Source organism: Leguminivora glycinivorella, chromosome 9 (genome assembly GCF_023078275.1).
Source record: "Leguminivora glycinivorella isolate SPB_JAAS2020 chromosome 9, LegGlyc_1.1, whole genome shotgun sequence".
Taxonomy (NCBI): Eukaryota; Metazoa; Arthropoda; class Insecta; order Lepidoptera; family Tortricidae; genus Leguminivora; species Leguminivora glycinivorella.
The window spans coordinates 16320577-16456544 of record NC_062979.1 but is presented as its reverse complement, the minus strand read 5'-3'; the positions used below and the strand labels follow the sequence as shown (position 1 = coordinate 16456544).

The following is a 135968-nucleotide window of genomic DNA, read 5'->3' as shown; positions in this document are numbered from 1 at the left end:
CTAGGGTTTAAGTTTAGTTTTAAGTTATTTTTAACACGCTTTTATTAGGTCGTCGTGTATGTAACTAACTATGTAATGGAATCTGCGGAGGCTAATTTAACCATCTTCCAAGGATCGTAGCGTAATGAAAATTGGCAGCTATATGTAGTTCCGATGACAATACAATAATATGGTACTGTTGAGCTGATCTGATGATGGAGTCGGAAGATATGAACTGGAACTACATGATGGAACATCGTATCATAGCCGTTTTTGGGTTTCTTAGAAAAGTCTTGTAATGAACTTTGACTACAATTAGGTTTCAAGGTCTGATGATGAAGCCGAAAGATATGAACTGGAACAACATGATGGAACATCGTATCATAGCTGTTTTTGGGTTTCTTAGAAAAGTCTTGTAATGAACTTTGACTACGATTAGGTTTCAAGGTCTGATGATGGAGCCGGAAGATATGAACTGGAACTACATGATGGAACATCGTATCATAGCTGTTTTTGGGCTTCTTAGAAAAGTTTTGTAATCAACTTTGACTACGATTAGGTTTCAAGGTCTGATGATGGAGCCGGAAGATATGAACTGGAACTACATGATGGAACATCGTATCATAGCTGTTTTTGGGCTTCTTAGAAAAGTCTTGTAATGAACTTTGACTACAATTAGGTTTCAAGGTCTGATGATGAAGCCGAAAGATATGAACTGGAGCTACATGATGGAACATCGTATCATAGCTGTTTTTGGGTTTCTTAAAAAAGTCTTGTAATGAACTTTGACTACGATTAGGTTTCAAGGTCTGATGATGGAGCCGGAAGATATGAACTGGAACTACATGATGGAACATCGTATCATAGCTGTTTTTGGGCCTCTTAGGAAAGTCTTGTAATGAACTTTGACTACAATTAGGTTTCAAGGTCTGATGATGGAGCCGGAAGATATGAGCTGGAACTACATGATGGAACATCGTGTCATAGCTGTTTTTGGGCTTCTTAGAAAAGTCTTGTAATCAACTTTGACTACGATTAGGTTTCAAGGTCTGATGATGGAGCCGGAAGATATGAACTGGAATTACATGATGGAACATCGTATCATAGCTGTTTTTGGGCTTCTTAGAAAAGTCTTGTAATGAACTTTGACTACGATTAGGTTTTAAGGTCTGATGATGGAGCCGGAAGATATGAACTGGAACTACATGATGGAACATCGTATCATAGCTGTTTTTGGGCTTCTTAGAAAAGTCTTGTAATGAACTATGACTACGATTAGGTTTCAAGGCCTGATGATGGTGCCGGAAGATAAGAACAGAAAAAAAGGGGGGGGGGGCTCGAGGGGGGAAGCATGAAAGAAAGATCAACGTAGTATTTAAAAAAAGTTGGGTTAGTGTTTTCTTGTGACCTTTCAGAGCAAACAAAGGGGGGCTCGGGGGGCGAAGCCCCCCGCAAGAAAGAAAGATAAACATTGTATTTAAAATAAGTTGGGTTAAGGTTTTCTTGTGATCCTTAAGAGGAAAGAAAAGGCGGGCTCGGGGGGCGAAGCCCCCCGCATGAAAGAAAGATCAACGTAGTATTTAGAATTAGTAGGGATAGCGTTTTCTTGTGACCTTTCAGAGCAAACAAAGGGGGGCTCGAGGGGCGAAGCCCCCCGCATGAAAGAAAGATCAACGTAGTATTTAAGATAAGTTGGGTTAGCGTTTTCTTGTGACCTTTAAGAGCAAACAAAGGGGGGCTCGGGGGCGAAGCCCCCCTCATAAAAGAAAGATTAACGTAGTATTTAAAATAAGTTGGGATAGCGTTTTCTTGTGACCTTTCAGAGCAAACAAAGGGGGGCTCGGGGGGCGAAGCCCACCGCATGAAAGAAAGATCAACGTAGTATTTATGATAAGTTGGGTTAGCGTTTTCTTGTGACCTTTAAGAGCAAACAAAGGGGGGCTCGGGGGGCGAGGCCCCCACATAAAAGAAAGATCAACGTTGTATTTAAAATAAGTTGGGTTAAGTTTTCTTGTGATCCTTAAGAGTAAAGAAAAGGGGGCCTCGGGGGGCGAAGCCCCTCGCATGAAAGAAAGATCAACGAAGTATTTAGAATAAGTTGGGTTAGCGTTTTCTTGTGACCTTTAAGAGCAAATAAAGGGGGCTCGGGGGCGAAGCCCCGCATGAAAGAAAGATCAACGTAGTATTTAAGATCAGTTGGTTTAGCGTTTTCTTGTGACCTTTAAGAGCAAACAAAGGGGGGCTCGGGGGCGAAGCCCCCCGCATAAAAGAAAGATCAACGTTGTATTTAAGATAAGTTGGGTTAGCGTTTTCTTGTGACCTTTAAGAGCAAACAAAGGGGGGCTCGGGGGGCGAAGCCCCCGCATAAAAGAAAGATTAACGTAGTATTTAAAATAAGTTGGGTTAGCGTTTTCTTGTGACATTTCGGAGCAAACAAAGGGGGCTCGGGGGCGAAGCCCCCGCATAAAAGAAAGATCAACGTTGTATTTAAGATAGGTTGGGTTAGCGTTTTCTTGTGACCTTTAAGAGCAAACAAAGGGGGGCTCGGGGGGCGAAGCCCCCCGCATAAAAGAAAGATTAACGTAGTATTTAAAATAAGTTGGGTTAGCGTTTTCTTGTGACCTTTAAGAGCAAACAAAGGGGGGCTCGGGGGGCGAAGCCCCCCGCATGAAATAAAGATCAACGTAGTATTTAGAATTAGTAGGGATAGCGTTTTCTTGTGACCTTTCAGAGCAAACAAAGGGGGGCTCGGGGGGCGAAGCCCCCCGCATAAAAGAAAGATTAACGTAGTATTTAAAATAAGTTGGGTTAGCGTTTTCTTGTGACCTTTAAGAGCAAACAAAGGGGGCTCGGGGGCGAAGCCCCCGCATAAAATAAAGATTAACGTAGTATTTAAAATAAGTTGGGTTAGCGTTTTCTTGTGACCTTTAAGAGCAAACAAAGGGGGGCTTGGAGGGCGAAGCCCCCCGCATAAAAGAAAGATTAACGTAGTATTTAAAATAAGTTGGGTAAGCGTTTTATTCTCAAAGAAAAGGAGAAGGGCAAAGAAAAGAGCAAAGAAAAGGGGGGCTCGGGGGGCGAAGCCCCCCGCATGAAAGAAAGATCAACGTAGTATTTAGAATTAGTAGGGATAGCGTTTTCTTGTGACCTTTCAGAGTAAACAAAGGGGGGCTCGGGGGGCGAAGCCCCCCGCATAAAAGAATGATCAACGTTGTATTTAAAAATAAGTTGGGTTAGCGTTTTCTTGTGACTTTTAAGAGCAAACAAAGGGGGCTCGGGGGGCGAAGCACCCCGCATGAAAGAAAGATCAACGTAGTATTTAGAATAAATTGGTGTAGCGTTTTCTTGTGACCTTTAAGAGCAAACAAAGTGGGGCTCGGGGGGCGAAGCCCCCCGCATGAAAGAAAGATCAATGTAGTATTTAAGATAAGTTGGGTTAGCGTTTTCTTGTGACCTTTAAGAGCAAACAAAGGGGGGCTCGGGGGGCGAAGCCCCCGCATGAAAGAGAGATCAACGTAGTATTTAAGATCAGTTGGGTTAGCGTTTTCTTGTGAGCTTTAAGAGCAAACAAAGGGGGGCTCGGGGGGCGAAGCCCCCCGCATGAAAGAAAGATCAATGTAGTATTTTAGATCAGTTGGGTTAGCGTTTTCTTGTGACCTTGAGCAAACAAAGGGGGGCTCGGGGGGCGAAGCCCCCCGCATAAAAGTAAGATTAACGAAGTATTTAAAATAAGTTGGGTAAGCATTTTCTTGTGACATTTCAGAGCAAACAAAGGGGGGCTCGGGGGGCGAAGCCCCCGCATAAAAGAAAGATCAACGTTGTATTTAAAATAAGTTGGGTTAGCGTTTTCTTGTGACCTTTAAGAGCAAACAAAGGGGGCTCGGGGGCGAAGCCCCCGCATGAAAGAATGATCAACGTTGTATTTAAAATAAGTTTGGTTAGCGTTTTCTTGTGACCTTTAAGAGCAAACAAAGGGGGGCTCGGGGGGCGAAGCCCCCCGCATGAAAGAAAGATCAACGTAGTATTTAGATTAAATTGGTTTAGCGTTTTCTTGTGACCTTTAAGAGCAAACAAAGGGGGGCTCGGGGGGCGAAGCCCCCCACATGAAAGACAGATCAACGTAGTATTTATGATAAGTTGGCTTAGCGTCTTCTTGTGACCTTTAAGACCAAACAAAGGGGGGCTCGGGGGGCGAAGCCCCCCGCATAAAAGAAAGATTAACGTAGTATTTAAAATAAGTTGGGATAGCGTTTTCTTGTGACCTTTCAGAGCAAACAAAGGGGGGCTCGGGGGGCGAAGCCCCCGCATAAAAGAAAGATCAACGTTGTATTTAAAATAAGTTGGGTTATGGTTTTCTTGTGATGCATAGGTCGCAGACGTGCCGCTCACGAGCGGAACCTGCCACCCTAAAGACAGCCAGCGGGCGAGGGATGCATGAGAGCGCCCCCGCCCAATACGCTGGCTCTCGAGTTGGAGAGTGCCACCCTTGTGTCCAGGAAGCGCTCCCACAGTGAGGACCGGTCGGCTCATGGCCCGACCTGCGAGGGATTCTGATCCAGGTTGGCCGCTGCGGGGCCGCGGATGGACACCGTGGGGTTTAGTGGGTAGAGGGGACTCTTTCCAGCCTCGAGCCCCACATAACCGACCGGGTCGCCCACCACTTCAGACCCGGCGGTATGCGTAAACGCATTCCCCACGAAAAAAAAAAACAAAAAAAAAAGTTTTCTTGTGATCCTTAAGAGTAAAGAAAAGGGGGCCTCGGGGGGCGAAGCCCCCCGCATGAAAGAAAGATCAACGTAGTATTTAAGATAAGTTGGGTTAGCGTTTTCTTGTGACCTTTAAGAGCAAACAAAAAAACAAAAAAAAAAGTTTTCTTGTGATCCTTAAGAGTAAAGAAAAGGGGCCTCGGGGGCGAAGCCCCCGCATGAAAGAAAGATCAACGTAGTATTTAAGATAAGTTGAGTTAGCGTTTTCTTGTGACCTTTAAGAGCAAACAAAGGGGGGCTCGGGGGGCGAAGCCCCCCGCATGAAAGAAAGATCAACGTAGTATTTAAGATCAGTTGGGTTAGCGTTTTCTTGTGAGCTTTAAGAGCAAACAAAGGGGGCTCGGGGGCGAAGCCCCCCGCATGAAAGAAAGATCAATGTAGTAATTTAGATCAGTTGGGTTAGCGTTTTCTTGTGACCTTTAAGAGCAAACAAAGGGGGGCTCGGGGGGCGAAGCCCCCCGCATAAAAGTAAGATTAACGAAGTATTTAAAATAAGTTGGGTAAGCATTTTCTTGTGACATTTCAGAGCAAACAAAGGGGGCTCGGGGGCGAAGCCCCCCGCATAAAAGAAAGATCAACGTTGTATTTAAAATAAGTTGGGTTAGCGTTTTCTTGTGACCTTTAAGAGCAAACAAAGGGGGCTCGGGGGCGAAGCCCCCGCATGAAAGAATGATCAAAGTTGTATTTAAAATAAGTTTGGTTAGCGTTTTCTTGTGACCTTTAAGAGCAAACAAAGGGGGGCTCGGGGGGCGAAGCCCCCCGCATGAAAGACAGATCAACGTAGTATTTATGATAAGTTGGGTTAGCGTTTTCTTGTGACCTTTAAGACCAAGCAAAGGGGGGCTCGGGGGGCGAAGCCCCCCGCATAAAAGAAAGATTAACGTAGTATTTAAAATAAGTTGGGATAGCGTTTTCTTGTGACCTTTCAGGGCAAACAAAGGGGGGCTCGGGGGGCTAAGCCCCCCGCATAAAAGAAAGATCAACGTTGTATTTAAAATAAGTTGGGTTATGGTTTTCTTGTGATGCATAGGTCGCAGACGTGCCGCTCACGAGCGGAACCTGCCACCCTAAAGACAGCCAGCGGGCGAGGGATGCATGAGAGCGCCCCCGCCCAATACGCTGGCTCTCGAGTTGGAGAGTGCCACCCTTGTGTCCAGGAAGCGCTCCCACAGTGAGGACCGGTCGGCTCATGGCCCGACCTGCGAGGGATTCTGATCCAGGATGGCCGCTGCGGGGCCGCGGATGGACACCGTGGGGTTTAGTGGGTAGGGGGGACTCTTTCCAGCCTCGAGCCCCACATAACCGACCGGGTCGCCCACCACCTCAGACCCGGCGGTATGCGTAAACGCATTCCCCACGAAAAAAAAAAACAAAAAAAAAAGTTTTCTTGTGATCCTTAAGAGTAAAGAAAAGGGGGCCTCGGGGGGCGAAGCCCCCCGCATGAAAGAAAGATCAACGTAGTATTTAGAATAAGTTGGGTTAGGGTTTTCTTGTGACCTTTAAGAGCAAACAAAGGGGGCTCGGGGGCGAAGCCCCCCCGCATAAAAGAAAGATTAACGTAGTATTTAAAATAAGTTGGGTTAGCGTTTTCTTGTTACCTTTCAGAGCAAACAAAGGGGGACTCGGGGGGCGAAGCCCCTCGCATAAAAGAAAAATCAACGTTGTATTTAAAATAAGTTGGGTAATGGTTTTTCTGTGACCCTTAAGAGCAAATAAAGGGGGTCTATCTTTTACGGATAACTTACTAGGTATAAACATTTTTATGATAATACCGCAATAAGAAGGTAGCCGCTGGTTATTATTAAGTAGCAATTAGCAATAAGTACACGTTAAGCCACAAATGGCATGTAAAATCCGCCTACTTGAAATAAATTTATGTATAAATGTTAAAAGTATTTCATTATTAATGACCAAAAAGTATAAAATAAATTAATAGTTTAAAAAACACTATAAAACACGCTTTTATAAATGCACGTAAAAGCCAAAAATAAATTATGGATCGTTCAAGTTGTCTCTATTTGTGAGCTGAAGTTTAAAAACTATGTGCTTTTAATTATAATATTTGATTGTAAAAGCGTGGGGCGCTGGAACAGGAAAGACTTTCTTGTAAACAAATACTAATCCGAACTTCCTGGCGAATGAATTTGCATAAGAACATAACGTTTACATATGCCGCCTAAGGGTTACCAAAAAGAACCAAAGATATCTCGTCCACGAACAAGAACTCTGCATCCTGTCACTGTAGACACTTTCCCCTTTTGTACTTTGATTACCGGAAAAAAGCGGCGTTCTAAGTGTCGGTGACTGTCGACTCTCCTCACTACTAGCGCATATTTTGTCTGAGTTCGACAAACTGGTACCTACTTTGAACACTGACTTTTAATTGATTTGACTGTTTAATGTAGAACCTACTAGTCATGCTGCAACTCCAGTTAGCGCGTCAATCTGTGTAACCTCCTTCCCGTAGCATAGCATAATTTGAAAGTTATACAAAAAGTCTTTCCTGTTCCAGCGCCCCACGCTTTTACAATCAAATATTATAATTAAAAGCACATAGTTTTTAAACTTCAGCTCACAAATAGAGACAACTTGAACGATCCATAATTTATTTTTGGCTTTTACGTGCATTTATAAAAGCGTGTTTTATAGTGTTTTTTAAACTATTAATTTATTTCCTTTATTTGTTGATTTTATTGTGTTTAATTATTTTGTAATTTTACCCGGAATACACGTTGGTTTCTTCTGCTGAAAATTCCCTTTTTTATGAGAAATGTGATGAATTTTATGGCATTTTCCGATAGAGACTAAAATTATCTTTCAAATAAGGCTACAAATTCATACTTTTACTTATATAATATTAAGGGTAATAGCCCCGGCGGAGTAATGCAAGCGGGACAACAGTGTAGCAATCCATAGACCTGACTTCACTGGTTCCGCAGTGCCACACATACTTTACGAGGCACCCTGAGCGCCTTGCTCTCTAATATGTGGGTCAATACTTCTTCAACGCAAACGATTGTGTGTAATTTTTTTTACACTGAGTTTATTTGCAGGCGCTGCATGTACTTACTTAACAAGTGTACCCCAACAACTATTACATAATAACGCATTATTAATAATAAATAAGCTCTTTATCTTACTCGTATTTTGACTTCTGTTGAATAATTATGTTTTGAGAAAAGTGGCTAAAAGTGATGATTATAATTACCTACTAAAACATTATAGGTAACTTTATGTTAGTAAATTAATGTGTATAACTACCGAAGTCCAATCGTTTTTATTTTACGATTACTTTTTAATACTGTGTCAAAAAACCGCACCTCTCAGTCGTTTGAGTTCAAGCGGTATTACCCTTAATATTATATAAGTAATAGAATGACTATATATTATGGCCTTATTTGAAAGTTAATTTTAGTCTCTATCGGAAAATGCCATGAAATTCATCACATTTCTCATAAAAAAGGGAATTTTCAGCAAAAGAAACCAACGTGTATTCTTGATAAAATTACAAAAAAATTAAACACAATAAAATCAACAAATAAAAGAAAAATAACTTAAAACTAAACTTAAACCCTAGTTTTTCCTCCCCTGGCCCTCTGTGTAGCTTTCAGGCCAGGGAACAACCCATATGTCACCTTTATTTCCCCTTTTAAAATCGTCTAGGGTATCAAACCAAAGGGAACCACTCAAATCGCATCCCCGCTTTTTTTCTTTGTAACCTACGTTTTTCTTTGTAGTCTACGGTTAGACTGGCGATTATTGATTTTAAGAAAATGGTAGATATTGTTTCTTAAAGGACTTTAACTGTACTTTCAAATGATACCAATATTGACAGGTTACGATGAATAAGATTAGAGGTATATCTGCTTGAAACGAATTTTGCGCGAGGTGTAATTTGTTTGAAGCCGAATGTATGGGGACGCGTGTCAAGCGGTACGCCCCGCCTACGGGTATGTACTTGTAGTTTGCTTATTTATAATCCGATCGAAGAAATTTAAAAAGTAACGGATAGCTTAATAATGTGGCTAAATGATTTATAAAACATATGTTTTAGCTTTGTTGCCGTTTTCATTGCCTTTTTGAGTCACAAAAGTCAAAAAAGAGAGTCAAAAAAAAAGTGTTTTTTGCATCATTGTCAATAAACAAATAACTAACAAAACTATACTTTTCACATGTAAGAAATCTTAATCAGCATGTTATACGCTTTCAATCGACACCTCATTTTTCAAAATTGAATAAGGGGTTTTAGACAAATTGGCAAAAAATTGAAACCCGGGACCGCGGTTTTTCTGACGTCATAGTTAACCCCCCCACAGTCTGAGAATGCGACAAGTCATTATTTCTTACTCAGTAAAGTCTACCGATCACAACGATACCACTTGTCATCAGTATACTCTCCAGTCACATCAACTTCAAAACTAGACGACTTTTTTCAATTCCGCCGCCTTACTATAGGAAAACATCGTGAGGAAATCATGCAAACCTAGATTTAGGTACCTACGTCATATCCCCAATGTATGTGTGAAATCCCCAATTGGCATTGGGCTATAGTGTCGGCCGGGGCTATAATATATATCCTCTGCCCTATTAAAAAAAAACCGGCCAAATGCGAGTTGGACTCGCCCACCGAGGGTTCCGTACAAACTTATTTCAAAGTACCTAGTGAAAATAATCTCATGTTTCTCATATAACTCTAATGACTTAATTAGAAGACTGGAAGCGAGAAGTACTACCTAATAAGCATTGTGTATAAGCGCCATCTCTCGGTGAATTCGCTAACTAATTTGTTCGACCTGTAAAGTATGTTGGTTCTTCAGGGATAATTCTTTATAATGTTAACCGATTTTACTTTATTTGAAAGAAGATGATTTATGTAACATCATTCACGCTATTTGACGCGTGATTGTCGCTAAATGTCACTATAACTATGTCTATACAAATAACTCTCGTTCACTGATGTATGGAGTTACAACTCTTCCCTTACTTATTCCTCTATTTTAGTATCAATGACTATTATGTTAATATTAACAAACCTTTACCTATCTCATAAATAAAATGTGTATTTACACATGTATTTTTATATTGTAAGTTTAGTAAATCGACAAAGTGAAACAGAAACTATAGAAACCCAACCTGATAAAGTGAGTATATTATGAAAATGATCTCGATGAATGAAACATTCATTACATTTCACATCCCAAGCCCAACGCATCAATAACTTTTTGATTGCCTTTCATCGATAAGCGAATGTCGATATCGTCTTGGCTACGACTCTTGAAACTATCTAAATACCGAACATGCTTCCCTACCTGCTCTTTCATATTCGAGCGATAGAGAGAATGATAATGATGATAACGATTTTCCAATATTCGATGTTGTCGGTAGACCATCAGACCTGACAAGTCTGACAACGAGACGGTTATATGATTTGATTGATTACGTTATGAACTTAATAGGTAAGTAGGTACCTACCTGTGAGTTATGACTCAAACATATGACATGTAGGTATTTAAAAATGTGGTTCAGCATTCAAGATTCTATGATATAAAAAGTTCGAAGTAACAAAATTTTGACACATTGTACTAAAAGGCGATACGACGCAATCTGACTATGTTAGTGCGTTTTCATATTTATCCGATCCGATATCGAATGTCAGAAGGATTTGAAAGGCAAAAATCAAAGATGGCGGCTTAAATGTGTGGGATATCGGTCCTACATCCGATATCCGATCGGATTAAGTGAAAACGCACTTACAGTAAGATGCAAAGAAAGGGTTACTGCAGGATGTACTGTACTGTGTGTGATTCTGATTATGTAATGCATAACTATTTTCCATCGTATTTTCTCGGGAACGTTCCGAGTATTTATCGTAACTACCTAGTATTTCGATCAACGTTACTACTTTTTGTACTGAGACCGGCTGTCAAAATAGCATGATAGGTACGTTCATGAGTTTCCGTGAAAATACGAGGGAAAAACAGCACTATCAATAAATCAATAAATCAATCAATATCATTTATCGCAAACCGTGGTATTACAATAAAGATGTTACAATACGAAGGAGGTCGCATGGCACCCCGGTAGGGTATGGCAATATTGGCAATTATATCTAAATTATTCCTAAATTTGTTATAGCTACACACATTATTATATTATTACACTACACGCCAAAGACAAAGGGCCGGTTTCCTCGGTGAAATCTATGCATTACTTCTTTTTGCTGTTAGCGACTAGGGCAAATCGTATATCATTTTCGTGTAATATAGGGACGAGTTAATCATTTCTGAAAAAATCGTTGCACCTTTTCATACAAAAATAACGATTTTTTTAGCAAAATAATGAATTTTTATGTATTTCATTAAGTATGGAAGTTATGGCATTTACAGTTACATCGCGGCAATTATCAACAAATAAAACATAGGACAGATTAGCCAATAACCCAGTTCTGATGATGGAATCCTGGAGAAGTCGAGGGAACTCCTCAAATATTAAAGGCATAAGATATAGTGATTTTTGTGTTTCTATAACAACAGCATGCATTTACGTTCAGAACAGTGACAAATCGTTATTTTTGTATGATAAGGTGCAACGATTTTTTCAGAAATGATTAACTCGTCCTTATATTACACGAAAATGATATACGATTTGCCCTAGTCACTAAGAGCAAAAAGAAGTAATGCATAGTTTTCACCGAGGAAACCGGCCCTTTCCCCTTGTCTTTGTGGGGGATAATGACATGCGATTTCATGACTATTGAGCTAAATCGGATCAGTTTGACCCAAGGAACAATTTTGTGAAGCAACATCGCCACAGGTAAAAGAGCAAAGTCGCCGTTTCCGCCCCGCACTACTACCCGGGTTCGATTTATAAATTAAGAATAAACAGAGCTTTTAGGACCCTCTCGGTTTGAAGGTTTGAACATTCAGCGGAACGCGTAATTTGATTTGGTTTTTAACCGACTTCAAAAAAGGAGGAGGTTCTCAATTCGACTGAATGTTTTTTTTTTTTTTGTATGTCATGTTCCTCGATATCTCCGAGAATTGTGAACCGATTTTCAAAAATTTTTTTTTGGTCGAACGGGATAACCCCGAGATGGTCCCATTGGCACCAAGTCAGGGTCTGATGATGGGATCCTGGAGAAATCGAGGGAACTCTTCAAATGTTATAGGCACATGTAATGTTTTCAGTGTATTTTTCAAAGGTAAACCAGTATTTACGCCTGATGGTAATAATTTTATGTGGCTGAGCTGATGATGGAAGGTCAACTCCTCAATGGTTAGGAGTTAAAGGATAATTCTTTCACTAGTGTACATGTATTCGGACTGATACATATAATATCAATAGGAACCACTAAAAATCAACAAATAAATAAACTTTTTTAACAAAAAATAAAACCGCCTTCAAAAATTAGCGCGTTACAAAACACGGAGAAACTAAAAAGCAAAAAATAATAAACCTTTGAATTCAGATTTCTTATCGTATTGCAATAATCTAAACATCCAAATTATAAACAAATCAATTATTTTTGGAGTCGGTGCCAGCCTGCGTATCGGGGGCTTTTTCCAAAATAAATCCCGAATATCGAATTTCACCAGATCTGGACGTGTCTGGGCTCATTCTTCTCAGAATCAGGAGCTGATTCGATCCTGACGATAAAAAAATGTGTCCTCAGTTTTTTTTTCCTTTACGTCACGATTTTAGTATGAACTTACTACGAGCGTGACGTATTGGAAACTCGAATTTTGTATGGAAAATTTAGGACACATTTTTTTATCGTCGGGATCGAATCAGCTCGTGATTCTGAGAAGAATAAGCCCAAACACGTCCAGATCTGCCGAAATTCGATTTTCGGTATTTATTTTGGAAAACACCCGTGGTTGGGTGGGGCAAACAGTCAATAGCAAGGCGACGAACAGGTCTGGTACCGACTGCAAAAATAATTGATTTGTTTATAATTTGGATGTTTAGATTATTGCAATACGATAAGAAATCTGAATTCATAGGTTTATTATTTTTTGCTTTTTAGTTTCTCCGTGTTTTGTAACGCGCTTATTTTTGAAGGCGGTTTTATTTTTTGTTAAAAAAGTTTTAATAATGGAAGAAACGGTAATTATTTTCCCAGAACCAATAAATGCTCCATGAAAACACTCCTTTTGAGTCCACTCCTCTGTGTTTTGAAAAGTAATTCCTTTTAAATTTACATTCTTATAAGGTTTGTTTTAACAACATTAGCTATGCTGATGACATGGTATTGCTGAGCCCCTCGGTTGGTGGCCTGCGTATGCTGATTGAGAAGTGTGAATTGTAACTTCGAGTTACATCAGTAAAAGATGGTAAATGCGAGTTATTTGTATAGGCATAGTTATAGTGACATCTAGCGACAATCACGCGTCAATCACGCGTCAAATAGCTGAATTATCAGTACCACTACTCGATATTAGGTGTCAATAGTGTCTCATCTGCCAAAAATGTAATATTAGAACAGTTTACAACTTATATTAAGACGATACGATACAGGTCAATTCTCCATACAAACGCATTCGACTATTTCCTCCCTGGTTTTTGAAGATAGAGCAATGATTTTTTCAACACAGATTATTATTATTTTTATCTGTGTCGGACTGTTTTGATTTTTTTGCTATTTTTATTTTAAAAGACGCTAGAGCCTATCAAAAATGTCTAAAAAGGTGTGATACTCAATATCGGTAACAATTAGCCAAAAAAATCTAAACGCTCCGACACAGATTGTTTCATTGTTATTCAGATTCTCAAATTTCGTTCCGTTTAAATAAGTTTTGAAGGAGGAAATAGTCGAGAACGGAACCTCGATTTTAAAGATTTTTAACCGCCTCCTCAAATCTCTCAAAGGAAGGTGGTTCTCAATTCGTCTGTATTTTTTTTTAAATGTTCGTTCCTCTATATCTCCGTCGTTACTGGACCGATTTTGAATTTTTTATTTTTATTGAATGTATAGTTCTGATGATGGGATCCTGGAGAAATCGAGGGAACTCCTCAAATCTGAAAGGCATACATATGGTGATTTTTGTGTTTTTAAAGGAACAGCATGCATTTACGTACGGAACAGTGACATTTGGTGCAGTAGAACTGCTGATGATGGTCAGAACGGAACTCCTCAAATCTGAACGGCACGCTTATAGTGACTTTGGTATTTTTATAAGAACAGCATGCCCTTACATCCAGAACAGTGACATTTGGTGCAGTGGAACTCCTGATGATGGTCAGAACGGAACTCCTCAAATCTGAACGGCACGCTTATAGTGACTTTGGTATTTTTATAAGAACAGCATGCACTTACGTCCAGAATAGTGACATTTGGTGCAGTGGAACTGCTGACGATGGTCAGAACCGAACTCCTCAAATCTGAACGGCACACTTAATAGTGACTTTGGTATTTTTTATAAGAACAGCATGCATTTAAGTTCAGAACAGTAACATTTATTTAGTTATGTTTGTTAAGCATAGAGTTTTCAAGTCAAATTTTGTCAAGCTTCGATTTCTTATAATCGGATTCATGAGGAATTGAGGAAACTCCTCAAACCTTAACGGTATACGTATATTGATTTTTGTTGCCATCAAATAATTAAAGCATTAAAAGCAGTTTAAAAAAATACCTACAAATTTCTACATAATACAACATTCGCAAGAAGCTTTCACCAGAACCCCAAAGGCGGCGGTTTTTTTTCTTAAAAATTATTTCGCAATATCTTTTAACTGAGGGATATTTTTTTCGATAAATCTAGTTAATAACACTAGTATATTAAACTGAAATTCGCAAATTGGAAGGGGGACTCCTTTCAATTTTAGCATTTTCGCTCTCGTAGCGTCTTAAGCAGAAGGAATTGGAAAAAGAATACTGATTAATACTAACGTAATATTAGCTAAAAATTGGTGAGCATTAGACTCTTCGTTCGTCGCGACATCTATTGACAAGTAGCAGTACTGATAATTTACGCTAGTTGACGCGTGACTGAAGCATGATTGTCGCTAGATGTCACTTCACTAGGCCTATACAAATAACCGCATTTACTGATATGGAGTTACAACTCTTCCCTTATCCTCTATGGTTTCTGCAAATGTTTTGTATCCATTATCAAATAGTTTTTCAGAATGAAAATGAAATGAAAATGAAAATGAAAATGAAAATGAAAATGAAAATGAAAATGAAAATGAAAATGAAAATGAAAATGAAAATGAAAATGAAAATGAAAATGAAAATGAAAATGAAAATGAAAATGAAAATGAAATGAAATGAAAATGAAATGTGTCCTTCCTTTTTGAAATATTAAATAATTTCAATTGCTTCAATACACTCAAGCGGCAAAAGTTGGGTCCAACATTTTACGTTAATGGCTGGACGAAACGGGATACATTATGTGATTGCCTTACAAAGGACAAGGGGCGGACGTTCTACAGTAAATAGGTATATATACATAAAAAATAATGACAGCAAACCCTTTCTGTTTATTTGCAACAATTATGTCTTTTGAGGATCATTGAAAATATTATATTATAATATATGTAATATGTGTTTGACGACCGGTCTGGCGCAGTCGGTAGTGAACCTGCCTGCTACGCCGCGGTCCCGGGTTCGAATCCCGGTAAGGGCATTTATTTGTGTGATGAGCACAGATATTTGTTCCTGAGTCATGGATGTTTTCTATGTATATAAGTATTTATATATTATATATATCGTTGTCTGAGTACCCACAACACAAGCCGTCTTGAGCTTACCGTGGGCCTCAGTCAATCTGTGTAAGAATGTCCTATAATATTTTTTTTTTTTTTTTTTTATGTATGTATAGAATAGTGTATACACGGTGTAACATGAGGGAACCGAAAGATTATAACCCTAAAATGCATGAATTTTTCTATTGACGAGATATTAATATATGTGATAGACAACGGTTTTCTGACTCTGAGAAAAATAATAAAAAGAATATTTAATACCGATTTTAATACTAAATCAGTGTTAGAAGTTAAATAGGCCAAAACTTATTTATATAAATATATAAATATTGGTAAGTTTTATTTGTAAAGTTTTACTACTATTAAAAAGGTACACTATTAATGAAACCCCCATGATCATTTTCGATTCATGAAAATGTTTAAACATAAACAAGTTTAAATAATAATTAAGCTATAAATGTGATTTTGGATAGCTACATATTGAGCCACAGGCCATCAAATATATGATGCATATATACATCACCATGCATTTAAGGGTTAACTACGCATTGGAGGAAAGATAAAATTAGCATTCAAATATTTATTTACATCAATCACGCGTCAAATAGCGTGAATTATCAGTACCACTACTCGATACTAGGTGGCAGCAGTGTCTCATCTGCCAAATCTAAATATATAAAAGAAGAAGCTGACTGACTGACTGACTGACTGACTGACTGACTGACTGACTGACATATCAACGCACAGCCGAAACCGCTGGTCCTAGAGATTTCAAATTTGGCACGTAGGTTCCTTATATAGTGTAGAGGAGCACTAAGAAAGGATTTTCCAAAATTCACCTCCTAAGGGGGTCAAATGGGGGTTCAAAGTTTGTATGGGGAAACAAGATTAGTTTCACTATTTTATTCGAAACTTCACAGGAAGATTCCTTAAGACATATGACTGAATACGTGTTTCAGGTTTTTTGAAAATTTAACCCCGAAAAGGGTGAAAAGGGGGTGATAAAGTCAAAAAATCAATATGGGTATCGTTTTTATGGTTTATCGGGTCGCTGATCACGATAAATACAACGTTTTTAAAATCTAACGAGGCGGAAGTGAAATACCTTCTCCCCTGTTGTGGTGCAATGGGGTTTAAATATCAAAAAAATATATAAAAGAAGATATTGACTGACTGACTGACATATCAACGCACAGCCGAAACCGCTGGTCCTAGAGATGTCAAATTTGGCACGTAGGTTCCTTATATAGTATAGAGGAGCATTAAGAAAGGATTTTTCAAAATTCGCCTCCTAAGGGGGTCAAATGGGGGTTCAAAGTTTGTATGGGGAAACAATGTTAGATTCACTGTTTTATTCGAAACTTCACAGGAGGGATCTTAAAAATATATGACTAAAGACGTGTTTCAGGTTTTTTGAAAATTTAACCCCTAAAAGGGTGAAAAGGGGGTGATAAAGTCAAAAAACTATTATGGGTATCGTTTTTACGGTTTATTGGGTCGCTGATCACGATAAATACAACGTTTTTAAAATCTAACGAGGCGGAAGTGAAATACCTTCTCCCCTGTTGTAGTGCAATGGGGTTTAAATATCAAAAACTATATAAAAGAAGAAACTGACTAACTGACATAATATATCAACACACAGCCGAAACCGCTGGTCCTAGAGATTTCAAATTTGGCACAGGTTCCTTATAGGCCGTAGAGGTGCTCCTCTACGCCAAGGATTTTTCAAAATTCACCTCTTAAAAGGGTGAAATGGGGGTTCAAAGTTTGTATGGGGAAACAAGATTAGTTTGACTTTTTTAGCCATAAGTATATGTTTAGTTTTTATCTTTACTTCTGGTTCAAGAGATTTAAAATTGACACGGAAGTTCCTTAGAGGAGCACTAAGAAAGAATTTTTCAAAGTTCACCTCCTAGCATGATAATTTGACAGGGGCAAGGACAGGGACAGGGACAGGGACAGGATAGGGTTAGAGATAGGGATAGGGATAGGGATGGGGATAGGGATAGGGATAGGGATAGGGATAGGGATAGGGATAGGGACAGGGACAGGGACAGGGACAGGGACAGGGACAGGGACAGGGACAGGGACAGGGACAGGGACAGGGACAGGGACAGGGACAGGGACAGGGACAGGGACAGGGACAGGGACAGGGACAGGGACAGGGACAGGGACAGGGACAGGGACAGGGACAGGGACAGGGACAGGGACAGGGACAGGGACAGGGACAGGGACAGGGACAGGGACAGGGACAGGGACAGGGACAGGGACAGGGACAGGGACAGGGACAGGGACAGGGACAGGGACAGGGACAGGGACAGGGACAGGGACAGGGACAGGGACAGGGACAGGCAGAGGCAGAGGCAGAGGCAGAGGCAGAGGGATAGGGATAGGGATAGGGATAGGGAGAGGGAGAGGGAGAGGGAGAGGCAGAGGGATAGGGATAGGGATAGGTATAGATAAGGATAGGGATAGAAATAGGGATAGGAATAGGGGATGGGGACGGGGATAGGGATAGGGGAGGGGCGAGTACAGGGATGGGACGGGACGGGGACGGGGACAACGATAGAGATAGGGACGGGGATAAGAATAGGGATTGGGGTCGGAATAATCGGTCGGCAATCGATATCTAGGCAGTGTAAAATGCAGGTGGCTCAGTGGGAAGGGATTAGTAAGTAGGAATCGGTGAGTATCCTGCATCCGTAATAACTTTTACATTCAATGTGCTGTAAGAAGATCGTTGTTTGCTTGCCTTTTATATGTTTACGTTTGCAATAAGTATAAGCAAAATGGAAAAAATTGTAAGCGATAATGCAAGGAAGTACTTTTTACCTTACCGACCATAGCGTCGAGATACTGGCTATGTGGATTGTATGAAGTTTCCCCAGTATAAATATTTATATAGGTAAAATACACACATATTCGTACCTACTACCTACGCTGTGATCGCTGTGTAACAATTCTACAATCCTTGCAAGAATTTCTTTTAAAACAATAGTAATATGTGTAAGGTACAGTCAGCCAAAAAAGTGGTTTACCACTTTTCGATCAATAGAGTCGAAAAGTGGTAAATCACTTTCTTGGCTGACCGTACAGCAAATAGATCAGTTACAATGGCCCCCCAGTCGAGAATGGCCCCGCTTTACCTTAATCGAAATAATCGCGGACAGATGTACTTACAAAGAAACCTACGGATCCAAATGAAAATCTTATTTTTTGTAAACGTTTCAATAAGAATACTTTTATTACGCGGGCGAAGCCGCGGGTAAAAGCTAGTATTTAATATTAGAACAGTTTACAACTTATATTACAAGCAGAAGGAATTGAAAACAGAATACTGATTAATACTATTGTAATATTCACTAAAAATTGGTGAGCCGTTCGTCGCGACATCTATAGACAAGTAGCAGCACTGATACTTTATACTAGTTGACGCGTGAATGACGCGTGATTGTCGCTAGATGTCACTTAACTATGCCTATACAAATAACTCGCATTAACTGATGTATGGAGTTACAACATTTCCCTTACTTTTTTCTCTATGGCAGAAATACAACAAAATCTTTTTCCCCTCACTAGCTCGGAAACACGTGTTTTGTCCTTTAATACCAGCGGGTAAAAACGCATTTTATCCACTAGTGGGTAGAGTAATTTGACCTTGAATTAACTGCTTTAAAATTGATAAAAGTAGGTGAATCTAGTAATAAAGATGACTTACCACCTCTGTGGAACTACTGGAAGCAGTAATAAACGCATTTTTTTGCGTTACGTTATACCTCTAGTTTCTTCGCTATAGTGAGGGGAAAAGTTTTGGTCACACTCGGGTGCAAATGTATTTTACTTTTCGTGTGTAAAAAAACTCGCAAGTTCAGGATTCTATTCTCGAACCACTCGCTTCGCTCGTGGTTCAACTATAGGGTCCTTTTACTTGCTCGTTTTTCAATTCCACACTCGACGTTAAAATACAACTTTGCCCCCTTGTATAACAAATAACTATTGCGTCGGCACCCCAGCAGCCCGCCGTTTACTCTGCAAACGGTACGAATATGTACCCGCCCAAATGAGCATAGGTACTTCTGGCACTTTAGCGCCGCTTGTGTCTCAGCAGGGTTAGCACATGATTGCCTCGAGAGTATGTCGCCGCGAGATAGACTACCCGTCCTTATGTCATTAATACAGTTAGAAGAAGACGTGTCATCTATCTCGCGGCGACATACTCCCGCGGCAGTCATGTGCTAGGCCTACTGCTGCCGCTCCATCCGCGCGTACCGTGCGACTGGGAGGCAGCGTAAGTACTTACGCACGTGGTGTCCCAGATCAAAATAATTATTTTTTCATCAAAATCCCGTTATTCCCGGAAATTATTCCGACAAAGCGTTAATAGTTATTTGTTATACAAGGGGGCAAAGTTGTATTTTAACGCCGAGTGTAGAATTGAAAAACAAGCAAGTGAAAGGATCCTATAGTTGAACCACGAGCGAAGCGAGTGGTTCGAGAATAGAATCCTGAACTTGCGAGTTTTTTTACACACGAAAAGTAAAATACATTTGCACCCGAGTGTGACCAAAACTTTTCCCCTCACCACAGATCAAATAATACTAGTACAGATACCTAATCCCATACTAAAAATGGGCGCCGTCCTAAGTATTCTAGACCTGTAGGCTAAATTTAATCCACACTCAAAGAGCTAGATGGCGCCAGTAGCCACGCGTGGCCAACAAAACTCTTATCAGTATCCTACGTCGAAATAGTCATCAAACTGCAACATCTTGCGACATCTGTTTTAGCTTTCACGCACTAAACCTATAACGTCACATGGACGTTTAAAGTCGAACATTACTAGATGGCGTTGCCGTGCGGCTTGTATGTGTGCTCGCCGCGTACGTATAATATACTCGCTCTGTCCGCAACACATGCAAGCGGAATTGAATGAACGAGATCCGCGGCGCCCCACCCCGCGCCCCACGCCCCGCGCCCCGCGACCACGGCGCCGGCGACCTTGAGTTGAGAGGCCCCAGCCCCCGACCAAAGGATGCATTGATTTGTTAAAATTTAAAGCACTCGAAAGCAGGCGCGTAGTTAATTAGAAATATGGAAATGAATATTATTATGTAAGAAATACATAAGTATAATAGCTAAGAATGTACATGTAGTAAACATAATGAACAAAATGTAAAGTACGTATTTGATAAAACATTTTCGAGAGTAATATTTTTACTCATAAAATTGTGCAAACACTGTAAACTTAATTTAAACTCCGAAACTATTTATTTTCTGAAACATGGTATGAAATTTTGTCATGTCATTTAAGTTAAAATAGTTTTTCCCGGTACCACAACATAGTGTAATTTAAAAATACAGATATAAAATTAATACTTCGCAAATAAATTACGACTATAAACACATAAAATTATTAAAACACCAAGACCAGACAATTTAAGCCTGGCATCCACTAGGCGCGCCGAGTCGAGCCTTGGTAACCCTTAGGCCGTTTTTAAATTACATTATCCGATCCGATATCGGATGTCGGAAGGATTTCAATGGAAAAAATCCAAGATGGCGCCTGTAATGTATGGGATATCGGTCCGACATCCGATATCGGATCGGATAATGTGAAAACGCACTTAAATGCATGCTTTTTTTAATATAAGCATAGGTACTTATATGTATGATAGGCGAAAGTTTCCTGAGTCTGGGAAAATATTTAAAAAAATATTTGACATCGATATTACCTCTAATACTAAATTAGTTGTAGGTACTATAATATATTATGTGGTTAGAAGCTAAATAGGCTAAATCATTTTTATAAAAATATAATGATTATTGGTTAATTATATTAGTATATGAAAAGTTTGACTCGGGTTTTACTGACTATTAGAAAGGTACACTATTCGTGGAACCCCTACAGTAAAATGTTTAAACTTAAAATAATTACTGGCTCTGAAAAAATCAGCCTAAATCGCATACATACTAAAATCACCATTTCATCCTTAAGACGATACAGGAGGAGTTAATTCTCCATACAAACGCTCTTGACTATTTACTACCTAGGTAGTTGCTGACGATATAGCAATGATTTTCCCAACACAGACTATTATAATCATCAAAAGCACAAGACAGGCACAAAGACAAAGACAATTAAGAACACCGCGGGGCCTTCGGGCCCCGCGCACCTTTAAAAAACTAGTTTAGAGACTATAATGTCATATACACCGTGTTTTTATTGAATTCCGTTAACTTCCGCATATAGTTAGGTCCATTATAGGAAACAGAATGGCAAAGTTAGATTTGTTAAATTCGTATTAAAAAAAACCATATACCTGCGATATAATTATGTTAACTTCGATTGCTGTTGAGAAACGGGCTTTACAATGAACTCACACTAAGTAAGTGTCAAAACTATGTCATGTCAATGGCATATCAAACACACAGAGCCCGTTTCTTAACAGCAATTGATGTAACATCTATCGCAGGTGCATGGGATTTTTCAAAAAAATTAACGAACTTTAAAAACTAACCATGCTATTCTGTTTCCTATAATGGACCTAACTATATGCCGAAGTTAACGGGATTCAATAAAAACACGGTGTATAATGCTTTTCTGGATATCGCCTAGTTTTAGAGTTATTCATCATCGCTATCAGCCTATCCTCGTCCACTGCTTGACATAGGCCTCTTCCAATGCACGCCACTGCTCCCGATCTTTAGCTTTAGCTAATTTTTTAGAGTAATTGTTGTTACCAATAGCAATAGGAAAAAAATCGTATTGTTTCTTACTACAAAAGGTCCTTTCTCATTGATAGATGTCGAAAAGTGAAAAGTAAAACCTTTGTTGAAAAATTTAGGTTTTTAGAAAAAAAAAAACGTTTAAACTCTTTTTAAGTGCCAGTCTGAAAAAACATATTCAAAAATATAAAATACATAGTTATTTGTTATACAAGAGTACAAAGTTGTATTTTAACGGCGAGTGTGGTAACGGTAGCTCGATACTGTCGCGCGCAGGTTGTTCACGTTGTTGCGTCATAGTCAGTAGCAGTATATTACGTGATATTATTTCTTTGAAAATTTCTAAAATAATGCATTAAATTTGTGTTGTCATCGATGTTTGTATTTAATTTATAATGTACTTAATTTATGACGCTTCAAATACCTTTAAATCTATTTGATAAAAAAATAATAATCGTCAATCGTGACACTTGGCGCCATCTATGATTTCTATTTGGAAATAATTTTGCACTGTTCCGGATGAGACCCCATGCCCTCACTATAGCGAGGAAACTAGAGGTATAACGTAACGCAAAAAAATGCGTTTATTACTGCTTCCAGTAGTTCCACAGAGGTGGTAAGTCATCTTTATTACTAGATTCACCTACTTTTATCAATTTTAAAGCAGTTAATTCAAGGTCAAATTACTCTACCCACTAGTGGATAAAATGCGTTTTTACCCGCTGGTATTAAAGGACAAAACACGTGTTTCCGAGCTAGTGAGGGGAAAAATAATACTCTCAACAGTCTCAACCTACAGCTATGAATTGCTTCCTAAATTTCCTAATCTGCGTGTTCTAAATTTAATTAATATTCAATTAGGTAGCTAGGCACCCTGGTTTAGATATTAAAACGGGCACGTTTACCGTTATTTACTACCCGCCTGGGTATTCGAAATGCTTACCGAGTAATAGTCCTACTTTTCTCCCCTTCCCTTCCCCAACTTTGCTCCCTGACCCTCCAAGATTGTAAAATGAATTCAATATTTCAATATTCACATGTTCAGGTTAACGAGAAATCTTTATAGACGGTGCACGGATCTGATGACTCAAACGAAACTCTATTTATGACTTGAAACATGTCGCCAATAGGGTAATATTTAAGAGAAATCCTTACATTACGATTAAGTATATTCCAAAGTGCATACTAACTAAGGGACTGATTTAAACAGTACTAGGTATCTGGGTATATGCATTCGCGTAAAAATTCAAATATTCCGTGGGGCGATAAACCGCGATAAAACAAACCCAAGCCGATAAATTTTGAATTTATCGCTTCGCCTCTACATTTTTCATTGTCGCCCATTGTTGATTCGTTTGACCGTCTAGGTATTCACTGTTGAAAGGTTAGGTGCTAGTTTTGACTTTCGCTTGGTAAGCGATTTAACTGACATTCATGCGCTCAACATTATCTCTGTAACGGATGTACCAATTTGCATACTGGTGCACGCTTTTGTGGTCTAAAACAAAGACCTTCGCCGCGATGGCCAAGCCCTGTTCACAAACTTCCTACATTATCTAACTAGTCTATAGTAAAAGGCACCTAGAACGAAAACACAGAGAGTTCAGTATTCAGAACTGTACATACAAGGGAGTGAGGTTAGGAAAGTAATTAAGTCATCGAAATTGGATTGGATTTTCCGATCAGTGTTCTAACTAGTCGCGTGGTCTAGTTGTAAAATGCAAGATTTAGTGCATTTTGTGAAATGTGTGGTTCGGAATAAAAAGAATCTGGCGCCACTTCTTATGGCTCTTACTAATCGCGAAGCATCGCATTTATTTTTTAAGGAAGGGTTTCTTATGGTAATGCCCATGGACCTAATATTAACTATACGGACGTAACGTTCAATACTAAATAAATTAATAGTTTAAAAAACACTATAAAACACGCTTTTATAAATGCACGTAAAAGCCAAAAATAAATTATGGATCGTTCAAGTTGTCTCTATTTGTGAGCTGAAGTTTAAAAACTATGTGCTTTTAATTATAATATTTGATTGTAAAAGCGTGGGGCGCTGGAACAGGAAAGACTTTTTGTATAACTTTCAAATTATGCTATGCTACGGGAAGGAGGTTACACAGATTGACGCGCTAACTGGAGTTGCAGCATGACTAGTAGGTTCTACATTAAACAGTCAAATCAATTAAAAGTCAGTGTTCAAAGTAGGTACCAGTTTGTCGAACTCAGACAAAATATGCGCTAGTAGTGAGGAGAGTCGACAGTCACCGACACTTAGAACGCCGCTTTTTTCCGGTAATCAAAGTACAAAAGGGGAAAGTGTCTACAGTGACAGGATGCAGAGTTCTTGTTCGTGGACGAGATATCTTTGGTTCTTTTTGGTAACCCTTAGGCGGCATATGTAAACGTTATGTTCTTATGCAAATTCATTCGCCAGGAAGTTCGGATTAGTATTTGTTTACAAGAAAGTCTTTCCTGTTCCAGCGCCCCACGCTTTTACAATCAAATATTATAATTAAAAGCACATAGTTTTTAAACTTCAGCTCACAAATAGAGACAACTTGAACGATCCATAATTTATTTTTGGCTTTTACGTGCATTTATAAAAGCGTGTTTTATAGTGTTTTTTAAACTATTAATTTATTTTATACTTTTTGGTCATTAATAATGAAATACTTTTAACATTTATACATAAATTTATTTCAAGTAGGCGGATTTTACATGCCATTTGTGGCTTAACGTGTACTTATTGCTAATTGCTACTTAATAATAACCAGCGGCTACCTTCTTATTGCGGTATTATCATAAAAATGTTTATACCTAGTAAGTTATCCGTAAAAGATAGACCCCCTTTATTTGCTCTTAAGGGTCACAGAAAAACCATTACCCAACTTATTTTAAATACAACGTTGATTTTTCTTTTATGCGAGGGGCTTCGCCCCCCGAGTCCCCCTATGTTTGCTCTGAAAGGTAACAAGAAAACGCTAACCCAACTTATTTTAAATACTACGTTAATCTTTCTTTTATGCGGGGGGGGCTTCGCCCCCCGAGCCCCCCTTTGTTTGCTCTTAAAGGTCACAAGAAAACCCTAACCCAACTTATTCTAAATACTACGTTGATCTTTCTTTCATGCGGGGGGCTTCGCCCCCCGAGGCCCCCTTTTCTTTACTCTTAAGGATCACAAGAAAACTTTTTTTTTGTGTTTTTTTTTTCGTGGGGAATGCGTTTACGCATACCGCCGGGTCTGAGGTGGTGGGCGACCCGGTCGGTTATGTGGGGCTCGAGGCTGGAAAGAGTCCCCCCTACCCACTAAACCCCACGGTGTCCATCCGCGGCCCCGCAGCGGCCATCCTGGATCAGAATCCCTCGCAGGTCGGGCCATGAGCCGACCGGTCCTCACTGTGGGAGCGCTTCCTGGACACAAGGGTGGCACTCTCCAACTCGGAGCCAGCGTATTGGGCGGGGGCGCTCTCATGCATCCCTCGCCCGCTGGCTGTCTTTAGGGTGGCAGGTTCCGCTCGTGAGCGGCACGTCTGCGACCTATGCATCACAAGAAAACCATAACCCAACTTATTTTAAATACAACGTTGATCTTTTTTATGCGGGGGCTTAGCCCCCCGAGCCCCCCTTTGTTTGCCCTGAAAGGTCACAAGAAAACGCTATCCCAACTTATTTTAAATACTACGTTAATCTTTCTTTTATGCGGGGGCTTCGCCCCCGAGCCCCCCTTTGCTTGGTCTTAAAGGTCACAAGAAAACGCTAACCCAACTTATCATAAATACTACGTTGATCTGTCTTTCATGCGGGGGCTTCGCCCCCCGAGCCCCCCTTTGTTTGCTCTTAAAGGTCACAAGAAAACGCTAACCAAACTTATTTTAAATACAACTTTGATCATTCTTTCATGCGGGGGGCTTCGCCCCCCGAGCCCCCCTTTGTTTGCTCTTAAAGGTCACAAGAAAACGCTAACCCAACTTATTTTAAATACAACGTTGATCTTTCTTTTATGCGGGGGGGCTTCGCCCCCCGAGCCCCCCTTTGTTTGCTCTGAAATGTCACAAGAAAATGCTTACCCAACTTATTTTAAATACTTCGTTAATCTTACTTTTATGCGGGGGCTTCGCCCCCGAGCCCCCTTTGTTTGCTCTTAAAGGTCACAAGAAAACGCTAACCCAACTGATCTAAATTACTACATTGATCTTTCTTTCATGCGGGGGCTTCGCCCCCGAGCCCCCTTTGTTTGCTCTTAAAGCTCACAAGAAAACGCTAACCCAACTGATCTTAAATACTACGTTGATCTTTCTTTCATGCGGGGGCTTCGCCCCCGAGCCCCCCTTTGTTTGCTCTTAAAGGTCACAAGAAAACGCTAACTCAACTTATCTTAAATACTACGTTGATCTTTCTTTCATGCGGGGGGCTTCGCCCCCCGAGGCCCCCTTTTCTTTACTCTTAAGGATCACAAGAAAACTTTTTTTTTTGTTTTTTTGTTTGCTCTTAAAGGTCACAAGAAAACGCTAACCCAACTTATCTTAAATACTACGTTGATCTTTCTTTCATGCGGGGGGCTTCGCCCCCCGAGGCCCCCTTTTCTTTACTCTTAAGGATCACAAGAAAACTTTTTTTTTTGTTTTTTTTTTTCGTGGGGAATGCGTTTACGCATACCGCCGGGTCTGAAGTGGTGGGCGACCCGGTCGGTTATGTGGGGCTCGAGGCTGGAAAGAGTCCCCCCTACCCACTAAACCCCACGGTGTCCATCCGCGGCCCCGCAGCGGCCAACCTGGATCAGAATCCCTCGCAGGTCGGGCCATGAGCCGACCGGTCCTCACTGTGGGAGCGCTTCCTGGACACAAGGGTGGCACTCTCCAACTCGAGAGCCAGCGTATTGGGCGGGGGCGCTCTCATGCATCCCTCGCCCGCTGGCTGTCTTTAGGGTGGCAGGTTCCGCTCGTGAGCGGCACGTCTGCGACCTATGCATCACAAGAAAACCATAACCCAACTTATTTTAAATACAACGTTGATCTTTCTTTTATGCGGGGGCTTCGCCCCCCGAGCCCCCCTTTGTTTGCTCTGAAAGGTCACAAGAAAACGCTATCCCAACTTATTTTAAATACTACGTTAATCTTTCTTTTATGCGGGGGCTTCGCCCCCGAGCCCCCCTTTGTTTGGTCTTAAAGGTCACAAGAAGACGCTAAGCCAACTTATCATAAATACTACGTTGATCTGTCTTTCATGTGGGGGGCTTCGCCCCCCGAGCCCCCCTTTGTTTGCTCTTAAAGGTCACAAGAAAACGCTAAACCAATTTAATCTAAATACTACGTTGATCTTTCTTTCATGCGGGGGGCTTCGCCCCCCGAGCCCCCCTTTGTTTGCTCTTAAAGGTCACAAGAAAACGCTAACCAAACTTATTTTAAATACAACGTTGATCATTCTTTCATGCGGGGGCTTCGCCCCCCGAGCCCCCTTTGTTTGCTCTTAAAGGTCACAAGAAAACGCTAACCCAACTTATTTTAAATACAACGTTGATCTTTCTTTTATGCGGGGGGCTTCGCCCCCCGAGCCCCCCTTTGTTTGCTCTGAAATGTCACAAGAAAATGCTTACCCAACTTATTTTAAATACTTCGTTAATCTTACTTTTATGCGGGGGCTTCGCCCCCGAGCCCCCTTTGTTTGCTCAAGGTCACAAGAAAACGCTAACCCAACTGATCTAAAATACTACATTGATCTTTCTTTCATGCGGGGGGCTTCGCCCCCCGAGCCCCCCTTTGTTTGCTCTTAAAGCTCACAAGAAAACGCTAACCCAACTGATCTTAAATACTACGTTGATCTCTCTTTCATGCGGGGGGCTTCGCCCCCCGAGCCCCCCTTTGTTTGCTCTTAAAGGTCACAAGAAAACGCTAACCCAACTTATCTTAAATACTACATTGATCTTTCTTTCATGCGGGGGGCTTCGCCCCCCGAGCCCCACTTTGTTTGCTCTTAAAGGTCACAAGAAAACGCTACACCAATTTATTCTAAATACTACGTTGATCTTTCTTTCATGCGGGGTGCTTCGCCCCCCGAGCCCCCCTTTGTTTGCTCTTAAAAGTCACAAGAAAACGCTAACCCAACTTATTTTTAAATACAACGTTGATCATTCTTTTATGCGGGGGCTTCGCCCCCCGAGCCCCCCTTTGTTTACTCTGAAAGGTCACAAGAAAACGCTATCCCTACTAATTCTAAATACTACGTTGATCTTTCTTTCATGCGGGGGGCTTCGCCCCCCGAGCCCCCCTTTTCTTTGCTCTTTTCTTTGCCCTTCTCCTTTTCTTTGAGAATAAAACGCTTACCCAACTTATTTTAAATACTACGTTAATCTTTCTTTTATGCGGGGGGCTTCGCCCTCCAAGCCCCCCTTTGTTTGCTCTTAAAGGTCACAAGAAAACGCTAACCCAACTTATTTTAAATACTACGTTAATCTTTATTTTATGCGGGGGCTTCGCCCCCGCACCCAACGAGCCCCCTTTGTTTGCTCTTAAAGGTCACAAGAAAACGCTAACCCAACTTATTTTAAATACTACGTTAATCTTTTTCTTTTATGCGGGGGCTTCGCCCCCGAGCCCCCCTTTGTTTGCTCTGAAAGGTCACAAGAAAACGCTATCCCTACTAATTCTAAATACTACGTTGATCTTTATTTCATGCGGGGGCTTCGCCCCCGAGCCCCCCTTTGTTTGCTCTTAAAGGTCACAAGAAAACGCTAACCCAACTTATTTTAAATACTACGTTAATCTTTCTTTTATGCGGGGGCTTCGCCCCCGAGCCCCCCTTTGTTTGCTCTTAAAGGTCACAAGAAAACGCTAACCCAACCTATCTTAAATACAACGTTGATCTTTCTTTTATGCGGGGGGCTTCGCCCCCCGAGCCCCCCTTTGTTTGCTCCGAAATGTCACAAGAAAACGCTAACCCAACTTATTTTAAATACTACGTTAATCTTTCTTTTATGCGGGGGCTTCGCCCCCGAGCCCCCTTTGTTTGCTCTTAAAGGTCACAAGAAAGCTCTAACCCAACTTATCTTAAATACAACGTTGATCTTTCTTTTATGCGGGGGCTTCGCCCCCCGAGCCCCCCTTTGTTTGCTCTTAAAGGTCACAAGAAAACGCTAAACCAACTGATCTTAAATACTACGTTGATCTTTCTTTCATGCGGGGGGCTTCGCCCCCCGAGCCCCCCTTTATTTGCTCTTAAAGGTCACAAGAAAACGCTAACCCAACTTATTCTAAATACTTCGTTGATCTTTCTTTCATGCGAGGGGCTTCGCCCCCCGAGGCCCCCTTTTCTTTACTCTTAAGGATCACAAGAAAACTTAACCCAACTTATTTTAAATACAACGTTGATCTTTCTTTTATGTGGGGGGCCTCGCCCCCCGAGCCCCCCTTTGTTTGCTCTTAAAGGTCACAAGAAAACGCTAACCCAACTTATCATAAATACTACGTTGATCTTTCTTTCATGCGGTGGGCTTCGCCCCCCGAGCCCCCCTTTGTTTGCTCTGAAAGGTCACAAGAAAACGCTATCCCAACTTATTTTAAATACTACGTTAATCTTTCTTTTATGCGGGGGCTTCGCCCCCGAGCCCCCTTTGTTTGCTCTTAAAGGTCACAAGAAAACGCTAACCCAACTTATCTTAAATACTACGTTGATCTTTCTTTCATGCGGGGGCTTCGCCCCTCGAGCCCCCTTTGTTTGCTCTGAAAGGTCACAAGAAAACGCTATCCCTACTAATTCTAAATACTACGTTGATCTTTCTTTCATGCGGGGGGCTTCGCCCCCCGAGCCCGCCTTTTCTTTCCTCTTAAGGATCACAAGAAAACCTTAACCCAACTTATTTTAAATACAATGTTTATCTTTCTTTCTTGCGGGGGCTTCGCCCCCCGAGCCCCCCTTTGTTTGCTCTGAAAGGTCACAAGAAAACACTAACCCAACTTTTTTTAAATACTACGTTGATCTTTCTTTCATGCTTCCCCCCTCGAGCCCCCCCCCCCCTTTTTTTCTGTTCTTATCTTCCGGCACCATCATCAGGCCTTGAAACCTAATCGTAGTCATAGTTCATTACAAGACTTTTCTAAGAAGCCCAAAAACAGCTATGATACGATGTTCCATCATGTAGTTCCAGTTCATATCTTCCGGCTCCATCATCAGACCTTAAAACCTAATCGTAGTCAAAGTTCATTACAAGACTTTTCTAAGAAGCCCAAAAACAGCTATGATACGATGTTCCATCATGTAATTCCAGTTCATATCTTCCGGCTCCATCATCAGACCTTGAAACCTAATCGTAGTCAAAGTTGATTACAAGACTTTTCTAAGAAGCCCAAAAACAGCTATGACACGATGTTCCATCATGTAGTTCCAGCTCATATCTTCCGGCTCCATCATCAGACCTTGAAACCTAATTGTAGTCAAAGTTCATTACAAGACTTTCCTAAGAGGCCCAAAAACAGCTATGATACGATGTTCCATCATGTAGTTCCAGTTCATATCTTCCGGCTCCATCATCAGACCTTGAAACCTAATCGTAGTCAAAGTTCATTACAAGACTTTTTTAAGAAACCCAAAAACAGCTATGATACGATGTTCCATCATGTAGCTCCAGTTCATATCTTTCGGCTTCATCATCAGACCTTGAAACCTAATTGTAGTCAAAGTTCATTACAAGACTTTTCTAAGAAGCCCAAAAACAGCTATGATACGATGTTCCATCATGTAGTTCCAGTTCATATCTTCCGGCTCCATCATCAGACCTTGAAACCTAATCGTAGTCAAAGTTGATTACAAAACTTTTCTAAGAAGCCCAAAAACAGCTATGATACGATGTTCCATCATGTAGTTCCAGTTCATATCTTCCGGCTCCATCATCAGACCTTGAAACCTAATCGTAGTCAAAGTTCATTACAAGACTTTTCTAAGAAACCCAAAAACAGCTATGATACGATGTTCCATCATGTTGTTCCAGTTCATATCTTTCGGCTTCATCATCAGACCTTGAAACCTAATTGTAGTCAAAGTTCATTACAAGACTTTTCTAAGAAACCCAAAAACGGCTATGATACGATGTTCCATCATGTAGTTCCAGTTCATATCTTCCGACTCCATCATCAGATCAGCTCAACAGTACCATATTATTGTATTGTCATCGGAACTACATATAGCTGCCAATTTTCATTACGCTACGATCCTTGGAAGATGGTTAAATTAGCCTCCGCAGATTCCATTACATAGTTAGTTACATACACGACGACCTAATAAAAGCGTGTTAAAAACTGTGATTCTATCATCCACACTGACAGCTCTGTCTAAGACCTCATCCATTAATCTGCCGTCTGTCGGATCGAGGCGCCCGTGGCGAAAACATCTGAAGAAAAATAAGAAAATATGATTACATGCGTGGTCAAGCTGTGTAAAAATGACACCAATCGAAAGAAAAAAATACCGAGTAACTTTTCATGCATAAATCGATACATTATCACGATATTATATGTAAAATCACAATATTAATTAATGTTCATAATCATAAATCAACAAACTACGAAACAAGAGTGTGACCAGTATTTTTTTTACATAGTGTTTGCACACGGTGCATTGAGTCATTAATTTTTGTTAAAACAAGATATTTGTAAGTTTCAAGTAAAATAATTAATTTTTGATAAATTAAATGAAGAATTGATTTTCTTTTGACCTGAATTATAATTATTTTGATTTTAAATCGTATTTGCACATCGCAAATAGTCTGCTATTGGCTGGCTTGAAGGTTCCGCCACCAAGCCATAAAATAAAATTAAAAATATTTTTTAAGAAAAAAAAACCGCCGCCTTTGGGGTTCTGGTGAAAGCTACTTGCGAATGTTATTGGATTATGTATAAATGTGTAGGTATTTTTTTTAACTGCTTTTAATGCTTTAATTATTTGATGGCAACACACATGAATATACGTATACCGTTAAGGTTTGAGGAGTTTCCTCAATTCCTCATGAATCCGATTATAAGAAATCGAAGCTTATTGACAAAATTTGACTTGAAAACTCAATATTCTCATTTAGTTGTTGTTTATACTTGCTATGTTGTTTCGTGTATTGAGGTGTGCAATAAAGAGTATTTGTATTGTATCGTATTGTATTCTTAACAAACATAACTAAATAAATGTCACTGCCCTGAACTTTAATGCATGCTATTCTTATAAAAAAATACCAAAGTCACTATAAGTGTGCCGTTCTGATTTAAGGAGTTCCGTTCTGATCTTCATCAGCAGTTCCACTGCACCAAATGTCACTGTTCTGGACGTAAGCGCATGCTGTTCTTATAAAAATACCAAAGTCACTATAAGTAAGTGTGCCGTTCAGATTTGAGGAGTTCGGTTCTGACCATCATCAGCAGTTCCACTGCACCAAATGTCACTGTTCTGAACGTAAGTGCATGCTGTTCTTATAAAAAATACCAAAGTCACTATAAGCGTGCCGTTCAGATTCGAGGAGTTCCGTTCTGACCATCATCAGCAGTTCTACTGCACCAAATGTCACTGTTCTGTACGTAAATGCATGCTGTTCCTTAAAAAACACAAAAATCACCATATGTGTGCCTTTCAGATTTGAGGAGTTCCCTCGATTTCTCAAGGATCCCATCATCAGAACTGGGTTCTGAGAAAAATGGGACCAATCTGTTATCATATACATTCGATCAAAAAAAAATTTTTAGAATCGGTCCAGTAAGGACGGAGATATCGTTGAACAAACATTAAAAACAAAAACAAAAAAAACATACAGTTTTTTTCCTTAAAAGTTCGAATTGAATCGTTAACAAAGTTATATTGCCATTCAGTCCTCCATCGTTCCATTGTTCATGCGTCCTAAAACTATTTTCAGCCACCTAAATTTTGCTAAATTTTTTTTCGTTTTGTAATTGATGACCATACCACGAGTTTATCTCTAGCGTGTGCACATTGCAATACTACTTACTGTACCTACAGTGCATATGGTGCTACATTATCGTACTCGTGTGGAAAGTAGTATTTAATGTGGCTCTGTCGATACTTCAAAGGGCCATATTAATCGTTTCGATTCAAAACACTCCATTCAGTCATTCTTAAAATGATCACCGTACGTTTTGAATTTTCTTTTTTGCGAATGAGATGTGGTAGAAAATGAGTTGTACTGTCTGTACAGAGGCACCGGCGCAGACGGTAACAAATAAGTAAGTGAGTATCTCAGTGTCAAGCTCGTGGTAAGCCTACGAAAAGCCAACCACCCAAATTGTAACTCAACGTGCAACTGTGCAAACCAAAGCAAAAAGTGCTTAGTAGTTTGGCCACGTTTGGCTTCATACCAAATTGGATTATTCCACAAAACGATAACTGAGTTGGTTTTAGATTGATATCTTGCGCAGAACGTTGCAAGATTTACAAGCAGTACAATCAGCTTCAAAACTAGCGAATAACGCTTCAGTAGCAACAGACAGTCTGTTGATTGAATAGATTCGCTACTATTGATGCTGCCTGTACAGTTTTTTCAACTTAATATCAAAAGGGGGAATGGGGAATCAACCCGGGACAAAGTGATGCACTATGTGAATGTGGTGATATACAAACAACGCAACTATGATGCAATGTTCCCTGTGTTCAGCTAAGTGCACTGCAGAAGACCTTATAAAAGCTACCCCCGAGGGTTGGAGGTGGCAAGATATTGGCAAAATATTATTTAGTTTATAACTTATGATCCCTCCACACGATAAGAAGAAGAACTTAATATCACTTACGTATAGTACCTATCACTTACGTAAGTCTAAGTAAGTACCACCTACGTAACTACGTACACCTACGTAGGTAAGTTAACACTTTCGAAACCGGGCTCTACGCGGCGCTACGACATTTTCGCTACATACGGGGAAACCCATGTAATCGGCTACGCTTCTACGAGCGGTGTACCCGACAGTCGGGTTCTTGGTAGCGAAAGTGTTAAGTACGTGGTAGTTTTAAAGTAAGGCCCTGCCCGAGAAGATAATCGAAAGTCGACTTCGATGGTTTGGGCACATCATGCGCCCATAAAATATTATGCGCCGAGAACCCGAGCACATGACACTCAAGGTACTGGATATGTTCCCTACAACATCACGACGAGGAAGACCCCAACTGGCTGGCTACGGTGAAGAGGGATAATTATGGTAGAATATTTACCAAATCCCACCTGAGACGAACCAGGACCGGGGAGCCTGGCGAAACATAACTAGGAGAGCTGACCCCAAATAATAGGAAAAGGACAACAAACGAAGAAGAAGAAGTAATACCTATCACTTATTAGGTCAAGAAATAATGGCTCATAACCTAACCACAAAACTAAAATTTTGAAAAAACCCCCGACCGCGACATAGTAGACCAATTTTCATGAAACATGGCTAAGAACACTCCCCACTAACTCCGTCTTTCAGACAAAAAAAAATTTAATCTAAATCGGTTCATCCGTTCAGGTCGGGGGTTAAAAAAGTGTAGAGAGAAATGCATGACACACCTTTGACTCCGTAACTTTGTTTGAACCAGTTAGGAGATAAACTTACATATCAAAACTTTTCTTACCCCTTGAGTCGAGGTGTTCCGGGAACTCTAAATTTAGGGTTCTCGGAAGGGTTGCTTATAGAGTCTAATTAAGTAATTACTGACAACATTAATTAGCGACAAAACCATTAGCATTTAATGAAACTTTGATTTGTTTGATTATAAATAGACGGATTCCAAGTAGGTACAAAATTAAACCACTGGACGGAATTAAGTAGGTACATAATTTGGTGGTGAGGTAGTGACTGAATACTATTGAAATTGTCCCCCGTCCGGTGAATGCGTATATGTATATGTAAACGAGGATTACTTTAGATTATGTCCGATAAAGCCATCATCGCCATCAAAATAGCGTTTTGTTCTGAGAAATAATAAGTAATTGTTATTTTTTTCCAATCCAGAAAAGTTTATATGACATTTTATTCTTCTAATATGCTGAGAAATACGCTGTTAAAATTATTCGGTTTCTTCATATGACACCGTGTAGGTATGTTACTTGAGAACTTATCTGCGATGAGTAGCATTGTTGCCCTAAACCGCTAATTACCTGTGCGAAATAAATACCATAAACAACAAAAGATGTTTTATGAATAACAACAGTAATTATTCCTTTAGTAATAAGGGTGATCCTAAAGAGTGATGCATCCAATCCGGACGGATTACCGGATCCGTCGAACAATCTCTAAGCGGGTGCGATGACTGTGATCCTATACGCCCGAATAGTCTGACTGAATTCAAATATTCAATAATTGGATTGTACTGATTGTAGTATAGCTTCCTATCGCGCCATTTCAATGCAGCTGGGCGTTCCGTATACGTAAATTGTAACATTGTGATATTAAATAAAGCCATTCTATGTCTATGTCTATGTCTATGATGTTCCTTTAAAAACAGAAAAACCACCATATGTATGCCACTCAGATTTGAGGAGTTCCCTCGATTGTAGTATAGCTTCCTATCGCGCCATTTCAATGCAGCTGGGCGTTCCGTATACGTAAATTGTAACATTGTGATATTAAATAAAGCCATTCTATGTCTATGTCTATGATGTTCCTTTAAAAACAGAAAAACCACCATATGTATGCCTTTCAGATTTGAGGAGTTCCCTCGATTTCTCCAGGATCCCATCATCAGAACTGGGTTCTGAGAAAAATGGGACCAATCTGTATAATTTACATTCTTCTTCATTACAATATACATTCAATCAAAAAAAATAATTCAAAATCGGTCCAGTAACGACGGAGATATCGAGGAACAAACATTAAAAAAAATAAAAAATACAGACGAATTGAGAACCACCTGCTTTTGAGAGATTTGAGGCGGCGGTTAAAAAAAATTAGGACTCATTTTTTTATCGCCGGGATCGAATCAGCTCGTGATTCTGAGAAGAATGAGCCCAAACACGTCCAGATCTGGTGAATTTCGATATTCGGGATTTAATTTGGAAAACGCCCAGCTACGAAATTAAATTCATGGAAACATCGGGACTATTATAACAAATAAAGAGACTATTTAATAATGAATATTGGTAAATCGTGTCATTCTATTTAAATTAAATACTCAATAAGGTATGTATTAAAGTTGGGTAGTTATTTCAATACAAAATTATATAAGTACCTATGTCATCATATGGATTGATTTTAGTGTGAAATTCGTTAATACTGTTACAAAATAATTTTTATTAAGAGAAGCTGATTCCAAGTGCGAGTCGGACTCACACACCGAGGGTACCGTACAAATTTTCGGTAGTTGAATCATCAAATGTTATTCATATACCTAACTCTACAGACTTTTCTCCTCGAGACTCAATTTCCCACATAACAAGTAATATTTTAATATACAATTTTATTGTTAGACAACTTCCAAAGAAAATCAAGACTATTCGACTTCAATAGTTTACATGTCGTAAGGACGCTCCTGAACCGACCTCATTATATCAGGAAAAACGCGATGTAGGAAATGAGCGTTCAACGTACAGCGACATCTTTTGAGGCCTATTCTGAGTTAACAATTTGTTATATATTTCATCGGTTTTAACATTGCAGAGTCCAATAGAAGATTGTTTTTCATGGATATATTTTTATTATTGTTCATAGAATAAATCTTTATAGACAAAAAAAATATGTAAAAAAAACCAGTAAAATCTTTCTATCAAAAAACGTTATTTTGTGTTTGAAAGCAAAGAAAAGTGAAGCAAATACCTACTAACGCGAGGAAAATATTAACTTTAAAAGTAAATCTAATTCATCAACTAAAATTTTAATAACTTCACCTCTTCAAAGTCTCAACTAAACGTTCAGGCACACTACACGTTTGCAAATTGCGAGCATCTTTCTCTATCATTTTACTAACGCTCTAATTAGAATAAAAGAGATAGATAGATGTGCGCTATTTCCGTACTGCGGTGTTCGCGGTAAACCCAACACGATGATGCAACACGCCGCGTGGATGGCAGAATTGTATAATCCGGCTAAATCAAATACGCTTCGACTGATAGCCCAACTCTTTCTTTCACAGCAGGACTCATATTTGTCTCTCATCTAATATAACTGATCATAAACATCGTATTTCTGGAGGATAAGCATCTCACAATAACCCCAGACACAGTGTCTCTCGAAACTAAAGTTTGGATAAATAAAATCCAATTTTATTCCTACAGAAATACGGTTCGTAACACAAGTTCAATTTTAATTTCAACACGTGTTTCCAGCATTCCGGTCGGCTAAAACTGATTATTTGACAACTGTGTCACTATGCTGGTGTCTCGCTTCTTTCGCTGGCTTATGAGAAGGATAAACATATAGTCAATAAGAAGGTTTAATTCCATCACTGTCATAAAGTGCCAGCGGGAAAACGAGTGTCCACGTCTAGTTTTCGTTGACGTACCAAAGCCGGTGGCCGCTGTTTTAGTGGATAATTTGTTGAAAAAACTCGAATTTTATAGTATAAGTAAGTGTTTTCAATCAACTATTGCAATTAATATTAATGGAAGATTATTTAAAACTAAATTTAGACTTTGTAAGTGATTGTTTTCATTAATTTGAAAAGTAATATTGATGCCGTGTTGAAACCGTTTTAACAAGTTGGTGGCTAATAACTATTTATTTTACCTAAGTTTTCTTATACCGTTCTTATGTATAAATAAGTATTAATTATTCGACCATGTACCAACCACATATTATAGGGTAAAGTTACCTATGACTGCAAAGCGCAGAATTACAATATATTCTTAAAGTTATTTTATGTAGGTATATGTTTGTGTTAAATTGAAGCATATGTGTATTTCTGGTTCAGTTCAATGCCCGAAGTTGCCAACCAAAATTTGGCTTCAATGCTTTTTATAAGTACCTAATTATATTATATTTATTTTTCGCACATCGATAGTTCATTCTTCCCGTTTACTATGAACACAAACAAGTGGAGGAAGTATTATTTATTTATCGCTTTTTTACTTAGTACATTTTGGCGTCGAGAATATAAAGAATCTGCGCTACTTTTATAACTGTAGCCGACCTTATTGTAAACCCTGCTTTTTTACCCTTAAATAACTCGTAGGTAGATGAGCTGAAAGGGGCAGCAATCGTTATCAATACCTACTTTCATTGTTTACATTGTTCACCTATATTTATCTGAGAATATTCTTAGAATCTAAAAATAAATTTATTGTTTTCAGACCAAAAATGTGCGGAATATGGGCGATATTCGGAGCCAAGGACGGGGTGAACATAAAATGCATCAAGTGCTTCGCCACGATCACGCACCGCGGGCCCGACGCGTGGCGCGTGGAGCAGGACGCGCGCGAGCCCGGCGCGCTGCTCGGCTTCAGCCGCATCGCCATCGTGGACGGCCTGCACGGCATGCAGCCCATGAAGCTCCACCGCTACCCCCGCACCACTCTCATTTGCAACGGCGAAATCTTCAACTGCAAACTCCTCCAAACCGCACACGACTTCCCCTACGAAACCAACTGCGACGTCGAAGCCATCATCCACCTCTACCACAACTTCGGCATCGCCGAGGCCGTCAGACACCTTGACGCCGAATTCGTCTTTTGCCTCGTTGATGGCGAACAGAGGAAAATTTACTTGGCCAGAGACCCGTACGGTGTCCGCCCGTTGTTCCGCTTCCACGACCCAGAGAGCGGCTCCATGGGCATCTGCTCGGAAGCTAAAGGCTTAGTCGGAATCAAAGAATCCGCCAGTGAGACGGCGACTTTAGAACCGTTTCCGCCCGGCCATTTTCAAATTTGGAGTATGCTTGAGGGCGGCAAAGTAAAATTGGATCATACGGAGCAGTTTTTCAAGCCGGGAATGTCCCTAAGTTATAAACCGTATGTCCCAGAAAGTGTTCTGGAAAAAATGAATGTGTACGAGAAAACAGCGCATTTACTAGAAGCCGCCTGCCGCAAGAGATTGATGTCGGATCGTCGCATCGGTTGCTTCCTCAGTGGTGGTCTGGATTCTTCGCTGGTCACCGCTTTGGTGGTTAAACTCGCAAAAGAGTACAAACTGCCATACAAAATACAAACATTTGCGATAGGAATGGGAGATTCCCCAGACTTGGCCGCAGCTCGAATCGTAGCGGATCATTTAGGTACAGAACATCATGAGGTACAATTTGATGAGAATGACGTACGAGAAGCGTTAGACAACGTGATCTATCATCTTGAAACGTTTGACATTACCACGATACGTGCAAGCATCCCAATGTATCTTTTGTCAAAATATATAAAGGAGAAAACGGACACTACGGTAGTGTTCAGCGGGGAAGGCGCTGATGAAGTGGCTCAGGGTTATATATATTTCAGAGACGCGCCGTCTGCAGAGGCAGGGCATGAAGAAAGCTTGCGGTTGCTATCAGACATCTATTTGTACGACGGCTTGAGAGCTGACCGCACAACGAGCGCGTTCAGTTTAGAACTTAGAGTGCCGTTCTTAGACATCGAATTCACACATCATTACTTAGGCACAGATCCGAAATTGCGGCAGCCACAAGATGGAGTAGAGAAACATTTGTTACGGAAAAGTTTGGTGAAAAGCGATCTTCTACCTGAGTCAATACTATGGAGACATAAAGAGGCATTTTCAGACGGCGTCGCGTCGGTAAAGAAGTCCTTATTCACAACTATAGGAGAAATCATAGCAGATCGGTACAAAGATGAGCCTATTCAGTACAAGGGTATTCAGCCTACCACCACAGAGTCGAAATATTATCGTCACATATTTGAAAAATCTTTCCCAGGCCAATATAACTTTACTCCATACTATTGGATGCCCAAGTGGGTCGAAGTATCAGACCCTTCTGCACGGTTCATAAAACATTATGCTGCTAAATAATAAAAGGTACCTAATTTAGGTATATAATTATTTATTTAAATAAAAGTATTGCAGTTATATTTCTGTACATTTCTCTAAGTACCTACCCTGTTACCTATACGATATTCTATAAACAGATTGTTGAGTAAATAATATAATAAACATTATTCATCGGAGAAATCAAGCTCTTAGTTATGTGAGAATTTTCCCCAAGTTCTACTAAATTCATCCAAGGTGATCATGACAATACAAATGACATTGATAAACGTAGGTACAAGTTTACCTAAACTATAAAATTTATATACTCACCAAAGGCCTAATAGAATTAATAAAATTCTCAATGTACGCGACATCTACATTACGCACTTGAAAACGTCGCCAGTGTTCCTTCGGGTCACTCCCAAGGTCAAATCGGACACGACTGCTGCTGTTGGAATAAAAGTGGGTCTCGCTGGAAACAGGGGAAGAATCGGACAAATCTCGTGATACTTCAAGTAGCCTGCTGGTCATAGAAGTGGATTTCTCAGCGCTGAAAACGTGGCGTGTTGTGGCTTTATCGCAACCGAAAGGTGTTCCTTTTAAGGTTTCGGTTCCCTCGTCTTTATAAATTTTGGTAAGACCATTGCGAAGGAGACTGAATACGTAAAGGCACGTTGGACATGCTCTATTATCTTCTGCACTGGGTAGAACCGCACCGCTTTGTGTTGACCTCGTTTTAGTTTGTGTTGAAACATTCCGAGGACTGATTTGAATAAGCTTGTCGGTTGAGCACTGTGTTTGATCAGTTTGGACGTAGGTGACGATGCTTTGTTGTTTGTTGAGTTGGTTGCACGCCTGAACACGTATACAACAAGTGTCGCATTTACAGTTTAGGTGAGCCAGCTGGTACTTGAGTTGCCGAAGTTCAGTCGGCTCGCAGATCGGGTCAGTCTTACAGCAATGACGCGGTAATGGTCTCTTCAATTTAATGTTTTGCATTGTTTCTGTTTCTTTCATTCATAATTATTTTAGGTCATTTTTGAATTTATATCTTCTTTAATAAGTTAGTCATACTGTAGGTATAGAATTGAACATATTAATTGACCAGTTTGATATTTGTCTGATAAATGTGAATGTCTAACAAACGTCATCCGGTGGGTCCACAACACAGCCGTACCATAAGGATGTATCCAATAGACTAAGCATATTTACTATTACTACCTACTCTTTGGACTAAGCCCAGACTAAACTTTTTCTGATACATAATTATACAATACAATTATGTCTTGATTATGTCACATTCACATGTTGATAATATGAAGTCGATGATGATGACGTTTCAGCGTTCGACGACTATGAACGTAAATAAAAACCAATAAATTCAAATTCTCGTCATGGATATTTCAAGGTAATTCGTTCAGGTACGATGTGACTAACGCAAATGATGGCAATTGCAATAAACTAAGTACATATTACCTACCTATATAACAAGAGCACAACAAAGCTGCCATGCCAAGACACAACCAATCGTGTCAGGTAAGATCACAAAGCAAGATTGAAATTAATAGTCAGATCAGACCACGCAAAGTTTTCATACTACCTAAGTGATATTTCAAATATGAAATTTGGGTTTTGATATGTGTAAGTCTGCCTAATTGCCTATATGTTTCTTCTTCTTCTTTAAATCCTGTTACTCTGCTGGGGTGTAGGGCTCGAAGCTCGAATAATATTTCTCCATTTATTCCAGTCTTGGGCAATTTGGGTCTGCTCTTGCTGAACAGACCGACGCCAGGCGGCATTGTTTCCGCTGACATGTTTATTTCAACTACTATTAACGAGGGCAGACTAGGCAACATGTAAACATCTTCTATGAAATTATAAATAAACATTTTATATATTGAAGTCCAATCTGACTGACCATTCGCTCTAAAAAAAAACCGGCCAAGAGCGTGTCGGGCCACGCTTAGTGTAGGTTCCGTAGTTTTCCGTGTTTTTCTCAAAAACTACTGAACCTATCAAGTTCAAAATAATTTTCCTAAAAAGGCTTTATAAAGTTCTACTTCTGTGATTTTTTTTCAAAATTTTTAAACCTATGGTTCAAAAGTTAGAGGGGGGGGGCGCACTTTTTTTTCCTTTAGGAGCGATTATTTCCGAAAACATAAATATTATCAAAAAACGATCTTAGTAAACCTTTATTCATTTTTAAATACCTATCCAACAATATATCACACGTTGGGGTTGGAATGAAAAAAAATATCAGCCCCCACTTTACATGTAGGGGGGGTACCCTAATAAAACATTTTTTTTCCATTTTTTATTTTTGCACTTTGTTGGCGTGATTGAAATACATATTGGTACCAAATTTCAGCTTTCTAGTGCTAACGGTTACTGAGATTATCCGCGGACGGACGGACGGACGGACAGACAGACATGGCGAAACTATAAGGGTTCCTAGTTGACTACGGAACCCTAAAAACAAGCTGTGTAGACATAGGTACAGCAATTTTGTGGTGCAATTTATCTACCTACTAACTTTTTTTAATAGCCTATTGTAGTGTCCCACTGCTGGGCAAAGGCCTCCCCTCGCTTCTTCCACTCAACCCTGTCATGTGCGTAACTTTGCCAGCTGAGCCCGGGATCCGCTTTCCGCCATTTTCTTATCCACTTCGCACGGTCTTCTGCATCCCTTGTTGTGAGACCATTAGCACTTTAATTATAATTTCAGCCTTCCTGCGAGTGCCGAGGCTGTCAGTGTCCAGACTGCCCGACTTCTTTAAAGGCGGTAAAAGATATCGATCCAAGTGTCTGCGACCACGGCACGAGGCCCAAGTGCCTGTGCAACGCTGTGAAATCGAACGACAGTTGCGAATTATGCATTCCCGTGAGCTGCATAGAGCCCGAGCCGGTATCGGATCCAGAGCGTATACAGAGCCTTATGAAAGTGATGAAGTTTGATAAATCATGCTTTTGCAAGGTACGGTCACGGACTTTAATCGTTGATCCACTTCTAGCCGATTTTATACTGGACACGTCATAGCTTAACTATTATGACATGACAAAATTGTTATGGCCACTGAATGGCTCAATAATTAAAGTCCGTGAGTGTACTTAGATACATATAACCTAACCACAAAATTAAAATTTTGAAAAACCCCCGACATAGTGAGAATACTCCCGAGTAATTCAGCTTTCAAACAAAAAAACTAAACCTGAATCGGTTCATCCGTTCGGGAGCTACGATGCCGCAGTGAATCTAATACGGACGAATGTGTTAAGTATAGGAATATAAGAAATGGGTTAAATTGTGGCGTAGGCGGCTACTGTGACCTGTCAGTGTCACAGCTGTGCCACAATTTCGTTTTCTTCAACCCCTTTTTGTCAAGAGTGGCACTGAAACTTCAGTAATTCATGTGCTCTGCCTACCCCTTTATGGGAAAGGCGTCATCCATATATTACGTCACAGTGTAAGGGGGGGGGGTCATAAAGGGATACAAAAAAGCGTGACATAGGGGGGGGGGGGTCCAAAAACCTGAAATTTGGTGTGACGTAATATGTGGATGATCCCAAACGAGCGTGGTTGTATGTATATATAAAAAATGAATTTTTAATATAATTAGACTACGTTTACGTAAGTGATTGTGACGTCAACTAGGTACCCCTTACGTACAGTCACCGGCAATATACAATAACCTAACCTAATCACAAAATTAAAATTTTGAAAAAACCCCTGACCGCGACGTAGTGGACCGATTTTCATGAAACATGGCTAAGAACACTCCCGACTAACTCAGTTTAAAAAAAAAACTTAATCGAAATCGGTTCATCCGTACGGGAGCTACGATGCCACAGACAGACACACACACAGACAGACAGACACGTCAAACTTATAGCACCCCGTCGTTTTTGCGTCGGGGGTTAAAAAGAAGGCTGCATGAATATCTGCTATAGAATTAAGATTGTGTGTGTGTGATTGTGTCAGATATTTTTCGGCTTTCTTTTTTGTGCTATGTTATTGCCGGTGACTGCAGGTACATACAAGTTACATGTTTTAAGGTGGTGACCAGCGCCCTTCGCGCCGACGTGCACCGCTATCTCGGAATATTCGAGCGAATTGAACACGATAAGGACTGCGACGAGCCATTTGAGGACAAGGATTGCGACGATACACCGAGCCATTGCTCAGGCGCTTCAACAACTGGCCGACAAACTCTTTAATAAACGAGCATTTTCAATATTTGGGACACCCCAATTAGCGAAAATTGTCGTCACGAAACTGACAGGGAGTTAATTTTCGTTAACAACTTTTACTAATTGGGGTGACCCAAATTCTGAAAATGCTCAAACACCTCTACAAGTATATTGTCTATTATTCTATACGAAAAGCCTGCGCTAAAAGAAGTTGTCGCTTTCCGGTTCCGTACAGAAACAGAAAAATAATAAACACACCTTCGACAGTAGGTACATACCTAAATATAATGAAACCACCCCCTCGATTTCGCCTCGTCCGGCAATTCCGTGTGATTTGAGACATTTCGTCCTTTAGTGTACTACTGACATTTACATTTATGCCAAAAATTTACAAACATTGGCAATTTGACATCTCATGCAGTGCACATTCAGAATGTATTAATATCATGTAAATTAAAAGCATTCTATTTAGATGTTGTTTTATTAAACAGAGTTAAAGAGTATATGAAAAACAAGATATGCCAATAAAAAGGAAAATACAAACGTATGTCTTTTGGATGATATTAACAAGAAAGTTCAACCGTAACAGGTTCAAAATTAAATTGTTTTTATTTACCACATTGCTTTTATTAATAATTACTTTTTACGGCTGGTATAAATATAAAAATGTGCAGCGTGGAATTTAAATTGTTCTTATTTTAATACCAAATAGCAATAAAACTCTTGTAACGCAAATAATACATTCAAAGTGTTCGTTTTCATTCCGGTGGTTGAAAGGTTGGCGATTTAAGTTTGGTAAACTGAGGTACAGGATTCAATTCCTACGACTTCCACGTAAAAAGCGTTGTTTTGTTTTTATATTAAATAGTTCTCTCAACTTTATCGCCGTCTTCATTTTTAGCGGCTAACTCTTCTTTCGCTTTCCTAAACTTCTCAGACATATAGTTCCAATACTTGCTTCTAATCTTATCATACTTGTTCGCCAGATCCTCACACAGCGCTACACCTCTAGTGGGGTTATGTAGGCATCCTATTTCGTCCTTTTTTATAGCTTCGTCACAGATATCTAGGATGAAAGCTAGTAGGAATGGTGAGCGGCACTTATGTTTATATAAATCCTCACAGAAGCCGGTGACTACGCAATTTCCGCTGAGTCCTCTCTTATCGTGTAGTAGTAAGCCTCTTAGATAGTTCCAAGCGCTTTCGTTATTTTTGACGTGTTTGATTTTGTCCATGGTGTAGCAGATTTCCTTCTGCACGTTCATGTCGGACCAGCCGAGGTGGTTGTTCATGATGAAGTAGCGCTGGTTCCAGGCAGAGTTGTTGCGCACGTCCTGGGTGATCAGATTGTCTACGAACTCCATCTCGCGGTCGTACAGTCTGGAATGGTAGATGAATTTGATGGTTATTTAAAATAGGTAGAAAATATAAGGATCGTCGGTCGGATCCAAGGGCGAGTACGCTTTTTAACCAATTTCATCAAATATCCTTTTCAATTATGACAGAAGGGCTAAGATAAACTATCCACTAGCTGCTATACCTACACGGGAAGCATGGTCACGCGATAGACGATAAAATAGCAGGCCGTCCCTATCGCACTATTAATAAGTGCGATAGGGACGGCCTGATATTTTATCGTCTATCGCGCGACCATGCTTCCCGTGCTAGTGTAGTTGTATTGTGGCCACCAAACGCATCTACTAAGCGTGTCAAATGAACTCGGTAAAATCCAATGAGTTGTCCGTTTTTATTCGCAGCTTGCAGCTAACGGGCGTCAATTTTAGAAGTTTAAGTCAACAAAAACATAACTAATGCCTCGTTACGTGATATTAAATTACAACAACACAACAATTTTATTATGAATACTCAAGGGCCTGAGACATATTTAAAATCACAGGCAAGTAACAACTTAGTACAAAATCTGACACGCTCGGTCCCTATACAAAGAGATGAATTTGTTTCTTCTATGTAAATCTAGTTCTTTGGTTGTGGCAGAGGGAGACCGCTAAAAAGATGGTGGGAAACTTGGTTACATTTGAACAACAATCGCAGAACCCTGTAGTGCACAGTAAGAATCGGAAAAACGAGCCCAGTATTTGCCCAGCAGTAGGACACACACACAGACTAACTTTTTTTGTAAATGAAGTCTATACAAAAACAAATTTGATGATCATCATTGGTTGCATCAAGTATAGTTTAAGGATTAAGGATTTACCCAGGTTTGTGTGTTAGTAGTGACCAAAGAGGATCGAGTGTTATAGAGAGTTACTGTCAAAGTAAAATGTGTAATCACAGTGCATAGACTGCTATCTCTCGACACAGGCTTAAAACTTTTGAACCTCAGTTTTGACAATTTGGCCCATATTCTTTATTCAAAACCAATTCATTAATTATCATCAAAACAACAACATAGTAAAAACTTACAACTAAACACTTATACTAAAAATCTTACAAATAAAAACTTATACTACTTAACTACAAATAAAAAATTTGGCTCAAATCGTCGCCAGTGGGTAAGGTGCCCAGAAGGCTGGCCGCATTGCCCCGCTGGATAGCTAGACTTATCCGCTGAGCGAAATACTGGCCAGCCCTCTGGTCACCAGATGCGTCTATGAGGCGCTTGGACAGCTCCTCATAGAGGCGACGCGCACTAGGCCCCCATGGCCCCAAGGTTTCAACCCCAAACGCCGCAAATATGTAGCTACTGCCGAGGTTGGCATACTTGCGACGTTTGAGGTCTTCAGCCGAGGATGCAGCCGCACCAGCACCAACTTTAGTGCTTGGAATATGGGACGGAGCTAGGGTGTCTACACATGTAGCATCCCAGACGAGCGGCCGACCCATACTCCAAGGCACCAGCGTCATTCCATCAGGCCGCTTGCTATCAACCCTGGCCAGGCCGTTGGGTTCGAGGACGGCCGGCACTTTTGCGCTAGCAAGGGCCCTCCGGATGACGTCGTTGAGGATGGCGTGGCGAGGAATTCTCCCGGCACTTCGGCTGCATGAGAGTCCGTGGTGGCCAAGACTGTCCACTGTAGCTCCGCACTGGCAGCGATGGGGCACATTTGTTGACGCCCCTATTCTGAGACAGGTGGCTAACCGGAATGTGGTGTTGTCCAGCAATGTTCCTATTGTGGTGGATGGGAGTGTATGTAGCCACAGACCTGACTCCCATTCCGCGGTAGCGAGGAGGCGAGCCCGATCTGCCGAATCAAGAGCCGTCTCTAGGAGGTGGTCCCTTGTTAGACGGCAGAGAGGCCCGTCCCACTGCTTTTGCGAACATGGGTTGACAGGCAGGTCTGTGTTTGGGCATGTTAGCTGCCAAACATTCTTGGCCTCGGTACAGTGTGCAGCCTCTAGGACCCCAATGGAAGGGGCTAAAATTTTCCCGATGAGGTTTTGAGCACCGTGTACCGAAGCCAAGAACGCAGGCAGCGCCACACTAGAAATTTTACGGACGCCCAAGCCGCCTAACCTGATGGGTAGGCTAGCCTGGGTCCATGATCTTTCGCCAAAGGAAATATTGAAGATGGTGGTGAGAGTTTCCAAAACTAAATTGTCCAAATTTGAGATCAGAGAAGGATGCTTCCAGAAATGTGAGCCGCGAAGGATGTATGTGAATTTGGGTACAAATAAACAGTGTTTTATGATGCAATATGCCGAATGTATGTTAATATTAGCCAGACGATGTGATGATGCTTTAAAAATTTCGATTTTCGTGTCTATGAAACGATTAAACGATTGGTCCATGATGGGACAACCAAGGAGTTGAAGCGTTTCTTTATTAATAATTTTGATTCCTGGAGCTACTTGTTCGAACTGTTGTATTATGTGCTCTTTGTTAGAGCAGGTCTCTGTAACAAAGAGTTCACATTTTGAAAAGTTAAGGGATAAGCCAATAAGTTGTAGATCAGTTTTTAATTTCACTAAATCATCTAGAACTGAAATCGCTTCACCTCCGAGGGTGCCATCATCTAGGTACCATATGTTCAATTTAGAATTTAGATTTTTAAGTATGGGATGAATGGCGAGACTGAATATTGCTGGACCGAGAGGGTCGCCTTGTTGACAACCTACGGAAGAAAACAAAGGGTCAGTTTGGTAAAACAATTTAGAAGGGGAACTGTAGCACTGCCAGAGAAAGTTGTAGGTAGAAGGAATTTTATCTTTAATTTGTGTCAACAAGGCGCCCCTGTCTACTGAATTAAAAGCGTTGGAGATATCCACCTTCAGAAGAACCTCTCCTGCTTGGCGCTCTATATAGGTCCGTACGGCATGGACAGCAGCTTCGCAGCCGCTCTTGGACCCGAAACCGAGCTGCACAGGCTGAAGTTCGGGAGCTAGGTCTTTAAGTATAGAGCGACAAGCTATTTTTGCTGCAAGGCGGCGCAAAGTGGAGCCAACCGCTATGGGCCGGATGCCGCCATCTTTTTTAGTTAAGGCGCATAGGTTTGCACCATATAAGATGTTTGTGATCTCTAGAGGGACTTGACCAGCAAGCATGATGTTTACAAGAGCCGTCAAGTCCCTCAAGAGATTTTCCTTGGTGTCACCGCAGCCACAGTACAAAAGGTCCTTGAGGTGTTGTGGAGATAAACCGTCAAGGCCTCCTGCTGAACCATTGGGAAAAGAAAGAATGGCTCCAAGAACATCCTCGGTGGATGCAATTAGAGTGGGATCATCAGGTTGAGGGGGATCCGGGAGATCCAGGTTCGGGTCTGAAGGTGGATGTTTAGCGAGAAGAGCTGCGAGGGTGTCTGAATTGGCCGGTGCCACTGCATCGTCAGAAAACAAAAGACGGGCAGCTCCTTTGATGTCTCCGTCAGAGATTTTGCTTTCCACTTTTTTAAACAAATTTCCGCTAGGGCGCTTAAAACTATCCGCAGGGTGATTATTTGTATTGTCACTGCAGCAATTTTGTTTTATAATTTTTGTGAGTGATTTAGATTCTTTACTCTTATCAGGTTTAATATGGAGGACTTTGAACGTAAACATCAAAAGGTTCTCCCAACTGTGGACGGAATTGTTCGAAATAATTTGTTTGATTGTCTCAGAGAGGAATTTAGCCACAGTCACGCGTGCACCACGAGGTACGCGTTTTAGAACTGGCCGCGTGGTTTTTGCGTCACTTAAAGTCTTCCAAAAAGGTACATTTATATTTTGGGAATCAGAGGTAGAGACCTGTGGCGTGGCGGCGATGTTAGGCTGTGACGACGTAGGTGCAGGCTGGCTGTGGCTGTTTTTTTTATGTTTTTTAGTAATGTGAATGTTGAGGCCCCTAGAGCCTTTAAAGTAGTTGGGTTTTGTGCATTCTGGGCAACGAACATAGCTTTCTGACGATGCAGCAGGTGGAGCAGAGTTAGAAAGAGGCATCAGCAAATAACTGGTCTTAAAAAATTATATATATAAAATGCTTAAAACTAAACTAAATATAAATCTAAACAGCACGTAAATATATAATTAACTAAAAGTATAAAGAATAAAAATTAAGGCTTGATTCCCTGCCGTGGGCCCAGGCGCAGCGGCAGCGGGCCTGGGCCCCCGCTGTGTGCTGCAGTGCAGTTGCAGGGGTTCTTTTAGGCAGAAAGGTCACTTCTGTCGATTCCTCCACTTCCACTTCCAACTTATATAGATTGGATTTAAATCGCAAGCACACCGCTTGAGCAGATACACTACAAAAATGAGATTTACAGCTTTGTATACTCGCTATAAACACTATTTATTTATCAATTATTTTATTTGTTGTGATAGGGGCTTTGACGGCTGTCATTGCGAACCGGGAGCATTGCGTTCTCGTTGTGACGCTTTTTCTGGGTATAAATGCAGTTTTGTCTGAAATATATACTATCGACGTGTGTTTTAGCAATCTGGCACACATTTGCTATTCCAAAATACCAGGAGTAAGATAGGTAAAAATAAATTTTCAAGCCGGACGTTTTTAATGATTCTTAGCTTGATATGTGTTAAAATGTCAAATATTAATCTAGCCGAGCGTCCCCTAAAGGTGTATCGCCATCTAGGTCACCATACCTTTTTCTATATGGTTTTGAGGTACGTTTTTTTCTTAGACTTTAACTGTCTATATGGAGTTACATATGTTTTTGGTAGTGACAGAAGCATACCCAAAGGTCTTGACAGCCCACTGTCTGTGTTGCCAGGCGTGGTAGTTCTTGGGGTCCTGTATTAGAGCGTCGCTCGTCAGCGCCAGCTCCTGAGACGGGTCTTGCAGCCATTCCACTAGAACTTTCCGGTGATGCCATACCTGGAAATATACATTTTGGTTATATTACTTGTTAAAACTTTATTTAAATAAATAATGAAATATTGAATGTATACAACTATCGACTGGTTAATCGTAGGGCCGAACAGAGAAGATAAACTGGACTTTTTTCAATTATTACTAAACCTCTCTGAATTAATTGTAAGCTTTATTTAATAATATAAAATGTGTGCTGAGTGTTGTGGCTTTTATCATTATCATTACGTAAACAGTTAATTAAAACTTTGTCCTTAACTTAAGGACAAAGGAATTAAACCTTAAGGTTTAATTAATATATTCTTGATGTGGTGTCTAGTATTTGTTTTGAGTTTTGGTGGTACAATAAAGTGTTTACCTAATTAATATAGCATTTAGTAGAAGATCATCATCATCATCATCATCATCATCAGCCCGCTGCAGTCCACTGCTGGATATAGGCCTCCCCCAAGGTACGCCACAGAGCCCGGTCTGCTGCTTTATGCATCCAGCTTCCGCCGGCCCCCCTATGCAAATCATCCCGCCATCTAGCCAGAGGGTGTCCCACACTACGTTTACCAAGACGCGGTCTCCACTCCAGAACACGCTTGCTCCAGCGGTTATCGGTTCTGCGACATATGTGGCCAGCCCATTGCCACTTCAACCTACTAACTTTCAGAGCTATGTCGGTCACCTTGGTTCTCTGGCGGATCACTTCGTAGTTCGTTCCGAATTTTGTCCCTCAGAGACACTCCAAGCATAGCTCTTTCCATAGCACGTTGAGCGACTTTAAGCTTGTGGATTAGCCCCACAGTCAGAGTCCACGTCTCGCATCCGTACGTCATAGTAGTAGTAGTAGTAGAAGATATAAAAATCCTTTAGGAAAAATACTTTACACCTAACTTGATAATGTGAAGGTTAGAGCTTAGAAATTTAAGTTTATTTTATTTTAACCCATCATCATCCTCCTTGCGTTATCCCGGCATTCGACACAGCTAATGGGAGCCTGGGGTCCCGCTGTGACAACTAATCCCAAGATTTCGCGTAGGCACTAGTTTTACGAAATCAGCTGCCATCTGACCTTCTAACCCTTGACAGACAAATATCAAATCACATTTCGCACATAAGTTCCAAAGAACTCATTGGTGCTAGCTGGGGTTCGAACCAGCGACCTCCGGGTTGAAAGTTAGACACTCTTACCGCTAGGCCACCAGCGCTTTTTATTATATTTTTATTTTAATTACTCACTTGATAATTCTTAGGTGAATGTGTGATAACTGATTCAACATACTCTAGTTCTGGTCTTAAATCTGTCCCCAAAGCCTTCAGCAGATCTCTCCTGAAACATCAATTTACAGGCATATTTGAGGATATGTATAACAAATATACATAAATAAATAAATAAATATTATAGAACATTCTTACACAGATTGACTGAGCATTCTTACACAGATTGATAATTTTATATCAACTACAAAATTCACACTGTGTTTGCACAGTCAACTTCAATACCTATTACTGGTTGTTTAAATAACATGAGTTCTTAAAGCAAAGCTAAAAAAATAACACTAAATTACGTCTTTCCTCATAATCAGAGATTGCATTTTTGTACGTCATCTCATACTAAATGTCATCAAAATGGCGTAAGGCACTAAGAATATCGCAAATCCGTGCGATCTCTGCTTATAATTCTGTCTGTTTCAATAACATGTATAATTGATGTCTTTATCCATACTAATATTATAAATGGGAAAGTGTGAATGTCTGTTTGTTTGTCCGTCTTTCACAGCAAAACGGAGCAACAACTTGACGTGACTTTTTAAGTGGAGATAATTGAAGGGATGGAGAGTGACATAGGCTACTTTTTGTCTCTTTCTAACCCCCCATATGGACTATTCTGCAATTTTCGAATTTAAATCGAGCGAAGCTGTGGGCAAAAGGTAGTGTAAGTACTTATAAATGTTAACTCTTAGATGTGGATCCAGGCATGTAAATTTTAATCTCAGCAATCCCCAAAAAGTTTGTACATTTGGATCACTTTTTTGTTAGCAGATTTCTATACATTTTCGGTAAAGAAAAAGGAAAGTTTCTTACAAACTACCTGGGACATTTTGGGAAACCCAGTGGATCTTGCTCAGCGTCATGGACTCTATCAGCCTACCAATTTTTAGTTATCTATTCTTTTAAAGGTCAAGTCAAGATCACTTTTTGTATGACCAAATTTGTCAGGCAGGATGCACGGGGTTAATCAAAACTTTTTTTTTATATATATAGCCTATATTGTTTCCCACTGCTGGGCAAAGGCCTCCCCTGTTTTCCGCCACTCGTCACGGCTCTAAACCATGTTTTTATAAAATACCTGTATTGCCACACAGTGTAATTAGCTGGGTTGAGTTCAACTGCATCCTTAGTCAGCTTCAAGGCCCGTTCAGACTTCTCATTGGTTTGCAGGACTGCCCGGAAGTACCCATACACATCTTCAACTGAAAGTTACAAATGCAAGGTTGGTTGTCACTTTGATGTAACAAAATTGATGTAGGATAAAGTAGAAAGTTGCAGTTTAAGAATAAGTAAGTTTTTCATTCAAAACTGTAAAAAAGAGCACAGAACTTAAAATATGATAAATTTAATAATAGTTGAATGCTACACTTGCACTAAAACTTCCTTGTGGATGAAAATTGATACTAATTTAACAGGACATAGGTACCTATTCTAAAAATGTATGAATTAACTCAATTTTATTAGAAGATCCAGCAACTTCAGTCATGCATCAATACAATATGATGATGTACAAGTGTGCACACAATGATTCAAGCATTTTATTTGCATAGTAACTAAAACACTTAAATATTTTAGTGTTAAACTTTGTACCACCTTGTAACCTACTAACATAAAAATAGATCATAACTGATTACTATTTTTATAGCTGTCTAGTGAATGTAATTATGAAAAGTAATCATGATACATACATTTCTCAGAATGAGCAATAACCACAACAGGCCTCGGCCCATCATTTTCAGGAACTGGTGTCACGTCTTTCCATTCCGGACGATCCCGGTAAGGCACCCAGGTAGCGTCACCATCATATTCATTATCAGACATGTTCACTGAGCACTGCAACGACTATAATACTACTAACACACCGTTTTTGTACAATAAACTAACTCTCTTATCAATAAAATGTACATAGACGTGAGCAAACAGTAGCGCACTCAAGGGCTCCTTCAATTTAAGTCACCGGTTTATCTTTATTTATTTTCGGGTTTAACACAGGTAATTTTATTTGAACAGGGACTTGGCAATGAAAGTGGAAGTTGAAGTTTTACGGCTATCAAACGAGCTACAGCAAAGCAACCTCTACTCTCATTGCGCATTGACATTAAAATTTGACATTGACAATTTTAATTTGACAAATTTGACAGTCACAAGTGACGTACGCAATCAGACACGTTCCTAAACCGCACAAATTTTAACCAGACAGTGCAATATTAAATGATTAAATTAAAACAAATAAGTTTTGGATTAAAAAATAATTTGTACATTTAATGGCCTCCAGTTGATTATTTTTTATAGTACTTACGATGTGATTACGTTGAGTAAGCATCAAGAAAACACACTTAACTTTTACTTGATGGTCTGTGTCTCATATAAATAGGATTCGGGCTAAACCGGACCAAAATCGTTCCGGTAGGTTCCGGTGTGAATTTAAACTATGGTTAGACTTTAAAAAAAACTCTGTCATTCACAACTTTTCAATAGGAAAAGGCGGGAAATATAACTTTTCTATGAAAGGGCTATGAAGCCTATGAACATTGAGCAAACATGAGGCGGTCAAGTACTAAAATAAAGCTAGGAACATACTACGCGGACGTCCGTCGTCGATCGACCGCGGACGGGGATCTGGACAATGAATATACACTTAACCGTGCAAACTATCGTATATCGGTCGACGGACGTGGACGTGGCCTTGAGCGCATGGACGTCCGATCGAAATCTGGCTCGCTGGATGTTTTGGTGACCGTCCACACTGATCGGTCGCGGTCGCGATCGATTTACGACGGACGTTCGCGTAGTATGTTCCTACATTAAGCCTTCCGCTTTGCTTTGTTTGCGTTTGTTGTCTAAGTGAAAACAGCTTATCCCACTCCGTCGGTCCGTCTCTCGAATAACATTAAGTTATGTATGACCTATAATTATTTATTTGTATTCAAAACATAAAGAAACGACAAATAAATTCAATAAGTATGTATTAAATAATAAGTTATTATGTTACAACTATCAGGTAATAAATTAAGAGGAATCTTTGAGCTCACTTATCATCTAATTTTACCGCACAGCAGTCATAGTTCGAGGAATACTTCCCGATTCGCCGGATTCCTGTTTTGCCGGATTCTTGTTTCGTCGGATTCTTATTTCGCCAGGTTTTTTTGATTAAGAAATACTATAGAAATATCGCGGCTTTACCTATCTATTAAATAAAATGCAGACACTTCGTTACATTAATAATTAAAAAATATCTGGGCGACCGAGCTTCGCTCGGTTTTATTTTAATAAATCATAAAATAAATAAATATACAAGAATTGCTCATTTAAAGGTATATTTATTTTATTTGTTATTCAATGTTACCTAATCAGATTACATTTAAGATAATTGGCATAACCTGTTTAAACATTCTACTACTGTTATTCTTCCCTCGACGTAGTCATTGACTATGGCCCTTTCTTGTCGATATCTTGACATGTTAATTCGACGCAACTGTGTAACATCGGGGCAATGTAGCTGCATTTTTCTTATAACAACATCTTGCTGCTGTGCTTCGGCTCTGAGTAACTGTATAAATTGAAAGAACACCGAAAATTTCTTGAACCACTTTTATTTTCTTTTTCGAAATTATATTTAAATCCTCTTAGGACGCCTTTTACTATCGGTAAATACTATCTTGTTAGTTTCGTCAGTTTCCATTTTCAATCAAAATTTGTATTGAATGCGTATAAGTTTATTTAACGTACCTATTTTGCTTCACCAAGACATTGAAAAGAAATGACATGAAAACAAATGAATATGAATCTTAGACAACGAGGTAAGTATTTAATTAGTGTCCAAGTGGCCAGTACTTCAGGTTGTAAACATGTACATTGGTCGCAAGAATCCAAATATCATTTACTTGAGGTTTTAAGTACAGAGTCTACGTGCTTTAACTTAACCTGGTTACGAATCTCCGGTTTCGTGCGAGGCCGAAGGGGTTAAGCGTAAGATGAATAAATCGTTGCGAATTAAAAGACGCTTTTCTCCCATTACAACTTCATAAGTTTAAGAAGTTCTTATTCGCAACTAATTTCCGGTAATAAAAAAAGTTATCTTGATTCTCAACTGGTTGTTAACAAAAAATAAACATTCTTTATTTACACCTGGTTGCGAATCGCAGTTGAGAAAACGGCCGGAAGCAGATCAATTCATACAATAAGAAAATATAACCACATGTTTCCTTTACCTGGGTGATTTTATTGTATATTAATATTTCCGACGAAACAAGAATCTGACTAAACAAGAATCCGACGAAACAAGAATCCGGCAAAACAGGAATCCGGCGAATCGGGAAGTATTCACATAATTTACATAGCGTAGGTCTACCAAGCGTAGGTTAAGCCTAGTCCGTTGCTGTAGGTCATGTGAGAGACGGCAGGGGCTGCGGAATATGCTACGCCGAGAAGTCCGCCTGCTGTCGCCACCTGTAACAAGTTTGTCACCTAGAAAACGCGCGAAACTCAATTTTGTACGGAACGAAAATCAAAAGTGTTTCATGAATATTTTCAGAAGTGTTACCTACTATTCACTTGGTTCCAACTATTGTTGCTTAGAGTTCATCCAAAATCTCTGCAAAGTTTCACGAGTTTTAAAACACTAGATACCTACCCACCCTCCTTCCATTCCCTCGAGTAGGGGAACCCTTTATCGCGAACTAAGATAGGTTATACATTATACAGTTACAATTTTGACACGTGGCACCCCATCAACTTACTTTAGCAACAGGAGCTGCGTACGGGGAGACGCCGACATGAGAGACTAGTGGCGCCGCTACCCCATGATACGCCGTGGCCACTGGCGCTAAGCCATGATACGCGGGCAGGCCGTGGTACGCCGGTGCCAAGCCGAGCCTGCCGACCGCTAACCCAGGGTTGCTGACGCGCACGTCGGACTTGCGCACGCTTGAGAAAGGTGTGTCAATTGCCTTTGAGTATGTTGATATCTGGAAAGTAGATTAGGCGATTTAGCACAACTTGCGTCCTCGTGCGCGAGTTCATACTTCAAGAATATACTGTGCTTCAAGTCGCGCTAGATGTATGGACTAGCGCGCGACAACGCAAGCTATGCTAGCCCGCCAGGTATGGGTCTAATCAGGGATCAATTAGAGGGGACAGCTAGGGGTAAACAAAGTAAGCTATGTACAAGAACCATCCATGTAGGTACTGAGACCTCTGAAATTCTGCTTACTATGGCTTGGTATACAATTATACATAGTCGATACGATGAAACAAAAGGACTGATTAGAAATTACCAGCCGGCGGGCAAGGCACCCCATCGTAATGTAGTCTCTTAATAGCAATTTCTACATAAACCCGGGCTAAAGGCGATTGCACTACGGCGGGATCGTTAATATCGTCTTAATTATAGCTGGTCCCTACACATATGTAAATATCTAATTGTAAGGTTTCCCGCCATGAGGTTAGGGGAGCTACAATAATTAAAGACTACTTACTTGTCCAAGGTTAAAAGGCGACCTCAAAATATTGGACTGTTGCGAGGCGATAGCAGGTTGGGCCGGATAGTTGTTGTAGGGGTAGCCGCCATAGGCGACAGGAGCGATGATGCCTGCAGCCTGGTAGACTGACGCCACGCAGGCGAAGAGAACAAGCTGTAATGGAAAGGGTTAGAACGATTATGAGGATCTGCAACTAACACCGCAGTTGGTAAATTGCGGGCATCTTTGTCTATTAGTTTAATTAGGTACAGGGGGACAATTTGAACTGGCGGGTCATTTCAAACAGGTTATCAAAATATTTTTCACCACACCAACTGGTAAAGGCTTACTATGCTACTTGCTATTCGAAAACAGATAGCAAAATTGCACTTTATCCACGAGAGCAAAGTAATTTCATACAAATTTTAACTTCATGTCTTAAGCTGGCTGGTGGAATTTACCTATAAATGATGATTTTGAAACATACATATTGAATAGATGGATTTGATTTAGTTTGATGTTTTAAAGTCAGTATTTTGTTCGTGTTGGTGTGGTGAACAATTTTGTGTTTCACTCGGTGGCAAAGTTTGTTTAACCTTCGTGCCTCGAAACCCTCGCAACGCTCAAGATTCCATTGGATTATTTCGCTTGCTCGGGTATCAATATTGGCACGTGCGGTTAAACAACAACTTTGCCCCCTTGTATAACAAATAACTATTGTTTTAACGCCGAGTGTGGAATTCAATACACGAGAAGTAAAATACATTTTCTCAAACATGCAATGAAATATTGTCTTTACGTTCCTTAAAATGGGCTGGGAAGTATCGATTTTTGGGTGCAACAACTCGAGAGGACTGTAAAGGGATTTCATATTATTTTTTAGGCCTAAGCCTGCAAAGTAACTTTTTTTTATAAAATATTGTCCTTTAGAGCATTTTTTTTTATTTCATTGTATGTTTGAGAAAAGCACTATACATGCCTCAGCGTGAAAACGGATTCCCGGCCTCGTATCCCTATCCGGCCTTGCTCGCACGCTCGCTCGGCCGTATATACCTACTTGGCCGGAAATCCTCATTTTCCCGGCCTCTGATGTAATGTACTATTGCACCCGTGTGTAACACAAAACTTTTCCCCTCACTACAGCGAGGAAACTTCAACGCAAAGAATGCGTTTAATGAAAATGAAAATGCAAAAAATGAAAATTTATTGGTAACATTTGGTTACACAAAGGTCTAGATCTACAGGTGGTAAATCATCTTCATTAGTAAATTCACCTACTTTTGTCAATTTTAAAGCAGTTAATTTGACTACATTCAAGGTCAAATTACTTTACCCACTAGTGGATAAAAAGCGTTTTTGCCCGCTGGCATTTAAGGATAAAACACGTGTTTCCGAGCTAGTGAGGGGAAAATAATTATTCCATGTTTTACAGTATTAACTTCAGACCATTATTAGAGTTCACTGAACGCGCATGCTACTTACATGCGACCAGAGGATACTCTATTTTTAACCGACTTCAAAAAAGGAGGAGGTTCTCAATTCGACTGAATGTTTTTTTTTTTTTGTATGTATGTTACTCGATATTTCCGAGAATCGTGGACCGATTTTCAAAATTTTTTTTTTGATCGAACCGGTATAACCCCGAGATGGTCCCATTGGCACCAAGTCAGGGAAGTCAAGCCAGTCATGATGGGATCCTGGAGAAATCGAGGGAACTCTTCAAATGTTATAGGCACATGTAATGTTTTTATTAGTCTATTTTTCAAAGGTACACCAGTATTTACGTCTGATGGTAATAATTTTATGTGGCTGAGCTGATGATGGAAGGTCAACTCCTCAATGGTTAGGAGTTAAAGGATAATTCTTTCACTACTGTACATGTATTCGGACTGATACATATAATATCACTAGGAACCACTAAAAATCAACAAATAAATAAACTTTTTAACAAAAAATAAAACCGCCTTCAAAAATAAGCGCGTTACAAAACACGGAGAAACTAAAAAGCCAAAAATAATAAACCTTTCAATTCAGATTTCTTATCGTATTGCAATAAGCTAAACATCCAAATTATAAACAAATCAATTATTTTTGGAGTCGGTACCAGCCTGTGTATGGTTGGGTGGGGCAAACAGGCAATAGCAAGGCGACGAATAGGTCTGGTACCGACTACAAAAATAATTGATTTGTTTATAATTTGGATGTTTAGCTTATTGCAATACGATAAGAAATCTGAATTGAAAGGTTTATTATTTTTGGCTTTTTAGTTTCTCCGTGTTTTGTAACGCGCTTATTTTTGAAGGCGGTTTTATTTTTTGTTATATTATTTTAATAGGTAGGTACATAATTAAAAAATGGAATATTCAATATTTAGCGGATGTACCTAACTGAAGGATTAGGTAAAAATTCAATTTGCAATAGGTAAAGTTCCGTGGTCTGTTAAAACACCCGCGAGTGTCAAATATGCCTAAGGCTAATTTCACTTGTTCTAATTATAGCTGGTGACATGACGACCCGTAAGAAAATGTCAATCATCTTATTTTGTGTCAATAAAGTTTAAGTTTGGTAGTTACCTAATGCTCTTGAAGAACACGATACCCCTAAATCTAAGTCCAATTATTTTTTTAATATTCAAGCTTCTTAAAAACAAATTGAAATATATATCATACACGAAAGAAAAAAACGGCAAGGCCCACTGGTGGCCGAGCTGGGAATCTAACCCGGGTCTTCAGCTTACGCAGATTTTCTTTCGTGTATGATATCTATTTCAATTTATAATTTATATATAGTACCTAGTGTGACTACTTGGAAAAAGAACAAAAAAAATATTCAATAAAATAATTTGATTTGTTCCCTAGTTCTTAAAAACATTTTATTTTACTCACTTTGAAAGACATATTTCTCGACGTCGGACCCTCAGAAGCTCGGGTACGAATATGTAGCGCCTTCGGACCCACTAAGGCTTTTATACTTCAATGACAACACATAAAGGGCCATGTGTGATAACAGTAAGTAAATCCTGGGCCTCTAGCCAAACAATCCTGGCGCTCCGTGGCGAACGAGACTCAATTGACTTTGACGCCAATATTGTCGCGGAGATCGCGAAGTCTGTTATTGTGGTATGTATCTAAACCGTCATTCTTAGCGTATTCTTGACTGGTAACACTGGCGATGGAGGTGAGCAAGTGTCAGAGGTGACCGCGAGGAGAAAAGAGCGGAAACGAGTTGAGACACGTGGAGAGAGATGCTCGGAGTACTGGTACGTAATTCGCCGTGTGGCACGTGTACGACGCTCTTGGTAAGTGAGACATTGCTATATTTGATATACTCATGGATATTGCAGTGACCATGAGTTAACGGCTACCTTGAGATAGAGCTGAGTTGTTGAGTTGAGTGATATTCTGTGTGTAGCTCGAGTTTGAATGCAACATGTGAGGTGGCTGGTATGCTATCGGTTTGAGTTACTGGAGGTTACTTTATGGAGGCTGATGGATGAGCTGTAGGGGTTGTTGTGGAGGCTCGTCGGGGACCACATGGTTCCCACCTCAGTACTCATCGCAAGTTCTTGAGCATGAGATAAGAGTGCTGAATTGCGGGATGCACGATGAGTTCTCCTTTGGAGATTCAGTTGTGCCGTGCATCCACTGATAAGAGCCACGGGACTTGGGGCCCTTCTAATTTTCCCTGAGAGAGTTTAGAGGTTGCATTCATAACAAGAGATGAGATCGAGTTAGATTTGAGATGGAATTGTACGCCCATCGAGTGTTGATTCATGGTCGGTGCAATGGCTATGTTGTACTGTGTTATATGTATAGACCCATGTAGCCAGATTGCTGTTACATCCCTTCTAGAGTAAAAACTCCGCTACATTTTTGGTGGAGATGCTTAAAACCAAACTTAAAGCAGTCTGTCGGTTGCGGTTGACGTCTATGGAGAGATAAAAGAAAGAGTGTGAACTTAATATTGAGAATTTTCTGTTCAACTCATTTTTTTTGGTTTGGGTATGCCCATAGTGGTGTATACACATGGGGTAGTTATGACCATTGTGGTGGGTATAGACAGGTAGTAATATTACCTACCCAACCATGAAGAGAATGTGCACGTCTCGAGCTCCGTACTTAATGTTGCACGGAGGACCGGCCGACAGATGAGTTTTATTTGTTCTATAAGTCTAAATTTTATTTACGCAGAAATTGTAATGTGTTTAAAAATTATTGATAAAGGAGCGGTATTTACGCATTCTTTTAAACATTGGCAACACTGCTCTGTCCACGTTCGGAAATACACAACTCATCACGTTCGGAATTTATTATATAAATCTGTCATTCTGTGCACCTTACTTCGTTTGTTTTATTACAAATTAATTTAGGTGTAAGGATAATAATAAATATTAAAACATTTACTTGTTTTATTTCCCTCACGGCTATATTTACGATGCAGTATATTTGTTGTGTCTGGAACGAATCGGCAGCGGACACGACATCGACAGATTGATAGGTCAGGTCGTGTAAGGGAGGCTTAAGAAATAGAGTGAAGTTTAGTCTATGGCTTAAGTTTTGTAAACTTACCCGGTTTTCTTTTCGTTTTTGCGTGCTGTGATAAAAGTTTGTTTCTAGAAGTGAAAATTAAATAAAACTGTGCAATTACTTAATTTAGGAGTGCTAAAGTGTGTGAGCAGATTGCTAAATAACTCGCTGTAAGTAATAAATTTAAGACGACTTCACTATTAAGTAAATATAGTTATTAACATCTTCTTGTAAAACTAGCAAACTTCTATGGTTTAAAGTGGACTCAAAATCAATGCATTTCATTGCAGATTAGCATCAAATAGGACAGCGGAGGGGAGAAGTCTACACATTAGACTTTTACTTGATTCGGGAAGCCAACGTACCTACATAACAAACAAAATAGCTAAATTACTACATATCAAACCTGACGGAGAAGATTGTCTAATGATTTATACATTTGGATCAGAGAAGCCTAGAGAAATGCTTTGCCCATATGCAACCATTACTATAGTAAGTAAACGTAATGTTGAAAGAATGATTAGAGTGAATATAGTCCCATACATCACTACAAAGGTACCAATGGCTATGATAGAGTCACCAATAATAGACATCTTGGCTGACGATACTTCTACTGGTGAAGGCATTGATTTATTGATTGGAAATGACTTATACTTTTCATTCATCAGAAAGAGTGTTGACTTGGGGAATAACACCTTTCTAGTAGATTCTGATTTTGGCTGGTTTCTCGCAGGAAGTGCTACCAACAACACGGAAGGGGACATTCTATCTGTGGCTACGTATTGCCAGTGCCATGATATTAATCAAGACCATTTTACAGAACCAGATCTTCCCCTGCGTACCATAGACGTCAAATTCTTATGGTCACTTGAGAGCATCGGGATATGTGATTCTCCAAAAACTACATATGAGGAAGAAGCTGTTCAGCACTTCAACAAGACTGTCAAATACAGTGAAGGAAGGTACCAGGTCAAGTGGCCATGGATAGAGTATCCACCAAAATTGCCTACCAATTTCGGACTTGCCTTTGGTAGATTAAAGGGTGTATTGCGAAGATCAAATAAAGAAGATAAAACAGAATATGAGAAAATCTTAAAGGAACAGTTGGAAGCTAACATAATAGAAATTGTGGATCCTTCCACTCAAGTCGACCATCCTGTTCACTATCTACCTTTTCATATGGTTCAACAGAAAGGAAAAAGGGGCAGACTGGTCTATGATGCTTCAGCTAAGTTAAAAAACGAGAAAAGCTTGAATGAGTGCCTGTACAGGGGCCCAAACATGCTGGAAGACTTGACAGGATTGCTGCTGAAATTTAGGATTGGGAAGATTGCTGTCACTGCAGATGTTGAAAAAGCATTTCTTCGAGTTGGTCTACAGAAAGAGGACAGAGACGTGACCAGGTTTCTCTGGGTCAAAGATTTGGACAAAGAACTGGCTGAAGACAACATCGTTCAATACAGATTCTGCAGAGTCCCTTTCGGGGTAATATCAAGCCCTTTCCTCTTAGCAGCAACAATTCGATACCACATTTCAAGGACTAACAAGAGTCTGCTTCCAGTGATAGCGGATAAATGTTATGTAGACAATTTGGTGACTTCGGTTCAGTCAAGAGAAGAGGCTCTCAAATTGTATGCTCAAACTAGAAACTCATTCAATGAATTAGGAATGAACATACGAGATTGGATGTCGAACGACCAAGAGTTCATGGACAAGATTCCCAAGCAAGAGAGAGCTAAACCAGAAAGTGAAATGAAAATCCTCGGGTTGGTATGGAATTTGGAAAATGATACTTTACGTCTCAATCTGAATAACGATACTTTTGAAAGTGAGACTGTAGACAGGGGCATTACAAAGAAAGGAGTCTTGAGAATGCTAGCGCGTCTGTATGACCCATGTGGATTCGTATCCCCACTCGTGGTACCGGGAAAACTCTTGTTCCAGGAGATCTGTACTAGGAAGTTCAAATGGGATGAGAATCTGCCTGAAGACTTGTTGACATCATGGAGGAACATAATTAAAGATTTAAAAGCTGTTAACGAAGTAGAACTGCCCCGACATGTTACAAGTGGAGTAAAGCCGGGTTGTACTAAGTACGAACTACATTGCTTCACTGACGCGTCAATGAATGCATATGCAGCAGTCGTCTACTTGCGTGTCATAACTGAAGAGCATGTATCAACTTCGTTTCTTATGTCTAAGTGCAGAATAACCCCGGCAGAAGACAAGAGCGATCTCAAAATTCCTAGACTTGAATTGCTAGGGTGTCTGATAGGAAGTAGACTTCTGAAGTATGTCAAAAGCCACCTAGACCTAAATATATGCAAGATATATTTGTGGACGGATAGTCAAGTTGTTCTAGCTTGGATCGAATCAAGTAGGCTGCTTCCACCATTTGTATTGAGACGAGTCAATGAGATCAAGCAAATTAAGGATATGTTAGGAGTAGAGCAGCGCTATGTTAACTCAAAACAAAACCCTGCAGATATAGCTACTAGGCCAGAACTGTGGCATCAAAAACGGGATCTATGGCTCCATGGTCCAGATTTTCTTCTACAAGACCAAAACAATTGGCCAAAGCAGCAGAAGAACGAAGAATTGTGCTTGGTTGGGAGGGCTCTGGACATGGTGGACGGTCCAGAGATGACAATGAAAGGATATGAAGACCAAGATAATGAACTTGACTTTCCTGAATTGGAAGAAAATTCTGCACCCACGACACTTCATGAAAGTTTGGATTCTTTGCAAGACCTCTCAGAAAAAGAGTCAGTATCCGAAATAAAGAAGTTGCAAGGAAAATACTTTTCAGAAGAAGTTTCAGGAAAGGTCACTAGTTTGTCACGAAACTTAGGTCTCTTTAGAGATGAAGATGGGATCTTGAGATCCAAAGGAAGGTTCGCAAATGCAAATTTATCATATGATAAGAGATATCCCATTTTGATTCCGAAGAAATCACCCTTCACAACCGAGATAATACTGAAGACGCATAGAGATAACTACCATGTTGGTGTACCGCACACGCTAAGCATATTACGCGAGAAGTATTGGATCCCTCATGGGCGAGCCCAAGTACAGAAAACCCTAAAGATGTGTTCACAGTGTGAGAAATATGCCGGAGGTCCTTACAAACTGCCACCACCACCTGCACTACCCAGTGAAAGGGTTAACTATAGTTCTCCATTTACCTTCACTGGATTAGACTACCTCGGACCGGTTTTAGTGGAGACAAATACTGGCAGAGAAAAACGATGGATTTGTCTTATGACATGCCTAGCAGTTCGTGCTGTACATTTGGAGTTGGTCAAGGCTTTGACAGCTGAGGAGTGTTTGCTAGCGATACGGCGTTTCGTAGCTGCCAGAGGACCACCTAAAGTATTGATATCCGACAATGCACTACAGTTCAAGCTGACGAGTGAAGTACTGATCAAGTCATACTGCCAGGAGAAACATATCAAGTGGAAATTCATTACGCAGCTTGCACCCTGGCAAGGCGGTTTTTATGAACGTTTAGTTGGACTGGTAAAACACTGCCTTGATAAGCATTTATTAACTGATGGTCAAATGCAGACAGTAGTGAAGGAGATTGAGGCTGTCTTGAACACTAGACCTTTGACTGCAGTGGGTTCTGACCCAGAGGCAGTGCTGCGGCCAGCAGATTTTCTATCCCTAGGTGAGTGCCTAGAGATAAACTCAGAACTTTGCGAAGGAACCTCACAAGGCACCAATACGAAAGTCGACTTGGTAGAAGGCTGGAAGAGAGGTCAGAGGATACTTAACGAATATAAAGAGATGTTCACCAACCAATACCTACCAAGTCTGCGGGATAGATTCAGCCACTCTCATAAACAACCGCGAGTGATATCTAAGAAGTCTCCAGAAGTTGGTGACATCGTTCAGATCAAGAATGACTCCAAACATAGGATCAATTGGAAGGTTGGCAGAATTTCAAGCTTGATCCGAAGCCGTGACGGTGAATGCCGAGCAGCCAAAGTGGTAGTTGGGAATACAGAATTCACGAGATCCATAGCACACCTGTATCCGTTAGAGTCTGACACGTACGGCCCAACAGATTATGCACGTTTACCAACACAAGACACTGAAATGGCAGAGATACCAGCTGAGCCCATGGAGATAGTTGAAATTAGAGAACCCCGAAAGTACCTGATACGATGGTATCTCCTGAGCCCGAGATGGAGATTGATGAGTTAACAATCCCTACTGAATCGACAATCGAGAGAGAAGTTGTGTTAGATTCTGAAACTAGTCCTATGCAAACTGAGCAAGCTTCTGATAATGATATACCCGACGAGACAGAAGTGAAAGAGACAATTGTTATGGAAGACCAGCCACAGGAAGTGACTAGAGCAAGGCGGAACGCTGCCATTTGGGCTAGAGAACGAATAGCCGAATGGACGCGCCAGTTGATGACGCTACTTATGTGATCTTCTCGCCTTCGGGAGTGTCGCGGAGATCGCGAAGTCTGTTATTGTGGTATGTATCTAAACCGTCATTCTTAGCGTATTCTTGACTGGTAACACTGGCGATGGAGGTGAGCAAGTGTCAGAGGTGACCGCGAGGAGAAAAGAGCGGAAACGAGTTGAGACACGTGGAGAGAGATGCTCGGAGTACTGGTACGTAATTCGCCGTGTGGCACGTGTACGACGCTCTTGGTAAGTGAGACATTGCTATATTTGATATACTCATGGATATTGCAGTGACCATGAGTTAACGGCTACCTTGAGATAGAGCTGAGTTGTTGAGTTGAGTGATATTCTGTGTGTAGCTCGAGTTTGAATGCAACATGTGAGGTGGCTGGTATGCTATCGGTTTGAGTTACTGGAGGTTACTTTATGGAGGCTGATGGATGAGCTGTAGGGGTTGTTGTGGAGGCTCGTCGGGGACCACATGGTTCCCACCTCAGTACTCATCGCAAGTTCTTGAGCATGAGATAAGAGTGCTGAATTGCGGGATGCACGATGAGTTCTCCTTTGGAGATTCAGTTGTGCCGTGCATCCACTGATAAGAGCCACGGGACTTGGGGCCCTTCTAATTTTCCCTGAGAGAGTTTAGAGGTTGCATTCATAACAAGAGATGAGATCGAGTTAGATTTGAGATGGAATTGTACGCCCATCGAGTGTTGATTCATGGTCGGTGCAATGGCTATGTTGTACTGTGTTATATGTATAGACCCATGTAGCCAGATTGCTGTTACATCCCTTCTAGAGTAAAAACTCCGCTACAAATATGGAAGAGCGAAGCGAAAGAAAACTGCTATACAATACGGAGCGTAAAACTGTACGCTTGGCTAGAGGCACATAAGGTCATGTTTGATAATGATAACGCCCATGAAACTGTCTAGTCTAGGGCGTGGTCAGGACTTATTGTCCGGTTCACGGTAGCGAACTTTTGAAGATTGGCACAAATGTATACGTAAAGTAACTAAGTACTAAGTAGGTACTTATGTTACATACAGGATGTTCATTATATCGCGCAGGTCGGGTAGGCAATGCGCAGGTAACACCCTGAAGGCATCCATATGCGTGTAACATTTCTAGAGTAACAGCTTCAAAAAGATAATACTGATACATTATATTCCAGTACTAACAAACATAAAATAAAAGTCGGTTAGGTTAACTGGCATTATAATTCATTTATAAATACATCATACAAACCTAATTGCTTACAAATTGCAAAAAATTGCACTGCAATTAGGCGACATTTACACGACCAATTAATAGTGAGATAAATTAGTGCTCCAGATTTTATATGAGACAATTAAAGTGTTGGGGCCTATTTATGCATGCACAGTATGCACTCATTTGCATATTTAGTAGACATGAAATAGCCTACATCACTTTTTACAAGCGGATGTTGGTGAATGACGAATATGTCAGTAGGTTAAGGTGAGAAAACATTTTGTTTTTGTGCAGCAAATATATGAATCATCACTATCACTACATAGTATAAAACAAAGTCACTTTTTTTGTCCCTATGTCCCTATGTCCCTATGTCCCTTTGTATGCTTAAATCTTTGAAACTACGCAACGGATTTTGATGCGGTTTTTTTTAATAGATAGAGTGATTCAAGAGGAAGGTTTATATGTATAATAACATCCATAAAATAGTGGAGAAGTACTGTTATTTTTGAGGTTTCTAATGTGATGTCGTAAATAATTACATGCGGGTAGATTATATTTATTTGTCTACCCCGAACATTTATATAAATTAATATCGGGTAGTTTTGTGTTGTTTACATCTCCGGTGACATTTTGCTGGGACGTCAGTCTTCCGCGACCACGGCCAGTGCAACCTGGCCGAAACGTTGGGAAAAAGGTAAAAATAATGTTAATTAATCGCATTCGACCTGTATGTGACTTTAAATATGTGTACAAAGTGCGAGAACTTAGTGTTATCTTGATAAGGGATAGGGATAGCGATAGGGATAGCGATATCACTATTACATAGTATAAAACAAAGTCGCTTTCTCTGTCCCTATGTCCCTTTGTATGCTTAAATATTTGAAACTATGCAACGGATTTTGATGCGGTTTTTTTTTAATAGATAGAGTGATTCAAGAGGAAGGTTTATATGTATAATAACATCCATTAAATAGTGGAGAAGTACTGTTATTTTTGAGGTTTCTAATGTGATGTCGTAAATAATTACATGCGGGTAGATTATATTTATTTGTCTACCCCGAACATTTATATAAATTAATATCGGGTAGTTTTGTGTTGTTTACATCTCCGGTGACATTTTGCTGGGACGTCAGTCTTCCGCGACCACGGCCAGTGCAACCTGGCCGAAACGTTGGGAAAAAAGGTAAAAATAATGTTAATTAATCGCTTTCGACCTGTATGTGACTTTAAATATGTGTACAAAGCGCGAGAACTTAGTGTTATCTTGATAAGGGATAGGGATAGCGATAGGGATAGCGATAGCCATAGCGTTAGCGATAGCGATAGGGATTAGGGATAGAGATAGGGATACGGATACGGATACGGAAACGGATACGGATACGGATAATATGGGTATCGTTAGAGGGATACGGATAATCGGTCGGCGGTCTCTTACAATCAAAGTGCTCTAAGACGATCGTTGTTTGCTTGCTTGAAGATTACGTTTGCGATAAGTATAAGCAAAATGTAAAAAAATTATAAGGGATAATAGAAAAAAGTACTTTTTACCCACCGATCATATAGTGTCGAAATACGGGCTATGTGGGATGTTTATAAAGGTTTCCCCAGCGTATATAGAATTACCTACGCTGTGGTCGATGTGTAATATTTCTACAATCATTGCAAGCAAAAGTATTATGTGCAATCGAAATAATCGCAGATAAATATACCAGAGAAACCTAAGGATCCAAATGAAAATCTTAATGAATACTTTTATTACGCGGGCGAAGCCGCGGGTAAAAGCTAGTTAATTCATAAAAAAAGCAACTACCTACCTGCCTAACGTAACCTAAGAACTCAAAGGCGAAAATACTATAATATGTACCTACAGTTATTGTCGACTACAAGTACTACTACCTAAAACACTACTATTAATAGTAATTTATAATTGGACATGAAGGTATGATATATTCACCAATCTCTCTAGGTATGATTATAAAAAGATAATGTCTCGGCCTGGCAAATACAAAGTCAATTTGTGCACTGAAATGTATCCTATCCGTCATCCGCTTAGAAGTAGAGCGAGATCACCTGGTTTTTATCGTTGAGCCTGTATTTAATGTAATCTCTTGTGTGCAACTTAGTCGTGGGTTGCAAATTGCATTTTGCCCTCGTTTTAAAAATGTGATTTTTATTAATCTGGTCCACTGCACTTAGCTACCTACATTTACACGTGTACTGCACTTACATTCCAGCTTGAAATTGAAATGTGTGACTCGATACTGAAAATCTTGTTTCACTTTCACCACACATTTTGAATTGTTTGCTTAAAGTAATGCACCTCAACTCATCAAGTGAAATTAATTTCGATAGTGACGCGCAACGCAATTTTTCACAAACGCGGCTGCTGTCATGCCAGCGTGTCTATGTCACGAGCCCTCATTAAACATGTCGAATAAGCCCCCTGAATCCTGTTGCAGTATGCATTGTATTTTGATTGGCTATTTCGTCTGTCGTCGAAGCACATGTATTATGTAGGTAATTGGCAGTTTAATCGCGCCCGCCTTGTTCTCTGGTGTTATTGCATTATTGTTTGAATCCAGACATATAAAGGTACTAACGTCTAACTAAACATTACGTTTTATATATAAAACTATGTTTTATAAATGAATGAATACAAGTTGACTGAAGTTATATAATTTACTTTTATAGGTACTTACAAAAGAAGAAGGCATTATGTAGCTTAAAAAAATACAACGTACCTACATTTTACGTGATTGCCATAATTATTTTAAAATAGAAATAAAATTGTGTAAAGGGACAAAACCCATTTCTTTTTTTAAAATGCCTATTCATCCAACGGCAATTCACACTAATGGATTGATGCCAAGCTATCAAGAGTATCAAGCTACTAAACCGGCAAGTGCGAGTCGGACCCATGCCTCAATCACTTCACTCCTCAATGTACCTAATCACTTTTTTGATTTACTCCTTTTTTCCCCTATTACCTTTCGGCTATGACAAATTTCCCCCCTTTTTTGTGACCCACAGCTTCACGCGGAGGCACAGGAGCTGTCCTATTGAGGTAAATGTCTGTGCGAGTAGATATGTGACCTAAACCCGTCACCACATTAGACAACATGTATTCCAACTCAGTAAAATGACACGCAGCTGTTGTGTGGTGGCCGTACATTCTCAATGCTCACCTGATACATACTTGCTTTTCAATAACCAGATACATTCAGTAAATAAGATTAATTTTTAAAACGATTCTTATGATAGGTGTACCTACGCAAAACAGTGCAAACGAGCAGATGAATCGCCCGATGATAACCGATTAAGACGATATATAGGAGCGAAAATGCTAAAATGGAAAGGAGCCCCCCTTTCAATTTGGACATTTAATTAAATATACTAGTGTTATTAACTAGATTTATCAAAAAATCAGTAAAAGATATTGCGAAAATAACTTTAAAATCGTGGTTTCGCTCTCGACTGTTTCCTCCTTCAAAACTTAATCAATCGTAATGAAATTTGAGAATCTGAATAACAATGAAATAATCTGCGTCGGACCGTTTAGTTTTTTTGGCTAATTCTCTCGGTGAATTCGCTAATAACTAATTTGCGCGACCTATAGTATGTTGGTTTTTCAGTGATAATATTTGTTTATAATGTTAATCGATTTCGATACTTTTTACCTTATTTGAAAGATAAATGTATTACGTAAAATCTCGTACTAATTTGAAGTACGATATACATCTGAAAAGGTGGGTAAATTGAAAGTTAAAATCTGAAAAGTTTTTTGTCAATAAAAAAAAGATTCCAAGATACAGACACGATTTTATTTTTCCTGTGATATTTAGCTACATAATTTTTCGTTGGTCAATTTCGGAGATAAAGGGGGGGGGGGGGCGGTATTTTTTTTACAAGCTTTTATTCAACTTGCTTTATTAGTACGTATTAGTGTGCGTCAAAACGAAACGTAGAAGCTAAATTTGACCCACTTCCCGGTTTCCGATTGAGCTGAAGTTTTGCACACCTATGTAAATCATGTAATATTATGGTACCATGGAGCTGATCTGATGATGGAGCAGAAAGGTGTATCGAGTAAGGGGATTTTAGAAATGTTTCGGAGAGCAGTAGACTGTTGAAAGAAAGGTAGGTTAGGTAGGTAGGAATAGGGTTGCAAAAAAACGGTTTTTTTTCTGGCTTGAAAAAAAAACATGAAAAAATACCGTGAAAAAAAACAGTTTTTTTTCTGGAGTATGTTTTTTTCTAAAGTACGAAATCTCAAAATTTGAAAGTAGTTAATACTTTTATACGGTTTTTTAGACTTAATGTTAACTATTAAACGAATTTAATCAAATAACTTTAATTTCTGGTCTTATTAGTAACATCAAATACTATATAAACTCTAGAGTTAATACGTGCAGCTTCTGACGTTTCCCATACAATGGAGCGGCAACAATTTTACTAGCGCCATCTAGCGGTACGAGTTGTTCAAAGTAGTTTGTCAGACTTTTATTTTAGTAAATTAAAATAGAAAATGCGATTACTTGATCTACTTTAACATTTTTAGACGGAATAAAACAAAAAAATAAGAATGTGTGACTTTTTTTAATTTTATACTGTATGAACTAAACTATTTTGATCAACTCATGCCGCTAGGGGCGCTAGTATCGCATGTTGCCAACTTTGGCACCAAGCTGCACGTATTAGCTCGTAGAGTTTACATAGTATTTGGTAACATTTACGAAATCTGTAGTTGGTATAGTTATCACTTTTTACTGTTGGCAACACCACCGCCTCTCCACGCTACACGCAGCATCTAGACCAGGAAAAATAGCTTGACCTGGACATAATTCGATAACCGTAATTTTCTTTTTCTGTCGTATAAAGTATCATTAGTGATAGTTAAAATACAAATTATTAATCAAATTAGGGTTCTGATTCAATTTAAAAAAAAATAAAAACGAACTTTGAATATTTTTTGATTTTATAACTAAAGTATTAAATGTAATCCGGAAAAAGTGCTTGTATTATGTTGTGACACCTGCATTTCATATAAAAACATCTAATTTTTATAAATAATTCATACAGAACTATCATTTATAAAGAAGGTTTAGTAAGTTACACATTTTCAGGCGTATTTCACTAGAAAATATTGTTAACCGTAATCCTGCAATTTATTATGAATATAATATTACGTGTGTTGATAAATTATTAAAACTTATACCAATACTTTTGGCGCTTGTTCAAAATCTTAAATATTGATAATTTTAGGAAAGGAAAAATACCTAACTAAATTGAAAGATGGTAAATTTTGCCGTTAATATATTCTTAGTACTATACGAAATCAATTAAACAACAAATATGTAAGATTCATTACTTAATTGATATTTTTCTTACTTGCGCTTTAATATGAACGTTATTACCTGCAGAATAAGGTCGTGCACAGAGTAGGTATAGCTAGTATAGTAGTAGCGGGAACGGGCGGCGAGTCGTCAACACGTGTTTCGCTCGGCGATATCAAGGGCGCCGCGTTTTCAAAACGCTTCGATAACAAATATTTCACCGTCCAGTATAAGAGAGCTCCCTTATTACAAGTGACAAAAGTCATACAAATCAATTAGTCCGATAGGTCACGTTAAACTGGTCAAGTCGTTAGCTCAATAATAGCACCTATCGAGCTTGACGAGATGCTTGGATCACAACAACGTAATATGTATGAAAGCTTGCGGCGCTTAATACTGTATTCTTTCGAGTCGTGTGTAACGTATTTTGGCGAGGCAAATTTGAAGCACAGTGCGTGTCTGTCTCACTCACTCTTACGGTAAACCTAATGAACTGTTTCACTTTCAGAGGATTTTTGAAGTAATTTGGGTAATGTGACATTGTCGCGGTGAGGTCTTTCCGGTACAAATTTATCGGTGGATCTTTTCGGATTTGTGGACGATGAGCCGATGCGATGTCGCTTCATTTTGAAGTGTCGACTCTCGCAAGGGAGTTCTTAGAGGACCGCGAGGAGCGCATGTGACTGTTTTTGAATGATTTGAAGTTTGTGAATGATTTTATTTTGTGTGTATTTGTGTGGGCATGAGGTGTTTGTGTTGCGAGAGTCAAATCAATAATATGAGTGGTACAAATTTTATTAGGGGGCCTCATGTGTGAGAAACTCAACACTCGAATGCTGCGTAACTATGCGAGCCGAAATCGCCTAATCGGAAGTGTCCGACTTGGTATCGACTAATCTATACACGTTGTAACATGAGAAACCAGAAATCAAAACCTGGTTTCTAGTATCTGGTACCCGGTAACCGGTAACCGGTATCCGGTATCCTGTATCCTGTATCCAGTATCCAGTATCCGGTAACCGGTATCCGGTAACCGGTATCCGGTAACCGGTATCCGGTAACCGGTATCCGGTAACCGGTAATCGGTATCCGGTATCCGGTAACCGGTAACCGGTAACCGTTAACCGGTAACCGGTGACAGGTCTCCGGTATTCTGTGACCGGTAACCGGTAACCAGTAACCAATGACCGTTAACCGGTATCCGGTAACCGGTAGACGGTAACCGGTATCCGGTAAACGGTAGACAGTAACCGGTAACCAGTATCCGATATACGGTATCCGATATCCGGTTTCCCGTGTTCGGTTTCCCGTTTCTGGTTTGGTTTCGGTTTTGGTTTTAGTTTTAGTTCTGTTAGTTTAAACAAAAACAAAACTGAAAACGAAAACGGAAACCGAAACGGGAATGGAAACGAAAACCGAAATCGAAACCGAAACCGACACCGATACCTACACCAAAACCGACACCGAAACCAAGACCAAAACCGAAACCGAAAAAAATATTTAAGTTCCTAGAAGTAAAGAGTGACAGAGATAGCACTATAATCATTTAAGTTCCTGGTAGTAAAAAGTGACAGAGATAGCACTCATGCTAGTCAAACTCGTGGTATGTGCACTTCCCGCACACAGTAAAGAGTGACAGAGATAGCACTATAATCATTTAAGTTCCTGGTAGTAAAGAGTGACAGAGATAGCACTGTAATAATAAAATTTATGTTCCTGGTAGTAAAGAGTGACAGAGATAGCACTATCATAATTAAAGTTCCTGGTAGTAAAGAGTGATAGAGATAGCACTCATGTTAGTCAAACTCGTGGTATGTGCACTTCCCGCACACAGTAAATAGTGACAGAGATAGCACTATAATAATTTAAGGTCCTGGTAGTAAAGAGTGACAGAGATAGCACTATAACAATTTAAGTTCCTGGTAGTAAAGAGTGACAGAGATAGCATTTTTGTTATTTAAATTTCTGTTAGTAAAGAATGACAGAGATAGCACTATTGTTATTTAAATTTCTGTTAGTAAAGACGTAAAGAGTGACAGAGATATCACTCACGTTGGTCAAAGACGTGGTTTATGGACTACTATTTGGACCCCCCAATGTCACGCTTTTTTAATCCTTTAACATGGATTGTCACATTTAGTATGACGTAATATATGAATGACGCCTAAAGATTGAGAGAGACAGCAATATTGTTCTTCAAATTCGTGGTAGTGAGAACAGGGTGCGTAGCCGAATGGCACAAACGCTCACGAAACGAAACGCTAGTAGATATCTATCTCTATCGCTCTTGCGTATTGGCGCGACAGAGCCAGACTGCGTTTCGTTTTCGTTTCGCGTCGGAGAAATGGCATTCGGCTACGGGGCCTGAACAGAGACAGCACTATGTATCGCGCGGCCGCCGACTACGCAAGTCACCGCGTAATTATAATAACCGTTCGGCTCCTTTTTAGATCGTGTACAGTCAACAACACAGCTGGCAAGACAAAGTGCCAAAAATATGTATACACCGTGTTTCACTTAACACTAAAAACCTGAAAACCGTTGTTCAGAATCGAGAGTAGAATCGATTGAGCTATATCTTGATGGGGGTAATATTTTTTGTTTTAATTTGTATTATTAGTTATTGTTTACGTGCCCATTCTACAAATTCGTAATACAACATTGTGCATATCATATTGCTAGAGGTTGTATACCTTTTTCAGTATTTAGGGGTATTAATACTGGCTGGTTACTTGGACGATTATTTTTTCCGCTACGAGTTTGACGTTGTGCGTCACTTTAATTTTAAAGTTTATCATAAGTCATAACAAATTGAACTCTTACCTAATTACAACCTTGTCATTTTGAACGTTAGGTTTAAATTTGCTTACTGCGTCACCTGTCCAATTTGAAGTTTACTGTGACACAGTTTAACGTGCTTTACAGTGACATAGCTGTCTATTGGTAAACCTTATGTCGTTGCAGTAACGTACACAATTAATCAGTTTTAAGGTTTACTGAGTGTTTTATTGAGTGTAGAGTTAAAAGTCGAGTAGAGCTGCACAGAAAATTAAATATTCAATTTAAAAAAATAATAATCATCAAATTAAAAAATGAATATTCTAGATACGTTTAAAAAAATAAAAATCAGTTGGGGTGTCTGAGGTTTTGAGTGATACCGGAAACACGGTGTAGAGTATTTTATTTCCTGTACAAGTGTTGGTACTTGGTACATTAAGGTGTGTGTATACATATATTTGGCACTTTATCTGTATTCACAGCTGAGTTGCTGACTGTACCAATAACGATCAACTATGAACTTTTGTGGTTTGTTTTAAATAGTTCTATGCAGATATAGATTAGAATACCTATTCTATCGGTACTTTTTGTATAGGTTATTATAATAACTGGACAAAATAATTATAATCAGTGCCGGCGCACTCCGCGATCACGATTCTTTCGCCGAGCTACAAGGCCTTGATATATAGGATGTATTATTTTATCAGCAACAAAAATATGTGATGATATTGAAATAAGGCAAAACAAGACATATAAACGCTCTCCATTATTTCCTCCCTGGTTTATGAAGCTAGAACAATGATTTTTAACACATACGAAATTCGTACACTGAAATAAAGTGATGATACTATAAATATACTCGACATTCAAAGTCGATAATCTAGTGACGTGAGAAGTTATTGATATAACAGAATTTTGCACAAAATAGGCTCACCCTTTGATGTTGAAAATGCCGCCACTCTATAAAACAAACAGACCGCACACGAGCAGCCGACATTAAATTCTATTGCACGGCGCGAAGGTCGAAAGCCGCGCCCGCACCTGGGCGTAGGTAGCGAGATCGGGTGCACGTGCGCTTACCTTTGAAATCGCCGACACGCAGGTGTCGCCGTTCGCCCTCTCTTTTCATTTATGTTTCTGTTTCAATCGGTTAGCCGTTTGCCGGCCGGCAATAAAGGTTGTTTTTTTAACCGACTTCAAAAAAAGTAGGAGGTTCTCAATTCGACTGAATGTTTTTTAGGGTTCCGTAGTCAACTAGGAATCCTTATAGTTTCCCCCTGTCTGTCTGTCTGTCCGTCCGTCCGCGGATAATCTCAGTAACCGTAAGGCCGTTTTCACATTATCCGATATCGGATGTAGGAAGGATGTAAAATGTAAGATTTATGCGCTTCCAGGTTTTTATTTATGTATTTGATAGATCATTATTACTAAAAAACGATATAAAACGCAAAAATTGCGGATTTAATGCAGATGGCACTTTCCTACTTACAACAGTTTTTGTCCGAGGCACCATCGAACTGCCGATATCGGCAGGATGCTTCCGACATTTTTGGCATGCCGGACCCCCCGCCAGCTGTCGGCCGATAATATTTGTATGTGTGCGTATATAATGTAGGTATACGTTTGTAGTAGTGTGCGTGACAAAAATGGCGTCTACTAAACAGCTGTTAATGATGAATTTCTGTTGAAAAAAAAAAGATTGTAATTCATCGGTCCGAATTGCGGATACTAATTTTTTCATGTTTTAGTAGATATAGTTAAATGTAAAATTATTTATTTTACCTGCACACACTTGAGTATTTTTATGCTCGTTATTTTAATTTTACAATAAAATATTTGAAATATAGTGCTTATAATTATTAAATATAAAACATTTTAAGAATATTTTTTGATACAAAATCATACTTCATTGATTTGGAACAATGCGTTTTATCGGACCGACATCCGACACTATCGGAAGCGTTTATCGGTTGTAGGATGTCGGTCCGACACCCGATATCGGATCGGATAATGTGAAAACGGCCTAAGCACTAGAAAGCTGAAATTTGGTACCAATGTATCAATCACGCCAACAAAGTGCAAAAATAAAAAATGGAAAAAAATGTTTTATTAGGGTACCCCCCCTACATGTAAAGTGGGGGCTGAATTTTTTTTTTTTCATTCCAACCCCAACGTATGATATATTGTTGGATAGGTATTTAAAAATGAATAAGGGTTTACTTTTACTAAGATCGTTTTTAGGGTTCCGTAGTCAACTAGGAACCCTTATAGTTTCGCCATGTCTGTCTGTCCGTCCGTCCGTCCGTCCGTCCGTCCGTCCGTCCGTCCGTCCGTCCGTCCGTCCGTCCGCGGATAATCTCAGTAACCGTTAGCACTAGAAAGCTGAAATTTGGTACCAATATGTATATCAATCACGCCAACAAAGTGCAAAAATAAAAAATGGAAAAAAATGTTTTATTAGGGTACCCCCCCTACATGTAAAGTGGGGGCTGATATTTTTTTCATTCTAACCCCAACATGTGATATATTGTTGGATAGGTATTTAAAAATGAATAAGGGTTTACTAAGATCGTTTTTTGATAATATTAATATTTTCGGAAATAATCGCTCCTAAAGAAAAAAAAAAGTGCGTCCCCTCTAACTTTTGAACCATCTAACTTTTGAACCATATGTTTAAAAAATATGAAAAAAATCACAAAAGTAGAACTTTATAAAGACTTTCTAGGAAAATTGTTTTGAACTTGATAGGTTCAGTAGTTTTTGAGAAAAATACTGAAAACTACGGAACCCTACACTGAGCGTGGCCCGACACGCTCTTGGCCGGTTTTTGATCATATTAATATTTTCGGAAATAATCGCTCCTAAAGGAAAAAAAAAGTGCGTCCCCCCCCTCTATATTTTGAACCTTATGTTTAAATAAATATGAAAAAAGATCAAAAAAGTAGAACTTTATAAAGACTTTCTAGGAAAATTGTTTTGAGAAAAATACGGAAAACTACGGAACCCTACACTGAGCGTGGACCGACACGCTCTTGGCCGGTTTTTTTGTATGTATGTTACTCGATATCTCCGAGAATCGTGGACCGATTTTCAAATTATTTTTTTTAATCGAACGGGTATAACCCCGAGATGGTCCTATTGGCACCAAGTCGGGGTCTGATGATGGGATCTTGGAGAAATCGAGGGAACTCTTCAAATGTTATAGGCACATGTAATGTTTTTAGTGTATTTTTAATAGGTACACCAATATTTACGATTGATCGTAAAAATTTTAATGTCGCTGAGCTGATGATGGAAGGTCAACTCCTCAATGGTTAGGAGTTAAAGGATAATTCTTTCACTACTGTACGTATATAATATCAATAGGAACCACTAAAATCAATAAATAAATAAATTTTTCTTTAATATAAAACCGCCTTCAAAAATAAGCGCGTTACAAAACACGGAGAAACTAAAACGCAAAAAATAATAAACCTTTGAATTCAGATTTCTTATCGTATTGCAATAATCTAAACATCCAAATTATAAACAAATCAATTATTTTTGGAGTCGGGGCCAGCCTGGGTATGGTTGGGTGGGGCAAACAGGCATGAGGGATAAGAAATCTGAATTCAAAGGTTTATTATTTGCATTTTTATTTGACATTTTATAAACTGTACGAAAAAGATCCGGATATTCATGCAACTTTTCCATGGTTTCGAAATATCTGTAATGTTCGGATAATTTTCGCATAGGGTGAACCCAATATCTCCTGTGCCTCTGCATATTGAGAATTTGCAGCAAGGCAAACGCATCTTCATCATCGGACGAGGAAGACGTTTCCGCAACGAAATCAGCCTGTATAATGACGCATAGAGCCGTGTTTTCACCTCTTGTGTGTAATTTAGATTGCGTCCGCGCCCCGTCCGCGCCTCGTCTTCGCCACGCCCGCGCCACGCCACGTCCGTTGTGTTTATTTTAGACGTAAGACGCGCCCCCAGGCGGCGCGGCGCACGCCACGCCGCCGCCACGCCGCCTGGGGCGCGTCTTACGTCCTTCCTATACAAAATGTACTGAGGAGACGATTTTTGAATTACACTCAGGTGGCGTGGCGCGGACGTCCGTTGCGCGCCCCGAGACACGCGACGCTCTGGTGTGGCCGGTACCTTACGTCCCTAACCTATTAACCGATCCGCCGCGGTGACGCGGCCGGTGCGCGGCGCGCTCTCCCAGGCCCGCGCCCCGCGCGCTCCCCCGCCCCGCGACAGCCGCTCTACGACAACTTTGCACCCTTTTAAATTACTGACATTTACAGTTTCTTAAGCGCGACCTTCACAGTATTAATTTTGATAAAATCATGATTATAGTACACAAAAACCTGGTCTTAAGCAAAAAAATCTCAGTTACAATTTATACCTACTGAGAAATTCATGTTTATTTAAGCGTTAAAAATATATGTTTAAGATCGGTGTTAAATGTCTATATATACTTAATACAATGCAAATTGATATATATATCATGGTCACCATTTTTACCTACCTAGATATTCACATTAAATGAAAACGGTAAAAAAAAGTACACAATCAGATTTATTTTCTGTGTAATATCGCTAATAACTGATCGCATCTGAGTGCACCACAAAGTTAATCTAACAAAGTTTTCGGTTAACTATTTTGCTGTTAGCGAAAAGTGGGATAATGTACTTTATCTCATGATTTTTATAAGATATGAATACGATCGTCTTTTTGTGTCATGGCCAGCAAGAAGATTGACCATAGAGAATAGATATAGCTGTCACATTTTTGAATTGCTGTCAACTGAAGCTTACATTATGAAGACAGAAGTCTAGATTTTTTTTTTTGCAATATATTTCAATGAATTAACATGTATACGTTTTAACTAAGATTCTTATCAATAAATAAGAGTTATTGCATTACGGCGTCTCAGTTCTTATATTCACATATAAAGTAGATGAGTTTACAAAGTGGTCCATACGAACCGGGATAAATATAGTGAATTAGTGGTGAAAAACAAACAATCGCAGTGAAATAAGAACAGTTTAGAGAGATTATAGACGTCACGCATCGAACATTCGAGAAGAAAACAAAAGTCAAATGAACAAAAGTGAGAAAACAAAATACGAACTATAGTGAGAAAAATACGTGTAATACAAGTAAATGAACAATAATTCGAGGTTTTAGTGCATAAATACGATAAAAAACTGTGTAAACTACCGCGAGGACAATAATTTGAAGAAATTTCGTCATATTTTCGTAAAAAACGATCCGCGCATCAGTGTAAACAATGGACATAAAGTAGTGAAAATACATCGCGATTCGTAATAATTGGAAGAAAAAGTGTGAATTTCCGAACATTTCGTGTTTTCGAAGAACAAGACCGAAGATTCTAGATATTTCGTCGCAAGATTTTACTACATAACCTACAAAATGGATACATACGTATCGGAACAAGAAACTACTTACGACTTAATACGGAAGATAGGAATAAACTTCAAAAAGCAAGGAAAAACACGCATTACGAAAGGCTACGTACAAGCAAGAATCGACACACTTAACGAGTATTGGCAGAAATTCCAGACAAACCATTTCCAAATTGTTAAATATGCAACGAGCGCTCAAAGAAAAGAACATGTTTATTTCGTCAACGACATTTATTCTGTTGGAGAAGAAGAGTATTTTATGATAAAAGGAGAATTGTCAGATACTATCGATCTGTTCAACAAATCTACCGCTGTGAGAGAGAACCCGCAACCGCATCCGCAGAATAACACGTCAGATGTAAACAAGCAATCTACGCAAGATGTAAAACTTCCCAAAGTAATACTGCCTCAATTCTCGGGAAATTATGAAGAATGGACATCTTTTCGAGACCTATATACGTCACTCGTTCACAACAAACCATCTTTGAGCAAGGTACAAAAACTTCATTATTTGAAATCAAGTGTCACTGGTGAAGCTGAACAATTATTGAAGCATCTACAAATAACCGAGAAAAACTACGATGTCGCATGGGAAACTTTAGACAAGAGGTACAACAACAAACGCATGATAGTGAATACAATCTTGAATAGATTTATGAATCAGAAGAGAGTATACAACGGCACTTCCAAATCTATTAGAGAACTTCTCGATACTACTCAAGAATGTCTGAACAGTCTTAAAAACAACGACGTGAAGATAAACGAGTGGGATACAATTGTTATTCACATTATTCTCAACAAATTGGACGAAGAGACACGCAAACAGTGGGAAGAGGAGATAAGCACGCTACCTGTACAAGAGTTGCCGAAACTTGAGAAGTTAACAACCTTCTTGGACACACGTTTCAGAGTGTTAGAAATGATTCCGTCGACAACTTATTCGAAGGACAGAGAGAGAGCTATCGTGAGACAAAGATCCTTTCTAACAAGCCCCGCTACAACTACAGTACAATGTTCCTACTGCAAGCAAGACCATTTGAACTATCTATGCAAAGAATTTGCAAATTTAGATGTCAACAATAGAGTTCAACACGTCCAAAAGGAGAGACTATGCTTCAACTGCTTGTCATCAAAACATAATGTGAAAAACTGTAAATCCAAAGTATCCTGTCATCATTGCCAAAGAAGACATCATTCTTTACTTCATTTTGAGAATCAAACCGCTGAAGAGAGAGAGAACAATCAACAATCCACGTCGAAAGCACCCGCATCCAATTCAAACTATACCATGAGAGAAGAGTCTACCACTAAAACTTCAGAAACACCAAAACTGAGAAATTATCTTATCACTCAGAGTCATACTGCACTAATGGCTACCGCACTAGTAAATATCAAGACCGGCCATGGTATGCAAGTACTACGAGCACTCATTGATCCCTGTTCTCAAGAGTCGTTCATAAGTGAAGCAACTGTTAGAAAACTACAACTTCGAAGAAAAACAGTTGATGGATTAATTACCGGAGTGGGTAACATGTCAACTACAATCAAATCTGCTACAAACATAGAGATTTACTCAAGATTCGACAACAACTTCAAAGATGACTGCACAGCCTACATTGTTGAAGATGTCACTGACATAATGCCAGAAGTCCCGATCAATCCACAGAAATGGAGTCATCTGCAACACCTGTCACTGGCAGATCCAACTTATCATACACCAAGCAACATTGATTTACTACTTGGAGTTCATATCTACTCAGACATCTTAATGAATGGAGTGATTAAAGGAGAACCAGGTACTCCCATAGCACAACAAACACGCTTGGGATATATACTGTCAGGAGGTCATTTGACAAACAACCGCACAAGAGAATTCAAAACCATGCATCTGAACATAACTTTAGAGGAGATGGTAGAAAAATTTTGGGAGACAGAGAGATTAGAGTCAGAGGAAAACGACACTCTCACCCCACAAGAACTTAGAGCTGAGAAAATATATCAAGAAACTGTAACTAGAGATGTTGATGGAAGATACGTTGTGGCACTTCCCTTTAAAAGCGACAAACCTATTTTACCTGAGAATTCGAGAGAAATTGCACTGAGAAGATTCATGAGCACTGAGAGAAGATTAGAAGCAAACAAAAAATTGAGAGAAGCCTACAACGAGGTCATGAGAGAGTACATAACACTTCAACATATGGAATTGATCGAACGAGATGAATCTGTTAAGAAAACTGACAAACAAGTATATTTGTCACATCACCCTGTGATCCGTGAAGATAGAGAAACTACCAAGTATCGCATAGTCTATGACGCTTCATGCAAAGGAAGCAACGGAGTGAGCCTCAACTCAGAACTGCTAGTTGGTCCGTCACTTCTGAGAGATCTTCGAGACATTCTTATGAGATGGAGAACACACAAAGTCTGTTTTGTGGCTGATGTCATCAAAATGTATCGCCAGATCCTTGTAAGAAGAGAAGACACAGACTTTCAGAGAATACTTTGGAGATTCAGCCCTGATGAAGACATAAGAGAATACAGAATGCTAACAGTCACATTTGGAACAGCATGTGCGCCATTTTTAGCTATCAAAACCTTGAGACAAATAGCAATTGATGAGGCAAACACAGAAGAATATGCCCAAGCTCGAGAGAATATCAACCACTCTTTCTATATGGACGATGTACTGTCAGGGGGAGATACAGAAGAAACTGCAATAGAAGCAAAACGTCAATTAACAGAAGTATTAAGAAGAGGAGGTTTTGAACTACAAAAATGGTCTTCAAATAGCAAAAAATTCATCAATACAGTCGAAACAGAGAAGAGAGCGAAGAAATGTGAGATAGACATCAACAAAAAAGAGACAATCAAAACCTTAGGAATAACATGGAACTCAAACGAAGATACTCTCTTAGTAACTAACAAAATTAACACTTTATCTGAACAACGAGTAACTAAGAGAAACGTCTTAACTGTCATAGCTTCCTTGTTTGATCCAATGGGTTGGCTTTGGCTAGCACCATCTGTAGTCATGGGAAAGATATTTCTACAGAAGATTTGGTCAAGAGGATTATCATGGGATATAGAACTACCAGAAGACTTAAAGACAGAGTGGAAAACCTTTTGCAATGGTATAGAGCACCTGTCACAAATTAAACTTGAGAGATGGATTGGAACAACCAACCACAGTGAGTTAATAGAACTACATGGCTTCGCTGATGCATCAATGTCAGCCTATGCAGCAGTAGTCTACAGCAGAGTAATACAACCAGATGGAGAAGTCAAAGTGTCACTTATCATGGCAAAGACAAAAATCTCACCGATGAAAAAACAACTTACTTTGCCCCGTCTAGAATTGAGTGCAGCGCTACTACTGAGTCAACTGCTGAAACATGTTGCTACAGCTATGAAGATCCAGAACAAAAATACATACGCATATTCAGATTCAAAAGTAATTTTAGCTTGGATTCTCGGAGACCCGCTGAAATGGACAACATTTGTGAAGAACCGAGTCATTGAAATCAACAATAACATAAATACTACATGGTCATACGTGAATACTAAAGAAAATCCTGCAGATCCAGCGTCGAGAGGAGTCACACCTGAGAAATTGAAAGAACATACCTTATGGTTTCAAGGTCCAACATTCTTACAACAAAGAGAATGGAAAAAGAGAAGATACAGATCAAGAAACGAGAAAATCTATCAAATGTGCTACTACTACAGTGAAGTAAAGAAGAAGATACAGATCAAGAAACGAGAAAATCTATCAAATGTGCTACTACTACAGTGTTAATCAAAGACTATAGATTACCTCCTAGTAAATGGCTACTAGGTAGAGTGTTACTGAAACATCCTGGAAAAGATAATGTTACGCGAGTCTACGACGTCCGCACAGCAACTGGAGTGTTAACTAGATCGATTTCGAAGCTGTGCCCACTACCAGATGTTGGAAGAAAGGATTCTGCTGTTCTTCAGGCGGGAGAATGTCATGGCCAGCAAGAAGATTGACCATAGAGAATAGATATAGCTGTCACATTTTTGAATTGCTGTCAACTGAAGCTTACATTATGAAGACAGAAGTCTAGATTTTTATTTTTGCAATATATTTCAATGAATTAACATGTATACGTTTTAACTAAGATTCTTATCAAATAAATAAGAGTTATTGCAATACGGCGTCTCAGTTCTTATATTCACATTTTGAGTAGATGAGTTTACAATTTAAGGTTTGAGGAGTTTCCTCAATTCCTCATGAATCCGATTATAAGAAATCGAAGCTGGACAAAATTTGACTTGAAACTCAATATGCTTAACAAACAACAAATCTCATAACAAATAATGTCACTGTTCTGAACTAAAATGCATGCTGTTCTTATAAAAATACCAAAGTCACTGTAAGTGTGCCGTTCAGATTTGAGGAAATCGGTTCTGACCATCATCAGCAGGTTCACTGCACCGAATGTCACTGTTCTGGACGTAAGTGCATGCTGTTCTTATAAAAATACCAAAGTCACTAAAAGTGTGCCATTCAGATTTGAGGAGTTCGGTTTTGACCATCATCAGCAGTTCCACTGCACCAATTGTCACTGTTCTGAACGTAAGTGCATGCTGTTCTTATAAAAATACCAAAGTCACTGTAAGTGTGCCGTTCAGATTTGAGGAAATCGGTTCTGACCATCATCAGCAGGTTCACTGCACCGAATGTCACTGTTCTGGACGTAAGTGCATGCTGTTCTTATAAAAATACCAAAGTCACTAAAAGTGTGCCGTTCAGATTTGAGGAGTTCGGTTTTGACCATCATCAGCAACTGCTGATTGCAATTGGTGCAGTGGAACTCCACTGCACCAATTGTCACTGTTCTGGACGTAAGTGCATGCTGTTCTTAAAAAAATACCAAAGTCACTATAAGTGTGCCGTTCAGATTTGAGGAGTTCGGTTCTGACCATCATAAGCAGTTCCACTGCACCAAATGTCACTGTTCTGGACGTAAGTGCATGCTGTTCTTATAAAAATACCAAAGTCACTATAAGTGTGCCGTTCAGATTTGAGGAGTTCGGTTCTGACCATCATCAGCAGTTCCACTGCGCCAAATGTCACTGTTCCGTACGTAAATGCATGCTGTTTTTATAAAAACACAAAAATCACCATAAGTATGCCTTTCAGATTTGAGGAGTTTTTTCGATTTCTCCAGGATCCCATCATCAGAACAGGGTTCTGATAAAAATGGGACCAATCTGTATGCACAAAATCAAAATAATTTATTTAGCAAATAGGCCACAGGGGCACTTTTCCACGTCACATGTACATATTTAGAAAATATTTAAAATTGAATTGAAATTACAATTGATAAGTACTACTAATTCTAAGTTCTAACTAAAGTGTAGAAGGTCTCTAAATGTCGAATTACAACTAAGAACTACACTAAATATAAAAAGTACAAATACAAAAAAAGTCTAAATGACGGAGATATCGTGGAACGTGGAACAAACATAAAAAAAATTAAAAACATACAGACGAATTGAGAACCACCTTCCTTGAGAGATTTGAGGCGGCGGTTAAAAATTTACAGTTTGCTCCCCTTTCATTTTGGCCATTTTCTACAAATAAAATTATTAAATTAATAAAAATTATCATGCCAAATTTCAAATCGATAGCATAAGTAGTTCTCCAGATATTTAGTAATGTGACAGACGGACAGACAGACGGACAGAGTTGCACCATAAGGGTTCCTTTTGTACCTTTTTGGCACGGAACCCTAAAAAGGCAAGAGTCAAAGAAAGAGACAGACATTATAGAGTAAGCTACATGCAAAAGTTTTGAGGCTCTGCGGCTTCAGTTCATCTGAAGAAAGAAATTACCAGCATAAGTGCCTACGGGATTTTGTGACGCAACGCTCCGTGTGTCCATCGCTTAGCTTCCCTACTTACACTAAATGACTGATATGAAATTATACTATTCGCGGTCAACAAACAAGTGGAACGAAGTAACGAACCAGAGCGTTTTCTAAACATTTAATTACGCACATTACATCCGCCATGGCTTCCCCGCGGATTCCGTCAAGTGCATCGCAAAGTGCAGTTGGCCTTGCACTCTGGTCTACGCATACCTTCTGTCATAAAGTGGTACGATTTGTATGGATGGACTGGTTCACATATATTTGCACAATCTTCCTTGTCAAGCGCGTTTTTACCTACGATTGAGGATATAGAAATGGGTCAACAAATAAATAAACTGATTATTATTGCCATAATTACAACAATAAATGGAGAAAGATGGTATTCGGCGACGATATTTGAAAACCGCACAAACTCAGAAACGGGAAACACGTTTAGACGAAACAATATCCAAGATGCTGAACCTCAATATATGTCGTCAATTTACAGTAACACGACAGATGAATGGAGAGGTATAACGAGAAACGAAAACACTACTGACGGAACTTCTCCAGAACATACCTATAGAAAAGGCGAAGTTTTGCCCCAAGAAGGGACTACCAACCCACTAAAATACAAACCATTACGAACTTATCAATACAACAATACTATTCACAACATAAACTTGTTCAAACTTACAAAACAAAAGAGAAGGGTGGTAAGGAAAAGATGTCCAGCAATACGGCCAAGACAGAAGAAACAATTGAACAACGAGAAGACTAAGAAATTTCTGGAAGTGTTTGAAGTGGTGGAGTTTGATCACGTCGCTTGTACGTCGAGCAGTGGATTGGAAGGGACATGTTTGCATGAGTATGATTGTGTGAACGCTGGTGGGTTGCCAATGGGCAGTTGTGCTGATGGCTATGGAGTATGTTGCGTGAGTGAGTATCAATGATCTTGCACATTGACTTTGGAATAAACTTGAGGCCAGTGAGTGGTGGTCGCTGTCGCTACCACTCGTTCTTGTTCCTTATCAAGCACCGATAAAAATTTTGGCCAATGTTTAGTATGCTGTATATTGGTATTTAGTACCTATGCTGTATATGCTATATATTTAGATTTCCAAACTTTCAGATCAGTTTTCTTGTGATGACTCCACCGCTGCACCTGCTGGATGGTTTGTGAACCCAGGCTACCCGGATCTTAACACGGAGAGATTAGCATGTGCTGTAACAATTAATAAAACATCAGAAAACATTAAACAGATTCGGTTGGATTTCTTAAATTTTGAGGTATGTTATTGTATTCAGCATTCACCTGCTCCAGTGCTCGTAATTATATCTTATGAGCAGCCTTTTCGCTTTTACCAAGCGTCTTAAGTGATTTTCTTAAATTCAATATAAAAGCCAATTGTGCTCTTAAAATATTCTTAAAAGGCTCCTAAAACTATCTCCCCATAAAATCCCGAACCGTTACGATTCAGCCATTTAGCATCGCAGCTTTATTGGTTGTCCCATCCTTTCACTATGAAAAGTCAAATTTAGTCACGGCATGGTGCTGTAGAACAAACCGTAGTTTAGAGTGTTTAGAATCCAAGCTTAATTTTCAGAATATTTCAGCTATTACCGCCGACAGCGGGATCATGTGAGCAAGACCAATTCGTGGTGTCCGGACAGAATGTGAACAGTATTATGCCGATACTGTGCGGCGTTAATACTGGCCTTCACGGTATGTATGAAGATCCAACCCATCTGGCTTGAACCAAGGCATTGCTATTGGTACCGACATTCCTTCCGTTCTTTGACTGAATGGCGGGATAAAGACCACGAAAGACCTTACCTCGAGGTCAAGTGCCTTTCGTCCCTTATGAGCATTTTTTTTGGCACGTATTTAACCGGGCGACTAAATAACCATAGAAATGGGTATCAAAAATAATAGTTTGGCGACTAAAATGGGGCCTCAAAATATTTAAATATGAGGTAGCATTTTAGTGTCATTACGGCTACGGTTTATTCAGACGCGAGTATTAACTATTTATTTGGCAACTGAATTATTATATTGGAAACAATTTAAGAGATACAGTTTAATAGGAAAACGGCTGTCTATTAATATAAAATATTCAGTTCTTTTAAAATATTTATGTAGCATGTAGGGCTTGCATTCCGGAATTCCGGAATCTCGAAATTCCGGAATTTCGGACAATTTTTCCGATATTACAGTTCCGGAATTGAAACACATAATATCGAAAATTCCGGAATTGAAAAAATATATATTTTTAGATGAAAACGTGCAATATCAGCCTGGTTATTTTACTAAACTACCACAGAATGTATAAGAAATATGTAAATTCATAAGTTAGACACTGTTCGGACTCAGATGGTACATATTTTATGGCCAAAAGGGCTAGTTAGAGCGAGAGCGTCTAATTTTAACCCACTAATATTACACCATCGTCACTTTCTGGTTTTGCGAACTTAAATTTCAGTAACAATCAAAATTAATTAGTATCGAAGCGGCAAAAACTTAAAATATTAAGTACTTCTTTTCTCATATCACGGAATATTTTAAGACAAAAAGTCTTAATTTCAGATGCAAATCGTAGTGTTTTGATATTACATTCATTCAAAAGTCGTAGTTACTTATACACTTTTCAGAAAGGCGTGTGCATATTTTACTAAACTCTATGACCGCCTACTACAAAATCAAAAGATTTGAGGAGCAAATGTATGGAAAATGGTGGATATGAAAAGAATGTTTTATTTTTAACAAAAATTCAAGGTGTACACTAGGTATAAATCAGGAACTCCGATTTTTTACGCCTCGAAAACAAATGATGAATATCTTTTTCCCCTACTCGAGTCTGATACAGGTAATTCAATACTTAATTTATTATATTTATGTGAACAATACGTTATGCCACTTGTAAATTATTACTTTTACATTATTGCGATGATCGATGATCAATCGATGCATATGCATTTAAAATCCTTGTTTTTGTTAGTTTAATTGATAAAACAATAATTTTGTCCTTGTCCATATTGCTGTAAATCCTCAAATATAAAAAAGTTCAGTAGGAAAACACTGTATTTGGGGTAGTTTTATTTGGTGTTATAGCAATCGACAAAGTGGGACGTTTTCCTTTGCACACTCACATATATTTACTTTAATGTTAACTACTATCAGAAAACTGGCACTAAAACCTCGTTTGTATCGTTTGCTGTTGTTCGAAATACCTTGCAAGACCGATTTTGACACAAAATGGCCTCTCCTGTAAAATTACTAAAATGAAAATTGCAGTGTTATATGCCTTTTAGGTACGGAGTTATTGTCTTAAACGCCGATTAATAATAAATTTCAATTTAAAATTCTATTATTTCATCAAAAACCCACCAGAAAACAAAGCCAAAAAAAATTGTTCAATTCCGGAACTAGTTCCGGAATTCCGGAATTGAAGTCCAATCTCGAAAACCAGTTCCGGAATTGAAAATCGTCCGATATTGCAAGCCCTAGTAGCATGTTAACATAAAAAGTACATTTAAAATTTATACATCGGCACTCATCACCTGAGCTGTCATTTTAATAAAAAAAAGGATTCTTATAAAATATAATGGTCGACAAAATATTATACTTATGGGTAAGAAATTAGGTATTTGGGGGTGCTGGCAACTTCGTCTATACAATTAATTTAACTTTTCATGACGTTTACTCTATCGAATCTAAGGCCGGCCTTACGCAGTCAGTTAACATCACTCTAAAAGATTTTTTTTTTGACAGGAAAACCTTTGCAGGTGTTGGACATTTGCAGTTTGTTTCTTTGTCAATTTTGTGTAGATTAATTGGTTAATTATTATTATTATTTTTTTTTTAACAGAGTAATGGTAAATTTTTTGAATATTGTATAACTAGCTTTATTAATAGTGTGTGAACCTGCCTTAGAAATCTATATTATTTGTGGTCATGGTTCGTTAATATTTCTTGTAAGTGGGTATATAGCTTTTGCACATTTTAATTTTTCCTCAGTCACCCGTTGACCACGAACGCTGTAAAGAGTTCGAAACGTCGGGATGTATTTTAAATTCATTATACGCGATTTAATCCGTTTCCATAGTTTTATTTCAGGAAAACCTTACTCAGAATATGCTTTGGCATAAATCGTTCCGCAGATTTTATAATATCGAATCTTATGCTGGCATAATGTTAATGAGCAAAATAATCTTCTAAATTAAGAGTACTTCTGTAATGTTTGTTTGCATAATATTTAAATACTACCCGTGGTTTATACGGGTCGCAAATAAGATGTTTGAATAGAATACACATTTATTCGTGAACACAGGCAAGACAAAATACACATAACAACAACAAGACACAAAGGAACGAAATGGCCTCACCTCAGCGTGTTGCTAGTGACTTCCAGCGCTGATCTTCCGATGAGACCATCGTTTCCATAAAGAAACGATTTTTAGTTTTAAAAAAACCTACTTCCCAATATTTTTTTTAGTTGCCTCCGCAATTTAAATACTACTTTAAACGATGAGCTACGTATAATTATTTAGGTGCTCACATCTATATGACTACAAATATTAAAAATCTTACACTTTACAATACTAGGTGTCAATTATTATTTTAGTCGCCAAAGTATTGTTTAATGTTCCTCGGCAATATTTTTGTCGCTTGAAATTTGCTGCCGTTTTTCAATAATAATGATGCTTAATATTTGACGCTCATATATTTTTTTTGTCGCCACAATATTAAAACACAGCCAAATTATATTATTGTATGCCCGACATAACTTCCCGTTTAATATTTTAGTTGCCCGGTTAATTATATGCCTTTTTTTTTCATGTTTTAATTTTTTACTTTATGATTCCTAAGACACCGTTGTACCATGATCTCATTGTTAATTCACGGTTTCAGTTTACGTCGAGGTTGGCGACGTGAGTGGGCCAATAACCTTGTCCATCCAAACAGCTTCAGCGGACAGCAGATTATTTGCCATTAAGGTATGTAGGTGAAGGTAGGAAATGTTTCATGCATCAATAATCATCCTCCTTACGTTATTCCGGCATTTGCCACGACTCATGGGAGCCTGGGGTCCGATTAAAAAAAATTTAGGGACAAATTGACTGAACCCTAATAAGAGTAAACTCAAGAATGTTCGTCTTCTGGAGGCTACCGGAATTTGATTTCACAGGCAGGGTCAAAAATATCGACCCTAATAATAGTCCTTATATCTCACAGGCTGCCAAAAGCAAGATGAACATTTTAAGGCCAAATGGACCGTTCCATGAAAAGTTTACATTTCTAATTTACAGGTATCACAGTTATCCGCTAGCGACGACTTAGCAGCACCTACGGGATGTTTGCAGTACTTCAAAGGACCAATGGGTTACATGGAATCGTTCAACTACCGTGACACGTCCGACACGTCAATCGCTAAAACTCCATCTTATTTGGTATAAACTATGTCCTTTTTTGGCTTTTCAATCTTAAACAATCCTCTTTCATGTTCTATTATCTCTCTGTCCACTTGGATCCAGCTGTTCTTTTACTATCGTCACATCATATAAATTTTCTGGGCGTCACTCTACCCACCGTTTTCACTCACCAACATGTGAATCGATAAGTGCCATATCACTAAATCTTTATGATCCTAGTGACATGTTCGCATTGTGCTTGATTACAGAACAATCTTAATTATGCAATGTGCATAGAACGGGAGCCTGGATCTTGCAGCATCACGTACACGAATGCAGGCATTTTGCGGATCACCAATTACGATTCGGGTAATGAAACTTACTTACGGAGATAGGTTAGGATAAGTAGGTACAGGATCGTTTTTACCAAAATTATCGTCACCTCAAGCACTAGACGAAATCGCGGGCGCCAATGACATATTCGCAACCCTGGAATAGGAACTTACTAAATATGATGATTTGTTTTGTTTTTGAATTTGGAACCTCTTTACTCAATAAAATTTCAAAACATAAGTACATGAGGAGTTAAGCTTTCGCCACACAGGAGCGTTTTGAGAGCGGAGCGTGAGCTAACGCGATGAGAGGTACCCGCGCTTTTCCCGATCACTACACGAAGTGCGTGTTAGACCGTTTTCACATTATCCGATCCGATATCGGACGTCGGAAGGATTTCAATAGAAAAAATCCAAGATGGCGCCTGTAATGTATGGGATATCTATAAATCTAGAGCTGTATCTACACATTGTTTACAGACGGCTTACCAGTTATCCCTCCGGGCCAAGCAGGAGTGGAGATCTTTAACTGCCCCAGCGACTGGTTGCTCATATCAGCGGCGAGGCTTTGCGGAGACCGGTTGAACGACGGTTCAGTTCTACAGGACTTTGGCCTTGATGCGCCTATTACAGGTATCAAAATATTTCCGGCGAATGGTCGGTCTGTGGTCTCAAACATTTGAGAATTACTCGTGGTTTGTCGCCGGCGCCGCCGACCCTACCCGTCATGAGCGCCGCTCATTCGATTAGAAGAGTGAAGGTTACGTTACTTTTTAAAAAGATCCTCGGAAATGGATCGACACATGTCGAGCGTCATTTCTACCTACTTACTTAAACCAAAGACATATGTAACTCCGTATAGTCCCTATAGACAGATAAAATCTAAGAAAAAAACGTACCTCAAAACCATACAGAAAAAAGTACGGTGACCTAGTTGGCGATACACCTTTGGGGGACGCTCGGCTAAGAATATGGGTCAAATTGTCAAAACCTCAAAACTGAGGTTCAAAAGTTTTAAGCTTGTGTCGAGAGATGGCTGTCTATGCACTGTTGCTAACTACTACAAATTAATGTTTGAGCCGCACGGGAGTTCTAGTTAAAATCAGGGACCGGCCCGCTATCCCTTATACGGGGTTTTGTATGGGTATTTCGTTAGGCTTAACTTACCCTACCCTTTTGACGCGATACCCTTTCATTTTGCTTTTAAAGCCCTAACGAAAGCGCTTACCTAAAATAGCCCAATACCCTTTCAAAACCCTTATCATCGGCTCAGCCTAACGCCATAAGGGTAAGCCTTATATTGGGTTTTATTTGCTTTCCCTTATAGAGCATATCGTGCGAGTTTAAATCATGTACCTCGCTCATAAAGCACACATTACTCCGAACGAAATAACATACGATCATTATCTACGGCGGCACTGTGTGTGATATTTGCGCGTTTCTGTTTGATGGAAACGGCTGTAGATAAAATAAGGTTCAATTTTCAATACCAAATAAATACCAAACTAAATACTTATAGTTATGATAGGCTCCTGCTTGCTCAGGTGTAACACAGGCAAACGCTGCTTTTTTTTATCGGACTTGTCTTGATGAGTACCCGAAGTCTAGCTGATGCTGAACCCTGGCTGCACCTATGGGAACTCGGGTTTAATGTAACACAGGCAAACGCTGTTTTCGTCATCGGACTTGTCTTGATGAGTACTCGAGTAAGCAGTACCCGAAGTCCAGTTGATGCTGAACCCTGGCTGCACCTAGGGGAACTCGGGTTTAGTGCAACACAGGCAAACGCTGTTTTCGTCATCGGACTTGTCTTGATGAGTACTCGAGTGAGCAGTACCCGAATTCCAGCTGATGCTGAACCCTAGCTGCACCTAGGGGAACTCGGGTTTAGTGTAACCCAGGCAAACGCTGTTTTCGTCATCGGACTTCTCTTGATGAGTACTCGAGTGAGCAGTACCCAAAGTCCAGCTGATGCTGAACCCTGGCTGCACCTAGGGGAACTCTGGTTTAGTGTAACACAGGCAAACGCTGTTTTCGTCATCGGACTTGTCTTGATGAGTACTCGAGTGAGCAGTACCCAAAGTCCAACTGATGCTGAACCCTGGCTGCACCTAGGGGAACTCGGGTTTAGTGTAACCCAGGCAAACGCTGTTTTCGTCATCGGACTTGTCTTGATGAGTACTCGAGTAAGCAGTAACCGAAGTCCAGTTGATGCTGAACCCTGGCTGCACCTAGGGGAACTCGGGTTTAGTGTAACCCAGGCAAACGCTGTTTTCGTCATCGGACTTCTCTTGATGAGTACTCGAGTGAGCAGTACCCAAAGTCCAGCTGATGCTGAACCCTGGCTGCACCTAGGGGAACTCTGGTTTAGTGTAACACAGGCAAACGCTGTTTTCGTCATCGGACTTGTCTTGATGAGTACTCGAGTGAGCAGTACCCAAAGTCCAGCTGATGCTGAACCCTGGCTGCACCTAGGGGAACTCGGGTCTAGTGTAACCCAGGCAAACGCTGTTTTCGTCATCGGACTTTTCTTGATGAGTACTCGAGTGAGCAGTACCCAAAGTCCAGCTGATGCTGAACCCTGGCTGCACCTAGGGGAACTCGGGTTTAGTGTTACACAGGCAAACGCTGTTTTCGTCATCGGACTTGTCTTGATGAGTACTCGAGTGAGCGTACCCGAAGTCCAGTTGATGCTCAACCCTGGCTGCACCTAGGGGAACTCGGGTTTAGTGTAACACAGGCAAACGCTGTTTTCGTTATCGGACTTGTCTTGATGAGTACTCGAGTGAGCAGTACCCGAAGTCCAGCTAATGCTGAACCCTGGCTGCACCTAGGGGAACTCGGGTTTAGTGTAACACAGGCAAACGTTGTTTTCGTCATCGGACTTGTCTTGATGAGTACTCGAGTGAGCAGTACCCAAAGTCCAGCTAATGCTGAACCCTGGCTGCACCTAGGGGAACTCGGGTTTAGTGTAACACAGGCAAACGCTGTTTTCGTCATCGGACTTGTCTTGATGAGTACTCGAGTAAGCAGTACCCGAAGTCCAGTTGATGCTGAACCCTGGCTGCACCTAGGGGAACTCGGGTTTAGTGTAACACAGGCAAACGCTGTTTTCGTCATCGGACTTGTCTTGATGAGTACTCGAGTGAGCAGTACCCGAATTCCAGCTGATGCTGAACCCTGGCTGCACCTAGGGGAACTCGGGTTTAGTGTAACACAGGCAAACGCTGTTTTCGTTATCGGACTTGTCTTGATGAGTACTCGAGTGAGCAGTACCCGAAGTCCAGCTAATGCTGAACCCTGGCTGCACCTTTTTTTTTTTTTTTTTTTTACCCAGGGGGAATCCGTTATGGATCCCACTGGCCCGGGAGAAGCCAGTGGGTATGTCGGACTCTCACCGACTAAACCCCCTGGGGTGTTCCGCCGCTCGCTTTTTGGACGGGGTTTCGGGCACTTGTTTTCAGGCCTCCGATACCCCGTCAGCGTTGCCCTTGCAGGCCCATCGCTTTGACTCTTTTAAAAGTCTTCTCCGCTGAAGGCCCTCGGAACACTAGAGGGCCTTCCAGCCCGAACCTCTTCAGGCGGGTGATGGGGCTCCCGACCCATCACCCACAGGTTCCCGCTATGGCGGCAGGAAACGAGCCACGTAGGCTCTTCGCCGCCTAGCTGGTCTGCGTCGGCGCTGAGGGAGCGAATTTATATCGTCCTCGCGCGTTCGCTCCGCGGCCTCCTTCTGCGTCAGTACAGTGACGCTGAAGGTGGCCACTGCCGCCCAAGCCTCCTCACTGCGAATCATGCGGCGTACTAACGCCGGCAGTGAGAGGTCTCCGCCCACCACCGTGGACATGGCAGCGCGAGGCTCCGCCCACGCAGGGCACTCTTCGCGCGTATGTTTGGCCGTGTCCACGGCTCCCCTGTCACAGTGGTGATACTCTGGGGTCGGCTCTCGTCCAACCCTCTCACACAGGTACCATCCGAAGCAGCCGTGCCCCGTCAGGAGCTGTGTGAGGTGGAAGGAGGGTGCGCCATGTTTGCGTTCGACCCATTCCTTCAGAACGGGCCGAACAGCGGTCACCAGGTCCCGGCTAGCTCCCGGGATCTCCAGACGCTCTAACCATTGCTGGTATAGGTCGTCCCGCGCCTCCTCACGCCACTGGCGGACCTCCCGAGGGGCAGGCCAGTTTCCCTCCTTTCGCGCCGTGAGCAACCGCCAATAGACCGCGGACTGGGCCCTGGCTTCGAGGTCCCATGGCGGGCTCCCGGCTAGCAGACAGGCTGCTACATGCGAGTTGTCGCGGTACGCTCGAGCCACCCTGAGAGCTATGACCCGCTGCGGTCGACGCAATAGGGCCGCACTCCGAGGTCTCAGGGTGTCTGCCCAAATAGGAGCCCCGTAAAGCGCCATCGAGCGCACCACACTTACATAGAGCCGCCTGCAGGCCCCTCCTGGCCCGCCTAGGTTTGGGAGGATTCGACCCAGCGCTCCAGCTGCAGCTATTAATTTGGGAGCCAGGCGCTTGAAGTGCTCCTCAAACTTCCATCGACCGTCGAGGACAAGTCCCAGGTACTTCATCGTCGACCCGACGGCGATGGAAGTTCCTCCCACAATGATCTGTGCCCCGTCCGGTGGCTTGTTTCGAGGTCCGTGGAACACCAGGACCTCTGACTTATGAAGAGCCACCTCGAGGCCTATCGCTCTTATCCTGTGGACAGCATATGCCACCCCTGCTGTGGGGAGATGGGCCGCCTCCCTATGGGTCCTGCCACGGGCCGACACGAGGGTGTCATCAGCGTAGCACGTGACGCTGATCCCCGGCATAGTGGCCCCGCGTAGGACCCAGTCATATCCGATGTTCCACAGGAGCGGCCCCAACACCGAGCCCTGTGGAACACCGCACGACATTTGCCTTCGCCCCCAGCCATCTTTCGTGGGGAACACCACAGCGCGCCCGGCAAAGTAGTCAGCTACAATGCTTTGCAGGTATTCTGGCACGCTGTGGTATTTAAGCGCCGCTTTGATTGTTTCCCAGGGCAGGGTGTTAAAGGCGTTAGAGATGTCAAGCGACACAGACATCACAACCCCACCCTGGGAAACCTCTTCCTCCGCAAAGACCCTTACCCGAGCGATCGCATCCAGAGTTGAGCGCTGCGGGCGGAAGCCGTATTGGCAGTCGCTTAGGCCCGGGTTCATGCTCCTGACGAGGCGAGACGCGATTATCCGCTCGAAGAGCTTGCTCGTCTCGTCGAGCAGCACTATGGGGCGGTAGGCCGACGGCTGATCGGGCGGGCGCCCTTCCTTTCGGAGGAGCACCAGCTTACCCGTTTTCCACCTATTAGGAAACCGACCATGAGTCAGGCACGAGGTAAACAGGCCTCTGATTTCGTTTTCGAGCTCGCTGAGTGCGACTACCAGTGCGCGCCCGGGTATGCCGTCTGGCCCAGGAGCCGTCTTTTTTGACCGGAGCTTTAAGACGGCAACACTGAGCTCCACTTCCGTGACTGGCGGCGGCGATGAGTACTCGAGTGAGCAGTACCCGAAGTCCAGCTAATGCTGAACCCTGGCTGCACCTAGGGGAACTCGGGTTTAGTGTAACACAGGCAAACGTTGTTTTCGTCATCGGACTTGTCTTGATGAGTACTCGAGTGAGCAGTACCCAAAGTCCAGCTAATGCTGAACCCTGGCTGCACCTAGGGGAACTCGGGTTTAGTGTAACACAGGCAAACGCTGTTTTCGTCATCGGACTTGTCTTGATGAGTACTCGAGTAAGCAGTACCCGAAGTCCAGTTGATGCTGAACCCTGGCTGCACCTAGGGGAACTCGGGTTTAGTGTAACACAGGCAAACGCTGTTTTCGTCATCGGACTTGTTTTGATGAGTACTCGAGTGAGCAGTACCCGAATTCCAGCTGATGCTGAACCCTGGCTGCACCTAGGGGAACTCGGGTTTAGTGTAACCCAGGCAAACGCTGTTTTCGTCATCGGACTTCTCTTGATGAGTACTCGAGTGAGTAGTACCCAAAGTCCAGCTGATGCTGAACCCTGGCTGCACCTAGGGGAACTCTGGTTTAGTGTAACACAGGCAAACGCTGTTTTCGTCATCGGACTTGTCTTGATGAGTACTCGAGTGAGCAGTACCCGAAGTCCAGTTGATGCTGAACCCTGGCTGCACCTAGGGGAACTCGGGTTTAGTGTAACACAGGCAAACGCTGTTTTCGTCATCGGACCTGTTTTAATGAGTACTCGAGTGAGCAGTACCCGAATTCCAGCTGATGCTGAACCGTGGCTGCACCTAGGGGAACTCGGGTTTAGTGTAACCCAGGCAAACGCTGTTTTCGTCATCGGACTTCTCTTGATGAGTACTCGAGTGAGTAGTACCCAAAGTCCAGCTGATGCTGAACCCTGGCTGCACCTAGGGGAACACTGGTTTAGTGTAACACAGGCAAACGCTGTTTTCGTCATCGGACTTGTCTTGATGAGTACTCGAGTGAGCAGTACCCGAAGTCCAGTTGATGCTGAACCCTGGCTGCACCTAGGGGAACTCGGGTTTAGTGTAACACAGGCAAACGCTGTTTTCGTCATCGGACTTGTTTTGATGAGTACTCGAGTGAGCAGTACCCGAATTACAGCTGATGCTGAACCCTGGCTGCACCTAGGGGAACTCGGGTTTAGTGTAACCCAGGCAAACGCTGTTTTCGTCATCGGACTTCTCTTGATGAGTACTCGAGTGAGTAGTACCCAAAGTCCAGCTGATGCTGAACCCTGGCTGCACCTAGGGGAACTCTGGTTTAGTGTAACACAGGCAAACGCTGTTTTCGTCATCGGACTTGTCTTGATGAGTACTCGAGTGAGCAGTACCCGAAGTCCAGTTGATGCTGAACCCTGGCTGCACCTAGGGGAACTCGGGTTTAGTGTAACACAGGCAAACGCTGTTTTCGTCATCGGACTTGTTTTGATGAGTACTCGAGTGAGCAGTACCCGAATTACAGCTGATGCTGAACCCTGGCTGCACCTAGGGGAACTCGGGTTTAGTGTAACCCAGGCAAACGCTGTTTTCGTCATCGGACTTTTTTTGATGAGTACTCGAGTGAGCAGTACCCAAAGTCCAGCTGATGCTGAACCCTGGCTGCACCTAGGGGAACTCGGGTTTAGTGTAACACAGGCAAACGCTGTTTTCGTCATCGGACTTGTCTAGATAAGTACTCGATTGAGCAGTACCCGAAGTCCAGCTGATGCTGAACCCTGGCTGCATCTAGGGGAACTCGGGTTTAGTGTAACCCAGGCAAACGCTGTTTCCGTCATCGGACTTGTCTTGACGAGGACTTGGGTGCGCAGTAGCCAAGACAGCGCTGTAGCTGAGCCCTGGCGGTACCTAGGGCAACTCTGGTTTCAGTGTATTATAATATAGAAATATTTCTTGCAATGTCAAGTTAGGCATAAAAACATAATATTAACTAAACAAAAATCCTACCAGAAGTGAATATTAACATCAAGTAAATAGAATAAATTTATTAATTTGCCATACATGAAACACTTTATTAATGTATAAAAAAAATACGTATGTATATCCATTTGAATATCAAAATTAAGTACAGTCGATTTCACTAATAGTAACACAGGGAATAAAGAGAATACTGGAGTTCCTAGCGTCCATAGATTGCGGTAACTACTTACTATCAGACGGGCTGTATGCTTGATTGCCACTAGAAAAGTACGAGTATTTCTGTTTCAAACGATCTTTATAGAATTCACAACAATCAACAGAAATAGTTTGACAGATTCTATGGTACTACTCAACTCAACCAAGTACCAGTCATAAAGACAAGTCTAAGATATATCACACGAAAAATACTATGAACAGAAAACAGCGTTTATTTATATTGCACCGAACCTGAGTTCCCCTAGGTACCACCAGGTCTCAGCTACAGCGCTGGCTTGGGTACTGCGCTCCCAAGTCCTCATTAAGGCAGGGCCTATAAGGAAAACCGGGTGTGTCTATGTTGCACCAAACCTATGTTCGCCTAGGCACAGCAAGGGTTCAACATCAGCTTTACCAGTACTCATCAAGACAAGTCCGATCACGAAAACAGCGTTTGCCTATGTTGCACGAAACCCGAGTTCCCTTAGGAATAGCCAGGGTTCGGCATCAGCTCTACCTTGGTTACTGCTCACTCAAGTACTCATCAAGACAAGTCCGATGACGAAAACAGCGTTTGCGTATGTTGCACGAAACCCGAGTTCTCCTATGAATAGCCAGGGTTCAGCATCAGCTCTACCTTGGTTACTGCTCACACAAGTACTCATCAAGACAAGTCCGATGACGAAAACAGCGCTTGCCTATGTTACTCCAAACCCGCGTTCCCCTGGGAAAAGCCAGGGTTCAGCATTAGCTCTACCTTGGTTATTGCTCACACAAGTACTCATCAATACAAGTCCGATGACGAAAACAGCGTTTGCCTATGTTGCACAAAACCTTAGTTCCCCTGGGAATAGCCAGGGTTCAGCACCAGCTCTACCTTGGTTACTGCTCACATAAGTACTCATCAAAACAAGTCCGATGACGAAAACAGCGCTTGCCTATGTTACTCCAAACCCGCGTTCCCCTGGGAAAAGCCAGGGTTCAGCATCAGCTCTACCTTGGTTACTGCTCACTCAAGTACTCATCAAGACAAGTCCGATGACGAAAACAGCGTTTGACTATGTTGCACGAAACCCGAGTTCCCTTAGGAATAGCCAGGGTTCAGCATCAGCTCTATATTGGTTACTGCTCACTCAAGTACTCATCAAGACAAGTCCGATGACGAAAACAGCGTTTGCGTATGTTGCACGAAACCCGAGTTCCCCTATGAATAGCCAGGGTTCAGCATCAGCTCTATCTTGGTTACTGCTCACACAAATACTCATCAAGACAAGTCCGATGACGAAAACAGCGCTTGCCTATGTTACCCTAAACCCGCGTTCCCCTGGGAAAAGCCAGGGTTCAGCATCAGCTCTACCTTGGTTACTGCTCACTTAAGTACTCATCAATACAAGTCCGATGACGAAAACAGCGTTTGCCTGTGTTGCACAAAACCCGAGTTCCCCTAGGAATAGCCAGGGTTCAGCATCAGCTCTACCTTGGTTACTGCTCACACAAGTACTCATCAATACAAGTCCGATGACGAAAACAGCGTTTGCCTATGGTGCACGAAACCCGAGTTCGCCTAGGAATAGCCAGGGTTCAGCATCAGCTCTACCTTGGTTACTGCTCACTTAAGTACTCATCAATACAAGTCCGATGACGAAAACAGCGTTTGCCTATGTTGCACGAAACCCGAGTTCCCTTAGGAATAGCCAGGGTTCAGCATCAGCTCTACCTTGGTTACTGCTCACATAAGTACTCATCAAAACAAGTCCGATGACGAAAACAGCGCTTGCCTATGTTACTCCAAACCCGCGTTCCCCTGGGAAAAGCCAGGGTTCAGCATCAGCTCTACCTTGGTTACTGCTCACTCAAGTACTCATCAAGACAAGTCCAATGACGAAAACAGCGTTTAACTATGTTGCACGAAACCCGAGTTCCCTTAGGAATAGCCAGGGTTCAGCATCAGCTCTATATTGGTTACTGCTCACTCAAGTACTCATCAAGACAAGTCCGATGACGAAAACAGCGCTTGCCTATGTTACTCCAAACCTGCGTTCCCCTGGGAAAAGCCAGGGTTCAGCATCAGCTCTACCTTGGTTACTGCTCACTCAAGTACTCATCAATACAAGTCCGATGACGAAAACAGCGTTTGCCTATGTTGCACGAAACCCGAGTTCCCTTAGGAATAGCCAGGGTTCAGCATCAGCCCTACCTTGGTTACTGCTCACACAAGTACTCATCAAGACAAGTCCGATGACGAAAACAGCGCTTGCCTATGTTACTCCAAACCCGCGTTCCCCTGGGAAAAGCCAGGGTTCAGCATCAGCTCTACCTTGGTTACTGCTCACTCAAGTACTCATTAACACAAGTCCGATGACGAAAACAGCGTTTGCCTATGTTGCACGAAACCCGAGTTCCCCTAGGAATAGCCAGGGTTCAGCATCAGCTCTACCTTGGTTACTGCTCACTCAAGTACTCATCAAAACAAGTCCGATGACGAAAACAGCGCTTGCCTATGTTAAACCAAACCCGCGTTCCCCTGGGAAAAGCCAGGGTTCAGCATCAGCTCTACCTTGGTTACTGCTCACTCAAGTACTCATCAAGACAAGTCCAATGACGAAAACAGCGTTTAACTATGTTGCACGAAACCCGAGTTCCCTTAGGAATAGCCAGGGTTCAGCATCAGCTCTATATTGGTTACTGCTCACTCAAGTACTCATCAAGACAAGTCCGATGACGAAAACAGCGCTTGCCTATGTTACTCCAAACCTGCGTTCCCCTGGGAAAAGCCAGGGTTCAGCATCAGCTCTACCTTGGTTACTGCTCACTCAAGTACTCATCAATACAAGTCCGATGACGAAAACAGCGTTTGCCTATGTTGCACGAAACCCGAGTTCCCTTAGGAATAGCCAGGGTTCAGCATCAGCTCTACCTTGGTTACTGCTCACACAAGTACTCATCAAGACAAGTCCGATGACGAAAACAGCGCTTGCCTATGTTACTCCAAACCTGCGTTCCCCTGGGAAAAGCCAGGGTTCAGCATCAGCTCTACCTTGGTTACTGCTCACTCAAGTACTCATCAATACAAGTCCGATGACGAAAACAGCGTTTGCCTATGTTGCACGAAACCCGAGTTCCCTTAGGAATAGCCAGGGTTCAGCATCAGCTCTACCTTGGTTACTGCTCACACAAGTACTCATCAAGACAAGTCCGATGACGAAAACAGCGCTTGCCTATGTTACTCCAAACCCGCGTTCCCCTGGGAAAAGCCAGGGTTCAGCATCAGCTCTACCTTGGTTACTGCTCACTCAAGTACTCATTAACACAAGTCCGATGACGAAAACAGCGTTTGCCTATGTTGCACGAAACCCGAGTTCCCCTAGGAATAGCCAGGGTTCAGCATCAGCTCTACCTTGGTTACTGCTCACTCAAGTACTCATCAAAACAAGTCCGATGACGAAAACAGCGCTTGCCTATGTTAAACCAAACCCGCGTTCCCCTGGGAAAAGCCAGGGTTCAGCATCAGCTCTACCTTGGTTACTGCTCACTCAAGTACTCATCAAGACAAGTCCAATGACGAAAACAGCGTTTAACTATGTTGCACGAAACCCGAGTTCCCTTAGGAATAGCCAGGGTTCAGCATCAGCTCTATATTGGTTACTGCTCACTCAAGTACTCATCAAGACAAGTCCGATGACGAAAACAGCGCTTGCCTATGTTACTCCAAACCTGCGTTCCCCTGGGAAAAGCCAGGGTTCAGCATCAGCTCTACCTTGGTTACTGCTCACTCAAGTACTCATCAATACAAGTCCGATGACGAAAACAGCGTTTGCCTATGTTGCACGAAACCCGAGTTCCCTTAGGAATAGCCAGGGTTCAGCATCAGCTCTACCTTGGTTACTGCTCACACAAGTACTCATCAAGACAAGTCCGATGACGAAAACAGCGCTTGCCTATGTTACTCCAAACCCGCGTTCCCCTGGGAAAAGCCAGGGTTCAGCATCAGCTCTACCTTGGTTACTGCTCACTCAAGTACTCATTAACACAAGTCCGATGACGAAAACAGCGTTTGCCTATGTTGCACGAAACCCGAGTTCCCCTAGGAATAGCCAGGGTTCAGCATCAGCTCTACCTTGGTTACTGCTCACTCAAGTACTCATCAAGACAAGTCCAATGACGAAAACAGCGTTTAACTATGTTGCACGAAACCCGAGTTCCCTTAGGAATAGCCAGGGTTCAGCATCAGCTCTATATTGGTTACTGCTCACTCAAGTACTCATCAAGACAAGTCCGATGACGAAAACAGCGCTTGCCTATGTTACTCCAAACCTGCGTTCCCCTGGGAAAAGCCAGGGTTCAGCATCAGCTCTACCTTGGTTACTGCTCACTCAAGTACTCATCAATACAAGTCCGATGACGAAAACAGCGTTTGCCTATGTTGCACGAAACCCGAGTTCCCTTAGGAATAGCCAGGGTTCAGCATCAGCTCTACCTTGGTTACTGCTCACACAAGTACTCATCAAGACAAGTCCGATGACGAAAACAGCGCTTGCCTATGTTACTCCAAACCCGCGTTCCCCTGGGAAAAGCCAGGGTTCAGCATCAGCTCTACCTTGGTTACTGCTCACTCAAGTACTCATTAACACAAGTCCGATGACGAAAACAGCGTTTGCCTATGTTGCACGAAACCCGAGTTCCCCTAGGAATAGCCAGGGTTCAGCATCAGCTCTACCTTGGTTACTGCTCACTCAAGTACTCATCAAAACAAGTCCGATGACGAAAACAGCGCTTGCCTATGTTAAACCAAACCCGCGTTCCCCTGGGAAAAGCCAGGGTTCAGCATCAGCTCCATCTTAGGAACTGCTCACCCAATTAACTCATCAAGGCGAGTTAGATGACGAAAACGGCTTGTTTTTATGTTGGCAATTAACGTTTTCAATGTGTAATGTTAATGATTAATTGTATTGATTTTCGGCCAACACTGTATATTTACATGCATACATACATATTTACATAATTATATTCATACATACATACCTACATACATTCATACATACCTACATACATACCTACATACATTCATACATACCTACATACATTCATACGTACGAACATACATACTGATCTATGGGCGACGATGATCATTTACCATCATCAGGCGATCCATCAGTCCCTTGTGTCCCAGTTCATTAAAAATAATTTCTAGCCGTGTTCTACTTTTATCCAACGAAAACATGTTTCGTTGCAAAATTAAAAATGGGGCGCATAGTGCGGAGTGGCAACAGCGCATTTTCCTTCCTGTTCTTACACTAGCTTAGATTCATAATCCTGTCTCTTTCACGCAAGGCTCGACTACGCTTTAACAAAAGGGAAAGCCTTATAAATAGCGCTTAAAATAAGGGTAACCCTTATTAAAGGCTTGCAAGCCGTATCGGATAGCGGTAAGCCAATGCACAGGGCTAGCTTTATTGTTTTGCTTAGTTTTTTGTAAGGGCTAGTCAAATGAATGGGCTTGCAGTTGGAAAGGGAGAGTCTCTCGTTTGGGTCGTCCTTACGTTAGGGATTCCCAATGAAAGGCTTGTAGCGCGGAAGGGGTTCTCCGGTCCCTGGTTAAAATTGCATGCTTTGTTCAGTACGCACCAACTATGGTGCAAACATGGCAATGGTATGTGAATTGCTGACAATTGTGTTGCTCGTGTAACAGCACCTTTAGACATTTTTGTTCGTGTCGTTCGTGTTTTGTGTCTGTAGATTTAACTGAACGCGACCGTAGGTTCGTGGATGATAATTTTATTGTATGTTTCAGATAATGGAGCAGGCCCCATAGTCGTGTGGTTCAGGTCGGATGAAGGATACGTGGCTCGCGGTTTCAAATTACAATATCAGCAGAATTCATGTAGCTCTTAGAACAGTGGTGGTTAAAGTACGGCCCGCGGGCCATGTCCGGCCCTCGAAAGGTGTATTCGGCCCGCCACCGGTCATTCAAAATAGTGTATGATGATATGGCCAGCACAGTAGTGAAAATGATTTTGTGTAAATCTGACCTATTCCCTCAAATTTTGGCCCCCAATGAAAAAAGTTTGTCCATCAAGACAATCAATTTCATAAATAAGTCTCTATTTCAGATATATTTGAACATTTTACCGAGCATTCTAACGCCTTGACAATGAATGCGCGTTCAGATGGCTCCGATGTATCTGATGGCTGAACCTTAGTCCGTTTTCACATTATCCGATCCGATATCGGGTGCAGGAAGGATTTCAAAGGAAAAAATCATAGATGGCGCCTGTAATGTATGGGATATCGGTCCTACATCCGATATCGGATCGTATAATGTGAAAGAAAACGGACATAGTCTAAAGTAAAACCTCCGTTGATAAAAAATCAAAATGACACTCATTTTGTCTTTGAATTTAGTTTTGAGTGTATGATACTAATTGCTAACTTCTACAAATTGTGTAACTGTAGCAGAGCAGATCTGTATTATTATGATTGGCATACCTATTTAATACAATTTATATCGGTCATGGCAAGTGTGTGTATAGCCAGCATAAGTAAACTCAACAATATTAAATACCATATAAATACCAAAATAGTTTTATTTAAGTAATTTTTCTTAAGAATATCAAATAACATGTGTACTTTAAAGTTTATTTAGACATGTATAATCTAACAACATCAATACTTGTGAATACTATACCAAAATCAATGAAACCAGCAATTTCCTAGTTCCACTTTATATTTTTCCTCATCCCTGAATCCCATTTAAAGTTTACCAGACCCAAAAGTTATACAGTGAAACCTCGACACGAATCTCGAGAGATAAGGAAAAAAAATTTCTTATAATAAAAAATCTAGAACATTCCTTTGCTAATCCGCTAATAGATAACGTGCCAGCCAAACAGAATATGTGTTGCTATTGTTTTATAGAGACAATAAGAGGGTATCTTAGTAAGTTTCTTGTAGGTTTTTATTCGTCTCTAAAGGTTCTTGAGTTACAGGAGGAGACACCAATGAAGAATTGCCGAGACCAATAGAGGTAATTATAGAAAATCGGAAAGTACAATTACAGAGGAGGTTAGTAAGTAAATAATAGAATTGGAGATACCTCTGTAATATAATAGAACAATACTCGTACAAATATGTTTTTGAGTTGAACGGTCAAATTTCATTTTCAAGTTGAGTGAGAATGAATTACTTCATTTTAGTATGGTTAAATATTTCGAGTTTTTACGTCACTGGCTTTGATTGAACGGAAGGGAATGCAAATCAAATTAATGTTAACAAGGATTTCTCTCCCAAGCCTTATTAAGATCAGAGTTATCAAAGTTCCACTATTCATGTAAAACATTTATCAATACATAAGTTACTATAAAAAATACTGTTTTGTAATCTGCAAATGCAGCAAGTAAGGAATGTAAGGAGCACATAGACTATTGAAAGTATATTTTAAACTCTACTACATGCATTGAATCCTCCTCAGTACTTGTGTATATATTTTTTTTATATATTCCAAAACTTTATTTGAACTTTTAATGAGTAACAAAAGGTTCCAAAATCAAAACAAATGCTTCCAGGTCTGAGGAGGATATAGGTGACATTTTATAAGCTGACCGTTTTTTTTTGTAATTATAAATGGGCTTACTCTTGACCACAGACTAGCCAAAGGCAAAGACGTGGCCTACGATGCCTAGTTTAGCACCTGTTTAGGGAATAGTTTGTAAACAATGATATTACTGTTTCCTTTTTTTTACTTGATACTGCAGATAGTAGTAACGGAGAGAACCAACCATCAGCTCATAAAATTTGAACTAAATATACAACCTAATACTACAACATTATGACTTATCTTAAATCATGTTGTAATTTATTTATTCTTTGGCATCTCCTTTTTTTCTTTCAATCCATCCCAGACTATTTTGTGAAAGGACAACAACACGCCAACCATGATGGTCCGTAGGAGCCCCATGCAGGATATTTGCACCAGTATCTGACTCAAGCTGTCTATGGACCCGCAGAATAGGAGAGACATCATGTTGCCGCTGAACCCGAACACTGAATACTTTCTTCCAATCTGAAAAACAAATGTATACATTTTAAAATGTGTAACAGTTGTTTGACTAAACTATGGTAAAAGGAGTGGTGCGGCTGCTGTAGGCGACAAACCATAGCAGGGGCGCAATACGGCAAATAATAAAAAACATGTTTGCGAGTGTGTTAAAAAAAGTTGCTATAACTCCATTTCACTCTACCCCTTTGTTTGTGTAGACTGTAGGTTGACAGATAGGAGGCCTTTGCCAACAGGCACACTGAACTATGCAACTTCATCCAAACAAACAACCATAAATACCAGACCGTGTTCAGAAGAAAAGGCTATATAGATAGATAGATAGAGAATAATAAATGTTTAGGACTTTAAAGAGATGAAGAGGCTACTTTATTTTTAATTAATCAAAATATGTAGAATAACCAGGATCTTACCAAAGCATCATGAATCATTTTCTTGCCAACCATGTCCGCCGACTGTAATCCACCACTTCCAGATATCAGCATAGTTTCCTTCGGCTTTGTCAAGTTCTCATTCTTCAGGCCAGGGGTGTCCGTGTCCGGAGGAAATGCCAGTGTAAGGCGCACTCCTGTGCCTAGCAGTTCCATAAATAAAGCTTCAGCCAAGCCTCGAACTGCCCATTTACCACCACTGTAGGCACTATAGCCATAAATGCCTAAAATTAAAACATAACAAATATATCAACAGACATCTAAACATAATTTTGATATAGTTTTAAACAAATATAGACAGTAAGTAACTGCTGAAACTTATCTTGATTTCCAACTTCCAACACACTATCACATTATTAAAGTCAGTAGTGATTTGACACATACCAAGCAGTGCAGCTTCCGAAGCTACGAATACGACAATCCCTTCACGCCTCTGCTTCATTCCAGGTAGGACATATCTTGTAGGATATGCCGTGCCAAAGTAGTTCAAATCAATCATCTGCTTAATATCCTCCACCTTCATTTTGTCGAACTCCCCGCAAATGCACATCCCGGCAGAATTGATTAGCATAAAAATTGGACCCACAGAAGTCTCTAATTCGGACAAACATTTTGATATCGCGTTGTAATCTGACGTTACATCCAAGGCCGCATATTGTATTTTTTGCTCTTTATCCGTACGTTTTGCGATTATCTCAGTAACTGCTGAGGTCAGTTTGGTAACATCTCGACCAATAACTGTGACGTGGGCCCCCAAACTGGCTGCTTCCACTGCTGCAGCCTTGCCGATGCCACTGGATCCGCCGGTCACAAGTACATGTTTACCTTTCAAATCGGTATAAACAGTTTGTTTTTCTGAAGAATAATATACGGCAAAGGCTAAACCAAGTATGATAGCAAATATTATGATTCCTATTATTATATACATGATTCGAAGAATAGTTATTTAATTGTTGACTAAATTTTATGGTAATAAAAATAGATCCGGTACGGTACGATCAGTTTATTCGGTTTCCTCTTTACAGTTTATGTCACGTCATTGTCAAATTTGACAGAAAGCGATTTTTTTAAATGTGGTTTGCGTGGACTAGCCAATTAAGTTACATACAGCCATTCTTAACGTTGAAATTTGTTTGAAACCCCATAAAAGTTCCCTTAATTTCTTTTGAGATTTTCCAAACCAATTTAATAATTATGTTTTTTTTTAAGTAATTAAGAAAATAAGTCCTAGATTTGTCGCCGTAACTGTATTTATTTATCGAAGATAGACGCAAATATTCTGTGTGGAACGAAATATGAAAAGAGTTTTTTTGTCTATGGTCGATTCTCCTAATGACTGTCAAACTTTCGTCATTCGTAGCTTAAGTTTTATGTATTGAATTGAATTGAAATCCAATTATCTTGCACTTTCAACATTGCTTATGTTTAGCAATAATACGTTTATAAACAGCACAACCAAAACATACATTATCGATTTGATGCGTCGGTTATTTTCTTTAATACTTTGTAAACAGTGCAAGCAGTGATATCTAGATTTTAGTGTGAAGTTTTTGTTTTATTTTAGAGAAAATGAATTTAGAGATTAACAGATTAAATACTTTTTCAAATTGGCCCATGGGAGCTCCGGTAGACCCGATACGAATAGCGAAGGGGGGCTTCTTTTATACTGGGCAAGGTACAGAGGTGGAGTGTTTTAGCTGTGGTGGGAAAATTTCGCAGTGGAATTATGGTGATCAAGTGATGATGCGACATAGGCGGATGGATCCAAATTGTCCATTCGTGGTGAACCCGCAGATGGCGGGGAACGAGCCACTGGTGTTGGATCGCGCATTCACGGCTCAATCAGCGAATGTTCCGGTGCCTGCACCTGTCCCTGAAGAGCTTGTGACAACCTCGCAAGACGCCGGACCCACTGAAGAAGATGAAATGTACAAAAGTGATGCCCTAAGGCTGCTATCTTTTATCAATTGGCAGGTAAGATAATTGTTTTATTGTGGTTTGTTGTTTAATAAACATAAATAAAAAGTAAAGGTAAAATAAAATCTGGGGAATCTTTTGTGCTCTATGAGTCACTAAACATGTATGCAATATGATCTTTTAAATGAATGAATAGTATGAATAACTATGTCTGAACCTTGGCATGCCATTGCACCTCAGTTCAGACTACACAGTGACTTCCATTTAATTTTAGAATCATTAATATTGCTATTATTAGCTCTGTTATTCTCCTTATCATAAATGTCAATTACAATCATACAATTATGATCTCTACTTATCTTTGAATGTCAATAGAGGCAAGAGACAGTTGATAATATTTCCTTGTCATAATATTTTCCTTTTTTAGCAAAGAGTCTTGGGAGAAATAAATAATTTATTAAGAAAACATACATATGTACATACATCTAATCACACCTGTATCCCATAAAGGGATAGGCAGAGCACATCAACTACTAAATTTTAGTGCCAGGGTTGAAAGAAATCGAAATTGTGATAAATTGTGTGTTATTAAGAAAAAAGGCTATATATTATAAAGGTTTATTCAATTTGAAGGGAAAGTACCTTTTGTGTAATGCAATTTGATTTTATCTTGTCTTATTTCAAGGTCAAGATCAAGATTGTTTATAGCATCATAGACAATTCTTATTAGCACAACGACCTTGCTTGTATACAATTACCATTCTAATATAGATTTCCTTGATCAATTGAACGTACTATGTCATGTACAAGTGTCATGACTCACTTAGATTCATTATTGTATGTAATGATAGAAAAACAGCATCAATTGTGTGTGCAAGTCTGGTGCAAGTATTTTCATCATTTGAAAATCAAGATGTCTGACGGCTCAGCCACGACATTGGTCTAAGCGCGACAGCGGTGAGCAGCGGCCATACATTAGAGCGAGACACAGCGATGGGACTTTTCATTCGCACGTATGGCTGCCGCTCACCGCTGTCGCGCTTAGACCAATGTCGTGGCTGGGCCGTCAAGCCTGTTATACTCCTCCTCTTATATTGAACAGCTATTCTTGGCTTATAGATTTGAGATCTACTATAAAGCCGAGTTGAAAGAATGTCATTAGGTTCCGTAGCAAGAACTTGACATTAGTTTAATTCGCTACATGTTTCTAGTCAAATCAGCTTCTTTTTAAGAACTGTCAAAACGATTTTGAACGGCTTGCTGTTATGGAATTAATATGAAATTTAATTGAGTGATGTCACGGCCAGCTGATTTACTTTATTATATTTCTATCTGATTTATAAAATATAAATTGGAGTTATAAATAACTTCTGTCCATGTTTTTCTTTTATTTTATTTTAAGTTCAGTCCAGTTGCCTATTGGACAAAACTTTGGCTATCCCAATTTTTCACTTATTTATTATTATAGTATAAACTGATTGTTCGCCTTAGAATGATGAACAAAATGGGTTCACCTTATAATGATACTGACCAGAATGTCAGAAAAGATTTTCTGAAGAGACCATTTGTTGGCCACAATCACAACTATGGTCTATGCCAGAAATAATATGTAGCAAGCAGATGAGTTCAGTGTTAATATTAACACTGCTTGCTATAAATTACTTCTGTCATATAAGTATAATTTTTTCAGGATGATTCAATATCCAGAGAAGCACTGGTCAGTGCAGGGTTCTATCACGCCGGGGAAGGGCGGTTACGCTGTGCCTGGTGTGGCGGAGAGTTAGCACCGTTTAGAAATCTTGGCTCCTTGGGAGCGCCTGTAGATATACATCGGAGGTAAGTTTCTCTGTAATTTAAGATTTTTAAAGCAGCTTAACTCATTCACTGTGGTTTCTCAATAGATCTTAAATATGAAATATGGTAAACTGCAAGTTACATACACAGAATTGCCACAGCAAAGGTGTTAAAAAAAACCAGAAATAATTGTGTTGAACTCTAAATAGCATAAGCAGTACTGCACTGTAGGTACTATGTACATGTATAACAAAAATACCGACTATTGATTTGGCCGACTAGGCCGACTACCGACTAGTCGGCGGTTGGGTGGCCGATTAGTCGGCCGACTAGTCGGCTAGTCGGCCAGAACATAATGTTCGACTAAAATCACCAGATTTTTTAATCATTAAGAGCGCTTTCAAAAAATCTGCTTGCTCGCATTTCGACGCCGGCGGCGCTGGCGTGCGCCTGTGTGCAGACGCACACTATAACCAGAAGCATAACGATTGTAGCCTGCGGTACAGACATAGCGTGCGATCCTCTTCGAACCAACCTTACGTGCGGCTAGAGCGAAAGGGATAGCATTCATGGTCGGTACCGCCACGCCGTCAGTAGCGTTGCGGACTAACCATTATTGATACTTGCGTAAAAACACCACCATATATATTACATATTTGCATACATGATTTCGTGCATAAATACTTGACCTTTTAGTTTAATTATTAAACTTATCACAGTTTTTTTTATTAAAACGTGTGTAGCCTTGGAAGAAATAAATTAAAAAACTTTTATAATATAATAAATTGTGTATATAATATTGTCTTCTGTCACCGCGATAGTTACTCATGAAATAAATTTATGGACAGATTATATCGCGTATAATGAATATAATCCGTTTTCTTAGTTTTATTTCATTTTGTATATGATATGTTTTCTAGGTTCTTTTCGGTGAAGGAAAACATCGTGAGGAAACCGGACTTATTCCAATAAGGTCTAGTTTACCCTTTGGGTTGAAAGGTCAGATGGCAGTCGCTTTCGTAAAAACTAGTGCCTACGCCAAATCTTGGGATTAGTTGTCAAAGTGGACCGCAGGCTCCCATGAGCCGTGGCAAATGCCGGGATAACGCAAGGAAGATGATGATGTTTTCTAGGTACATATATATAATGGAACTAAGATCGGTTTTCTTTAATTTTAAGTAGTTTTTTTTTATATTTAAAATGTGTTTTTAGGGTTTCGTAGTCAACTAGGAACCCTTATAGTTTCGCCATGTCTGTCTGTCTGTCCCTCCGTCCGTCCGTCCGTCCGCGGATAATCTCAGTGACCGTTAGAACTAGAGAGCTGAAATTTGGTACCAATATGTATATCAGTCACGCCGACAAAGTGCAAAAATAAAAAGTGAAAAAAATGTTTTATTAGGGTACCCCCCCTACACGTAAAGTAGGGAGTGATTTTTTTTTTTCATTTCAACCCTAACGTATGATTTTGAACTTGATAGGTTCTGTAGTTTTTGAAAAATATGGAAAACTACGGAAGAGCCGAGCGGCTATTTACCAACGCGGCTTTAAAAACCGGCCGAGAGCGTGTCGGGCCACGCTCAGTGTAGGCACTGAGCGTGACCCGACACGCTCTCGGCCGGTTTTTAAATATTATGTTGTTTTAATTGCATGGAGCACAGTAAGGTCCACATATAGGTATTAGTTTTTTGTAAGGAAATACAACTCTACGCTACGCCTACCTGCTTTAGTTGACTGTTGACACACTGAGACAGTGGATGCGCCAGAGTATAAAAGAGTGATTACCATCTCTTGTCAAAGATCTTGTTGAGACGAATCAAACGAACCCAAACACGAAGTGGTTTCAAGACCTGGTCGTGGAATACTCTTGACTACCTTCCAGCTTCATCATCAGATCCTGGGTACCATCTCTTGTCAAAGATCTTGTTGAGACGAATCAAACGAGCCCAACCACAGAAGAGTTTCAAGACCTGGTTGTTGAATACTCTTGACTACCTTCCGGCTTCACCATCAGATCCTGGGTACCATCTCTTGTCAAAGATCTTGTTGAGACGAACCAAACGAGCCCAAACACGAAATGGTTTCAAGACCTGGTTGATGAGAACTCATGACTACCTTCCGGCTTCATCATCAGATCCTGGGTACCATCACCTCTTGTCAAAGATCTTGTTGAGACGAACCAAACGAGCCCAAACACGGAGTGGTTTCAAGACCTGGTTGATAAATTCTCTTGACTACCTTCCAGCTTCATCATCAGATCCTGGGTACCATCTCTTGTCAAAGATCTTGTTGAGACGAACCAAACGAGCCCAAACACGAAATGGTTTCAAGACCTGGTTGATGAGAACTCATGACTACCTTCCGGCTTCATCATCAGATCCTGGGTACCATCACCTCTTGTCAAAGATCTTGTTGAGGTGAATCAAACGAGCCCAAACACGAAATAGTTTCAAGACCTGGTTGATGAGAACTCATGACTACCATCTGACTTCATCATCAGATCCTGAGTACCATCTATTGTCAAAGATTTTGTTGAGACGAGTCAGTAACCTAAAATGATATTCAATAATAAATAATACTTACTAAAAATATTAGTCAAGTTAATTAGTTAGTTACCAAAGTCGTCAACCCAAGGATCAAAGTTTTCGGTCGCAGTATACATGCAACAGTACAGCCAAACACGCACACAAGTGCGGTTTTGGACACGGCGGGTGCCGCACACAATGACAAGATAACTTCGCGATCGTCGAGCCGCGTGCGGAGCGGACTAACATACGTCCTGCCTCTACAAGCTCTGCCGCGGTACTGACATCGCAAGCGCGCGTAACCGGTAATAAGGAGGCATTTTTAAAAAATCGTCAAAAATATTAAATTGCAATTAATAGAAAACTTTTGCATAAAATCTGTTTAAGTAAGCGTTGCAGATTATTTTTATATTAAAACTACTTCAAAAACACGTAGGTTTTCGAAGAAATTGATACTTATTCTGAGGTGATTTCTGAAACAAATTGGATTCATCATATCCTCATTTACTCTATTCTAAAGCCTTATAACAAAGAAGTAGTCTCAGAAGATTGTAGTACAGGATATACATAATACAAATTTACCACTTGAAGCATTCAAAACTATCCAAATTTTACAAATTAGACGGACTAAGTCAGCACTTTTCGCGGGTTTTCCTAAACATGCACCAGAAAAAAAATCATAATTAATTAAGTGAGTTAGTTTTTAAAAATCCAGTCTCACAACATGTAAGTTAAGAAGATGTCCTAATCGAATCCTGAACTTAATAAGTCTTTTAGATGACGGAAAGTGTAGCATTTTGCCGACTAAAACTATCAATTTTACATTATTACGACGTTTTCGTTGAATGCCCTCTTAAATCGCAATTTTCATTATTTTTACACGTTCTAAGTTCTATGAGATTTTTTTTATTTTTTAACTAGCGGGTTGGCTTAGTGGGTATTGATCCTGGCTATGAAACCGACAGTCCTAGGTTTGAATTTCAATGAGGGCCATTTATTTCTGTAATGATCACAGATATTTCTTGTTTTGAGTAACAAAGGCATAACCAATAGGTACATAATACAACTATATCGGCTGTTAATTTATTTTTGTCCTGTTTTTTTATCACTTATAAGGGGCCGACTAATCGGCCTTTTTTGCCGACTAGTCGCCGACTAATCGCCGACTACAAATGTGGCCGGATAGTCGGCTTTCCCGACTAGTCGGCGACTAGTCGGTACATCCCTAGTTATGACGCATCTGCGTGCAAATTGAAATCACTTGGTTTATTGCTTTCATAGGTGCTAAATGTTTCATTGGATACTGAAATGATCCTATGTTTGGCGTGTAATAATATTATATCATTTATTTTAAGGTTGGTACTTTATCATTGATTGAAGTTGTCTCAATTTTAATACCTACTTTTATACGGTTTTTATTAAATATATCTCAGTTCCATGGAAAAATATCAAAGAGAACTAACACGCTGAAGGGGCACTAAACCATTTATAATTTTAAAATTTTATTTAAAAGTTTTCTGACTCTCACATCACATACCAATACATACCTATATCATGTCTCGATTCGTAAGACGACATGACACCATGGTCAGTTATTCAATTTAAACTGTCGTGGCCGTGAAGCATAATTTTCACATTACAATTTACGTGATTTAAGTTTTTATTCACTTGCGCGACATGTTTCAGAGAGTCTAGCAGCAGCGGCTGGTCCATACAAGCCGATTCCCGCCGGCTTGCCTAAAAATTGATTACTAGTAAAGTACCTAATGTTAAGGCAGGTTGCCTTTTGCTTTGGTGTTGCCTAGCAGAAATTTTCACCAGCCGCCACTGGAGCCTAGGTCTCAATTTTCAGTCAGACACTAATAATTCTAATTTAAAGTGCATGATGAGTATTCGCTACGTGAACGACTGGTGCTGGCCTCATATTGTGGGCTTTTCCATATAAAATTGTATGGTGGCAAATTAGTTCCAACGGCCGCCGCTAGCATGGACATATTCATAAGATGACGTGTATTAGTGACAATCAGAGACACTCCGTCACGCAACTCACGCACGTGGCCAATAGCCGACATAACTAGTGCAAGCTTCACTAAACGCCTGATTATAACTTTTGAAAATTATAACTATGAATGGTCAGTTATCTAAATAGGTAAATACTATTACGTGTTACAGGTACTTCCCTCGCTGCGATTACGCCCTCCGGCTAGATAATGCGTATCGAGCGTCAAACATATCTCCTCCATTCTCGCCCCCACACACCCCACAGGTGGAGTCCCCACGGAACTCTGTCATGTCGTAAGTTTTTAGATTTTTTTTTTTCAAATAACCTAACCACAACATTTAAATTTTGAATAAACCATGGCTAAGAACAGTCCTGACTAATTATTCAGCTTTAAAACAACCAAAAACAAACTTAAATCGGTTCATCCGTTCGGGAGCTACTTTGCCATAGACAGACACACACACACAGACACACACGTCAAACTTATCAAACTTGACAAATTTGTCAAAGTGCGCTAAATTATTTTTTTCTATGGGACAATCAACATTCGCGTCTACATTTTTTAAACTTGCCGCTTCTAATGAAGGAAATGACCGACTATTTTATCTGACCAGCTGGGACTTATAACTTCAGCACCTACGATTAAAACAACAATTTTGTATTCCAGTGAAGGCGCCCTCCACAACTCGCGCCTCCTAGCGCGGAGCGGACAGAACTGCACCCAACTGGGTGTTGTCGGAGTCTCTGGGCCCGGCGTACAACACCCTACCCTTGCAAGTCTAGCCGCTCGCCTCGCTACCTTTGCCGAATGGCCACAGGGAAGACCACAGGGACCTGAGACGCTAGCTGAAGCGGGATTCTTCTACACTGGACAGGATGACCAAGTACGTAGATTCAATTGTTTTCTGTGGCAGTTTTGAGCATCTTACGCTCGCTAGCATGGCAGCCCGCCTACATCTTCGCGGAGTGGCCACAGGGAGACCACGGGGACCTGAGACGCTAGCTGAAGCGGGTTTCTTCTATACGGGACAGGATGACCAAGTACGTAGATTCAATTGTTTTCTGTGGCAGTTTTGAGCATCTTACGCTCGCTAGCATGGCAGCCCGCCTCCATCTTCGCGGAGTGGCCACAGGGAGACCACGGGGACCTGAGACGCTAGCTGAAGCGGGTTTCTTCTATACGGGGCACGATGACCAAGTACGTAGATTCAATTGTTTTGTGGCTGTCACAAACACTTGTTATCCCTGCCACCTTAGTTTAATTTCGGATTTTTCTGCATAGGATCCCAGTTCTCTAAGCCAAATCTCATAATTGCAAAACTTGAGACAAAACCTTGGACGGTTTCCAAGTCCATTATTCATAGGCTTTTGAGATTTGGTAATAATGACAAAATACGCACATAAAAACCATTTTAGCACACATTTTTTCTATGTATTGCTTTGCTATCCTATACTTCCTATAGCACCGAGGTAACAGTGATGCCTAATACTTCTACAACAAAAAACTTTTCCAGGAACCTTAATAACAAGGAAACGGGTCCTTATAAAAGTAATCAGATGGGATTATTTGCAACCTGATATAGTAGGCCCACGGTATCATCTACGCTCTGCTATTGAAGGCAACCTGTTTGACAGTAATGGACATTGGCATGCGTGGAGCATAAGAACTTGTTCTTATTTTTGTTGCCTTTTGAGATGTATCGCTTGATTTATTTTATGTTTTGCATAGACAAAAGAATAGATTACATTGCGTTACAGATGCAGTGCATACATAATACTTTACCATCGTGTTTTCACGGAAACAAATGAACGTGTTATACTATTATTTTAGTTAGTGTTAGTACAAACACTATGGAGATTGATTGAATAAGCGTGTAGATAAATTTTGACGTTTCTAAACAAATACGCTACGGAAACGGAAAAAGATTTTGCTGTAGGTACAGTCACCGGCATAAATAAGCGATGATTGCTGTACCATTGTCGCTTTTCATCGTTTGATAATTTCGTATGACATTTTAAACACGACGTTAAAGTCACAAGCACAGAATTATAATTAAACCAGAATGAGTAGTTAGGCCAAAAAGTGTGTCCACATGAGAGGTTAAAGTTGGGGCTGGTGTCCCTCTCGCACTTATTACCACTATCAAAATCATTTGAATGACGTCATCACTGTCATCATTTGGGGATACCAGTCAATATTCAAAGTTACTACCAAATCTACTAATACCCAATTAAAGGTTTTTAATAATTGCGCAATTTTTTGGTTTTATGTCTTCATAATAATGACTTACCAATTCGTTACAAGGTATTAATACCCTTGCCTCGATATAATACGAAAATAATTTAAGAAGTTTATAAACTTAGTTATCATACAGGTAAAAATACTACTACTATAGTAATTTTTTAACACTGGTCACACGTGCGAGAGGGACACCAGCCCCAACTTTGACGCTCTCATGTGGACACACTTTTGCTAGTCTGTCAAGAACGCCTTTATGTGCCGGTGTTAAGGTTCAATTTAGTATGCCAAAAAAAGTGTGAGCTCAGTCCCTATTGTAGGTCGATGGTCACAAGGTACAGAAGTCATCACTTATTTTTGTCGGTGACTGTACATTTGCACGCAGAGTATTTTGCTTCACAAATGAGTAATTTGACCCATGAACTGAAATAAATGTCATATACAAAAAATACTGTATGCTGGTTCGAATCCAGCTTTGGACACTTGGAGGCCTTGGTCATTTTTTTTGTATATGACATTTATTTATTTATTTATTTTGAATCCGTTTTCTGCGCCGTTTGTACTGTATGCCTACCATCTCCAATTCTCCCTCAATTGCTCAAAGGTTAACTGGAAGAGATCCCTTAAGACGATACGGTAGGGGTCAATTTTCCACACAAACGCTCTCGACTATTTCCTCCCTGGTTTTGAAGATAGAGCAATGATTTTTTCAACACAGATTGTTATTATTTTTATCTGTGTCGGACCGTTTTGATTTTTTTGATATTCTGTTTTTTAAAGACTCTAGAGCCAATCAAAATTTTCCAAAAACGGCCTTTTTCATTGTGGCGCAAAAAAGGTTTGATACTCAAGATTGGTAACAATTAACCAAAAAAGCTAAACGGTCCGACATAGATTATTTTATTGTTATTCAGACTCTCAAATTTCGTTCCGATTGATTAAGTTTTGAAGGAGGAAAGAGTCGAGAGCGGAACCTCGATTTTAAAGATTTTTTTGAAATATCTTTTGACTGAGTTGTTCTTAATGGACAATTCTTTTTTCGATAAATCTAGTTAATAACACTTGTATATTTAACTAAAATTCCCAAGTTGAAAGGGGGGCTCCTTTCCATTTTAGCATTTTCGCTACCGTATCCTCTTAAAGGGATAAGTTCGCCTTTGTACTTGTAATAAGCTCTTTTTCCTGTGTGTTGTATTATTTTCTGGTACAATAAAGTGTTTTACTACTACTACTACTTTATTTCAGTTTATAGTTAAAATAGTAGTGTCTACTAAAAAATACAAATTAAATTATTTTCTATGAGGATAATTTAATTTGTTCTAAGAATTGACCCATGAAGTAAATAATTGAAATGTCTGTGGTGCAGGTGTGTTGTTTCTACTGCGACGGCGGGCTCGGAAAGTGGGAGTCGAGCGACGAGCCGTGGGCGGAGCACGCGCGCTGGTTCCCGGGCTGCGGCTTCGTGCAGCTCGTCAAGGGCGCCGAGTTCGTGGCCCAACACCGCGGCACGCAGCCGCCGAGACAGGTACTGAAGTAGTGTCACAGTATAAGGATAAATCAGTAGTTAATCTCCGGCAGCGACGACGCGGTCGTTACTACTGCGCAAGGTCACGCAGGGTTGTACCTGTGCTACTGTACTACTCGTAGTCACTGTTTATGGCGCTATGCTAATACCAACGCTCTTTCTTTCTACCTTTTTATCTAATAAAGATTCAAGTACGTGTTTGTTTCTTAAATACTGACGAAATCGTATTTACATAAAATGTTTGAATAGATGTTTGCACAATATTTAAGTAGGTACCAAACTTTCGAGCTAGATAGATCGCAGCATCTACCTAAATGTCGTTACAGATAAATCCTTATTGATTTTAATGTGTCATTCTAGCTTTAAATCTCACTTTTACGCAATTTACGTAAGCAATAATGTACCTAACACTGCAAAAATATAACAACCACTACTTTTCTGGGTGTCTAGGAATTCTAAAGAACATCCTGACATTTCCGCATTTTGAGAACTGTTCTCCATACACCCATAAACACTACAGTAACGAAAATATGTCTTCGGTGCTGACGTCATTTTCTCTCGAACTCAACACGTCAACACGGCGCGCAAACGCGGCCCCGACTGTCCAGCCCAATACTTACCAGTTTCGCATGTATTCGGTGCATATGGAGAGTAGTTTTCGACACACCGCGCGGAGTGAAGTTTGTTAGAAGAGTTATTACTGCTTTATACTGTGGTAGTGTGTCCACAGAACTTAATTTAGATAGAAGAAACAAATTCATATATTTGTATAGGGGCCGAGCGTGTCAAATTTTGTACTGAAGTTGATTCTTGCCTGTAATTTTAAATATGTCTCAGGCTCTTGATTGTTCATAATTTTTGTGTTGTTGCAATTGAATATCAGGTAACGAGGCATTTTTTATGTTTTGGTTCAACTGACTTCAACTTACAAAAATTGACGCCCGAAAGCTGCAAGCTGCGAGTAAAGACGGACAACTCAGTGGATTTCACTGAGTTCATTTGACACGCTAAGTAGATACGTTTGCTTGATCTATGGTATATATGACATCTGTGAGTGTGTCACTATGTGATGTGCTGTGTCTACTGCGCCGGCGAGATATACCGGAAACCACATTTCACCCTCGGGAGAACGTTTTTTCCCGTTTTCACACTTACTGAGCGTGAGCAAGTATGATGTTATCATCACCTAACCTAACCTAACCACAAAAAAAAATAATTGAAAAACCCCCGACCGCGACTTTCATAAAACATGGCTAAGAACACTCCCGACTAACTCAGCTTTTAAACAAAAAAAACTAAATCGAAATCGGTTCATCCGTTCGGGAGCTACGATGCCACAGACAGACACACACACAGACAGACAGACAGACAGACAAACAGACAGACAGACACGTCAAACTTATAACAGTTATAACACCCCGTCGTTTTTGCGTCGGGGGTTAAAAATAGTTTTTCATCTCACTAGCTCGTAAACGGTGTTATTACATGCCTGAATACTGATACGTAATTACCTATTTTACCGCCTTAGGGCGGTAAAGTGAATACCAGGGTCGGGCCTTCCCCGTCCTGTCAAAAATACAGTGTACAAGATGGCGGACGAATGTTCGAAACGTCAGCGTAGGTATTTAAATACATTTGGTTTAAAATTTGGTTATTACTTCGCGAGTGTGATGAAAAACATTGTGTATATCACGGGCGGCTGAAAGATTACAAACTCGGGTTATTAAAGCCCTCCGCTTCAAATATCCCTTTGTAACCCCTTCACTTTCAGCCCTTAATGCACAATGTACTATTTCATACTTATTGTAAATATTTGATTTCTTTTTGCAGACGTCCGACGACAGATCAGTTAACACAAGACAACGAAATCCATCAGTCAACTTTCCAGTCAATGAAAGTCAGGTAAATATAATTTGAAATATATAAAAAGATAAACAGCTTAAACATTAAATAAACAGCTTATTCGATCTTCCGGTTCGGCTGCCATCTTAGCGGCATCGTGTCGCGAATAATTTCTACTTCTTTTGCTCATTAATGTTGTTTAAAGTGTAATATCGATAGCTTATTATGCAGTAAACTAATGTTATAGTGAGAAGCTGATGAAGAATTAATCTCGAAACGCGTTTAGCCCCTTTTTTGTCATCGACGGCCGATAGTCCACGTGCCCTTGTAAAATCTAGCTATCAATTTACAAGTGCCAGCTACCGAACAACGTCGCACTTACCCTGACACTGGCAAAATAGCCCCACCAAATGGGACTGAGGCCATTTATTAAAAAAAAAAACAGCTTATTCCGAAGTAGTAAAATGCCGAACTCTGAAACCGTAGGATACTTATCGTCACTACTTTGAAAAAATCTCTTACTCACGCTGCTCCTCAAAGTTAAAACGTAGCAAGTCTATATGCATTCCATACATACTTACTACAATTTTATTTTCATTGACAGACGAAGATACAAGTTTTTTTTAAAGTAGTGACGTTATACTCTATTGACTTTTCCAGAAGTACCTGAGGGTTCAGAGATTTACGAATTATAGCAGACTAGGCCACACAGAGCGAGCAGCGACGTGCATTGGCAAACAGCCAATGTAGTTGTGCCTCGGCAGAGGCAGTACTCGCGTTTTAATCGGCCGAACAATCTGCCTCGTGTACAATAGGCTCCTACTAGTGAAATCAGCTTCTTTTAAGAATTTTTTAATATTCAATTACTATGAAATACCGAGGAGTGACGTCACGGTCAATTCATTTACTTTATATCTTTCTCTTTGACTTATTAAATAGAAATTATGTTTAAACATAACCACTGTCCATATTTTTCTTCTAATTATGTGGTGTTTTATTTCGTGCACTGCATAAAATATTTTATTTTAAGTATAGGAAACTAGCCTATTGCCGTTCGCCATTGGTCGACTCGCTCTGTGTGGAGCGGCCTAATCACCAACAGCATTCATGATATAGCATTCACATACACAATTATCCGAATGGCGATAGCTGGCAAAATGTATATATCGTGCCCTTATGATTAAAAGGACACTCTAGTTCTAGATAAGATTTCAAACGGGTATTATAAGACTAGATCAAATTATGTTGTCAGGTGGAGGAACAAATGGACTCTCAGCAGGCGCTGGTGGCGCTGGGCGCGGGGCTGGACGCGGCGCGCGTGCGGCGCGCGATCAGGAGGCGGTTGCAGACCACTGGTATGCCTAGGGTTGCAAAAAAACGGTTTTTTTTCTGGCTTGAAAAAAAAAAACATGAAAAAAAACAGTTTTTTTTCTTGATCATGTTTTTTTTCTAAAGTACGAAATCTCAAAATTTGCAAAGCAATTAATACTTTTATACGGTGTTTTAGACTACATGTTAACTATTAAACACATTTAAACAAATAATTTTAATTTCTGGTCTTATAAAAGTAACATTTACGAAATCTGTAGTTGGTAGTTATCACTATTTTCTGTTGGCAACTCCACCACCTCTCCGCGTTGCACGTCGCATCGGGGATTTCCCAATAAACGTTTGTATACTGAATGTTAATCGAATTAAAATGTACGTTATTATTATTGAAGAACGTTACAACTCACGAAAAATCGTTATTGTCGAATTATTTGTTCATCTGAAAAAAACCATATTTAGAAAAAAAACAAGGGTGCTCGGTTTTTTTTCAAAATTTTGAAAAAAAAAACATTTGGTTTTTTTTCTATTTGCAACCCTAGATATGCCCCTCGACAGTTCCTTCATTTACAGTAGTGTCCGTATTTTATGGTATTCCGCTACGTTCTTTCTGATTTAAAAAGAACCAGCTTTTGTCCGCGGCTTCGCTCGCGTCAAATTCGAAAACTGCTCCTTACAAACCCTCCATTTTAGGGAAGTGATGGTTAGAAAGAGAGAGAACGTAGCCTATGTCAATCTCCATCATTATTTTTTTACTATCTCCTTTATTTTTTTATTATTATTATATTTAACTATTCCTTTGATACCTCATCTCTGAAGGCGGCCGAGTAACATCTACTGATTACTATCGGCCCAGCCACGACATTGGTCTAAGCGCTACAGCGGTGAGCGGCAGCCATACGTGCGAATGAAAAGTCCCATCGCTGTGTCTCGCTCCAATGTATGGACGCCGCTCACCGCTACCGCTTAGACCAATGTCGTGGCTGAGCCGTTACTCTCCGGGCGTAGCGACCCAAAATGTGGCTTCCAACACAGTTCACCACTCAGTTTCTCTCCAGTTTTCAACCTGGAGCTCGTGCAGATCCGCACTGCATCGATATCTAGGCGATCCGAGCGGCGTGCTGCTTTCCCTGAAAAACTCTTCACCCCACGATCACCTCCCTTTCGCTCTAGGCACAGTATAATAAAGAGTACTATCGTACAGGCCTCTCTTGATTATCTCACAGTTACCGCTTGTGAAGAAAGCGACCAGTCGACCTGTCATATCTCACTCATACAAGCATGGTACAGTCAACCAATTGGAACCCTAGGCCACTCTACAACCATGTCAAAATGACAAGCAATAAGAGATTTCGTACAATCTGATTTATAACGTCACTATGACATAGTTATACGGTGGCCTAGGGTTCCAATTGGTTGACTACGCGTTCACCAACACGAGCTCCGACTGTGTGCCTAGGCTTTTTTCATATATTTGATGGCCGTTTTCGAGGTGATCGAGCCACCGAAGTGTCTGCCTTTGTCTACTAATTATACCCAATCAAAATTAATTTTCAGGGTTGGGGTTCACATCATCGGAAGCGTTGATCGACGCAGTATTGGATGAGCAGTTAAACGAAGAAAGTTGGGGAGTGAACACCAACCAGCGCTTCGCCAGAGATATCCTCGCTGAGGCGCTGAGAGAATTCGCTCCGGCTGCCGGGTAAATATCTAATGACACATACAATATATTAATCAAGGAAGCTACTAGGTAATAATAACCTAACCACAAAATTTCAATTTTGGAAAAACTCCCGAAATAGTGGACCGATTTTCATGAAACATGGCTAAGAACACTCCGGACTAATTCAGCTTTCAAACAAAAAAAAACTAAATCTGAATCGGTTCATCCGTTCGGGAGCAACGATGCCACATACAGACACACACAGACAGACGGACAAACAGACAGACAGACAGACGGACGGGCGGACGGACGGACGGACGGACGGACGGACGGACGGACGGACGGACGGACGGACAGACAGACAGACAGACAGACACGTCAAACTTATAACACCCCGTCGTTTTTGCGTCGGGGGTCTAACAAAGCCGTCTAACAAATCCGCCTGTAGCATGGTGCCCAATATGCTGGCGGCATGGTATGTTTGGCCTGGAATCGCTAATAGATGAACGAAATAAAATTTATTACTTATTCTTTACAAATACATCATGTTTTTATAAGTACTTAAGAGCGTTATAACATTTCGGCGTCGGGCGAAATTAGGTATTTTACCCGCCGCGCGAGCCCAATATGCCGACCCTTTCTAGCACGTCTTATCACTCGCTCGCACTACAATAATGGGCAAAACAATCTTGATCCTTCCTATGGAATTTTGATAACAACCACAATCTACTATCTCGATATAAACTTTTGATTTCTAATAAACATTATTTTGTACGAAAATACTAGAATATAGCGCAAAATAATATTAATTATGTTAAAATTTATTTAAAAATTTAAAGTAATAATTATAAACTATGATTATATTTAAGTAGATCCCATCCCAAATATTTGCTTTTGTTATATGATAAGTACTCAGGGTCTGATGATGGAGCCAGATGGTGGTCACCAGGTACTAATGAACCATGTGACTAAACGACTTCGTGTTTATGCTCGTTGGGTTCGTCTCAACAAGACCTTTGATAAAAGGTGGTACTTAGGGTCTGATGATGGAGCCAGATGGTGGTCATCAATACCAATGAACCATATGACTAACCACTTCGTGTTTTTTTATGTTATTCACATATGCGAGTTGATTTTTTGGTGACCACCATCTGGCTCCATTATCAGACCCTGAGTACCACCTCTTGTCAAAGATCTTATTGAGACGATCCCATTGAGCCTATACATGAAGTGGTTTAGTCATATGGTTCATTGGTACTGGTGACCACCATCTGGCTTCATCATCAGACCCTGAGTACCACCTCCTGTCAAAGGTATTGTTGAGACGAACCCAATGACCCCAAACACGAAGTGGTATAGTCATATGGTTCATTGGTACTGGTGACCACCATCTGGCTCCATCATCAGACCCTGAGTACCACCTCTTGTCAAAGGTCTTGTTGAGACGAACCCAACGAGCCTAAACACGAGGTGGTTTACTTACATGGTTCACTGGTACTGGTGACCACCATCTGTCTCCATCATCAGACCCTGAGTACCACCTCTTGTCAAAGGTCTTGTTGAGACGAGTCCAACGAGCCTACACACGAAGTGGCTCAGTTCCATGGTTACTTGGTACTGGTGACCACCATCTGTCTCCATCATCAGACCCTGAGTACCACCTCCTGTCAAAGGTATTGTTGAGACGAACCCAATGACCCCAAACACGAAGTGGTATAGTCATATGGTTCATTGGTACTGGTGACCACCATCTGGCTCCATCATCAGACCCTGAGTACCACCTCTTGTCAAAGGTCTTGTTGAGACGAACCCAACGAGCCTAAACACGAGGTGGTTTACTTACATGGTTCACTGGTACTGGTGACCACCTTCTGGCTCCATCATCAGATCCCGAGTACCATCTTGATGTGTCTTATCATCTTGACCGTATTGTAATTTTCACATATTTATCATCATAACGTTGTAATATACTTTAACATTCAAACATAACAAAATATTACAAAAGAAAATATTTACGGATCTAGGATCAAATTCGTTGGTCGCTGTTTACACACACACAATGCGAGGATAGCCCGTGTATAAACAAGGTGTCCGACCCACACAACGATAAATATTCTCGACGTTCGCGATGAAAACTCGGAGAGCGAAGCGACATACGTCTGACCTCCACGAGCTCCGACGCGGCACTGAAATCGCAGGCGTCCGTCGCCGGTAAAATAGCGACAGGAAGGCTAGTTTTCAAAAAATTGGCAAAAAATCATTATAAAATATTATAACGACAACTGGATAACAGAAATTTAAGCAGATTGTGCAGATTATTTATATACTAAAATAACTTCGATAACATGTAGATTTTCGGAGAAATGATCACTTGTTTCGATGTATTTTCAAGACAAAATTGAGTTCGTTTTACTCTCAATTTCTCAATTTCAAAGGATTAAATGATAAATATTGTTTAATGGGCCTAAAATACAAGATATTAGGAACTTAAATTTACCGCATTTATTAGAGTGAGCTTATCAAATTGTACATAATAAGAGGTCCGAAATCAGTGCTTCACGCGGTTTTTCCTAAACGAGCATCAGAAAAAAAATCATTACCAATTGAATAAGCTTTTTCTTTCATATGTTTTTTGTTTAACCTACGGTTAATAACATGTTCTAACTGAAACAAGTACTTTTACTGTCTTTTAGTATGGGTAAAGTGTACAATTTTATCGTTGAATATTGCGAATTTTACAATATATCGCCATTTTTTGTCATAGCGCTCTTAACTATTTAATACTAAGTTTATAGATGAACTGAATAATATTGGTGGGTAAAATGAACCAGACGCTTATATCCTGCTTACTTTATATTCTTTTCGCGGTCCTATTATTCCGAGGATTGTCTTTGTAAATGTTTTAACTCTCTGAATTGGATCTCAAATTAGTCTTTAACCGGAAAAGCTACAGATATATTTACTGTACCGTCAATTAAATCATGATTAATTGACAAAAATATCTCAATTCCAGATTAATACCATCACCAGACTGCGACCAAACATCTCAATCAGAAAGCTCGTCGCGATCCCGGACACCCAACGAGCCTCAGCCTAGCCAAGAAGTCACAGTCGCTCACGCTGACACTAGCCAAACTCTCAGAGACCCTGTCAGACTAAAACCTACAGTTAGCAACGATAGAGTCAGTAGCGATAGAGTTGATAGAGTGGAAAGTGAGAAGGAAAATGGTCCAGTCAGGAAGAAATTGTCTTTGGAAGAGGAGAATAGGCAACTGAAGGAGGCGAGGCTGTGCAAAGTGTGTATGGATAGTGAGGTGAGTAGACTTTTTACAATTTTTAACCCCCGACGCAAAAACGACGGGGTGTTATAAGTTTGACGTGTCTGTCTGTCTGTCTGTCTGTCCGTCTGTCTGTCTGTCTGTCTGTCTGTCTGTCTGTCTGTCTGTCTGTTTGTCTGTCTGTCTGTCTGTGTGTGTGTCTGTCTGTGGCATCGTAGCTCCCGAACGGATGAACCGATTTAGATATAGTTTTTTTTGTCTGAAAGCTGAGTTAGTCGGGAGTGTTCTTAGCCATGTTTCATGAAAATCGGTCTACCATGTCGCAGTAGGGGTTTTTTTCAAAATTTTAATTTTGTGGTTAGGTTATACCGGAATGCCTGGGCTTTGTAGCGTTCAGACTTGCCTTTTTCCAAGTTTTTTGTATGATGTGTTATTTTGATTAGGGATACTGCATATCTAACAATTTAGACAATTGTATAACTCAGTACAACATCCATACTAATATAATTATGTATTATAAATGGGAAAGTGTGTGTGTATGTTTGGTCTCTTTCTAACGCGAGCGAAGCCGCGGGCAAAAGCCAGTGCAGTATAATAAACGGAACAACAACTATTATGTATTTTTTTTTTCATAATGTTAACCACAGGCTTATTGTTTTACAGCACTGGACAAAATTCTTCATACACTGACATAAAAAAATAAACTTTCTATCATAATTTCTCTACCCTTAAACTTAACATCACAGTTGTGTTGAAAACTTTTGGCTAATTTCATGGCGTACAACATGCAGACAACAATGTATCAATGATTGTACAATTATTGTTTTACATGGGTATAAATATAAATATTAGTACTTTTGGCTCTGGACAAATTTGATCATACAGTAATTAAAATACGAATGAAATGCAATGTATTAGTGTGTATGGCTTTCATCTGCTTTAGATATGGCTGCTTGTCTCGGAAGAACATTTTCAGGTACAAACTGAAGGTATTTATCTAACCCAAGCTTTTTCCTGTGTGCCTACTAAAGTAGGCAAAGTGGGTATAATTCAGAATAACATTTGATATTTTCTTTGTTTTTCCAAAAACTTCCTTAAATTTTGGCTAGGATTGATACAGGTCGATTCACGAAAGCTGGCACGAATGAAATGAACGAAACTTTGATTGTGTGAGTGACACCTGTATTGGTATACAGTCGTAACTGTCAAGAGCCACCATTTTATTGGTTAATCTGTCACACACATGCATATTTTCATTCAAACATTCGTTCCATTCGTGCCAGCTCTTGTGAATTGACCTATAACATGAGACTATGTCAGCCATTGAAGCTACTTAATCCTATGAATCACAACGAACGCATGAAATAGACATACTAGTATTTTCTTTGTCATCTTTTCATATATATTCAGACGGGCGATGGCTGAAAGATAATACCAGTATGTATATCTCATGCGTTTGTTATGATTAATAGGAATGAATAGCTTGAATGGCTAACATAGTCTCATGTAATCAATCCAAGCCAAAATTTAAGGAAGTTTTTGGAAAAATAAAGAAAATATCAAATTTCATTCTGAATTATACCCACTTTGCCTACTTCAGTAGACACACAGGAAAAAGCTTGGGTTAGATAAATACTTTCAGTTTCTAACATAAAATGTTCCTCCGAGACAATCAGCGATATCTAAAGCAGATGACAGCCATACACACTACTACATTGCATTTCATTCGTATTTTAATTACTGTATGATCAAATTCGTCCAGAGCCAAAAGTACTGATATTTATACTCATGTAAAAAAATAATTGTACAATCATTGATATGTTATTGTCTGTATGTTGTACGCCATGAAATTAGTTAAAAGTTTTCCAATACAACTGTGATGTTAAGTTTAAGGGTAAAGAAATTATGATAGAAAGTTTAGTTTATATGTCGGTGTATGAAGAATTTTGTCCAGTATTGTATGTTTGCGGTTCTTGATATAATCATAAACGAGTCATAGTATATTTTACCAAGGAAAAAAAAATCAATATGTATATATCGTAAGTGCGTTTTCACATTATCCGATCCGATATCGGATGTCGGACCGATATCCCATACATTATAGGCGCCATCTTGATTTTTTTCTATTGAAATCCTTTCGATATCCGATACCGGATCGGATAATGTGAAAACGGTCAAGCTTCTTTTTACATAGTTTACATATTGTGTTTACGTACTCAAGCCTGACCAGAATTTATTTTTATTTTATTTATTATACAAATAAGTTTTTTTAAATTATTATAAACTGGCCAGTGATTGACTTTAGTCGCACCCGATGGAAAGTGACGACAAGGCCGAGGTTACACAGCATAACAGTAAAACTGCGAAAATGAAATATAAAAACAATATGTACCTATAGCACATAAAAAGTAGAAAACAGATTAAAAACAGACGAAAAAGAACAATATTCTATTTAGGCGACGACTTAACAGCGTGGCTCCGTTGCGTCGTCTGACTCGGCGTAGGGTTCCGCAGGTTGCCCCAGAACCGCCGGAACACTACGCCCTTCGGCCAGAAGTCTGCGCTTGCGAAATATATAACTATTGTCCAGGGCTCAGATACCGGTTAAATTTTCAAACCGTTATCATATATAGACTTGCTGCAAAACTTTTAAATTTCGTTTTCGCTCGTAAAACCGCTATTTTTAAACCGGTTTTTAGGGGAACGCTTTCATAAAGGTTTCGTTCGATTAACCGGTTTAGAACAAAATAAACCGGTTTATTCCGCAGCATGGATAGGTAATACTGTTCTGACCAAACAAAAAAGTCGCTGCGTGAACGTAGGCATTTACGCGGCGCCGGTGCGTTTCGCCACTCGTCGAATATACCGGTTTATTTCGGTTAAAATAAAGTTCTCATAACGTTCGCGTTCTTTACAAAGTTCGGAGTAATATCGAAATAAACCGGTTTTAACCGGTAAAAAATAAACCGGTTCCGAGGCTTGCTATTGTCAGGATTGTGCTGTGCTATTCTAATGTATGGGTTGTCAGTTCAGTATAGTATAGAAAAATATAGTTAACTAATGGAATTCCGCAACATGGCCCCTAGTCATATATTTCTGGTCAGGTTTTACTTACTGTTTCCTCGTGTTCCCATATTTTTATTTTCCATAATCTATTATTTTCACAAATGTCACTTCCTTCCTTTTTGCCCTTTTGGCACTCTCAACGATGCCTACCTCATCGGAAATAATTCGTGTATAAGCACACACAGGTGTGTGTTGTAGAGAATGGTGTCTTAACTTAATTCACATACTCAAAGTACTCGGGGGTGGGGGTGGAGATAATGGGTGGAGGGGGGTGTAAAGGTCCCCTTTTTTAGTTTTTCGTGAATACCTCTTAAACTGTGTCACGTAGCAAAAAATGTTCTAGGACACAAGTAATCTTCAGAAAATTCTCTACAAAAAAAGTATGTACACTTTTTATCTGGGATCAATAGTTCATGAAATATGGAGAGGAAAAGATTCTGTAGAGAATTTTATGAAGATTACTTGTGTCCTAGAACATTTTTTGCTACGTGACACAGTTTAAGAGGTATTCACGAAAAACTAAAAAAGGGGACCTTTACACCCCCCTCCACCCGTTATCTCCACCCCCACCCCCGAGTACTTTGAGTATGTGAATTAAGTTAAGACACCATTCTCTACAACTATGCCAAAATTCGCTTATACACGAATTATTTCCCCCGACAGGCAGTTAAGTGTTCGTTGGGCGTGCTATTTGGTAGCTTGCATTTGGCAGTTCGACAGTCACTACATGCATAGAACACCACTCATAGTCAGTGTTATGAGCAGAGCAGAGATCGGATAACGGGGCGTCAGTCTAACAATATAAGGTTAATTATTCCGAAAACGTCAAACAAATGACACCCAACTGTCCGATCTCTGGTTATGACGAAGTTTTGAAGCCTCCCCTCCCATAATGCGTATGTACCTTGCATAGAATAGTGTTTTGTCATTGTTTTCTCGTATCAGGTGAGCGTGGTGTTCCTGCCGTGCGGACACCTGGTGTCGTGCGCGCGGTGCGGCGCGGCGCTGCCGTCGTGCCCGCTGTGCCGGTCGCCGGTGCGAGCGCTCGTGCGCGCCTACCTCGCGTGACGTCACCAGGTCAGTCTCACATCCCGACACCCCTACACTGTACGTGTACCCAGTATATCGGTTGTGAGTATAGTGTTCGTACCTAGTGTCGTGCGCGCGGTGTGGCGCGACGCTGCCGTCGTATCCTAGTGTCTAGTGCGCGCCTACCTCGCGTGATGTCACCAGGTCAGTCTCACATCTCGTCATCAAACCCTATATAGTAAAAAGAAGGAGCTCGTAATAGGCCAAAGAGACCGGACCGATATTATGCCTTGCGAGGGTTTTGCTTCATAATACGGGTAATTCCTTAAAAGTATACTGATTATAATTTATACAAAGCCTTTGTAATTTTTTTAACCTTACGAATACAAATAAACTAATCGAAAAAAAAAACATTATCAATCCGACAACTATGACTAATATTAAAATTTTCCTCACTTCAAATGAATATTTAAATAAACCATTGACGAATAATGTGTACAGTTGAGGAGTGTCTTTTCAAAAGGACTTATTTCTATAAGTCAACAAGGGTTATTTCTCTAGAAATAAGTCCTTTTGAAAAGATACTCCTCAGTTAATACTACTTAAGCCAAAGTACATTTAAGGCTCTTTTAAATTCACATAAAACCTAACATAAAGGTACACAACATTTCTACAATCAGTTTATTACCATCATTTGATTCTAATAAGTCTAAAATTATTAAGTAAGTGAATTCTTCTCAGTTACAGATGAAAGTCACAGCTTGCCTACAAATTCAAAAACATACACGAAACATCACAAGTAAGATATGTATAGGATACTGCTCACGTCTAATGTTGGCGGCGATTTATTAAATTAAATTTTATTTATTGCTGCAAAAAAAATCGCTGCAAAATTAGCAATGTTTAGCATTCAATAATACAGTGTGTATTTCTGATATTACCGCATACTTAAAGTCATTAGAAAAAGCCCTAAGGAACGTATTTTCATACGATTTAAATAAAAAATACGACTTTTATTTTTTAATACCAAATAATTCAACACGCCATTGTTATTTTATTTTTGTTCAACGACGTGACTTGACGTAAGAACTGTCAACGAGGAGGTACACTGACATTTTATCCCACCAGGCGGCGCCTGTGCATGTGTCATTCATATGTGTGAGAGAGAAAAAGTATCTTCTCGCTCTCACGTATGAAATTCTTTATCTGTGCAATGGACTAATAAGGTGGCGCCATCTGTTATATCATATCTTTGAGTGTGCCTCCTCATAAGTTCCGCGTCTTCAAGATGTCAATTTGGTGCATGCAACACATTGCTGCTCGATATTTTTTCAAAAATTAATTACGGTGTAGTAGTTAGGACCAAACTTATCATTACTTTTTTTTTTTAATTTACTGGGACACAGGCGTGATTGTATGTATGTATGTATGGGTTCTTAGCACTAAAACCATGGTCTGGTTAAAGTGTAAGGTAATATCAAAAATACACACTGTATAATTGTTACTTGTATTACATATTTAGTTTATTTTATTTATTTTCAAGTATAATTTATAGTGATTAAAAGTTTAATGATTTCAAGGTATACTATGTCCTGTTAATACTATTCCTCTTGAGGCCCATTGTGCATTTTGTGTACAATCTATTCCAATCTTATTTGAACCCTTTTATGAACCAATCTAGTGTGTATTTTTATAGTCTCAATGTCTTATCAAACAAACGAAATGTAACCAAATATGCCATACCATACAACATGGTTTCAACAATAATTCATAGACAATTCTAATGAAAAATGTGGGGTACCCTTCCATATATTTTAATTTCATATAGTCTTATTAATTCAATCGATATTTATACAATTATATCAATAAATAGAATTTCTGTACTGCTACTTAAGTTTGGAAGGTTAAAAAACCTTAAGAAAGGATATGGTGGCAACTCGAATTGTATCTACCTACTTAGTTTTATTATTGTAATAATTGACAACATTTCATATTTTTGAGTACTACTTTTAATTGTTTGGTTTGAAAGAACTCAATACTAAAAGATACACGTATTTTTTTATTTTTCCAAAAACTGCTATTTTAATGAGAAATTCCCTTTTTATTACTGCTTCGAGCAGAAAGAGCGTAAGTTACAAACGTCAAGACACAGCTTCGTGACGTCACATGTGTTGTTTCATACACCTAAGAAAACGACAAAATCATTCCTAAAAAAAAAAGTTTTAAGTCCGCTTAAACAGTCCGGTATGTCTGACTGTCAAGTGTCACTGTCAACCACTAGTGAATGACTACGAATCATAGACTAAGCCATGATTTTTTTTAATATCTTTGCTACGAACTGTGATAAGTTTCACTGTCAAACTCAAGTGACATCCCAACTGGAAGATTTTTTTGATATAGTGGCAGCTCTAAATCAGCTATTTGACGTCACTTCCCCTTTAAACTATTTTTAAGATTTTTTATACTAAAAATGCGGAAAAAAAAAATTTAAAAAATGATTTATGTGATCTACAAGCGTATATCTCGAAATGGTTTTCGATTTAGGGACATTGAAAATTTTGAAACGGTGTCAATTGAACCTGTCGGCCGCTTTCGATATTAGGCATTTTCAGAATTTTGGACCCCCCAATTTCAATGCATGAAATTTCTATAAAAATATTGTTTTTGTGTTGATTACAACTTTAAAGGATAATCTACATTCAGAATGTGGAAAAAGTAAATTTTTAGACAGATTTTATGCTTAATTGTCGTCACAAAACTGACAGCGAGTTAATTCTTGTTAACAACTTACGCTAATTGGGGGGACCCAATTTTGAAAATGCCCTATTACACTATATTTCATTTAAAACTACATACATAGATTGTCAATACTCTGTTTTTTTTGTACATATAGACAACATTGGATTTCTGTTTTTATTTTTTGATTTACACTTAACCACAAAACAACAACAACAGAATTAATGTACAGTTACTATTTATAAAGCTAATTATATAGCATACCTACAGAAATAGCGATACATTTTTCCTGAACTACATAAATACTTGTATTATCTACGAGTACATAAACATTGAACAATTAATTATAAACTTCGTATAAGAATAAATATCATTATTTATTAGTGATTC

At 40.2% G+C, this 135968-nt stretch overlaps 6 protein-coding genes across 11 annotated transcripts; 4 read left to right on the top strand and 2 right to left on the bottom strand.

Annotated features, from left to right (window-relative positions):
- The first annotated feature begins 37579 nt into the window (after positions 1–37579).
- On the top strand, positions 37580–40138 carry LOC125229440 (asparagine synthetase [glutamine-hydrolyzing]). The gene is made up of 2 exons (XM_048134276.1): positions 37580–37694; positions 38419–40138. Exon 2 carries the CDS (start codon positions 38426–38428, stop codon positions 40079–40081), a length of 1656 nt encoding a protein of 551 aa, XP_047990233.1. The 5' UTR covers positions 37580–37694; positions 38419–38425; the 3' UTR covers positions 40082–40138.
- Positions 40139–40690: 552 nt separating this feature from the next.
- Positions 40691–44926, top strand: LOC125229442. 4 transcript variants are annotated; one of them, XR_007177404.1, is made up of 3 exons: positions 40691–41007; positions 42765–43013; positions 44093–44926. XR_007177404.1 is itself a non-coding variant. In XM_048134280.1 (3 exons), exons 1-3 carry the CDS (start codon positions 41549–41551, stop codon positions 44252–44254), a joined length of 369 nt encoding a protein of 122 aa, XP_047990237.1. In that variant the 5' UTR covers positions 41025–41548; the 3' UTR covers positions 44255–44926. The 4 variants fall into 4 exon arrangements, 3 of the variants coding, with proteins under 3 accessions (XP_047990237.1, XP_047990236.1, XP_047990235.1); XM_048134280.1 differs by lacking the exon at positions 40691–41007 and adding an exon at positions 41025–41575 and having other exon boundaries at positions 42765–42944; XM_048134279.1 differs by lacking the exon at positions 40691–41007 and adding an exon at positions 41025–41575 and having other exon boundaries at positions 42765–42980.
- A 148-nt stretch (positions 44927–45074) lies between these two features.
- LOC125229441 (protein farnesyltransferase/geranylgeranyltransferase type-1 subunit alpha) lies at positions 45075–53841 on the bottom strand. Its single transcript, XM_048134277.1, has 5 exons — positions 53432–53841; positions 52822–52945; positions 51711–51801; positions 50350–50489; positions 45075–45607 (listed from the first exon to the last, which is right to left on the bottom strand). Exons 1-5 carry the CDS (start codon positions 53562–53564, stop codon positions 45088–45090), a joined length of 1008 nt encoding a protein of 335 aa, XP_047990234.1. The 5' UTR covers positions 53565–53841; the 3' UTR covers positions 45075–45087.
- An 851-nt stretch (positions 53842–54692) lies between these two features.
- On the bottom strand, positions 54693–109662 carry LOC125229291 (3-ketodihydrosphingosine reductase). The gene is made up of 7 exons (XM_048134088.1): positions 109024–109662; positions 108622–108863; positions 108086–108214; positions 57221–57376; positions 56483–56710; positions 56069–56192; positions 54693–54813 (listed from the first exon to the last, which is right to left on the bottom strand). The coding sequence occupies exons 1-6, from the start codon at positions 109565–109567 to the stop codon at positions 56091–56093; spliced, it is 1401 nt and encodes a 466-aa protein (XP_047990045.1). The 5' UTR covers positions 109568–109662; the 3' UTR covers positions 54693–54813; positions 56069–56090.
- LOC125229294 lies at positions 87630–108006 on the top strand. The gene is made up of 7 exons (XM_048134093.1): positions 87630–88066; positions 88394–88502; positions 91689–91774; positions 92087–92227; positions 92458–92557; positions 93001–93153; positions 105947–108006. Exons 2-7 carry the CDS (start codon positions 88466–88468, stop codon positions 106045–106047), a joined length of 618 nt encoding a protein of 205 aa, XP_047990050.1. The 5' UTR covers positions 87630–88066; positions 88394–88465; the 3' UTR covers positions 106048–108006.
- Positions 109663–109951: 289 nt separating the features above from the next.
- LOC125229290 (baculoviral IAP repeat-containing protein 7-B-like) lies at positions 109952–134817 on the top strand. Of its 3 annotated transcripts, XM_048134087.1 has the most exons (12): positions 110257–110314; positions 110434–110613; positions 112247–112392; positions 117045–117167; positions 117542–117758; positions 120480–120638; positions 122469–122540; positions 123733–123835; positions 125364–125508; positions 128483–128783; positions 132759–132890; positions 133590–134817. In XM_048134087.1, exons 2-11 carry the CDS (start codon positions 110434–110436, stop codon positions 132879–132881), a joined length of 1569 nt encoding a protein of 522 aa, XP_047990044.1. In that variant the 5' UTR covers positions 110257–110314; the 3' UTR covers positions 132882–132890; positions 133590–134817. The 3 variants fall into 3 exon arrangements, with proteins under 3 accessions (XP_047990042.1, XP_047990043.1, XP_047990044.1); XM_048134085.1 differs by having other exon boundaries at positions 109952–110613; XM_048134086.1 differs by having other exon boundaries at positions 109952–110613; positions 133584–134817.
- Positions 134818–135968: the final 1151 nt, after the last annotated feature.

Coding starts and splice junctions, on each gene's coding strand:
- LOC125229440 (XM_048134276.1), top strand. CDS start 38,426: ATGTGCGGAATATGGGCGATATTCGGAGCCAAGGACGGGGTGAACATA.
- LOC125229442 (XM_048134278.1), top strand. CDS start 41,549: ATGCCAAGACACAACCAATCGTGTCAG. Junction 41,576..42,764: donor GACACAACCAATCGTGTCAG/GTAAGATCACAA, acceptor TTATAATTTCAG/CCTTCCTGCGAGTGCCGAGG. Junction 43,014..44,092: donor ATAAATCATGCTTTTGCAAG/GTACGGTCACGG, acceptor ACATGTTTTAAG/GTGGTGACCAGCGCCCTTCG.
- LOC125229441 (XM_048134277.1), bottom strand. CDS start 53,564: ATGTCTGATAATGAATATGATGGTGACGCTACCTGGGTGCCTTACCGG. Junction 51,802..52,821: donor TACACTGTGTGGCAATACAG/GTATTTTATAAA, acceptor TTGATGTTTCAG/GAGAGATCTGCTGAAGGCTT. Junction 50,490..51,710: donor ATTCACCTAAGAATTATCAA/GTGAGTAATTAA, acceptor GTATATTTCCAG/GTATGGCATCACCGGAAAGT.
- LOC125229294 (XM_048134093.1), top strand. CDS start 88,466: ATGCCGATACTGTGCGGCGTTAATACTGGCCTTCACG. Junction 88,503..91,688: donor CGTTAATACTGGCCTTCACG/GTATGTATGAAG, acceptor TCACGGTTTCAG/TTTACGTCGAGGTTGGCGAC. Junction 93,154..105,946: donor CCTTGATGCGCCTATTACAG/GTATCAAAATAT, acceptor TGTATGTTTCAG/ATAATGGAGCAGGCCCCATA.
- LOC125229291 (XM_048134088.1), bottom strand. CDS start 109,567: ATGTATATAATAATAGGAATCATAATATTTGCTATCATACTTGGTTTA. Junction 108,864..109,023: donor TTCGGAAGCTGCACTGCTTG/GTATGTGTCAAA, acceptor TTTTAATTTTAG/GCATTTATGGCTATAGTGCC. Junction 56,193..56,482: donor ACGCAGCTCCTGTTGCTAAA/GTAAGTTGATGG, acceptor AACTTGTTACAG/GTGGCGACAGCAGGCGGACT.
- LOC125229290 (XM_048134085.1), top strand. CDS start 110,209: ATGAATTTAGAGATTAACAGATTAAATACTTTTTCAAATTGGCCCATG. Junction 125,509..128,482: donor GAATTCGCTCCGGCTGCCGG/GTAAATATCTAA, acceptor TCTCAATTCCAG/ATTAATACCATCACCAGACT. Junction 128,784..132,758: donor AAGTGTGTATGGATAGTGAG/GTGAGTAGACTT, acceptor TTCTCGTATCAG/GTGAGCGTGGTGTTCCTGCC.